The sequence below is a fragment of the Leptidea sinapis genome, chromosome 9, assembly GCF_905404315.1.
Source record: "Leptidea sinapis chromosome 9, ilLepSina1.1, whole genome shotgun sequence".
Taxonomy (NCBI): Eukaryota; Metazoa; Arthropoda; class Insecta; order Lepidoptera; family Pieridae; genus Leptidea; species Leptidea sinapis.
This window is the reverse complement of record NC_066273.1, coordinates 102,632-246,810: the sequence shown is the minus strand read 5'-3', so window position 1 is coordinate 246,810 and position 144,179 is coordinate 102,632. Positions and strand designations below refer to the sequence as shown.

The following is a 144,179-nucleotide window of genomic DNA, read 5'->3' as shown; positions in this document are numbered from 1 at the left end:
CTCGAAAAAGGGGCATGTTGCTACAATTCCTTTACAGGATCGCAGAACGGTTACCACTGAGTGGTATATCACGGTTTGTTTGCCAGTAATGATAGCCGAACTCCGAAAAAATAACCCGAAACGTCGCATCATCTTACATCACGAAAATGCGATCCCATACGGCTCGGAAACAAATGATTTTTTGAAGCAGGAATACGTTGAGCTGATGGGCCATCCTCCGTACAGTCTTGACCTGAGCCCAAACGATTTCTTTACTCGCTAGAATGAAAGATTTATTACGCGGCCAACGGTTTGAACACCCTGAAGCAGCTGTGGAAGTGTACAAATCGGCCATTTTGTCATCAACTTCAGACTGGAATTACTACGAATGGAAAAGTGCATTAAGTTGAACGGAGAATACTTAAAAAAATAATAAAATACAATTTAACTATACTGTGCATGTGGTTTTTCTTATTCCCGATCATTTCAGTGTGCCCCTCGTACAAATCAAATAGAAAAAAAAAACTTCACATACCATAACTATCCTACTTCTCAAGTTGGACTCCAAGTCTTGAAGTCCAAGTTCAAGACCGTTCATTAGTTTAGGAGTTTACTGGAAACAACACTGGATTTATATGTATATATAAAGATGTTGTAGGTACTAGTAGAGCCAATAAAATATTGTACTGTTTTTCATTTTTGTATACTTTATAATCTAAAAAACTCATAGAACTTATACTTAAATACTTATTAACATAAAAAATTACATTTATTGGCACTTGACAGCCAATGTTTACTATTTTTATCTGCTCAAGATAAAAGCCAGTTTGAGTCGCAAATTAAACACAGCTTCACTACTGCTCTTAAGATATTGTATACGTGTATCCCTCTTAATGTTTTCTCTAATACACAAGAAACAGCTTAAAACAAAATTAATAAACCTTTTTTTGGAAGAGGAGGACACACAACCAGTAATCTGATAGTATGTGGCACCGCAGACCTACTCGTAACACGAGAGGAACTAATTGTTTTACCAGTGGGAGGCTCCTTTGCACAGTATGCCGGCTAGCTTATGGGTACTACAACTGTGCCTACTTTTGCCGTGAAACAGTTTAATATGTTAACATTACTGTTTCGGTCTGAAGAGCGGTAACTAATGAAATTACTGGGTAAAGGAGACTTAACATCTTGTCTCAAGGTGACGAGCGCAATTGTGGTGACGCTCAGAATTTTTGGGGTCTTCAAGAATCCGGAGCGGCACTGCATTTTAATGTGCAGGACGTACCAATTATCATCAACTTAACGTACCACCCATATATTCATTAAACAAAATATTAAAACAGTATTACTGACCTTATAAAGCGTCGATTAAAAACATAAATTCTAAAACCGAAGCTCTGTAACGAGTATTCAGCCATTCGACTATAATGTACTTTAAAATACTTGCCAAAAGGATTCTAAAATAAATTTCATTCGTTGACACAGATTTGCAACTGACACCGATAAGGAGAAAAAGATCTAAGTACACCACATCTATATCTCTTAGAATCTCTTATTATTTAGATTTTAATTATGAATATTAAATCCTTAAAATTAAAAAAAATATTAAAACACTAGTTTTAAATTAGGTATGACTGACAGGCATCACGGATACATTAAATTCCATTCTTCAAACAAATAATCGTAAGTACGAGACGAGATGATAAGAGTTCTTGTAAATAAGCCAAACTGCATTGTATTTTATAGAACATCTACCTCAATGAAAGTTTTAATCATAAAATTAAAAATAATACTTAAAGTACACATACATCTATAATTTTAATGAAATTTAAAATAAATCAACATTTCATAACATCAAGAATTATTTCGTAAAATATGCTCCCTGTTGATTTAATGAAATTGTTTCACAGCAGAACTGTCAAACCGTACGTCAATAAATTCTGTAAAATATTATGTCCATACGAGGGGCACACTGCAATGATCGGGATTAGAATATTTCTGATTGAGTTACAATAAAACCGTTTTTAGAATTTGAATACTGGCCTCTTATAACCTTACTGACATTCATACAATAAAAAATAAAAAATAAAAGTGAATTTATCACAATTTTCGTCGCGGCTTATCTCAAGATAAATGTCTCAGTAAACTTGTTTCGATTTATGATGTTGAAGCACCAAGTCAAACGACAATATACCGCTGGTATGCCGAGTTCCAACGCGGTCGTGTGTCGCTCAGCACTGTTTCTTCTGTAGGTCGACCAAGAACAGCGGTCACGCCTGGAAACATCGCAGCTGTGCGAACTATTGTATTAGTTGACCATCATGTGACATACGAGCAGATTCAGGCTGTTATCAGTATCAGAATGAGTGTGATTCAGTCGATATCACATAATGAACTTTGTGTAAGAAAGCTAGTTTCTCGATGGGTACCCCACAATTCGTCCGAGCAAAAGGAAAAAACTCTGCAACGCTTCAACGGAGGGAAGTCAAGTGCCGTTTATAATATCGTCTCAAGTGACGAATCATGGATTTATTCATACGAATCTGAAAGAAAACATCAATCAGAACTTTGGGTCTTCGAAGACGAGGTCTAACCAACGAAAGTGGTTCGCTCCCGCAGCGTGTCAGAGAAAATGGTCGCTACGTTTGTCTCGAAAAAGGGGCATGTTGCTACAATTCCTTTACAGGATCGCAGAACGGTTACCACTGAGTGGTATATCACGGTTTGTTTGCCAGTAATGATAGCCGAACTCCGAAAAAATAACCCGAAACGTCGCATCATCTTACATCACGAAAATGCGATCCCATACGGCTCGGAAACAAATGATTTTTTGAAGCAGGAATACGTTGAGCTGATGGGCCATCCTCCGTACAGTCTTGACCTGAGCCCAAACGATTTCTTTGCTCGCTAGAATGAAAGATTTATTACGCGGCCAACGGTTTGAACACCCTGAAGCAGCTGTGGAAGTGTACAAATCGGCCATTTTGTCATCAACTTCAGACTGGAATTACTACGAATGGAAAAGTGCATTAAGTTGAACGGAGAATACTTAAAAAAATAATAAAATACAATTTAACTATACTGTGCATGTGGTTTTTCTTATTCCCGATCATTTCAGTGTGCCCCTCGTACAAAACAAATAGAAAAAAAAAACTTCACATAACATAACTATCCTACTTCTCAAGTTGGACTCCAAGTCTTGAAGTCCAAGTTCAAGACCGTTCATTAGTTTAGGAGTTTACTGGAAACAACACTGGATTTATATGTATATATAAAGATGTTGTAGGTACTAGTAGAGCCAATAAAATATTGTACTGTTTTTCATTTTTGTATACTTTATAATCTAAAAAACTCATAGAACTTATACTTAAATACTTATTAACACAAAAAATTACATTTATTGGCACTTGACAGCCAATGTTTACTATTTTTATCTGCTCAAGATAAAAGCCAGTTTGAGTCGCAAATTAAACACAGCTTCACTACTGCTCTTAAGATATTGTATACGTGTATCCCTCTTAATGTTTTCTCTAATACACAAGAAACAGCTTAAAACAAAATTAATAAACCTTTTTTTGGAAGAGGAGGACACACAACCAGTAATCTGATAGTATGCGGCACCGCAGACCTACTCGTAACACGAGAGGAACTAATTGTTTTACCAGTGGGAGGCTCCTTTGCACAGTATGCCGGCTAGCTTATGGGTACTACAACTGTGCCTACTTTTGCCGTGAAACAGTTTAATATGTTAACATTACTGTTTCGGTCTGAAGAGCGGTAACTAATGAAATTACTGGGTAAAGGAGACTTAACATCTTGTTTCAAGGTGACGAGCGCAATTGTGGTGACGCTCAGAATTTTTGGGGTCTTCAAGAATCCGGAGCGGCACTGCATTTTAATGTGCAGGACGTACCAATTATCATCAACTTAACGTACCACCCATATATTCATTAAACAAAATATTAAAACAGTATTACTGACCTTATAAAGCGTCGGTTAAAAACATAAATTCTAAAACCGAAGCTCTGTAACGAGTATTCAGCCATTCGACTATAATGTACTTTAAAATACTTGCCAAAAGGATTCTAAAATAAATTTCATTCGTTGACACAGATTTGCAACTGACACCGATAAGGAGAAAAAGATCTAAGTACACCACATCTATATCTCTTAGAATCTCTTATTATTTAGATTTTAATTATGAATATTAAATCCTTAAAATTAAAAAAAAATTTTAAAACACTAGTTTTAAATTAGGTATGACTGACAGGCATCACGGATACATTAAATTCCATTCTTCAAACAAATAATCGTAAGTACGAGACGAGATGATAAGAGTTCTTGTAAATAAGCCAAACTGCATTGTATTTTATAGAACATCTACCTCAATGAAAGTTTTAATCATAAAATTAAAAATAATACTTAAAGTACACATACATCTATAATTTTAATGAAATTTAAAATAAATCAACATTTCATAACATCAAGAATTATTTCGTAAAATATGCTCCCTGTTGTTTTAATGAAATTGTTTCACAGCAGAACTGTCAAACCGTACGTCAATAAATTCTGTAAAATATTATGTCCATACGAGGGGCACACTGCAATGATCGGGATTAGAATATTTCTGATTGAGTTACAATAAAACCGTTTTTAGAATTTGAATACTGGCCTCTTATAACCTTACTGACATTCATACAATAAAAAATAAAAAATAAAAGTGAATTTATCACAATTTTCGTCGCGGCTTATCTCAAGATAAATGTCTCAGTAAACTTGTTTCGATTTATGATGTTGAAGCACCAAGTCAAACGACAATATACCGCTGGTATGCCGAGTTCCAACGCGGTCGTGTGTCGCTCAGCACTGTTTCTTCTGTAGGTCGACCAAGAACAGCGGTCACGCCTGGAAACATCGCAGCTGTGCGAACTATTGTATTAGTTGACCATCATGTGACATACGAGCAGATTCAGGCTGTTATCAGTATCAGAATGAGTGTGATTCAGTCGATATCACATAATGAACTTTGTGTAAGAAAGCTAGTTTCTCGATGGGTACCCCACAATTCGTCCGAGCAAAAGGAAAAAACTCTGCAACGCTTCAACGGAGGGAAGTCAAGTGCCGTTTATAATATCGTCTCAAGTGACGAATCATGGATTTATTCATACGAATCTGAAAGAAAACATCAATCAGAACTTTGGGTCTTCGAAGACGAGGTCTAACCAACGAAAGTGGTTCGCTCCCGCAGCGTGTCAGAGAAAATGGTCGCTACGTTTGTCTCGAAAAAGGGGCATGTTGCTACAATTCCTTTACAGGATCGCAGAACGGTTACCACTGAGTGGTATATCACGGTTTGTTTGCCAGTAATGATAGCCGAACTCCGAAAAAATAACCCGAAACGTCGCATCATCTTACATCACGAAAATGCGATCCCATACGGCTCGGAAACAAATGATTTTTTGAAGCAGGAAAACGTTGAGCTGATGGGCATCCTCCGTACAGTCTTGACCTGAGCCCAAGCGATTTCTTTACATTCGCTAGAATGAAAGATTTATTACGCGGCCAACGGTTTGAAGACCCCGAAGCAGCTGTGGAAGTGTACAAATCGGCCATTTTGTCAACATCAACTTCAGACTGGAATTACTACGAATGGAAAAGTACATTAAGTTGAACGGAGAATACTTAAAAAAAAAAAAAATACAATTTAACTATACTGTGCATGTGGTTTTTCTTATTCCCGATCATTTCAGTGTGCCCCTCGTACAAATCAAATAGAAAAAAAAAAATTCACATACCATTACTATCCTACTTCTCAAGTTGGACTCCAAGTCTTGAAGTCCAAGTTCAAGACCGTTCATTAGTTTAGGAGTTTACTGGAAACAACACTGGATTTATATGTATATATAAAGATGTTGTAGGTACTAGTAGAGCCAATAAAATATTGTACTGTTTTTCATATTTGTATACTTTATAATCTAAAAAACTCATAGAACTTATACTTAAATACTTATTAACACAAAAAATTACATTTATTGGCACTTGATAGCCTATTTACTGAACTGGTACCAAAAGAGTGTAACGATAACCCAAACATGCAAATCTGTTCAATGTTATGGTGGAAATAAGACACCCCTTTAACCATAACAAACACTCTCCTTTTTTGCGTCATATATAAATCATAAGGAAAATGCCAACATTTCCTATTGATTTTTTTAATCTAAAAATTATTTACCTTAACCATTTCAAGAAATGTATTTTTATAGTAAAGGATGCTACTATAAAAATACTTCATAAGTAATGGGTTCATGTCTCATTAAATTTCACGCGCTATTTGTTTCAATACCGAGAATTTGGTAAATATCTTATTTACCTTTTTTAGGAATATAAGATGTTTTGCCAACAGCTCTTTATTTTTTGTCACGAAATTGATATCACAAACTTTGTGTTGTTTGGTTTCAGTTTCTTGACTAAGAAATATACGTCGAGTGCAATAAAATATTAATTATTTAAGAATTGAAAAAAACAATGAAAACAACTGTTAATTTAGAAAAACTGGTAATGTGCTTATTTGATTAAGTTAGAATAAATAATTATACATCATGTTTACGTGGGTGGGACACTGAAAGTTTTTAAAACTGGGCAGTTAGAAATATTGCTAATGAAAACTGTTTTTGAATTTCAATTTTAGAACTCTTTTGAAACCTAATGTATAATGCATTCATTTGTCATTTGTTTTGTGAATTGGCGGCAAATCTAAAACTCTTGTTATACGTGAAAGTGAACCTAACCCGAGAAAATTATCGGTCAATGATTTATTATGACTTTCGTTGTGGGCTTACTCAGCAACAAAGCTATGATAGGCTGCGAAAATCATCTCTTAATGAAGCTCCATCTCGTACCACTATTTACAATTGGTTTAACGAGTTTAAGCGTCGACGTAGCAATCTCAATGATGATCCGCGTGAGGGACGTCCTTTAACAGCGACTACTGAAGATAACATCAGTGCTTTGCGAGGCATGATAGAGGAAGATAAGAAAGTGACCTATCAGCAGATACGGGCAAGCCTAGGCATTGGTATGAGTCATGTTCAATAAATATTATACGAACATTTAGGCGTCAGGAAGCTTGGTACCAGATGGATTCCCCATACTTTAGCTGACGACCAGAAACACCTTCGCATAGACTGGTGTCGCCAAATGTTAGATAAGTTCAACGGCGGTGACTCAAATGCTGTATTTGACATCATCATAGGTGATGAAAGATGGACATATTGCTACGTTCCCGAAACCAAAAGACAATCAGCTCAGTGGGTGTTTCCTTTCGAGGATCAATCAACTAAGGTAAAGAAAGGAAGAAGTCAAGGAAAAAAGATGATTGCCTCATTCTTTGGTCGGAAAGGTCATTTCGCGACAGTTGTGCTAGAAGATGGAAGGACAGTTACTGCAGACTGGTATGTGAATCGCTGTTTTCCGGTTGTCTTGGAAAATATTCGACAGCAGTGCCCTCGAAGCAGGATCCTTCTTCACCACGTCAATGCTTCAACGCACTCCGCAAAACGGACTGATCAATATCGTATCCCCGTACCGTAGTATCGAATCGAATTCCAAATAAGCTAATAACCCTCGAACTTTTATCCAACTTTTTTTTGCCTAATTGAAAGCTCATAGACCAAAGTCATTCCCATTTGGCCTTGTCCCACCTATTCCGGGACACCCAGTATATTAAACAGAAAAGTAAATATTAGAAAAAATGTGTAAAGCAATTAATATTAAATTACTGGGAACAGTAATCTTTAACGTTCTACTTTATCATAAAGTTCGCGTGTGTCGTTGTTGTCAATATCTGTGTTCACAATACTAGTGTCCGATTATAATCTATTGATTTAATATTTAACATGTAAACGTGTTTCATTTGGACTCAGTTTACTTTTTGTATTTATATGCTAGTAACAAATTAAATGAATATAGAGAATATTTTTGAGTTTATGCTTCTACATGATTAGTATTTTGCTATTTTTTGATAAGTTCATTTTTGATTTCATAAATAATTATTAATACCTTAACTTTTTGACATACTGCCATCAGCAAGAATACCAACAGGCCAGACTCGAAGGGAATAATCCCTCATCCCTCTACATATCCCAGTATTACAGCTGTCTTTAATATTTTTTTACACCAAATGCTCCGCTAGAATTGGAGAAAATCTGAGCGTTCTTCGGCTCGGCCACCCGACATAATATGTTTTTTATGAAAATAAGGGATGTGACGAGTAGAACGTTCAGCTGATGGTAATTAACACGCCCTGCCCATTACAATGCTGTGCCGCTCTTCTTCTTCTCCTCTTGAAAAATGCAATAAATCTGAGCGGCAATACAATAGCGCTGGTCACCTCGAGACATAAGATCTTTAGTCTCATTTGTCCAGTAATTTCACTAGCTACGGCGCCCTTCAAACCGAAGTTCTAAATCTAAGTCGCTACTTGCACCTTTCAAGCCGGATCAAGAGAACCGCTATATTTCGGTGAAAACAGTTATAATGGCAGAGTACCACATCAATCGAACACTGTACAATTTGTTACTAGCTAATAAAAATAAGGATTATACCTTTAATATAACAGGCCAATAGTCTTGATCAAGAACTGCTGCTAAAATATAGGTAATAAAGATTTTTGGTTAATTTTTTATTTAAATATTGTAAGTAAATAAACTTGCTAGATAGCTTTAATGATAAGCTGTAAGAGTATCATTTAATAATGTTCGTGTAAAGTCTGCAAGATAAAATGTTTACTATTTTTATCTGCTCAAGATAAAAGCCAGTTTGAGTCGCAAATTAAACACAGCTTCACTACTGCTCTTAAGATATTGTATACGTGTATCCCTCTTAATGTTTTCTCTAATACACAAGAAACAGCTTAAAACAAAATTAATAAACCTTTTTTTGGAAGAGGAGGACACACAACCAGTAATCTGATAGTATGTGGCACCGCAGACCTACTCGTAACACGAGAGGAACTAATTGTTTTACCAGTGGGAGGCTCCTTTGCACAGTATGCCGGCTAGCTTATGGGTACTACAACTGTGCCTACTTTTGCCGTGAAACAGTTTAATATGTTAACATTACTGTTTCGGTCTGAAGAAATTACTGGGAAAAGGAGACTTAACATCTTGTCTCAAGGTGACGAGCGCAATTGTGGTGACGCTCAGAATTTTTGGGGTCTTCAAGAATCCGGAGCGGCACTGCATTGTAATGTGCAGGACGTACCAATTATCATCAACTTAACGTACCACCCATATATTCATTAAACAAAATATTAAAACAGTATTACTGACCTTATAAAGCGTCGATTAAAAACATAAATTCTAAAACCGAAGCTCTGTAACGAGTATTCAGCCATTCGACTATAATGTACTTTAAAATACTTGCCAAAAGGATTCTAAAATAAATTTCATTCGTTGACACAGATTTGCAACTGACACCGATAAGGAGAAAAAGATCTAAGTACACCACATCTATATCTCTTAGAATCTCTTATTATTTAGATTTTAATTATGAATATTAAATCCTTAAAATAAAAAAAAATATTAAAACGCTAGGTTTAAATTAGGTATGACTGACAGGCATCACGGATACATTAAATTCCATTCTTCAAACAAATAATCGTAAGTACGAGACCTAAGGTGACATAGCAATAAAATGATAAGAGTTCTTGTAAATAAGCCAAACTGCATTGTGTTTTATAGAACATCTACCTCAATGAAAGTTTTAATCATAAAGTTAAAAATAATACTTAAAGTACACATACATCTATAATTTTAATGAAATTTAAAATAAATCAACATTCAACTCACTTCCAAAACGTGGGAACGCTTACGCTACGAAAGATGTCTACGAGTTGCTACGTCAGCTCTACTTGAAATTGGAAACACTAAGGAGTTTTTTTTTTTTTATGTAATAGGAGGACAAACGAGAGTACGGGTCACCTGTTGTTAAGTGATCACCACCGCCCACACTCTCTTGCAACACCAGAGGAATCACAGGAGCGTTGTCGGCCTTTAAGGAAGGTGTACGCGCTTTTTTTGAAGGTACCCATGTCGTATCGTCCCGGAAACACCGCACAAGGAAGTTCATTCTACAGATTTGTAGTACGTGGAAGAAAGCTCCTTGAAAACCGCACTGTGGAGGACCACCACACATCCAGATGGTGAGGATGATATCCTAACTTGTGGCGTGTCGTGCGAGGTGGAATTCGGCGGCAGGAATCAGGTTAAACAGCTCTTCGGAACACTCCCCGTGATAAATGCGGTAGAAGACACACAATGAAGCGACGTCTCTACGCAACGCCAAGTGATCCAGCCGTTCACAGAGTACTGGGTCCCCGACTATTCGAGCTGCTCTGCGTTGCACGCGGTCAAATGGATCGAGCTGATACTAGGGTGCGCCAGACCAGAGATGACAGCAATACTCCATGTGTGCCGGCCACACATGGAGTATCGCTTTGTACAGCGCTAGAATGTGGGCTGGCTTGAAGTATTACCGTGCTCTATTAATGACGCCCAGTTTCTTTGAAGCCAATTTGGCTTTGCCTTCCAGATGACCACGAAATTGGCACTCGCTCGAGATTTCGAGACCCAGTATTTCGATACTAGGGGAGCCTTTGAGGGAAGTGTTGTCGAAGAGCGGTGATACGACAAATGGGGTTTTTTTAGTGATAAACGCGCAAACTTGAGTCTTCTGGGGGTTAAATTGGACAAGGTTCAATTTACCCCATTCCGCGACCTTCTCAAGAGAGGACTCGATAGAAGACACAAGTATCTCCCGGCACTGGTCGACGATTTCCCGAGAGAGACCTGCATGGCCCGTGTATACGGCATCTCCAGTGCTGTCGTCTGCATAGCAATGCATGTTGGCGGTGTCCAACATATCATTGATATGCTGAAGAAACAGCGTGGGAGATAGCACACAGCCTTGGGGCACTCCAGCGTTCACGGGCTTCGGGTTCGAGCAAAAACCTTCGACAACGATCTGTATGCTGCGCCCAGTGAAGAAGCTGGAGGTCCACTTGCACAAGCTCTCGGGAAGCCCAAATGATGGAAGTTTAGAGAGGAGCGCCTTGTGCCATACACGATCAAAGGCCTTCGCTATATCCAGGCTAACTGCCAGGTCTTCCCCCTTGCTTTCAAAAGCCGCAGCCCATCTATGTGTTAGGTATAACAGAAGATCACCTGCCGACCGACCATGGCGAAACCCGTATTGTCGGTCGTTGATCAACTGGTGACCCTCTAGGTATACCAAGAGCTGACGGCTAATTATGCTCTCCATGATTTTGGAGAGCAGGGAGGTAATAGCAATAGGCCTGTAGTTTGCCGGATCCGAACTGTCTCCATTTTTTTGGATCGGATGGACAAGGGCTGACTTCCATGAGTCAGGGACTACGCCTTTGGAATAAGAGTACAGGAATAAACGCGTTAGCACCGGCGTCAACTCAGGGGCACACGTTCTAAGCACGATTGGAGAAATGCCATCCGGCCCGCTCCTTTTCCTGACGTCCAACGAAAACAGAGCTCGCCTAACAGTTTTCTGTCTGAACTGTTCTTCAGGCATAGAGCTCTGACACCGCGGGATGGTCGGCGGTGTTTTTCCGTTGTCGTCAAGAGTCGAGTTGGAGGCGAAAAGAGCGCACAGGAGATCGGCTTTCTCTTTTGCCGTATGGGCCAGGGTGTCATTCTTCATGTGCAACGGCGGCATGGACGGCTGGCTGAAGTTACACTTGAACTGGAAAGCTGCTCGCCGATTTTGACGACGTGTTTTGACGTTGCACGGGCGATTTGCCGCTTAAAAAATCTGGAAGCACGGTTGTATTTCCTCTTAAGAACTATGCAGTTCGGATCCTTTGTGCCTTTTTTTGCAGTCAGATGCTGCTTTAACTGACGCATCGAACCAGGGCTGTGATCTGCCACCGATCGGTACTACAGAGCTTGGTATAAAAATATCCATGCCCTGTAGTATCACATCGGCTACTGCAACGGCGCAGGCACTAGGATCATCCGAAGGGAAACAAACCCTGCTCCAAGGGTAGGATGCAAAAAAGGAACGCATCCTATCCCAATCTGCTGACTTGTAGTGCCAAACGTGGCGGGTCGCTGGTGGTCTGCGACGTGGGCGTCGGATAGGCACTACACTCCTGACCAGGCAATGGTCTGACGTTCCGAGAGGGGCGTCGACCATGACCTGGTAACCATCGGGATGTGTAGTCATGTCTGATCTGACTGACATTAGTATCAGTTTGAATATTATAATGAAATAAAAGTAAAACTAATTTTTATATGACGACCGTTAAATTTTTAAATAACGTCATATCTGTAACTGTTAACCGTAAACGTCCAATTTTCGCCGATTAAAGCTATTGTTAATGTTAAATATCTAAACAGTAACCTGTCAAAAGTTTCAAATAAATATTCGATATTAACTTGATATTTAACATTAACTTTATCTATGCTGCCCTCATCCAACGGTCCATCTTGTGGGGGCCTACCAACACTGCGTCTTTTGGTACGGTCAAAAAAAAGAGCGTAAACCTTCCTTAAAGGCCGGCAACGTCTTGTAATTCTTCTGGCGTTGCAAGAGAATGTGGACGGTGGTGATCACTTAACACCAAGTGAAACCGTACGCACGTTTGTCCTTATTTTAGAAAGAAAAAATCCTAGATATTGTCATAGAAAGTGCGTATGTATACTATATGGAATTGATTTCTGGGAACGCGCTGCGAACTATGAACGAGCGATCTGTTCGCATACTAGCTGGTATACCGTTGGACAAATGCATAAGAACTTTTTTCGTGCCATCAAAGATATTGAAAATACAACCTACTTAAGAGGTTACTTTCAACCTGTCCACCAAGTACTAGCTGTGGCACGTGAATCGCCCAATCGCATTCCCGCATGACTTGAAAATACACGCTATAAGCCCTCGGGCTTATAATAACCTCCCGGATGATGTTACAAATAAAACAATTCATGCGAAACTACTATATGTATTTATGATCAAGGATTAAATTGGTCACCAACTAAAAATAGTAATCCAATAGCTCAACGATACAACTATTCACAAGTTACTTAGTTCTCACTTCTATCGGCAAACCCCAAAGATTGCCCCGCAAGTATTTTACATGGGTTTTGATAATGTATATAAAGTGTTTCGAGGCTTGTGTAGTTTCAGAACTAACATAAAGTAAATTGAGCAACTTTAGATGAAGTAGACATAAAATGTCTTGAAATTCTGATAGCTAATATAAACCTGCCCCACGGTTTCAAAGATGCGAAATAAGTATCATATTAATCCCACTTCTGAAATGTATCAATTATTATCTGAACTTAGTTAAATTGCAATGTACTATATGTCTTATGTCATATAAGCGGCTGCTAATTATGTGATAGCAATCTATCCGTTGAATTGGATTGAAGTGTTTGTTGATTGTGGAAACATTCTTATTTATTTAAGACAGTAACTCCCTATATTACTTTTAACATCTACCAGTGAAAATAGGGTTAACCGTTTTGGAGATAAGCCGAACTAAGCATGATATAAGACTTATATTTTTTTTAAATAATTTGTATGCTGGTATAGTCCCATAGCAATGGAGAGGGCTATGCTCGGAGTTTCCCTACGAGATCCCTTCGAATCAGAAATGAGGAGATCCGTAGGACAACAAAAGTCACCGACATAGCCCAAATGATTGCGAAACTGAAGTGGCAGTGGGCAGGGCGCATAGCTCGACGGCCAGTTGGGGCAGTAATATAAGTGTCGATCTACTAAAATATTGGAAGTAAAAAACATTTAATTGTCGATTTTTCTATTCTTAGGTTAGTAGATTCACAATGTGTAAATATTTTTGAGTGTTTTAATTGTATACAATAAATATTTCTATTTTTAAATAAATCAAGTTGTGCGTTATTTACTCCAGTATCATCTAACATATTACAAATCGACAATTGTCAGAGTTTGATTGGATATTTGTAGATCATAACAAAATTACAATTTGAAGTTGAGCTGGCGGCAGGTGAAGACCCGAAGAATAACATATTGATTACAAAATCAGTAACAAAAGAGGATGGAATAACATATCTCATACCAACATGTTGGCAAGCAGCGAAACATCAACCTCAAATGATAAAGTTACCAGAATTTTTGAAAATAAAAAAAACGTTACAGAGAAGAGGTCATAATAGAAAGGTGTGGATGTCCATGCCAAGTGATGTTTTAGCACTATACATGGATGATACTGAAAATATGGTATTTAATGATTATTTATTACAAGAAATGACTCAAGTCACGAGCCAATCTATTGCAGATGGAAATTTATTGGAAATTTTCGAGAAATTAGGTGATAAATCCAATGTCAAGAAGAAAATCAAAACAAGTTAAGCAAATTAAATGAAAAATTTGTTTTAAAGAAGTTTGATAACAAAATCACTAATGCCAAACAATGGTTGCAAAATTTTGAAAGTCATTGTACAAGATTTGATTTAAATGATGATACAGAGAAAATTAGTGCTTTGAGATTATTTTTGAATAACTCAGAAAGTGACTGGTATGAGTCTATGTTAATTAAACACAGATTAAACTCAATGTGGCAAATATGGCAATCAAGTTTCCTAAACACACTTGCAGATAAAAGTTGGTCCTCTGTAATATATGCATTGAATTTCAAACATTTAAATGGCTCTCTTCTGGAATATGCATTGAAACAGCAGAGATTGTTACTCGAATATAATAGTAATAAAGATACCAGAACTCTCACTGATTTATTTGTCACAGGATTGCCAACTTATATTTCAAGTAAACCAGATAGACAAGAGGTGACTGACCCAACTCTTCTGTTTAGTGCCCTACAGATGCATGAAAATCAGAATAAATATGTACAAAAACATTTTACTGAAAAGAAAAGCACTACTAAAACAGAAGCTGAATATTAAAAAAAAAACACCTTGTCAAACATGTTACAAGATGGGAAAGAAAAACAGATTTCACTCTGAAGATTTGTGCTGATTCAAAGAAGACAAGAAGAGTAGCGACAGTTTAAAACATTTCAAAAATTTGATGTTGGAGATTGATGTATTTCAGGATACAAGAAACTAAATATTCCCTCACTAATAGACGTTGAGGTTACATTGGATGACACATTGAAATGCACAGGTATTTATGACCTTGGCTCAAATATAACCTTAATATATTCCAAATCAATAAAAGTAACAAATTCAAAGAAAAATTACATTGAAAGTAAATTCAACACAATTGGTGGTGGGGGAAAAACGACAGTTTTAATATGATTAAAGGGAAAAATACTGAACATTGAAAAGGAAATAAATGCATTTGTTTGCAAGGATAAAAACTTCACTCATGACTTACTTTTGGGACTGGATACAATAAAGCGGTTTGGATTGACCCATGATGGGAATTTAAACATCCAACAAATGATTAAAAACCAAATTTTACAATTTATAATTAATTGTGTGTGTGTGTGTGAGTGAGTGAGTGTGTGGATGTGGGTTTGAATTGGTCCTTTGATTGGGTCCATCTATACAATGCGTGTGTTTATCATTAAGTTTTTGTTGAACAGAAAAAAGACAGGCTTTATTACACAAGAAGGTCATTATCAGTAGACTTGCCTTCCCTTTGGACTGAAAACATCTCCAGCAATTTGACACCTATATTAAACAGATGTTTGTTAAAGGGGCCGTGACCCGTTATTACATGAGTTATCTTACGTAATCTTGATCGTGTGAGTTTCACCAGTTTACGAGAGAGCCTCTGATCTATGCATGGTAGAGCCTCTTTTGCTTGTCTGCATCCACTCATCTCCGTCCAGTATTTATTATGTAGCTCCTTGGTGTGCTGCCTTATGACTGATGTGGGCCAACCAGAGGGGAGAGGGACTATTGGTTCCGGTCCAATGGCTATCATCTCTGAGCCCTTCCTTGCTAATTCGTCAGCGGCATCTTTACCTCTGGAGCCACTGCAGAGTTACGCGATTGTTGTTATCACATACTTCCGTCAGGGAACAGTAACAGTTGTATATAAGCTTTGAGGTGATATTGCTTTGTAGGGCTTGTAGTACTGATTTGCTGTCCGTAAGGATCCGGATGGAGTAATCCTTTACCTTACGTGTCAGAGTCGCCGTAGCCGCTTCGATGATGCCCATGCATTCCGCTTGGAAGACAGAATTATGAGCACCAAGTGTTGCAGCTATGGTATGGTATAGGGCTCCTGTTTCCGCAATTAAACCACTGGCATGGGTCCATTTTGCGTGCAGTAATGGCCGGTTACTCCAACCAGCCCAGCTCCTTCCAGAAGTTCAGAACATTCCTGGGGTGTTCACAGACTTCTTGGAGCGACCTTGTATTGGTTAAGGTTTTTGCCCGTTGGGTGGCCACCCCCGCACATTCCAGGATTACGTGAGCGACCGTTTCGTCTTCGGTCAGACAACCTCTGCACTTAGGGCTGTCCGTTACGCCGATTGTGAAAAGGTGTTTGTTTAGTGATGTGTGACCCGTTAGGGTGCCCACCATTATACGGATGTCATGTCTGTTAAAGTCGATGAAAGTCGAAGAGTCGCCGTAGCCGCTTCGATGATGCCCATGCATTCCGCTTGGAAGACAGAATTATGAGCACCAAGTGTTGCAGCTATGTTTATGTTTAGATCTTCAGAAAACACTCCGTAACCCGTTCCAGACCTTGTTTTTGAGCCATCAGTGAAGATCCAGAGCTCCTTTCCATTACGACACTCTTTCGGTTCTTCATGCAGCTGTATTTTATATTTCTTGTCAAAAATAAATTGCTTTGGAGACCTCTCACTTACTGCCAGCAGCAGTAGTTCCTTTATAATCACCTCATTTAGGACCTCTGAAGAAGCAGATTTATTGGTCTTCCAAAGATTTTGTGTTTTTAACCTTGCCGCAGCAGAGGCTGCCTCTTGTTTTATGAATAGGTGTAGCGCTGGAAGATTCAGCATGGCTTCTAAAGCTGCAGTAGGTGTAGTTCGCATACATCCTGTAATGGCCATACAGGCTAGTCTTTGGAAACGTTGTAGTTTGTTACATATGGTTTTACGTTAAGTGCGTGGCCACCAGACTACTGCGCCGTAACATAACATGGGACGTATTACCGTTGTGTAAAGCCATAGTACGATATATGGGGCGAGACCCCATGACTTTGCTACCATTCTACGGCATTGCCAGAAAGATAAAGTAGCCGTTTTTATTTTCGCCTCTATATGGGCACTCCAATTCAGCTTACTGTCCAGTAATACTCCTAGATACTTTACCTCGTTTGTTAGTTGGAGTTCAGTATCAAACAGTTTTGGTAGTTTGTAGTTTCCCAGAACTCGTTTGTTAGTAACATTATCAGTTCCGTTTTTGTTGGATTAACTGATAAGTCGTTGTTTTTACACCATTTTTCCACGATGTTCAATGCTGCATTTGTTACTTCGCATACTGTATTAGCAAACTTTCCGCATATTAAAATGGTTAGATCATTTGCGTAACCTACAGTATAGTATAGGTTTTGGTTGAAGGTGGTAATCAGATCGTTTACAACGAGGTTCCACAAAAGAGGCGAGATTACACCTCCTTGGGGGCAACCTTTAGCAACAATCGCTTTTTGTGACTCACCTTCAGCAAGTAATATGACTCTACTTTTCAGCATGTTATCAATCCATGTGTTAAGTGTTGTACATACTCCATGGCGTTGTAGGGCATCCTTTATTTTGGTGAATTTTGTCTTGTCGAAGGCACCTTTTAGGCACCAATGTTTTCTGAAAGTGCATCTTCTATTACATTTACTACAGCTTGCAGTGCAGATTCAGTGCTTTTCCCTTGACTATACGCATGTTGATTAGGGTGTAAGGGTATTTTTCGAAGGTAGTTTTCCCTCAGTTCTCTCTCGCATAGCCTTTCCAGAGTTTTCAAGATGAAGGAGGTAAAGCTAATGGGTCTGAATGATCTAACATTAGAGTAGTCACTTTTACCTGGTTTTGGTATGAAAATCACTTTCACCTCCCTCCATATTCGGGGTATGTATCCATGCGCTAGACACGCCCTGAATATGTCAATCAGCAGGTTTAGAAGGGTCTCTCCCCCCATTGTAGCTCTTTTCAATAAAAATATACAATATTGTACAGTCGTTTCTATCGCTATAAAATAATCACAATCTAGTCCCAAGCTGTCCGATCATTTAGATATTCAGCAGTGGAGTAATAGGATTTACGACAGAACCATTTTTTTATAAAGCATTTAAATTTATTTATAGATAATGCCTGAACAGTGGCTGGGACCTTATTATAGAAGTATATACATTTACCCTTAAAGCTATTATGTATCTTATAAAGCCTACTAGAATTAGTTACAAGCAATCCTTTATTTCTAGTCTCATAATAATGAAAATCACTATTAAGAGCAAAAAGGTGACGATTTTTGTGAACATATAATATTAAATTTTCATAAATGTACTGACAATGAACAGTCATAATATTTATTTTGTTTAAATTTTTCTTTGAGAGACTGTCTATAACCAAGCTGATATATCGCTCGAACAGCTCTCTTTTGCAGAGCAAACACTATATCAATGTCAACAGCATGGCCCCATATATTTTTACTCCAGTAACGGTTTACTGGAGTAAAAATCTTGTCAAATTCCTCGCAGAAGGAATTGAAGACTAAGTTATAGTAAAAATTTGCAGTTTCACCACAGTGTAAAATGGTATCGTATTTACCAAATTATTTCTAAACCTCTCAAGACGGCTACCCGTAACTGGTATAATGGTCACCTTTTTTGGTCTGACATTGTCCAATCTTGTATTTACTTTTATAAGTTGCCCACTGTGGTCGGACTGAAGATTATTAATTATGAGTTTACTAGTAATAGTAACATCTGTAAAAATATTATCTAAACAGGTTGCTGTTGTAGAAGTGATTCTAGTAGGTTCCCAAAATACATTGAACAAATTAAAACTTTGAAATAAATTTTTAAGGCTAGTACAATTGGCCGAAGGTTCAAGCAAGTTTATATTAAAATCTCCACACACTATAATTGACTTGCTGGTTTTTCTAAATTTAGATAGTACCTCCTCCATTATATGTGGGAATTGTTCATATGATGCAGTGGGGGGGCGGTATACACTTACAATAATAAATTGCTCCAGTTCTATACAAGCTATCTCAATTAGTTGTTTTATAGAGATAATTAGGGAACCTCCATGTATTGCCCTACTTCTACACAACGAACTGACTACTTTATGTTCTCTAAAACTAAACTAGAGCTAATGACTCTTACACCAATGTTCTGTAATACATAACATATCTATATACTTGAGATACCTTGTATATTCTGGTGAACAATATTTATGAGCTTTATATTATGATTATCCCTAGCAGCGACATTTATATTTGGTGAATGTTGCCTATTTTGTATGATATTGCAAGAGTTGTCCTCCCTTGTCAAATAACTTAATTTATATTAATTGAAGAAAAATCTTTATTGTTATATATTTGTACATTGTACATGGTAGTACTAACCCCAATAGAGGCTTGTATGTCGATTTTCGACAATTTTGCCCAATAGAGGCATGTTTATTAAATAACACTACAGAGGAAGTAGTTTGTTGACAAAGACTATAAGCTACTATAGTAGCCGGCTGTCGCTTAATTCTAAATTGTGGGTATAGGTTACCATTGGTTATTTTTAGTTTATAGTTAATGAATTTATTTGTGCTAAATAAAATTAAATTTTCACTATTGTGGAATGTCGCAGTATACAAAGTTGTATTTAATTTAAATATTTTTCTATTTTGCTCCTGTCTCAAATCCGAGGAGTATGGGAATGTACACATCAACACTTTAGATTTGGTGTTATTGCAAATTAATTAATTTTTCTATATTTTTAATTAGGTCCTTATTTCTAATATTATGAGTGTTATTACCAAACATTATACCTATGATTGTTTTAGCTGTTAGATTTATTTTTGGTATGGAATTTATGAGGTTATTGAAAGTTATAATGGGTAATGAACATATGAACCATTTATCGAAACTGCTAGATGCAATTGCTAAAGAAGGATTCCGTCTGAAATTAACAAAATGTAAATTTGCAGCACAGTCTGTAAAATTCTTGGGACACATAGTAAAAAGTAATACAATCCCACCTTGGAAAGATAATCTCAAATCTATAGCAGAGTTTGTAGCACCACAAAACAAGAAACAGATAAGACAATTTCTCGGTAAAGTAAATTTTAATAATAAATACATTCCGAATGCTACAATAACTCTTGACCCAATACACAATCTACTTAGAAAAAACATAAATTTCGATTGGTGAGCTGATTGTAAAAAAGCTTTCCAAACAATAAAAAATAATTTATGCTCTGCCCCAATTCTAGCTATTTTCGACCGAGAAGCAACAACTTTTATATACACTGTATAAAAGGAATAGGCGCAATACTAAAACAAACACAGAAATGTGGAGAAATCAAACCAGTGGCATACTTTTCATAGAAGTTGAATGAATCACAAAAGAAGAAGAAAGCCATATTCTTAGACTGCTTAGCCATTAAAGAAAATTTAAAGTTTTGGCAACACTGGCTAATAGGAGAATAATTCACAATTTATACGGACTACAAGCCACTAGAAAATTTAAACATTAAAAACAGACCAGATGATGAACTCGGAGACATAACTCATTACTAATGGGTCTATAGTGTGTTATATTATAAGGGTCTCCTTTCTTGTATAACAGTACTATTTCTGAAATAGTCCACTGCAAGGGTATGGTTTCTGTGGTTAATATTTAGTTGAAAAGTCGAGTGAGATTAGTTATTATGGCGGGTATATATTCTTATAGCTGCGGTCATTATTCCATCCGGACCAGGACTCTTATTCAATTTCATTTTATGTGTTTTATAACTTCCGTCTCTTATAAGTAATATAATATGTTGTAGTAATGTTTTAAATTCAAAGTTTTTCCCATTACTTGTGTTTAGTTTAATGTTCGTATTAAATTTGTATATTTATAGCGTATAAGTGTTGAGACAGTGACGAAGTCACAATGGCTCAAGCTGAAGATCGGCGCTGAGCATACATAATATGTGTGCCAGCATATGCCGAGCTTGAGCTTATTTGCGGCTAGCGTTCCAGTTGTTGAGAGATGAGATTGTTTTATTGTTTAATTTCAAATTGAATTAAATTTAAGAATTGTTTTATTTTGTGTGTTTTTTTTTTGCTGCAAATAAAATATTTTATTATTATTATTTTATTATTATTACCTATCACAATACAACTTTGAAATAAAATACAACCCAGGTAGAAATAATTCGGAAGCGGACTGCTTAAGCAGAAATCGTGTGCTTGAAAGCCATGAAAACCAAGAAGATTACTTGAAAACGGTAAATATTGTAAGGATTGAGGAAATATTGGAGGACCAGAACAAAAATCTAAAGAGCAAACATAGTTTTATTAGAAAAAATGGTATATATTACAAAAGGAACAACAAGAAGAAAAAAATCGTTTTATCCGAAGACTACAGTAAGATATTAATAAAAAAGGTACATGAGCATTTATGTCTTGTAGGAATAAATCAGATTGAGTCAAAAATAAGGCCTTTCTACACAGCACCAAATCTACTGAATAATATAAAATCGATTTGCAGTCAAAGCGAAGTTTGTATAAAAAAAAATCACGATTGAATAGAAATTATGGACTCATGTCATAATTAGGACCGGCAGAAAAACCTTTCCAAATCATGTCCATAGATGCAATAGGAGGATTTGGTGGTAACAGATCTTCAAAAAAGTATCTACATTTGTTGATGGATCATTTCACACGTTATGCTTACATTTCATGGTCGAAGACACAACTGACTAAGGACTTTATAAAACTGGTAGTCCAAGTAATCAAGGACAATGAAGTTGAAATATTGCTCTCTAATCAATATCCAGCACTGAATTCAAAAGAATTTAAAAAATATTTAAAGGACCACTCTGTTAATTTAATTTTTACAGCAGTAGGTGCTCCTTTTTCAAATGGTCATAATGTAAGGTTAAACCAAACGCTGGTAAATAGGATTAGATGTGTCCTGAATAGGAAAGAGAAAAGAACAGCTTGGACAACCGTGGCAATGGATTGTGTGAAAGCATACAACTCAACAAACCACACAGTGACAGGTTATTCGCCACTATATCTGTTAAGTGGGGAACCAACAACCAAACGGAACCAATACAGCATTTCTCAGATCAAAAAAATCACATGAATTAAACAAGGCTATATTTGACAAAAACAGAATAAATTACAAGTTTCAAAAAGGTGATATGGATAACATAATGGACTATAATAAGCTAAACAGATCTAAAATGGATGAACTAAGAATTTTTGAAGAAGAAAAAACCTTTTGAGATAGAAGAAATGATATCAGATTCATTATGTAGAATCATCACTAGAAAGAATAAAAAGTCTTTGGGATTGTACCATGTGACAAAGCTCATTCCTCAGTTGGATTATTCAAACTAACCCTAACTAGTTTGCACTTCTGAGGGGGGGAGATGTAAGCTTTGTACACTGTATGTTGTGTACATAGCCTAATGTACGAGTATGTGTACGCCGCCTAACAAGTATGACGAATGGCATTGACAGGAGCACACCGGAGGGAGAGAATTTAAGCCTGCATGTGGAGGGATATATTTCTAATTGTATAAAAGTAATGAAAATAAATAATTTTCACAAAATAACTAGTTTAACTTAAGTAAAGTAATTCGGTGTCGATCTTCTAAAATATTGGAAGTAAAAAACATTTAAGTGTCGATTTTCTATTCTTAGGTTAGTAGATTCACAGTGTGTAAATATTTTTGAGTATTTTAATTATATACAAAAAATATTTCTATTTTTAGATAAATCAAGTTGTGCGTTATTTACTCCAGTCTCATCTAACATATTACATATGTATATATAATTTTGATTTTCAGAAATACAATAATAACAAGATGCAAGGTCCGGACTGTATCGTGGATGCGTCATCAGTTCTTCAAAAACTCATTTTTTACCCAAGTCATGGGTGGAATATGAGGACGACTTGCTGCAAGGGCATTTTTCACAATTTGCTTTACCTATCAGGTTCAAATCAATATGCCCAGGTTTCGTCATCGGTGTGGTGTCAATATTATAAACGGCAATGATAGTCCTGTCAAATTATTTGGCATTTTTCGGTTCCATTCTTTACGCAGTCGTTTGTGGTCATCTGGTATCCATCAAGTGCAAATATTTCGTTCAGGTATGGATGCAATATTTTTTGCACTTGGTTCATACCAATAATACACCAATATAACACAGTATGAATTTGATGACATGTATTTTTTTATCAATTTCTATCAGTTGTCGCATGTCAATTATAGTATATTACGCACCTAGGGAGAAACCCCGCGATTGCCATTTTACCACAACAAATTCGTTGAACGCATCACCAGACTCCACTCTTTCACTATTGAAAGATAACATTTTTCAATGTGATAAAATCTTTAAATTTTATCATGTTTCTGGCTCTGATGTTATAAAAGCTTTTAAATCTATTAAACATAAGGCGACAAATGATCTTTGGGGCATATCAGTTAAACTTGTCCAGTCTTTGATTGATATTATTGCGCCAGATTTAGCTATAATATTTAACAATTAATATCATATAATATTTAACAAAGTCACTGCTTGTGGCGGCGACGTGGGACGGGTCGTTCCCTTCCCTAAAATATGGTCGAGGGAGGCGATGGCTGGCCCATGCGTCATGCTCGTGAACGGGCGCTGCTTGTGGTGGCGGGATGATCCTGTTGCCGGGGACTCGGTTTTTGAGATTCTTTAAAGTTATTGTGTATATATATATGTATGGATGTATACATGTTTGTTTATTTATAATCGCTTATAAAATGCTCACAGAATACCTTTATTGATTTATGGTGTATGTGCATGATGCAGCTACTGTACTCAATAACTTATGTATTAATTTACATTTATTTTTTTTGACTTACTCGTGTAAGACATTGACTATTTGACGTTTGAGTGTGTTTGTTGCATCATTTTACATTTTACATATTATATTGTAATTGAAATGATCTGTAAATCTTGATATAAAAGAGTGGCAATGAGTTTCTTGCTACTTCTTCTCATTAGCTCAACCCTTTACGATGTAGCGGTAGATTCAATTAGAAAAATATTTTATTTTTTTGACATTCATAAGTGTCATTTCCGTGACCTACGTGAATAAACTGATTTTGATTTGATTTGATTTTATTGACACCCTTGCCTTTGGCTCGGGTACGTCGGAATTGACTGAACCTGGAATACACAAAGCTACGAGATGGAACTTCATCACCAAATACCTGACCACTTTCTTATTGACAGTGAAAATCATAAATTATCGTAGTAAAATATCATGGTGCGAATATTTTCTCTTGTTGAGTTTGTACCATTGGCCACACAATTTTCAAACTGATGCTGCCTTTAGATAGACTGTGACAGCTTTGAACACGTCGAGTAAACAGTTAACCTCTCTTATCAGCAACACACGCACGCTAAAACAATCTGATCAACAAATCGCGAGTGTAAGACGTAGCTGTCATGCACACTAAAGTAATTAACCTGGCCTAGTGTCATGCGTTACCTTACAGCAAGACACTCTATCTAGACGTATAAATTACGTAAGGGTGCCACAATGGAAAAACAATTACTTATTAGAACGCATAAACGAATATTTATTGTAAAGCAGTCATGGAAAATAAAAATAGCATTGAATCACTTACCAATATATTACAGATTTTACAATTACAACTTTTAACTTTCAAATATATTATAATAGGTACTCTCGTAATTATTTAACAACACTTTAACACTACAGGTTGATAAATTTAATCCTGAGCAAGACATATTTTATATACCCTTAGGATTAATTAGAGGAAAGCCTCTCCTCACCCCCTCTCCTCTCCTGGTCTTCCACTACTCGCCTCACACTTCACACTGCTGCACTAGCGCCACCTCTCCGACACCCGCTCCGCACTTCACTTTACTCGTTACATTATTTATTTCCAAAGTAGAAGCAGTACTTTGACAACAAAAAGCATTGGAAAGCATCAATGTAAAGTATAATGTCTTTAACATATTTTAATTAATTCTCTAGATGGTAGGCGGATACGACACTGGGCAAATTTATTTAATTTTCATAATATCTGCTACTTCTAGACAAAATTGCTAGAATAACGGTTAAGATATACAATTAGTAGTGTATAATATTGTCAAAGTAGTGTTGGTAGGTAGGTTTACGAGTGGTAGTGCCATGTTGGGTCCTCACGGACACAACCGAATTGGGCCGGCAAGCCCGGAAAAATACATCTCCCCCACTCGAAACCGGCGTGAAATAGCGGCTATGCCACTGTGTTTCGTCCGGTGAGTGGGGTATCCGGAGGCTTACACCCCCCCTCCCAAATACAAATGGCAGCACAGATTAAAAATAGACTACTCCAGGACGGTACCAGGCTATGCAGCCCTGGAGAATCCGTCCCTGTGCGTCCACAATGTCCAAATTGCCCAGGCTGCCCCGCGTATTCTGGAGGGGGCAAATCTTCGCTGACTCGGGGCAAACAGAGCAGGAGGCTCAAACCACCCTCCTCCATACTCGCTGTGGACTTTTGCAATATCAGGGGGCTTCGCTCAAATTTTAATGCCGTCCACTTTCACCTGGAGACGGCGAAGCCGGCCCTGCTCTTTTTAACCGAGACCCAGATATCCTCCCTGGCTGATTCATCTTACCTTTCATACCCGGGGTATAATTTGTAACATTCCTTTGTACCACAGGCTGACGTATTCGTTTACGTCAGGGAGGATATCTGTTCTCGACGCCTGAGTTTTCTTGAAGGACAGGACCTATCCATCATCTGGCTGCGTGTAGACTGCGATGACCATCCGCAAATCTATGCATGCCTGTATAGGTCCCATAGCGGTAACGCAGAGTCTGATCGGCTCCTCGAACACATCCAAATGGCTACAGATTCCGTGTTGGAGCAGATCCCCACTGCAGAGATCGTGTTTCTAGCGTTATTGCTGACGCAAAGTCGAAGCACATTGGCAGAATTGGCGAGAGACTTCTTGGCACGCCTTCCCTCGGGAACTCGTGCGTTCAGGTCGCTCGCCAAGGCTGTCCAAGGAAACTTCTGCAAGCCTGGCTGGCTTCCGCCACTGCACAGGGATGATGACCTGCTGGCCCATGACGCGAAAGAGAAAGCTGATCTCCTGGGCTCCCTCTTCGCGTCCAACTCGACTCTGGATAACCAAGGTGCACCACCACCGCATATTCCGCGGTGCGATTTATACATGCCGGAGGTAAAAATCCGGCATGGCGCCGTGCTTAAGGCGCTTCTCACCTTGGACATTCACAAATCAAGTTGGCCCGATGGCATTCCCCCGATAGTGCTGCGGACATGTGCTACGGAACTGGCGTCGGTCCTTACCCGTCTTTTCCGGCTCTCCTACTCATCAGGCGTAGTCCCGAAAGTGAATGAAGTCCAGAATAGTGCACCCGGTCCCTAAGAAAGGTTTACGCTCAGATCCATCCAACTACCGCCCCATTGCCATTACCTCCATTTTCTCCAAAGTAATGGAGTCGATCATCAACCGCCAGCTCTTGGGATACCTAGAGGGGCACCAGTTGATCAGCGACTGCCAGTACGGATTCCGTCAGGGTCGCTCAGCTGGTGATCTTCTTGCATACTTCACCCATAAATGGGCGCAAGCGGTTGAGTCGAAGGGAGAGGCGTTGGTGGTGAGATTGGATATAGCGAAGGCCTTCGATCGGGTGTGGCATAAAGCGCTTATAAAAACTGCCATCCTATGGGCTTCCCGAGAAGTTGTGCAAATGGGTCACTAGCTTTTTGGCTGATCGGAGCATCAAGGTTGTTATCAACGGTGCATGCTCCGAGTTAAAACCCATAAACTCTGGTGTCCCGTAAGGCTGTGTGCTATCCCCTACGCTGTTTCTTCTGCATATCAATGATATGCTGCAAATCAGCAATATTCATTGCTATGCAGACGACAGCACAGGGTATGCTTCCTACACCGGCCGTGCCAATATGTCCCGGGATAGCGTTGACGAGAGCCGGAACAAACTTGTGTCTGAAATCGAGGCTATGCTTTGCAAAGTCTCGGAATGGGGCCGACAAAATTTAGTCCAATTCAACCCCAAGAAGACACAAGTTTGTGCGTTCACCACTAAAAAGTCTCCCTTTGTCGTATCCCCTCGATTCGAGATCACTCCTCTTACTGCCACAGCCTGTATTGGCATACTTGGTGTCGATATATCGAGCGACGTTCAGTTCCGTGGTAACTTGGAAGAGAAGGCCAAACTGGCCTCTTAAAAGCTTGGTGTACTCAGCAAGGCGCGACAGTACTTCACTAAAAGCCACCGCCTGCAACTTTATAAGGCGCAAATTCGGCCTCACATGGAGTACTGTACTTACCTCTGGGCGGGTGCTCCCCAGTACCAGCTTCTTCAATTTGACCGCATACAACGAAGAGCGGCTCGAATCATCGACGATCAAGTCATCTCCGATCGGCTTGATTCTTTAGTATTGCGTAGAGATGTGGTTTCTCTCTGCATCTTCTACCGCATTTATCACGGGGAGTGCTCAGAGGAGCTGTTCGGGATGATTCCAGTGGCCGAATTCCACCACCGGACATTACGTGCAAAGTACCGCATCACGTAGACGTCTGGCATTCCATGACCGCTCGTTTTGTTCGAAATTTCTTGCCTCGCACAGCCACTTTGTGGAATCAACTACCGGCAGCGGTCTTCCCGAACAGATACGACTTAGGGACCTTCAAGAAAAAGCATACTCCCACCTTAAAGGCCGGCAACGCATTTCTTGACACACCTGTTGTTGCGGATGTCCATGGGCGGTTGCCTCTCCTCTCCCCATCCCGTGAGCCTCTTGCCCGTTTGCCCCCTCTCATATAAGAAAAAACAAGATGGACCGACGTTCTTGTCAATCAATATCGCCGGAATCGGTTGGATGAGGGCAACGCAGGACCGATCGTCATGGCGATATTTGGGGGAGGGCATTGTCAGCAGTGCACCTCATCCAGCTGAAATGATGATTAAAAGGAAGGGAGAATGGAAGGGTCCTGTTTTGGGACGTGACTTGCGTGACACTCTGGCTCCTCCTCATTTCCCAAGGTTTTGGTCCACGGATCAGCCTAGCTATCCAATGCTGAAATAATAATTTAATTGAATATCATAAAATCATAGAATTGTAAATATAGCTTTAAGAATTGTTTTTAGTACAGTTATTTGGTTGTTATGATTACAATACATGTAATGAATTATATCTATTCAACATTCGTTTGTGTGACGTCAGAGAACTGCAACAAGACTAACTCATATGTTACTATCGTCCCAGCAATCTGAAAATGAAAATATCTTATAGTACTTGAAATTTGCAGACATATTTCTCTGTATATACATAGGTCTCTGGTTGAGATACTTTGATAGTATTTCGTACATCTGTGGGCAATGAAGAACATGTGTCCAGTTGCAAACATAAAAAGATGTTTAAACGGCTTCAAAAAGAAGGTTGTCAATTCGATTGTTATTTTTTTATGTATGTACACCGATTACTTTGGTATGTTTTAAAGTGATTACCCTCACTTCTAGGATTACAACACAAATAAAATTAAAAAACAAAATTTTATGAACGATGCGGGACTCGCACCCACGACCTCTGGCGTTCCGTGCCAGAGCTTCCGTGCAGTGATGGTTAGACCAACTGAGGAAACCGTTCGAGTGACGTATCATCATAAGATCTTGTATGCCTTGTTCAACTCTCAGCTTGTGGCTTCATCTACAGGATCTACTTTACAGTTGATAACCTGCTCAACCCCAATAAATATTGGCATATTAGGAAATTGACTTGAGATCTCGCTCTCGTAAATCTAAACAATTTGTTATATTTTTAAAGTGAAAACCATCACTTCTAGGATTAATACTCAAATAAAATTTGAAAAACAAAATTATATGAACGATGCGGGTCTCGAACCCATGACTCTAACCAACTGATCACTTCGCGGATTCGACAGATTGCGGTATATAATACTATGGTATTGCTAGGAATAACTATTTTGTCAACTCGATTCAAATCGATTCACAAAATAATATTAATATTTTTAAACTTAGTTGAAATATTTTTTGAGTAATTATTCCTTTATAAAGCTTTATTAGCATGTTTATTTGATTATTTTATGTTCTGAAATTACCGAATCAAAGTTAATTATTCTTTTGCTATTATAAAGCTTATTCATTAAGGAGTGAGTGAGAAGAATTTCAAGGTTTAAGCCGGAAATTATTGTATCTGTAAAGCAAACCAGATGTTACCTAGTGGCGTTACCGAGATAAGGCGTAGTAGAGGTGTTGGTTGACGTCGACTCCCAACCAATCCGCCGCAGTAGAGTTGGGCGAATGTGGCTCACATTAGACTACATCACCTACCACCAGCTTGAGAGAACTCTGAGCGATAGATAAAGATGTACGGCGATATGTTCTCGGGCTGGGAGGCGCACTTTGTATGAGATACAATTACCCTCACCGATTGTGAGGACATTTGATCTGTTGCCACCTGAGAACAGTTCGTCTCAACGGACGCTTCTCGCTGTGCCGCGGATATTTGCAAAAGTGTTTCGTGATTCAGCCAGTATGAATCAAAAGGATTTTAAATTAAACTTACGGTGAGAACCAATCCTCTTTTGATCTGAAAGAACTGTAGACCACTCAACGCGACAGTGGTTCCATGTATCTGGTCCATAAGCCTTCGCATCTAGAACAGTGAATGAAAATACGTCTAATTTTTACCTCAAGCGCTGAAATTTAAGATTTTTTATGAAATCAAAAGGCTCTGGCTCCTTCTCATGTCCAAGTTACTTCAGTTGGTGCTGGGGCTGCTGCTTCGACTGCCGAAGACAGCAAGCGTCGTAAATATGTTGGTCTCAGTGAGTCATCTTTGTGCCGTTTGGTGTCGAGATACTTGGCCCTTGGGGCATAGAGGCGTGGAGAATGTACAAAGGACTATCTTCGCACCTCATTAAGGCTACTGGTAACCCAAGTGCTGGCAGTCAACGGATCAGGCTAGCTATCCAACGCGGAAATGCTGCATTACAATGCAGTGCCGCTTCTTGAAAAACCCAAAAATTCTGAGCGGTACTACAATTGTGCTCGTCACGGAAATCAGGACTCTTAAATTAAAAAGCGGGAATTAAGCTATCTGTGTATTGTATATTGTTGAATTTACATCAAAAGTTTTTCCCATTGATTTCAACAAAATGCCAAAACAAACAATGTAATTTCCTTTTATTTATATTTTAGAACATTTATACGTCTAGATAGACTTTATCTAGAGACTCTATCTAGACGTATTCATTTTCTAAGATATTTATTTATAAAAGAAATAATTATAGTCACCTCAATATTAAAGTGCGACGATGGAATATCATACAATATCTGAGCAGGCGCCAAGCTCGCAGTGTGTACTTGTGCCGCTATCAGCGAAACACTCAGTGATCGAACGACGAGGAATATAAACGAATACATGAAATACACTGCTTGCTCGTATCCTTGTAATGGCCTGCAAATAGAACATTTCATGTAATGTATATTATAAAGATCGTAAATAGCAGCAAATTAGTTTATGATTCAATTTTAATTTCAACTTCTTATTAAAACTTGCAACGAAATTTCGTCAAAATCAACTTCATATCTGGTGATAATAATATATTAACACCAGGTTTTCATTACTTGATGCCTTCGCTAAATTCGCAATATTCACTGTCTTGACAAAATTTCCAATGATCATCTTTAGGAACGCTGTAATTAACTCGCGATTCATCAGTCTCAAATCAGGCTGGATAGGCCACAATCCTCGAATGAATTTCAACTAAGGCAAGCTTTACTGTAATCCCCAAGTACCCTTTATTTACTACAATCTGTCTCCTTTCTGGGACATTCAGCAGTATGTTGGTTGGTGCTATCGCTGGCGCGCTCGGTATGTGACCTGTATCACATCCTCAATGTTAAAATAGTAGCTGTGTTTACTGTGTTTGAGGTGATCGTATTAAATCTTGGGGTATTTTGCGTTTTAGGCGTCGCGCTTTGTTGTGATTTTCCATAAGTGACCGAGCCAGAGTATTTGGGTGTATTTCGATGCGCTCTTTGTAAATTCTGGTATAGCGTACAATTTCCTCTCTTACGGTTAGCAGGCGTAGGTCGCGGTGTAATAATTCGTTGGGTACAAACCAGGGGGCATTGGTTATCATGCGGAGTACTTTATTTTGAAACCTTTGTAGAATTTCAATATTTGAATGGGAAGCAGTACCCCACAGTTGGATTCCGTACGTCCAGACGGGCTTCAGTATTGCCTTGTATATGAGTATTTTGTTTTGCAGAGACAATTGAGACTTTCATCCAATGAGCCAGTAAAGTTTTCTCGTTTGGATACCAAGTTGCTTTCGCTTAGTGAAAATATGTTTTTGCCAGGTAAGTCTTTTATCTAAGTGCAATCCAAGGTATCTCACATGATCTGCCTGTGGGACTACAATGTTGTTAACTCTAACTGGAGGACAAGAGTCTCTTCTTAAAGTGAACGTTACATTAACAGATTTTGTTTCATTTGCTTTTATCCGCCACTTTTTGAGCCATAGGGATATGTCATTTAACCCTTGTTAACTTTTGTAAGGCTGTTTTTGGGTCGCTATGTGTAGCTAGTATAGCGGTATCGTCAGCAAAGTTTCCCGTTATTAAGGATTCAGATGTCGGCACATCCGCAGGGAAGGGTAAGTAGAGTATGGGACCCAGTACGCTGCCCTGTGGAACTCCTGCTTTTATAGGGCAGAGATTAGACAGTGCTTCCCCTTGTTGTACTATGAAATGACGCATTTTTCAATTTAAATAACAATCCTGCATGCCACACTCGGTCAAACGCTTGAGATATGTCCAGGAAAGCACTGGTGCAGTAAAATTTACCTTCCAGTGCTTCCATGATATATTTTGTTAGTCTGTGTACTTGGTCGATAGTGGCATGCTTGCTGCGAAATCCAAACTGGTGATCAGTAATAAGCTTCTTTTCTTTGAGTACAGGCAAGATTCGTTGTAGCAATAGAGATTCGTATATTTTAGATGGAATAGGTAACAGACTGATGGGTCTATACGATTTCGTTTCTTCAGGTTGTTTCTCTGGCTTAAACAGCATTACAATTTATGCGACCTTCCACTCCAGAGGAAAGAACTGCAGTTAGGTCATCGCATTAAAGAGTGACGTAAGGAAAGTTATACCAGATTCAGGTAGTTCGTGTAATATACGGTTTGTAATAAGGTCGTATCCTGGAGCCTTTTTTGGGTCCGATTTTTTTTATAATTCGGGCAACTTCTGTTTTTGTAAATTTAAGAGGCGTCTCCTGCGTATCTCTAGGACTGTATAAGTGGTTAGTAATTTCTGCTGCATCTTCTGGTGAGCCGTCGTATGGGTGAGGAGTAAAGACGTTTGAGAGGTGCTCTGAGAAGATTCTGGCTTTCTCTTGGTCTGTCCGTGCCCAGGTACCACCAGATTTTCTTATAGGAGGAGAGACGTTGACGGGCCGTTTTAGTCTTCTAGTGGCTTTCCATAAAGAATAATCTGAGGAAGCAGTAGCATCCAGGCTGGTGAGATAATTATGAAATCCGTCATTACGATCTTTCTCTAGAGTACGCTTTAGCTGTCTGTTGGCGTGGTTAAGTTGTTTTTTCGCAACACTCAAACCTCTGGTTGTTTGCCAGCGTTTCCGTATTCTCCTCTTTTTGATTATTAAATCAAATATGTGTTTCGACGTTGTGGGGTCGACGACCAAGCTGCATCTTGCACACTCTTGTTGAAATATAGTACCGCTTCTGTTATTTCATCTTTTGATTTGAGACTAACTGATTCTTGGAATGCTTTTTCTGTAAGCTCACGAAATAGGGACCAGTTAGTTCTTTTGTTATGCAGAGCGCATTTTCTGATGCATTCTTGAGGGGTAGTGTGTAGTTCTACTATGATTGTAGAGTGGTCTGAGGATAGGTCCCAGCAACTCTGACACGATATGATATTCTTTGCGATTCCTTTGCTGACACAAAAATCTATAATATCTGGGATTTTTCTTTTGTCTGTTGGCCAGTAAGTCGGTTGACCAGATGATACCACGTTCATATTTCTTTTTTGTATGCATTTAAGAAGTTCTCGTCCTCTAGGTAGGATAAGCCTGGAACCCCAAAACGAATGCTTGGAATTAAAATCACCTCCTGCAATAAACCTATGTCCAAGTAGCTGAAAGAAATTACTGAACTCCGTTTCTTTTATAGTAAATTTAGGTGGACAATAGAGGGCCGATATAGTGATGTCACTAATCCAGTCCGTTATCACAATGTTTGTAGCCTGAATGTAGTTTTTGCAGTAGTGTTCTATTAAATGGTGCTTGATGTTTGACCGGATAAGAACGGCCGATCCTCCATGTGCTTTGTTGTTTGGGTGATCAGTATGGTACATGTTGTATCCTGGTAGACTAAAGTGGCTTTTGTATGTGAAGTGGGTTTCCGAGATTAGTAAAACATCTATGTGGTTTATTTTGACGAATATTTTTAACTCTTCCGAGTTGGTTTGACAAGCCATTGGCATTCCATACACACATTTTTAATGCTGTGAATGTGATGGCATTTTTGAGATTAGATCGGTTAGGGTCTGGGTCAGAACTTGGTTCATCAGGGCAACAAGTGATTCCGTAATTGTTTTGAGTTCATTCGTTTTTAGATTTTCATCTTTTGTGTTCATTGTTTGTGTCTTAGGTTGTTCAGGGACTTCTTTTGTAGCTTGAGCATAGGATTTTCCATTACTTGTTAATTTGTTTGCAGGTTCTTGTTCCTTTCTAGGGTATCCATGGCTTTTTCTTGCTTTGGTGATTGGAGCGGGATATCGGACTTTCAACAGCTCTTTGTAGGCTGTGCAACCTTTGTAGTTAGCTGGGTGGTTTCCCTCGCAAAGGATATATTTAACTTCTTTTAAGTAAGTAACAAGCTGAAGTGTGATGAGAACACGCACATTTGACGCATCTGGGCTTTCTGTTGCTAAATCTTTGTGTGTGGTTGTAATCTTGGCAATAAGTGCATTGAGGAATTACTCGCCTTGGTCTGGGTGCTCCAAATGATATGCGACATTGTAGTAGATATTTAACGCTATAAATGTCTTTATTATTTTCAAGAGGTCCTAATTCGATGTTCCACATTGAAAGCGCCTGTTTTGTTCTAGAGTTTTGAATGTTCCAGATATTTATAACTTTATGGTGAAGCGCCTCAATAGCTATTTTTATATCCTCTTTGTCTGTAGATGGGTGTAGATTGTTTAGGACAACTCTAAAACTGCGGTCTTGTTTTGGCTGGTATCTATAGAATTCCGTATCTTTAACCTTCAGTTCTTTGTAAATAGTGGAGTATGATTCGGCTGTTTTCGATTATATCTTAACTCTGTCGCCTCGTAATACCTTTATTTCATATTTTCCTTTTGCTACGGCTTCTAATAATTTCATTTAGGGTTGTATGTTCTTCACTCCATCAATAAATAGTGGAGGAGGTCTTGTGGGCTTCTGTGTTTGTATTTCTGGTTTATCGGGTTGCTCTATATCGTCGAGCCCTTTGAAGCTGTTGGATGTTGGTACTACTGGTGTAGCAAGCCAGTAATTCAATTTTGTCTGGTTTTGATTGCGCTTTACTGCGTCTGGACTGGATCTTAGCCTTTTGCCATAAAGCACTTTTGTGAACAGCTGTTCTTCTGATTCTCCAGCTGTTTTATCTATCAGTTCAATATTCCCTTGATTAGTTGTTCCACTAAAAGAGCTTGATCTTGGGCGGTTTATGAACATTCCTTTGTGTAAAAGTTGTTGGGTCATAGTTTTTGGGTCATTCTTATCTAAATTTTGTTTATTATTGCTCATTTTGATTTTGTTCCCACGAGTAGGGTCGATTTAATACGTCACAAGAGGGGTGACGCCCATTCCCTCAAGAGGGCAAAATACAACGGCGTTTGCCGGGTCCGCCGAGGTTGGCGCTTAGAACTTGCCTCCTGCAAGCCATGCATCCCATCGGCACGGGATTAGGGTAACTTTTTAAAGAGGTATTCTACCTCGCGGCCCGGGCGACTTAGCCAAGGCCCTCGATTCTGTCGATGAACAGAGTTGCGAGTTGTGGGGGTCATTTCCTACCTCCAGCAGGTTCTGGCTTGTTAGGCCAGAGTTTCTTCGGGTTAATTAACGTCGCCCGATGCTCGACGTTGATCTTTTGCGGCTGGTTAGATCTTCACTCAGCCAACCCTCCTATTTTTTCATACGGTCTTGGGACCGTCAAAGGCAGAGTTAATAGACCATCAGAAGTGGGTCAAAAGTTATCGGAAAGACTGGAGTGAAATCCACAATGTCCCAGCTAGGGGCTATAGGAACTCAAGTCAAGTAAGTCAACATATTCACACTTTGCCAACATAATTAACATCCAAGTTAAACTCTGTGATTATAGTTATAACGTATCGCTTTGTTTTAAGTCATTACTCAAAATATAGGGACCATTTGAGTAATTAACAATCGCAGTAATATTAATCTTAAATACCTTCTTCAAGCATTAAGAACTTTCACAGGTTGTCATATTGCGGTGTAATTTAATCTGCGCTTAAAGTAGTCTTGACCAGAAGATGTCTCTTCTGTGTAGAGTAATATCGACGAGTACAATTTTCTTTTAATACACCCTTGTGGTTTCTTGTCGTGTAGTATCAGCTCGAATCATTTGACCGTGTACAACGTAAAGCTACCCAAATTATCAGTACTCTATGAAATATTGCGTAGAGACGGTTCACTGTTTGTCCTCTATCGCACTTATCGGGGAGTGTTCCGTAGAGCTGTTTGGTCTGATTCTTGCGACCAAATTCCACCTTCGCAAGATACTCCGAAACCAATAGTGGGGTTTTCAAGGAACTTTCGTAATGGGTACCGTCAAAAAATGCGCGTACACTTATATAAAAGACTTGCTACCCTCGTATGATACATGATAACATCAGGTAACACGTAAGCTCACTTGTCCTCCTCTCCCATCATTTTTTTTAGGAAATATTAAGTTTAAATGAATATGATGACTTTGCCTTATTGCTGATTACTTCAGTTCCAATTTATATGACAGAACGAAACAGGTATTTAAACGTGCCTTTTATCTTGACTCTCAATACTGCATGGTGGCGTAGCCTTAATTCCCTTTCTGTAAAAATGATTACAATGATAGTTTAATGCATTTTTTCTTAATTTCAAACAAATTTAGGACCAAATAAATAAGTTATACATCAACGCACTATTTCAGTAGGTAAGCGCAAGCGTCGTCTGTTATCTTTTCAACTAAAACTACTTCATTACAGTTGCCTGGTAGAATAGATAAGGCCGACCATTGCTTTTTGTAGTCTCGATTTTTGTTATTTTTAATTATTTTGTCGTGTGCAATAAAGATATATTTCATTTTATTTCATTTAAATCATAGTTAATCTATTGATGATTACATCCTAGTGATGATTGTTTTGCACACCGTAACAACTGTACATGCGAGCAGAGGCCGGCAAAAGTGGTAAAAATCCAATCCAGGTAACGAGCACAATAATTGTAGTGCCTCGCAGAATGTTTGGGTTTTTCAAGAATCTTGAGCGGCACTGCATTGTAATCGGCAGGGCGTATCAATTACCATCAGCTAAACATCCTGCTCGTCTCATCCCGTATTGTCATAAAAAAAATAACTCCCAACGTTTAAGCTTATCAAAGGTTTTATATAAATTTTGATCTGACCTGCAAATAGGAAGCTGTTTATTCCCATTCATATTCATAACATACATTCATTTTTAACCGACTTCAAAAAGGAAGAGGTCATCAATTCGATCGGTATATCTTTTTTATGTATGTACACCAATTACTCTAATATTTATGATCCAATTTACGTAATTTTTCTTTAGTTCGAAGCAGGATATATGCCATTTTACATAGTTTGGCCCAGTAGTTTTCATTTTAGAACAATACTGGGCAAATATTTATGAAAATTTTTGTTTACCTCGATGATATAATTGTTTTTTGTGTACGGCTTTTTTAGGAGTTTATTACAATTATTAACTCACACTAAAAAGTAAAAAATAAAAAAAAATACGTTTAAAAAAACTGACTTCAAAAACTGAAAACTAATAAATAACTAAAAATTTAATTTAATACACATTTACCTTTAATATTAACTAGCTGACCCGACAGACGTTGTTCTGTTCATAATAAAATAAAACTCTTGCGGATGGAATTTTGGAAAATCTTAGATGACTTCTACTCGTTGAAAAGAATATTCCTACCAAATTTCAAGTCTTTAGCTCTAGTGGTTCCAGAGATATCGTGATGAGTGACTATATACCTGGAAATCTCTTATATGTATATAGATTGAACATGGGAAATGGATTGTCTTGATTCAGACCACAAACTTTCAAGGATTGGCCTTAAGATTTGAATGGTCAGGGCGAATGCAAGAAATATCGGAAATTAAAGATTTGCAGGCTAACTCGACATGCAAAATGTTCATTAAGTAGTTGCTGCAGATCTGAAGAATTGTTATTATCATTGAAGCGTGATGTATAATTGTAAAAATTTAAGCTGTGCATCTTCGAGAGGTTGCAGTGATCCAATATGATGGTGAATCTGTCCATATATCTACAATATCAAAAGCAAAACCCGTATTACTGATTTATAAACACTTTTTTTAGAATTAGCATACATAATACATAGGAATATTTATGGAATAGCAGAACAAACGAGTGTGCGGGTCACCTGGTGTTAAGTGATCACCGCCGCCCACATTCTCTTGCAACACCAGAGGAATCACAAGAGCGTTGCCGGCCTTTCGTTCTAAGATGTCTGCCCCAAATGAGGTCATTTGGAAACAAACATTGTATTTTTGAGTGTTTTCTAGAAAACACAATTCTTGCGTTTCTCCGCAGAATACTCGCAAACAACGACCATCGGCCCAATGCGAAAGCTAGTATGCAAGCAGTACTACAGTACAGTATAAGTACTGCAATCGTATCGAAACGCTGCTTGATTGAAATCAGTACTTCATAAATTTCTTCTTGTGCGTCGAAAATTATCTATAAGTTGTTGATCTCTTAGGTTTTACTGGATGATTTCGTATTGCCAGCCGATCCGTTTTACGGGCTGCTACGCTTTGCTCTTGTGATTCATAGCACCACGTCGATCCACACTAATGCGGTTCTTATCTTCAGTCCTTTCATTCGCAATGTTTCGAATCCTAGTTGCATTACGTCTTTGTCAGGAATAATTTGATCGTCTTAGTCATGACATTGTTAATGATAATATCGGCACAATAAACTAATATTCACTCGCACACTCGAAACAAACACACCAACCAGTCAACTTGAATAACATGACGTGCACTGTCAGTTGTATTTTATTACTCATGTAGCGTGAAACTAACAAAAATTTCATTGAATTCTTTCTATTCTCAAGATGTCATCAAAATGTCAATCCATACAATATGTATCAGAAAATAATTCTTTTTTATAATAATATTTTTTCGTGATTTTTTCGATATTTTATTATTTATTATCCTATTCCGGACTAAGAGAAATCCAAAAAATCAAACAACAGAAAAATTGATCTAGCCGTAGTTATGTATCGGGCGTCGGGAATTGAGTTTTTAAAAAGCACTTTATTTAACAATATTTAATGTTACTCAGAGGTAAATTGGAACAAGACTGATTAAACAATATTATAATTAAACTAAAGAAATGTAAAAGACAATGGGTGCTCGATCAGCACTACGTCGGGGTACGGAGTGGCAACGTATGCAGGTTTAGCCGTGTTGGGCCTGCGTTACTCCTCCCTCTTTAAGCTGGAAGCTGACCCGGCAGCTTCCTACAATGTCCTCACTGTGTTGTTCAGCGGTGTCCTTGGCTGCATGCGACTTCCTCCAGCTAATGATCCTTGTGACTCCAACAGCAATCAGCAAGCCATATAGGATAAGGGTAGTCCAACTTGGTGTTGCCATCATGGTGGTCCAGTGTGGTTCCTCCGTGACATATATGTCTTGGGCAGGTGCTGCAGGTTGTCCAGTTCTATATTTTCCCATTTAATATGATACTGTACTGGTACACTCTTTTCAATATTTCTAGACAGTGGAACAACTTCATTAAATGTAATCTCTTTGCGGTTTGAGTTAAATGTTTTATTGAGTATCTCAACTTGGTATTCCTCTGTAAGGGTAAGTAAGAATGTACCTGAAGCCTTTTTATATGTAGATTTTGCTAAACACTTGATGTGGATGACTGCTTCTTCTCTCAGCACAATTACCCAAGTATTGTCCTTGATCCTCTGCACTATACTTTTATTAATCTGCATTTTCGCGCGTGTACAGTTTGACGTGCGGTGTTGAATTCGCGATATAATACAATCTTCCGATGACATCGTTGATGCTGTGTTGGACATCTCGCAGAGCTGCGTGTTTCCGTTGATTGTTCTGCATTTGCCTTCCAGGTATTCGTACTCATCGCTACCAAGTGCTAGGTATTTGGGTTTTAGAATGTTAGTTAGGTTTGACAAGTTAGGGATGGAGTACATGTGGATGAGGTCATATATATTAGAATCAATGGAAGGGATTTCTAAGATAAAAGTCAAAGAATGTTCCGTACTATATGATTTTACTTTTATAGATTTTTACAACTCATGAATCTTATTTAAACTTATATCTGCTACTGGCAAAAACTTATGTTTTTTATGAATTATTGAAATTTCATTTAAAAGGTTACATGGACTTTATACTAGGGTGCATTACTCCTAATTGCGCAAAAGTCATTGCGTCTTCTAAAATTTTTAATCTATCTTATAAAATTTGTAAGCTAAAATCTATTTCTACGTACATTTCTAAGAAATGTAAATGGTTGGCAATTTTATCGCTAATCCGTGATTGATTTTTGGATTTGGATGGTTAGAAGCAATTTATTTTGATTTAAATTATTTTTTTCAATTTGATGGCTTAATTCTTTAATGGTATTTTCGGCAAGTATTAGGGATTTGCCCTGGGTGCTCGCGATATTATTTACTTTATTATGAATATTAGAAATTTCTGCTTCGAATTTAAGTGCATCATCGTTATCCAAATTTCCTGTGATTGATTTTACTACAGAGCCTAAACCATTTACAAGGCCTCTCTTCCTTCTATTAATGTGCGGAATAATAAAACAATTTTTTTTACTTATAAGAGATATACTATGTGCTATTTGATCTTTGTACGATCTATGCATGTCTCCAATCGATGTATCTTTTTCGGCAGCTTTAACACTCTCGAATAAAGGTAAAAGTTTAATTGATGTTAAATCGTAATACGTGACATTATACACACATGCAAGATTAAAATAATCGACTTGTCGTAGTACTTTACCCTGTTTAAGCAAAAGGATTCCGTTCTCATCATTTATAGGGACAAGCGTTACGTCGTCGGCGGTTGTTGTGAGCACGATTGCTCCTGAGATGTGGATCCTGAAACAAGATGAGGTATTCGTAGAAGCTTGAAGTGTACTGTGATTGATTTTGAGTTAGGGTGGTTACCTATAATCTCCGCTACGTTATTAAGGTGAAGATGAATAATTTTATACGGACCTTTAAATACGGGCTTAGTTTTATCATTTCTTGCTGTCTTAGCTACTTGTTTGTATACTATTACCACCTACCTTGAGCGCAATTTCTTCGGCGTTTTGGTTGCGCTTGGCGATGACAGCCCCCTTTTTTTTTGACATATGAGCTGCTATGCATTCTTGTACGGCTTCAGTGTTCATCTTGTGTTTTATTACATAATCCTGGTAAAACACCTTGGGATAGTAAATTTCTAAAGGGTTATACAGTGTTGTGAAGTGTATATGAATATTGTGTAATGCACAAATATCTTTGATTACATCATTATCAAACTTTGTGTCTGAGTCTGTTGTGATTTGGTATGGAAGTCCCAATGTGGATATGACTTGTAATAGTGCGTCTGCTACGTGAACACTGCTACATGCACTGATGGGAATAGCTTGAGCAAATTTAGAAAAATTATCGATTATAGTTAGAAATGTAACTCCTCCTGTCGAGTACAGATCCATGTAAAGGTGTTCCATTGGTTTTCTGGGTGTATCAGTTAATGCTAAAGCTGGTTTAAATGGATTTCGCTTTAAGACATATGTCACATTGGTATTTACTAAATATATTTAAACGAACTGAATTTACTAAATATATTTGAACGAACTGAATATTGGGATGAAAATGAATATACATAGGTACTTCATATAATAATAATAATAATAATAATAATAATAATAATAATAATAATAATAATAATAATAAATAATAAATTGTTTATTTCTTTAACAAAAAGTACTTAAAAACTAGGGGCAGGTGTCTCCCGTTAAGCTTATCGCCTGTGTTGGGAGTCACCGCTCTTTAACCTTTATTTATAACAAACAAAATTACATTATACTTAAGAGTTATTCATACATGTAAAAGTTAACTAATAAAAATATAATTTTGACCTTTTTTTTACAATGCAAATTACACAAATGAAATAATATGTACTTTAAAACTATTTGTGAAAGTTCTACCATTATACGTTACGTTACTACTATATATAAAATAGACATGATCAGAGAAAGGGGAAAGAAGGGAAATGAGTGTTTAGTGTGCAAGTGTGTGTATGTGTGTGTGTGTGTGTGTGTGTGTGTGTGTGTGTGTGTCTGTGTGTGTATGTGTGTGTGCGCGTGAGTGTGTATTTATATAAATATACTTGTAGCATACACAACTAGCTACTCAGCAACTGTTCTACCCAGTCATAGGATTTGGGTTCTAACCAGTTAGATGTAAGCTTTTTACATTCATATACGTTTTTTGAATATATCTGTAATTCTTTATTTATTAAATTATATAATTTTGCAGAGCGCTTATTGAACTGTCTATCAGCAAAAGTTGAGTTTGACTTAGGAACTACTACCACAATGTCTTTTCTTCTTTTTTGCAGGATTTTAGGGTCATAAGCGAGGGATTTATGCTTTCTTGTAATAGTGTTTCTAATATATAGTTTTCTAATTGTGGTATTTTAGTTTCTTTATATAAGCTATCCGTGGGAAATCTGCGTTTTTTAAAGTACATTGTTTTAATAAGATTACGTTGTGTTCGTTCAAGTTCAAGGAATTTTGTTCTAGTGGCCCCACCCCAGATCGTTATACAATACGTTAGTACAGTTTGTACCAACGATGTATAGATCTCTTTCAGGAGATCTTTGTCTTCCAATTTGGGGCCAGCCGGCACCCTCGGTACTACGTATCTTAATGATTTAAAATCCAGGTTAGTTTTCTCAACCTCTGCATTATGTAGTCTATTTGTGGATGCCAAGAAAGTCTCTGATCCAATATGATACCGAGATATTTAGTTTGAAAAACTTTCAGAATATATGGGCAGTTACAATGTGCGATATTAACGCAGTCGTGAATTTGTATTTTGAATTCTCTAGCAGCTTGGGCATCGTTATATAAACTGTAGCACATGTAGTTGGTCTTATCTGCATTTAGAGTAAGTAGATTCATATTTAACCAAGTGTAAATTTCACGCAAACCCACTTCAGTATATTTCCTTACACTGTCCCATGAGTCACCAGTGAATACTATCGCAGTGTCATCGGCATACGAGAAGATGTTTGCGTTCTTGAGCTTCATATCACATAAGTCATTTATATATATTAAAAATAGGGTTGGGCCAAGAACGCTGCCCTGTGGTACGCCGTATGATACTGACTCGTATTCGCTGGTGCAGTCACCTAGTTTTACTTTTTGCTTACGTTCAGAAAGATAGTGACTGAATAGGTGTAGCTGTGTTCCTCTAATACCAATAGCTTCTAGTTTATGTATAAGAATGGGGAGAGAGACAAAAGCTTTCTTGAGATCTAGAAAAACTGAAATACATTTTTTATGTTTGTCAACTTTCTCAACTACTAGGTATAATATATATCTTTGAATCGTAAGTAACATGTTAGGCCAATGGTAATTTCGATGTAACTGCTTATGCGTCTCTTGAATACCTCGATGGGCTGTTTTTCCTTCGTGGTATTTCTTAATTAATTCTTGTTGTTCATTTTTATTTTCAACTAAAGTGACGCGAGCTGTGCATCTAATTAATTTAGGGCCTCTATCGTTAAAGATTGTAGTATATACTCTGGAAAAGGCCAAGTATAGCTCTTCATTATAGTAATAGCAACGGAATATTCTACCTGCTATAGTGTGTTCTTTTAAGAAACGTATAATTTCCTGTTCCGTATTATTAATTGGAATAAACACATCTTTGATGACTGTTTTAGAGCGATTATCGACTCTATATTCTAAACCAGGGGTTGATCGTATGTGAAATTGCTTCAATTTTCTGTCTATAGCGTCTGTCAGTATTAGTATGCGGTGCAGTATAGTATCAGGTTGGGTGTAATTTGTACTTATTAACTGGTTCTCACTAATTGTGAGTGCACTCATGCTGTCTGATTCAGCCTGAGAGAGTACAAGTACTGGTAAGTTAATGTTACTTGTGGATGATTCAGGTTCTTCCACATTATTTTGGGCTGATTGCTCCATCTCGTTTTCTCTACGTGTATTTTCAAAAATTCTATCTATTATATTACCGTCGTAATTATCTTCAAAATTTACAGCTAGGGAATCTATGCTATTATGAAAAATTTTAACCCTACATAATGCATGTGCATTAGTGTTTTGACGTCCTTTTTTATATATTACGTTAAAATCATACTCAGCAAGCTTTAGACGCCAACGAGTTAACTTAGAATTAGGGTTCTTTAATGACATAAGCCAAGTGAGTGGTCTATGGTCTATGTAAATTGTAAATTTGTTACCATATAGATAAGGTCTAAAATATTTTGTTGCCCATATAATGGCTAACAATTCATTTTCAATAGTTGAATAACGCGATTCTGTGTCGGAAAGCGTACGTGATGCGTAGGTTACCGGCTTATCCGATCCCACTTTTCTTTGGGATAAAACCGCGCCAAAAGCTACGTCTGATGCATCTGTTGTTACTATAAACGGTTTATCAAAGTTTGGATATTGTAAGATTGGGGCATTTGTTAAGATTTGTTTACATTTATTAAAAGAATCAATAAATTCAGCGTTGTGTGTAACTTTACTTTATTTCTTTAGACAAAGTGTCATTGGTTTTGGTAAGTTTAGCAAAATCGTTATGAACTTCCTGTAGTATCCTACAAGTCCAAGAAAAGCTTTTATTTCTTTTTGATTTTGGGGCAGTGGGAAGTTTAATACGGCTTTGATTTTGTCTTTATTTGGTTTAAGACCTTCGTCCGTTAGTTCGTACCCTAAAAAGTTCACGTTTTTGTAAAAATTCAGATTTTTCAAGCTGTATTTTTAAATTATGAGTTTTAAATCTATCAAATACCTGTCTAAGTTTGTCAATGTGTTCCTGAAGGGATGTAGAAGCTATTATTACGTCATCAAGGTACGAATAAACGTTGCTAAGGCCTCTAAGTATATGGTCCATTAGCCTCTGAAACGTACTTGGTGCGTTTTTTAAGCCAAAGGGCATTCTTAAAAATTTGTAATGCCCTCTCTCTGTAGAGAATGCTGTCTTTTCTATATCATTAGGGTGCTTTTCCACTTGATGGTACCCACTAGCTAAATCTAATGTTGTAAAGTATTGGGCTCTTCCTAACCTATCAAGTATGTTAGGCAAGGGATACTTATCTTCTACTATTCTATCATTAAGACGTCTATAATCTATAACAAGACGCCATTTAACTTTACCGGACGCATCTGGTTTCTTCGGTACTATATGTGTTGGACACGACCAAGGTGATATGCTCTCTCTTATGATACCTTGTCGTAATAAGTTATCCATTTGTTTCTTTATTTCGTCCCGTTGTTTAGGGGCTTGTCTGTAGTTACGAACAAAGATAGGGTTGTTATTTGTCAATCTTAGTTCGTGTTTCACAGCATGAGTGAAAGTTAAGGATATATGTTTTAAATAAAAAATTTCTCGATATTGATAACATATTTTTGTTACTTCCCTTTTTTCTTCTTCATTAATGTAATTTGTACGTATTTGATTTAAATTTTCTTTTAATATTTTGTCCACATCTGGATTTACTTTTAACGAATTTATTTTACTTGTTTTTAGATTATCAGATATTTTTCTAACTTAATATTGGTTACAACTGGGATAAATTTATTTTCGTTATTATAATTTATAACAGTGGTTCTGAAGAAACGGATCACCTCATGGGCTGCGTTCAAGCGGCATTTGATGACGTGCTTGCTCAGATCCCCTCCGCTGAAATCGTAGTCTTGGGTGATTTCAACGGGCACAATGCCGAATGGCTTGGATCACGTACCACAGACTACGCAGGGCGATCTGTGCATAATTTTGCATTGGCGTATGGTCTGTCCCAATTGGTTGAGTCGCCGACGCGGCTCCCGGATGTGGATAGCCACATGCCGTCCTTATTAGATCTTCTGCTGACTACACATCCCGATGGTTACCAGGTCTCTGTCGACGCCCCTCTCGGAACATCCGACCATTGCCTGGTCAGGAGTGTAGTGCCTATCCGACGCCAACGTCGCAGACCACCAGCGACCCGCCGCGTTTGGCACTACAAGTCAGCAGATTGGGATAGGATGCGTTCCTTTTTTGCATCCTACCCTTGGGGCAGGGTTTGTTTCCTTTCAGATGATCCTAGTGCCTGCGCCGTTGCAGTAGCCGATGTGATACTGCAGGGCATGGATATTTTTATACCAAGCTCTGTAGTACCGATCGGTGGCAGATCACAGCCCTGGTTCGATGCGTCAGTTAAAGCAGCATCTGACTGCAAAAAACAGGCGTATCGAACTTGGGTTGCGGCGCTGGGCTCAAAGGATCCGAACTGCAAAGTTCTGAAGAGGAAATATAACCGTGCCTCCAGATTTTTTAAGCGGCAAATCGCCCGTGCGAAATCGAAGCACGTCGTCAAAATTGGCGAGCAGCTTTCCAGTTACCCGACCGGAACACGCAAGTTCTGGTCGTTGTCGAAAGCTGCTCTTGGTAACTTCAACCAGCCGTCCATGCCGCCGTTGCACATGAGGAATGACACCCTGGCCCATACGGCAAAAGAGAAAGCCGATATCCTGTGCACTCTTTTTTCCTCCAACTCGACTCTTGACGACAACGGAAAAACACCGCCTACCATCCCGCGGTGTCAGAGCTCCATGCCTGAAGTACAGTTCCGACAGAAAACTATTAGGCGAGCTCTGTTTTCGTTGGACGTCAGGAAGTCGAGCGGGCCGGATGGCATTTCTCCAATCGTGCTTAGAACGTGTGCCCCTGAGTTGACGCCGGTGCTAACGCGTTTATTCCGGCACTCTTATTCAAAAGGCGTAGTCCCTGATTCATGGAAGTCAGCCCTTGTCCATCCGATCCCAAAAAAAGGAGACAGTTCGGATCCGGCAAACTACAGGCCTATTGCTATTACCTCCCTACTCTCCAAAATTATGGAGAGCATAATTAACCGCCAGCTCTTGGTATACCTTGAGGGTCACCAGTTGATCAACGACCGGCAGTACGGCTTTCGCCATGGTCGGTCGACTGGTGATCTTCTGGTATACCTAACACACAGATGGGCGGCGGCTATTGAAAGCAAGGGGGAAGGCCTGGCAGTTAATCTGGATATAGCGAAGGCCTTTGATCGTGTATGGCACAAGGCGCTCCTCGCAAAACTTCCATCATTTGGGCTTCCCGAGAGCTTATGCAAGTGGACCTCCAGCTTCCTCACTGGGCGCAGCATACAGGTCGTTATCGACGGTTATTGCTCGAATCCCAAGCCCGTGAACGCTGGAGTGCCCCAAGGCTGTGTGCTATCTCCCACGCTGTTTCTTCTGCATATCAATGATATGTTGGACACCGCCAACATGCATTGCTATGCAGACGACAGCACTGGTGATGCCGTATACACGGGCCATGCAGGTCTCTCTCGGGAAAACGTCGACCAGTGCCGGGTGAAACTTGTGTCTTCTATCGAGTCCTCTCTCGAGAAGGTCGCGGAATGGGGTAAGTTGAACCTTGTCCAATTTAACCCCCAGAAGACTCAAGTTTGCGCGTTTACCACTAAAAAAACCCCATTTGCCGTATCACCGCTCTTCGAGAACACTTCCCTTAAAGCCTCGCCTAGTATCGGAATCTCGAGCAATTGCCAATTCCGTGGCCATCTGGAGGGCAAAGCCAAACTGGCTTCAAAGAAACTGGGCGTCATAAATAGAGCACGGCAATACTTCAAGCCGGCCCACATTCTAGCGCTCTACAAAGCGCAGGTCCGGCCTCACATGGAGTATTGCTGTCATCTCTGGTCTGGTGCACCCCAGTATCAGCTCGACCCATTTGACCGCGTGCAACGCAGAGCAGCTCGAATTGTCGGGGACCCAGTACTCTGTGAACGGCTGGATCACTTGACGTTGCGTAGAGACGTCGCTTCATTGTGTGTCTTCTACCGCATTTATCACGGGGAGTGTTCCGAAGAGCTGTTCAACCTGATTCCTGCCGCCGAATTTCACCTTCGTACGACACGCCACAAGTTACGATATCATCCCCACCATCTGGATGTGTGGCGGTCCTCCACAGTGCGGTTTTCAAGGAGCTTTCTTCCTCGTACCACGAAGCTGTGGCATGAGCTTCCTTGTGCGGTGTTTCCGGGACGATACGACATGGGTATCTTCAAGAAAAGCGCGTACACCTTCCTTAAAGGCCGGCAACGCTCTTGTGATTCCTCTGGTGTTGCAGGAGAGTGTGGGCGGCGGTGATCACTTAACACCAGGTGACCCGTACGCTCGTTTGTCCTCCTATTCCATAAAAAAAAAAAAAGGAACCATTTTTTAACGTCACAAAGGCTGCGGGTGACTCTAAGTCTTCCGACCAATGAAGTTTTTCTTGTAAATATTGGCCATCGATATGATGTGTTTTAACTTGAACCAATTTTTCACATTTAGGACCTATTTTAATCTTCCTAATTGGTTTATTTAGGTACATCGGAATATCTACCGCCGATGTGCGCAATATATTTTTATTTAAATCTATTGTACTTTTTAGTTACCTCAATAAGTCACAACCTATAAGACCTCTATATTTAGGATCGAAATCAAATATAAGAAATTTATGACTAAGATTAATATTAAAAATTGGTGGTAAGGGTAGGTTTATTACATAATTATGACGAGAAACGCTCTGAGCCTTTGATATTTCAAAAGGTTCATATTTCAGATTAAGTTCATAATAAGTATTAAAAATAGCATCTGAAGCAATTACACTTCGGCTTGCTCCAGTGTCAATAAGAAACTTACCTTCTTATTCGGGTATTTCTATGTAAGGGAGGTGATCCCTGACCAACGAGTTTATTTTCACTAGGCCTGGTCTGGCATCTCCTGGGTTTGAGGAAAATCCTGCTGGTACTCCTCTTCAGGTGTACTACATGATATGGGTACTCACCTTCGTTGTAGTTGCTGTGGCATTCATTCCCATATACTGGTTGACCTTGAGTATAGAAAACGTTCTGAGCAGCATACTGTTTACTCACGGACCACATAGTAACATCGGAACTTATTTTAGGTGTTACCTGTTTATGAGGTACATTAAATTGCCTAAAGTTCGCATTGTTTCTCTTCCTAAAATTACCTGAGTTTCTCTTAAAATTAGGTGTAGGGGGTATAGACATATTTTGACTATTTACGAAATTTGAAGGCTGGTGGTGCTGAGGTTGCGTCCCTATAAAATTCCTTGACGGAATATTCCGCTGTTGCGAAACTCTAGGGGCATCCTTTTGCTTAAAATGGGAAGTAGGTGACCCGTTATAAAAAGGTTCCTGCCTTGCTCCCATAATTGCTGACTCTAATGTTAACGGTTTACTTATTCTAACTCCTAACGAAACATTGATGTCTAATTGATTGTTATATTGCTCTATAACCATTTCCTCATAGTACGAACGGTCACCGTGTTTACCGACCGAGTACAGAGTATCTAACAACTCACGGAGTCAGTTGCCAAATGTCTCCGCATCTTCGTATTTATTCCTACGGGTCCGCGTGAGCTCCTGCATCACCTGGATTTCGTTGCGCGGTTCTCCTAAACGTCTAATTAGAGCGTTTTTAATGGAGTCCCACGTTATTAACGACTCATCGTAGGCTATCGCATCAATAGCGACGCCTCCTAACTTACTTTTTGATAAACATATAAATGCCGGGTGAACCCGGGAGGGTTCACTTAATAGTTGTATAATATTCTCTACTTCTCTAATATAAAAATTTAATAACTTTGGGTTCCCATCATACAGTGGCTCGGCAAGGAATTTAAAATCTTTATCACATTCACTGAAAGACATTGCGTTTCAGATTACACTATTGTTCTAATACTCGGTACTTATCACCTAGATACACCTTTCTTGTTACTAAGTAAGTATAACCCGTTATTTAGCGATATTAGCTGTACGCAACGTTCTTTAACTTTTATAATAAAATATATATAATACTAGGACAGTAGATATACCAGGATACTTGAATAGCGAGAGTACTCACCAAATCAGCATCTGCATCTGCTGTCGAGTCTTGCCCAGCGCGTGAATTCCCAATGTTCCGGGTTTCCGTGCGCGTTGATGATGATGTCCCAACGACCGACGAGGTTCTTTAATTCTTGCGGTTTAGCGGCTCGAAAACCACGGCTACTTTACACTCGGAAGATTTTATACCGACGAAAAGAAGCTACCGCAAGACTATTCGACTGCGCCAGTTATGTATCGGGCGTCAGGAATTGAGTTTTTAAAAAGCTCTTTATTTAACAATATTTAATGTTACTCACAGGTAAATTGGAACAAGACTGATTAAACAATATTATAATTAAACTAAAGAAATGTAAAAGAATGGGTGCTCGATCAGCACTACGTCGGGGTACGGGGTGGCAACGTATGCAGGTTTAGCCGTGTTGGGCCTGCGTAACTCCGTTCTTGAGTTATAAATGGTGTAACTAACACGACTTTGTTTTATATATATAGATATAATAGTATTATTACATACAAATAATAGTATTTATTAATATTAAAGTTAAAGGTGTATTAAATTAAATTTTTAGTTATTTGTTACCTTTCAGTTTTTGAAGTTGGTTTTTTTAAACGTAGTTTTTTTTATAAGTATTGAAAACTACACAGAGGTTTGGATTGTAAGAATATCGTACACAACAGAAAGCAAGTAATATAATGTAAGTACTCACGCAAGAGTGTTTCTCAATTGCATACAAATAAAGAATAGATTGTTAGCATATGATATAAATATGATTCCACCAATAACATCATTAAAACGCCGCACGAGTTTCGTGTCTCTATTATACTCTTCTCGAATACTTCTCCAAAATGGAATTTCAATTTGCTGAAACAGATGAAACTGTAATTTAATCTTTACAAGTATCATGTCATCAAGTTCTTGTTTTATATTCGTAAATAAAGAACTATAACAATATGATATATTATAATCAAAAAAAATACTCTGGTGAATTTTATAAAATAAAATTTAATACTCAGCTCTCCTAGAGTCATTTCAAATATTGAAATACTAGATTGGCTTGTATAAAAAGCAATAAAATTGTTTAAAACGCTTATAAAATTAAATTAAAATCTAAATCTTACCAATCTTAAAATCAATTAAGTGACAAGGTAATAAGTAACCCTGTTACAGTATTTTATATAAAAAAAATAGTAGCAAAAATAATGGTTAATTATCTATATAGTAAATTTATAATATATCTGAGAATAAAAAAAATAAGCTACCATAAAACTACATATTAGTACCAGACTAAATTTCAAAAGAACATCACAAATGCGTTATTCAGTTTAAACAATTTATTTTATGACAATAAGGGACGAGACGACTGCCCATTATAATGCAGTGCCGCAAGATGTTTCATTGTCTCATTTGCCCAGTAATTTCACTAGCTACGGCGCCTTTCAGACCGAAACACGGTAATGTATACACATTACTGCGTTTCAGCGTATCAATTACCATCAGCTGAACGTCCTGCTCGTATCATCCCTTAATTTCATAAAAAAAAGCTACGGCACCCTTCAGACCAAAACACAATAATACTTACACATTATTGCTTCACGACGACTCCACAGTGCGGTTTACAAGGAGCTTTCTTCCACGTACTACAAAGCTGTGGAATGAACTTCCTTGTGCGGTGTTTCCGGGACGATACGACATGGGTACCTTCAAAAAAAGCGCGTACACCTTCCTTAAAGGCCGGCAACGCTCCTGTGATTCCTCTGGTGTTGCAAGAGATTGTGGGCGGCGGTAATCACTTAACAACAGGTGACCCATACGCTCGTTTGTCCTCGTATTCCATAAAAAAAAGCAACACTCATTTTGATATCTATTATATTTATTCACAAAAACCAATCCTATTCTAGAATTTTATTCAACAGTTGTATAATGTATAGTGAGGGTAAAAAAACACGAATGAATGACGCCACGAATGATTTATTGACCCAGGTATACTATAACTTAAATGAATTTCTTAATGATTACACAGATTGGGAATGGAGCAACCGCTCTCAGGCTGTTAAAAAATAACTTTAATTGTACAATATTACTTTATAAACATATTTTGTATAAAAAAAAGAAGCCTGCTGAGTTTGTTGCGCCCATTCTTTTCAGTTCTGAGGCATTCTTTTTGGTATGGGTAGTTTTTGACGTTCAATAAGTGATGTCACATCCTATTTTGAATAAAAATATTTGAATTAAATTTGAATTAAATTAAAGCTATTTTAATTACCTTTTCTTTAGCTGCTACAATTTTTCTGTATACTTGGTTTAGCCGAGATATTAAATAGAAACTCACACAAATTACAAATAAATCCGCAAAGTTCCAGTTAAAAGTGCATTGGATGTTTAAAAACTGAAAATCAGAAGTTGTTTTACTTTCATACATTCAGAATTGGTTATTTTGCTCAATATAAGTCCTCGAGTCTCAGTGCATATACAGGCTACTCAGAAATTATTGTGAAATAAAGTATTTATGTATGAAAAGCCCTGGCTGGTTTTGACTATTTAAATTATGATATAATATATTATAAGTGTGATTATATTTTACGAATAAGTTCGAATTTCAAATTAACCTCCATATTGTTTGAGAGCTACATTTAATTATCGTGTATCATTGAAAAATGCGTCGGGAACATTTTCGTTCGATGGTTTTTTATGATTTCAAAAAGCCCTTAAACCAGACGAGACTAGTAAATCAACCGTCAACCATTGGCATAACGAATTTCAGCAAAGTCGTCTATCGTTGAGGGAACGAAAAAAAATGGTCATTCTTCGAGAGCTGTCACCGAGGATTATGTGCTAGCAATGAAAAGTACTTAATAATCTATTATTGTATGTGTGTCTTATATTTATTTAAACATAATTGCATAAAGTGCAGTTTGGACCGGGAAGCGTTCATTAGATTCTACACGAGCATCTGAGCACAACCTCACCGGAGTTCAGAAGGTATGAAGGTATGGAATGGGGCAGTGACATGATCAATAAATTTGAAGAGAAAAAAAGAAGGCGCGTTTACATCATTGTAAGAGGTGACAAAACCTATAATTATAAAATCTCGCAATATAGCGAAACTCTCTAAGATAAAAGCGATTCACTCGATTGTATGAAACATGCTGTGATAGACAGATGATGGCTTTTTTTGTAAAAAACAGAGATAGTCGAAATCCACTACTTCTTAAGTAAGCTTTCAAACTTAACCAGATTATACTTCGTCGCCATACTGTAATTACAACTACTTCAAACTTATATCAAAACACATCACGTTTCATAGTTGCAGTCCCGCCCCTTAGTACGTGGAACATCATTTTTGGAATCCCGTACAAAAAGTGTCTGCGGCTGACTGGAAATGGTGTTTCGAAATCTGTTTTAGACGCATGAGACTTTGTATAGAGGTTGGTATAGAGTACTTTCAAAAGATTTATATATTTTTAAATTTATTTTATCCATTTAAGGTGATTTTTTAATTTCTCAAGACTTTCTGAGTACCCCACGTAATAATCATTATTACTTTGATGCGAGCAAAACTTATGATCATGTTAATTTATATTACGTAATTTACAACATAACAGTATTCTTTTGTAAAATCTTAAATCGGTAATAATTTCAAATAATAATTTGTTTTGTCCTGTTTTAATAATAAAAGCCTTCTGTTATAAGATACAATTCATAAGTAAATCCTATAGAAGAACGTAGCCTATTAAATACCTGGACTAACACTCCAACTAAAGTTTCATAATTCAAAATATTAAAAACCCATGGAAAGCTATGCAATATGAACGCCTCATATTTGTCGTCATCTGCGTAACAGTTGAATACATACACGATTTTTGAGAGATTGGCGAAGACGTGCTCAACTGTAATAAAAACACCAATTAGTAAATCTGTAGAATATTTTTTATGCCAATACGGGACGAGACGAACAGGCCGTTCAACTGATTGTAATTGATACACCCTGCCCATTACAATGCAGTGCCGCTCAGGATTCTTGAAAAACTCAAAATCTCTGAGCGGCACTACAATTACGCTCGTCACCTTGAGACATAAGATGTTAAGTCTCATTTGTCAAGTAATTTAGTGAAATTACTAGTAGGGCGAAGACCGAAACACAATAATGTTTACACATTACTGCTTCACGGCAGAAATAGGCGCCGTTGTGGTACCCGAAATCTAGCCGGCATCCAGTGCAAAGGAGCCTCCCACTGTGAGGTAAATGTTTTAGCAGTTGTTTATACTATTTTCTCCCGGTATACTTTGATTGGCAATTAATTTAAGAATTAAGTTTGCTTTACTAGAGTACTATCGCGGCATACTGTTAGATGAATTTTCCTAATAAATGTGTTAAAGTGAACACACGAAGTTTTATTTTATAACACGATTTGATGGCAAAAAGATTCATTAAATCCCCAAATAAATCACGTGAGAAATAATTATAATCCCCGTGTCCCAATGTTTGTTACCAAACTCCTCCAAAACAGCTGAACAATTTTGAAATTTTGAAAAATTTACCGAGTATGAGATTTGTGTGCATGTCGGGTAGGTCTGAGAATCGGCCAACATCTATTTTTCATACGCCTTAATGGTGACCCACCCCGAAATTTTTTTTTTTTATTATTATTATTATGAATTAGCATAAAACACACACAAATTCAATTTTTCGCCCTTCTACGATCAACCTCTATTTCTTAATCACCATTTTTATATCATTCAGTTCCACCACAGATACGCTATAATGTAACTCTATTGAGTTGCAAGATGGCAATCAAATATAATTATTATTGTAGTACGATAAAATTTATGTACCATATATTTGGTAGGTCTGAGAATCGGTTGTTTCAATTTTTAACCGACTTCAAAAGTTAGGAGTGTTAGTTAGGAGTGGTAGTACCATGTTGGGTCCTCACGGACACAACCGAATTGGGCCGGCACGCCCGGAGAAATACCACTCCCCCACTCGAAACCGGCGTGAAATAGCGGCTATGCCGCTGTGTTTCGTCCGGTGAGTGGGGTATCCGGAGGCTTACAACCCCCCTCCCAAATACAAATGACAGCACAGACTAAAACGAGACTACTCCAGGACGGTACCAGGCTATGCAGCCCTGGAGAATCCGTCCGTGGGCGTCCACAATTAGGGCCTGTACCTAACAGTGGTTGCCCAGGCTGCCCCGCATATTCTGGAGGGGGCAAATCTGCACTGACTCGGGGCAAACAGAGCAGGAGGCTCAAACCACCCTCCTCCACACTCGCTGTGGACTTTTGCAACATCAGGGGGCTTCGCTCAAATTTAAATGCCGTCCACTTTCACTTGGAGACGGCGAAGCCGGCCCTGCTCTTTTTAACCGAGACACAGATATCCTCCCTGGCTGATTCATCTTACCTTTCCTACCCGGGGTAGGACTGCGATGACAATCCGCGAATCTACGCATGCCTGTATAGGTCCCATAGCGGTAACGCAGAGACTGACCGGCTCCTCGAACACATCCAAATGGCTACAGATTCCGTGTTGGAGCAGATCCCCACTGCAGAGATCGTGTTTCTTGGCGATTTTAACGCCCACCACGCCGAATGGCTAGGCTCACGTACCACCGATCATGCAGGGAGATCTGTTCACGACTTCGCCTTAGCATATGGTCTGACGCAACTGGTTATTGCGCCAACGCGAATCCCAGATGTGCAAGATCATACACCTTCACTGTTGGACCTTCTGTTGACCTCACATCCGGACGGCTACCTAGTTTCCGTTGACCCTCCTCTGGGATCGTCGGACCACTGCCTGATCCGGAGCACCGTGCCGATCACGCGCCCAACACGGCCCCGCTTCTTAGGCTGTCGCCGCGTGTGGCACTATAGGTCAGCAGAGTGGGACGAGATGCGGTGCTTTTTTGCATCCTACCCGTGGAGGCAGATCTGTTTTTCGCTGGGAGATCCAAATGCCGCTGCTGATGCTGTTGTTGATGTGGTACTGCAAGGTATGGAACTCTTCATTCCATCCTCCTCTGTGCCTATCAGTGGCAGGTCCCAACCATGGTTTGACCGCTCCTGCAAAATGGCCTCTCGCCGAAAGCAGGAGTGCTATCAGGCTTGGGTCAATGCGGTGGTATCTAAGGATGTGAATTCCAGCGAACTTAAAAAACACTTCAATCATGCCTCCAGGTCCTTCAAAAGAGTTATTGCTGACGCGAAGTCGAAACACATTGGCAGAATTGGCGAGAGACTTGCACGCCTTCCCTCGGGAACTCGTGCGTTCTGGTCGCTCGCCAAGGCTGTCCAAGGAAACTTCTGCCAGCCAGCCATTCTGCCACTGCACAGGGATGATGACTCGCTGCCCCATGACGCGAAAGAGAAAGCTGATCTCCTGGGCTCCCTCTTCGCGTCCAACTCGACTCTGGATGGCCAAGGTACACCACCACCGCATATTCCGCGGTGCGATTCATATATGCCGGAGGTAAAAATCCGGCATGGTGCCGTGCTTAAGGCGCTTCTCACCTTGGACATTCACAAATCGAGCGGGCCCGATGGCATTCCCCCGATAATGCTGCGGACATGTGCTCCGGAACTGGCGCCGGTCCTTACCCGTCGAAATTATGGAAGGCGGCTTTAGTGCACCCGATCCCTAAGAAAGGTGTACGCTCAGATTCGTCCAACTACCGCCCCATTGCCATTACCTCCATTTTCTCCAAAGTAATGGAGTCGATCATCAACCGCCAGCTCTTGGGATACCTAGAGGGGCACCAGCTGATCAGCGACTGCCAGTACGGTTTCCGTCAGGGTCGCTCAGCTGGTGATCTTCTTGCGTACCTCACCCATAAATGGGCGCAAGCGGTTGAGTCGAAGGGAGCGGCGTTGGCGGTGAGTTTGGACATAGCGAAGGCCTTTGATTGGGTTTGGCATAAAGCGCTTATAGCGAAACTGCCATCCTATGGGCTTCCCGAGAAGTTGTGCAAATGGGTCACTAGCTTTTTGGCTGATCGGAGCATCAAGGTTGTAATCAACGGTGCATGCTCCGAGTTAAAACCCATAAACTCTGGTGTCCCGCAAGGCTGTGTGCTATCCCCTACGCTGTTTCTTCTGCATATCAATGATATGCTGCAAATCAGCAATATTCATTGCTATGCAGACGACAGCACGGGGTATGCTTCCTACACCGGCCGTGCCAACATGTCCCGGGATAGCGTTAACGAGAACCGTATCAAACTTGTGTCTGAAATCGAGACTATGCTTTGCAAAGTCTCGGAATGGAGCCGACAAAATTTAGTCCAATTCAACCCCAAGCAGACACAAGTTTGTGCGTTCACCACTAAAAAGTCTCCCTTTGTCGTATCCCCTCGATTCGAGATCACTCCTCTAACTACCACAGCCTGTATTGGCATACTTGGCGTCGATATATCGAGCGACGTTCAGTTCCGTGGTCACTTGGAAGAGAAGGCCAAACTGGCCTCTAAAAAGCTTGGTGTACTCAGTAAGGCGAGACAGTACTTCACTAAAAGCCACCGCCTGCAACTTTATAAGGCGCAAATTCGGCCTCACATGGCCTGTTCTCACCTCTGGGCGGGTGCTCCCCAGTACCAGCTTCTTCCATTTGACCGCATACAACGAAGAGCGGCTCGAATCATCGACGATCAAGTCATCTCCGATCGGCTTGATTCTCTAGCATTGCGTAGAGATGTGGGTTCTTTCTGCATCTTCTACCGCATTTATCACGGGGAGTGCTCAGAGGAGCTGTTCGGGTTGATTCCAGCGGCCGAATTCCACCATCGGACATTACTTGCAAAGTACCATCCGCATCACGTAGACGTCTGGCATTCCACAGCCGTGCGTTTTCTTCGAAATTTCTTGCCTCGCACAGCCACTTTGTGGTATCAACTACCGGCAGCGGTCTTCCCGAACAGATACGACTTAGGGACCTTCAAGAAAAAAGCATACTCCCACCTTAAAGGCCGGCAACGCATTTCTTGACACACCTGTTGTTGCGGATGTCCATGGGCGGTTGCCTCACCTCTCCCCATCCCGTGAGCCTCTTGCCCGTTTGCCCCCTCTCATATAAAAAAAAATAAAAGGAAGAGGTTCTCAATGCATTGGTATGTTCTTTTTTTTTGTTTGTTACCTCAAAACTTTCGACTGGGTGAATCGATTTTGATAATTCCTTTTTTATTCGATTTATTGCTTCCCGTGTTGTCCCGTCTTAATTTAGATCTGACAATGGCATCCATGAGAAAACCATAAAAGTCTAAAATTTGCTATACATACGTATAGCAAAGTGGATGATAAATTTACGAATAACTCAATATCGCGCCAACCGATTTCGATGATTCTTTTTTTATTGAAAAGGATATACTTCAAGGATAGTTTAGTGAGAGTTTGGTTAGGTTCTGATCAGGGAATTCATGACAAAGTAACGGAACTCTTCAATCCTTAGGAGCAAATTAACGATACTCGGCCGACTCTTTTTTATGCTTTCTGGATATTCAAGTCATCTACCATAACATAGTTATGGTCAAGTAATTGTAGTCGAACATAATGATCAATGGGACTCCTTAACGACTTACAGTAAGGGTGCGATCTGTGGCAGAATTTCTAACTGTCTGTAATTAAATTGCAAAGCACTTATGTTCATTGCTGCATTAAAAATTTTTGTAAATCTACACATATTTAGACAAATTCTTAATGTACTTCAAATTCACTAAAAATCATAAAATAAAAATTTTTTTAACAAAAAAAGTTAGTCGGTTTCATCCAAGATAGGTTTGTTACTACATACATAGTTATAGGTGAGATGTACTTGAGTCGTAAGGAGGCGAGAGGCGAGAGCGGGTCGCGGCGGAAGGACACCGATTCTAAAAATAACAATAATCGTAACTAGAATAAGATTAATTAATTAGATTGTATAAAAATACGCAATTATTTTTATACTTTTAAGTGCATATTATATGTATTGATTTGGAATAGTGATTACGAAGTCGGTTGTTTTTTTGTTAAAAACATTTTTACACGCCATAAATTGTTATAATGGTAATTTAAATATTTTATAATAATATATTATATTAATTTATTTTATTTTATTTTATTTTATTTTATTTTATTTTATTTTATTTTATTTTATTTTATTTTATTTTATTTTATTTTATTTTATTTTATTTTATTTTATTTTATTTTATTTTATTTTATTTTATTTTATTTTATTTTATTTTATTTTATTTTATTTTATTTTATTTTATTTTATTTTATTTTATTTTATTTTATTTTATTTTATTTTATTTTATTTTATTTTATTTTATTTTATTTTATTTTATTTTATTTTATTTTATTTTATTTTATTTTATTTTATTTTATTTTATTTTATTTTATTTTATTTTATTTTATTTTATTTTATTTTATTTTATTTTATTTTATTTTATTTTATTTTATTTTATTTTATTAGGAAAACAAACAGACACATGACATAAATAGGTTAAAAAAGTATACATCTATTAACCATTTACAGTTTTCGCATATAAGAGACTATAAGCGTCTTACAAATAATGAACAAAAATACAAAAAAAGATCAAGAAGTAATACAATAAAAGTATATAGATATAAATACACGAAGACAAACTGAATAGATATTATAGTATTCAGGCATTCAGCAATCAAGAGAACACACACTCATCCAACACCTCGTCAATGTACCTCTTAACTCGTTTGGTGACGTATTGAATATATCGAAATCAGGCAAGTCTACTGATATCTGATTTATTGCTTGTGACACCTTATAAAATATAAATGTTGCCTGTAATTAGTACTGCAATGAGGAACGTATATAGTAAATTTTGTCCTGGTGTAGTTATTGGGCGCTTTGATACCAATTTGTGATGTTAATCTAGAAGAATCTATCTTAGAGTGAAGTAACTTAGAGTAAAAAACAGTATCAGCTATTTGACGTCTTATTCATATTGACATGTAACTTCTTTTATTGCAGTGATCTCAATAAATGCCTCGAATACATCGTTTTGTATTTATTTACCTATAACCACTTTATTCTCATTTTGTAATCATAAGACTCAACAGATTTCTTTTAAGTAAGTGTACTAATAACCCAATGAAGTGTATTGCAGTGCAAATTGTACAAAGTGTCAATATCACAAGGACCAAAGTATCTTCCTCTTAACAGAGACTAAAAGAGCAGTGCTAATGGACACATTCTTAGTTTTACTCAACTAATTAAATAAGGAAGGGTGCTGGTGGGAGCGCGACTTGCGTCGACACTCTGACTCCTTCTCGTGTCCAAGTTCCGTCAGTTGGTGCTGGGGCTGCTGCTTCGACTGCCGAACACAGCAAACGTCGCAAATATGTTGGTCTCAGTGAGTCATTAATCTTTGTACCGTTTGGTGATGAGACACTTGGCCTGTGGAGCCAAAAGTCGCGGAGAATGTACGAAGTACAATCTTCGCGCCTTAATAAGGCTACTGGAAACCCCAGCGCTGGCAGCTATTTCGGTAAACGGTTCAGCTTAGCTATCCAACGCGAAAATGCACGTTCAGTATTCTTGGTGCGCTTCCACGTAATGGTAGTTTTTATTTTATGTAGTCATAGTATTGTAAATATAGTTATAAGATTTGTTTTGTTTAGTATACTAATTAAATGAAGTTAAAATAAAATTGCTTATTTCTAAGGGCTAGATTGTGATTAAAATGATAAAAATGTACCCTTGAATAAGGATTGGCCTCCGCTGCGATCCTACTAGATACCGCACTACATAAGAGAAATAGCTTCTTTATTACGGCAACTATTAGATACTTGTGTGCCATCTTGACACTAAATGGCATCTTTCAAATTTTGTAACAAACGCTTTGTGTATTTTTTAATTGAAATTAATACAATACAAAATACTTACTGATGATATGTGATCCCAGTGTCATTCTTATAGTTTTACTACGCAACCCGGCATTTTAGTTTCGATTATTAGCAAAGTTTAACAGAACATGTGGCACGTCAACGTCACACATTGCTCGAGACTGGCTCCAGTTCGCTCACTCGAGCGTAGTGTTAGTTGCCGCACTTTGCGACTACGGTATCTAATTGGAGTGCAGCGAAGACCAATCCTTAATCTAAGAATGTACCTAAGTTTGTCAAAACATCTGACATACCATTGATGGTATTACTAAATTGCAGTGCATTATATGACTTATAGTCTCATATTTCTCCCTTAAACATTAAAATTAATAACAATAAATCAACTAATCAAGAACACTTACCAAGGGCTAAAGTCAATATTACTAAACATGATAGATTACATTTAGTAGCGAAGGAAACATCTGTATTAGGGTCTATTGCTTCAATCTTAGATATATATGTGCATAATTTCGCCCATTTCACAGCAGCCCGGTAAAATAATATAGTAGTTAAACAGTTTGAACTACAAAACACTATTGGAACTGAAAATGTAATATTTAAATAAATTATTTTTGATTTTTTTGTGTTAGGTATCTAATATTGCTTAAATCGCTCCATAGGCGAAGTTAATATAATATTATTATAATCTAGTTACAATTATTGTTATTTTTGGGGTCGGTGCCAGCCAAGGTACTACTACATACTACATAGTAATAGTGAGGAGTGCTTGTATCGCACGCGCAACGTGTCGAGGCGAGAGCAGGGCCGCGGCGGGACGACACCGAATTATTAAAATGAGAAAATAGCAATAATTGTAACTAGAATTAGATTAATTAATTAGACTGTATAAAAATACGCATTTTTTTTATTTTTAGTGCATGTTAGTTTTTTCGTTAATATTTCCAATGTTGACTTTATTTATATAAAACACACAATCTAAAAAAATACAATTGTTGATTGACTTTTTAATATAGGACCTACATGAAACGATTCCTCTTTTTATTATCGTTATCGTATACTAATAAAAATTTAAATATATATTATTCATAAATATATTATTATCTAAAATGTAACAAATTTTGTAGAAATATTATTACTTATTGAAGATAACGAAGCTCTGGTTTCCTTAAATACATTTAGCACACACAATATGAACACTAATCCTTGAGCGCAGATAGATAGAGCACTATAAATACTGCGGCGTGACCAAACGTAGAACCTGAAAAAAGAGTTCTTGTGAATTTGGAACGTTTGTTGTTAGATCAGTATACAAAAACATATCAGAATGAAACGCAAACAATTTGATAATATTACGTTGCATATTGAACTATATAACTATGTAGTCAAATGATCTTACAATAGAAAGTTCATGAATATAACAAAATACCACGTATTTGCACAGTACAAAGTATGCCGAGGTAACGATATCATGTATATAAAATTTGTTATTTTTAAGTGATTTGTACCAAAACTCATGGTGCCACAATACTAGAGTTGAGTACCAAAATTTCTGTCGATGCGTCATTCGGACGGTTGGCACAGTTGGTAAGAGCGCTCGGACGAAACCCGAGAGGCGCGGGTACGAGTCCCACATCGTACATTAATTTTGATACAAATTAAATACGTATAGATCATGTTTTACAAAAGAATAAGTTGAACTCACCTCAAGTTACAGCTATCAGAGTCACTTACACCAGACACAGGGTTCAAACCAAAGTACTGTCCAATAAGAACTGTGTATTTAATGGCTGATTGAAATGAAGCTTGCTTTTTGTCTCCATACATATTGAAAGGCATTATTTTTCCTTTCGGGACTAAAATTATTAAAGAATATAATAATAAAATAGATTCAATATTAAAATAAAACTGTTGGCTCGAGTTATGTATCGGGCGTTGGGAATTAAGTTTTTAAAAAGCACTTTTATTTAACAATATTTAATGTTACTCACAGGTAAATTGGAACAAGACTGATTAAACAATATTACAGTTAAACTAAAGAAATCTAAAAGACAATGGGTGCTCGATCAGCACTACGTCGAGGTACGGGGTGGCAACGTATGCAGATTTAGCCGTGTTGGGCCTGCGTAACTCCTCCCTCCTTAAGCTGGAAGCTGACCCGGCAGCTTCCCACAGTGTCCTCACTGTGTTGTATATGTAGATTTTGGTAAACACTTGATGTGGATGACTGTTTCTTCTCGCAGGACAATCATCCAAGTATTGTCCTTGATCCTCTGCACTATACTTTTATTAATTTCCATTTTCGCGTATGTACAGTTTGACGTGCAGTGTTGAATTCGAGATATTATACAATCTTCCGATGCCCTCGTGGATGCTGTGTTGGACATCTCGCAGAGCTGCATGTTTCCGTCGATAGTTCTGCATTTGCCTTCCAAGTATTCGTACTCATCGCTACCAAGAGCTAGGTATTTGGATTTTGGAATAATAGTTAGGTTTGACGAGTTAGGGATGGAGTACATGTGGATGAGGTCATATATATTAGAATCAATGGAAGGGATTTCTAAGATAAAAGAGAAAGAATGTTCCGTACTATATTATTTTACTTTTATAGATTTTTCCAACACATGAATCTTATTTAAACTTATATCTACTACTGGCAAAATCTTATGTTTCCTATGAATTATTCAAATTTCATTTAAAAGGTTATATGGACTTATAATACTATTATAAGGGTGCTATAATATAAGGGTCAATTACTTCTAATTGCGCAAACGGCGTTTTCTAAAATTTCTAATCTATCTAAAATAATTTGTAAGCTAAAATGTATTTCTACGTAAGGGAGGTCATCCGTGACCAACAAGTTTATTTTCACTAGGTCTGATCCGGCATCTTCTGGGTTTGAGGAAAATCCTGCTGGTACTCCTCTTCAGGTTCCTGTACTACATGATATGGGACCTTCGTTGTATTTGCTACGGCATTCATTGCCATATAATACTGGTTGACCTTGAGTATAGAAAACGTTCTGAGTAGCATACTGGGGCGTATCCGGTTTACTCACGGACCGCATAGTAACATCTGAACTTATTTAAGGTATTACCTGTCTTTGAGGTACATTAAATTGCCTAAAGTTCGCGCTGTTACTATTCCTAAAATTACATGAGTTTCTCTTAAAATTATGGGTAGGGGGTATAGACATATTTTGACTATTTTCGGTATTAGAAGGCTGGTGGTGCTGAGGTTGCGTCCCTATAAAATTCCTTGATGGAACATTCCGCTGTTACGAAACTCTAGGGGCATCCTTTTGCTTAAAATGGGACGTAGGTGACCCGTTATAAAAAGGTTTACTGTGAGCGAGCTTAGCCTCTTCCTGCCTTGCTACCATAATTGCTGACTCTAATGTTAACGGTTTACTTATTCTAACTCCTAACGAAACATTGATGTCTAATTGATTGTTATATTGCTCTATAACCATTTCCTCATAGTACGAACGGTTACCGTGTTTACCGACCGAGTACAGAGCATCTAACAACTCACGGAGTCAGTTGCCAAATGTCTCCGCATCTTCGTATTTATCGGCAAGGAATTTAAAATCTTTATCACATTCACTGAAAGATATTGCGTTTCGGATTACACTATTGTTCTAATACTCGGTAATTATCACCTAGATACACCTTTCTTGTTACTAAGTAAGTATAACCCGTTATTTAGCGATATTAGCTGTACGCAACGTTCTTTAACTTTATAATAAAATATATATAATACTAGGACAGTAGATATAGCAGGATACTTGAATAGCGAGAGTACTCACCAAATCAGCATCTGCATCTGCTGTCGAGTCTTGCCCAGCGCGTGAATTCCCAATGTTCCGGGTCTCCGTGCGCGTTGATGATGATGTACCAACGACCGACGAGGTTCTTTAATTCTTACGGTTTAGCGGCTCGAAAACCACAGCTACTTTACACTCGGAAGATTTTATACCGACGTTAAAAAGAAGCTACCGCGAGACTACTCGACTGCGCCAGTTATGTATCTGGCGTCGGGAATTAAGTTTTTAAAAAGCACTTTTATTTAACAACATTTAATGTTCCTCACAGGTAAATTGGAACACCACTGATTAAACAATATTACAAGTAAACTAAAGAAATCTAAAAGACAATGGGTGCTCGATCAGCACTACGTCGAGGTACGGGGTGGCAACGTATGCAGGTTTAGCCGTGTTGGGCCTGCGTAACTCTCGTTGTTGTATTTTTTTGTTATGGCAAACTATAGTGCAGATAGTTCCTGTACATAATAGAGAGATTGCTATGGACAACAGACGCATTAGCATAGTTCGGTTAATCTAATTCCAATTGACTCTCGCGCCGGTTTATAATCAATTGTCATCGAGCACCGGCACAGTCCCAAGCATATTAATTCATCAGTGGTCAACGGTATATTCGCATCGCATCAAAGTACTCGATGTAACGCATTCATTCACCAAACGCCGAGCAAAAACACACTTTAATATCAGGAGTTGCTAGAAGATTAGCGGGGGCCCCCAGCTGCAGATCTCTTCCTCGGAAGCTCAGGTATGTTTGTTTATTGTTTCGCCATAACTAATTTTAATTTTTGATACCATATGTTTACCTTCGCACGCGCACGCCCTTATACTTAAAACTCTTATTTTATTCATGTTACCTCCTTGGTTGCTATGTTTTGAAGTAGAAGATCGTTCCATTTTAAATTATACGACGGGTATTAAAAATATTTTAATTGGATGTTAAACCATGACAAATATTCGTTTTCTGATTTTCATACAATTTTAGCTGGCCGCTGCTCGCATGTTTTTAATTTAGTCAGTAGGTACAGCAATTTTGGGAGGGAAGAAATTTATCTAGAAGAAAGTTATCAAAATCATACACAATTTTTCAAGCATGTTTGAGAATATTTTTAATTTTGTTCACTAACCATAATATTTAATATCAAGCATCATGAATTAATGAGTGTCGAAAACAAATATTAATATATTGCTGTGCAATGTAGTATCAAAAGCAATTATCATACGAAATTTAGTATCGAAACCAATTATCTGAAGTAATTTCGTATTCAACAAAGAGTACAGGCGTTGATTTATTGGACTTTAAACACGGAACATTAAATTTTGGTTTATTTATATTGCTTAATGCGTTTTTATTTGCTTTTTATCTTGAAATTTTATTTATATAGCTAATGTTGGTTCTAGGCTTAGGGTACATTAATAAAAAAACCGAATATTTAAGAGGTAAAATTAGCACAGAACTTCCTAAATAATAGGGGTTAAAATATGAAATAGCTGTTTTATTGTTAAAGGTACTTCGAATCGACATAGAACTTTCATGAGTTGAGATTTTTCAGTGAAACATTTTTCACGTGGTACTTATGTAGATCTTCTTTTCAAAATTGTGCAACATTCGATTATCGACTTTCAGTTGTTGTTTTTATTCAGCTTAGACAAGAAGGATGGATGCTTCGAAAATTCGAGTGATTTTTTAACACAATTTCCCACGCGGAACTAACGCGGCAGAAACAGCTCGCAATATTCGCCAGTCCTTGTTCCAATGGACTACCATTTTTTTCGTGATTTGGATAATTTTCTACGTCTTATATTTTCTTCTCTGGAGGCAGTACAAAATGCTTTCACACAGTTTGTCGAATCTGATCACAAATTGGCAATTTCATACTTTAACCCCTAATATTTCTGTCCCCTAACGCAGGAGAGACACATTCAAACATGCGATAAGAACAATTACTGCAGCTCCAATTAAAAATCCTGAGTAAAAAAATGAAATATCAGGATTTAATTCTCAACATTTTTATCCTCCAAATGTAAACCAATTTCAAAAATTTGGAAACTTAATTGCAAGAACTATTCTGTATCGGCTTGATATGATTTCGCTAATTACTGACGGACTTCTATATTAGGCTCTGTTTGTGGCTTATATTAGCAGTTTAGGTCACTGTTTGACGTACTCTAGCACTTAAAAAAATAATAAGAAAAACAGAAAGACACAGATAATGATGATGGTGATCTTAATTGAACAAAATATAGACCCAGGGTTAAAAGAACGATTGGATGAAGAAAAGGCTGCTACTGATTCATTTTAATCCAAAAATGAGGCATTTCATAGAATGCTTATTTGTTCATAGGAAGCCAACCGCTGGAAAGTCCGCCGCTAGAAAGAAAGCGGTTCTAAGTCGCATTAAAAGAAAACGTCCAAAATGCTTATAAATATAAATCAAATTTAAACTTTATATTGTGATAATATAAGCTTTATATAATATGATTTTCTTTTGCCTCAGTTGGATTGTTTAACAACTGCGGCTAAAGTTTCGCACGATTTTTTTTATTAGTCCGGCTCCGATTATATGGCAGATATAATTTAATTCAAGTTAATTGTCTTATGAAGTTTATTAATATTATATATATTATTAATATTAGATTAAAGAGAATAACAAATTCCTACACAAAATTCCATCCTCTATTCAACCCCTCCATTAATTTTTTCTCAATGATAGGTTGCCTATGTCCTTTACCAAAATCTAGTCTATCTCTATATTAAATTTTATCAAAATTGATTCGGTGGTTTAGGCTTGAAAGCGTAATAAAAAAACTCACATTCACATTTGTAACATTACTAGCTGACCCGGCTAACGTTCTTTTGCCATATACATTATTTAGATAAATTTAAAGAGAAAAAATATATTATTTAATTAAATTTTAAACAATACATGACACTAATTCTACTACAATTATTATATTCGATTGTCATCTTGCACAACTCTATTGCGTATCTGTGGATGGAACAGAATATCAATCGCGATTAAAAAACACGGGTTGATCGTAGAAGGGTGAAAATTTTAAGTTGTTTGAATTTTTTAATATTAAAGTATTTCACCTTCCTTATTTATGGGTATAAAAAATAGATGTTGTCCGATTCTCAGACCTACCCGATATGCACATAAAATTTCATACAAATCGATTCAGCCGTTTCGGAAGAGCATAGTAACAAACACCGCGGCAGGAGAATTTTATATATTAGATAATAATTTATATACGGAAACTGCACTTCACATACTACATTCTTGCTAAGCAAATTTAATCGGTGTGGTTATGTCAGCGTGTCTGATGAATTTGTAAAGTTTGTAGAACTGATTCAAGGTCACATAAACCGATCGTGAAGCAACTTTGACAGCTCAATGATAGAACGTTAACGTTCAATTCGTTTTATTATTCCAAGTTGCATTTTCAAAATAGACAAGCAAGGGCTGCAAGCACATAATTTCCATGTTTTGACAGTCAAGATGTCAAGCGGACTAAGGGTACGTCCACACTGCGTTTTACCAGTGGCAGGCATCTTTGTACAGGATGCCGGCTAGATCATGGAGACCGCACCGGCCGCGGCGCCGGTTGCTGCCGTGAATTGAGTATTGAGTAAGCATTACTGTGTTTCGGTCTGAAGGGCGCAGTAGCTGATGAAATTACTGGGCAAATGAGACTTAATATCTTATGTCTCGAGGTGACCAGCGCTATTTTATTGCCACTCAGATTTATTGCATTTTTCAAGAATCCTGAGCATTGTTATCTCGTCCCTTAATTTCAGGAAAATAAAATAAACAACACAATGCACAGAATAGAAAAACCGTGGCACAATGCAACGGCGATGGACGAAGAAAAGGAAATAGAAAACCGTGTTACTAAGCCCGTTAGATACAAAAGAAGCAATAATTCAATAAAATAACATATTTTCAACTATCCTCCGAACTAGTTTAATAAAATTGTATTGCGGCAGAGTTAACTTGCCATTTTACTGTCATCGTTTAACAATGTAGTATATGTAACAACTTAAGATTAATCATTAAAATCTTTTTTCTTTTTGCAGTAATATTTGTGTATACATAAGTATGTTGAATATAACCATTGTGCTGCAGCAAACTGCAGCGCTGGTTTTCAGTGGGAGCCTTACTTGGGTGTCATCACGGATACAGCCTGGTTAAATTATCAATCAATTACTAACTAATTAAAATTAAATGATGAGAAACAAAAAAAACTAAATAAAATAAATGAATAAAAATAAACAGGAAAATAGTAAGACAAAAGCAGTATTACAAAACACAACCGCTGCCTGTAGGCAAAACAAGGACGCACGGTCTAAGTGCTGGAATGATTAATTGATTTTTTGTGTACTTAAAAATACATCAAAAACTTAAGATAAGTAATAAAAATTAAAAAAATAAATCAAAAACTTAAAATAAGTTTTTGATTTATTTTTAAATGATGATTTACCTAAGTGATCTTACAGGTGGCAAGTAATTCCAGCACTTGCGGAAAACTTAAAACTTCCCTTAAATGCGACTGTTCTATTCCTCGGCGTAGCCAATACAGTCAGGTAAAAATCTCGCTTAATGGCTGCTGACCAACACCTAACAACCAACCACATAAGTTTGTCACGCCAGTATTTTGGGATACCGTTCTTAAAGTACCCCAAGGAGTAGAGCGGCGAGATGAAGGGTCTCGAAGCGCAGTGCGGTGTCAAAAACAAATCCCAAATTACGAGCCTCCTTGACTTGTATTGAACAAGTAACAAATAATATTATTAATTTTTATTATGGGATTAAGCATGTTTATTTTATTAACAACAGTTTTGGAGCCCAATACCATACACTGAGACTTAACGGGATTTAGCACTAAGCATTTCCTTTTCGTCCATAAACGTATTTCCTCTAAGTCAGATTTTAGTTTGAGCTGAGTAGCTGCCACTGTGTCTACAGGAACGAAGGAAATATAAAAGTCCGTATCATCAGCATAAAGATCATCTTATTATTTTTTTCAAGGAATGTGTATATTTTTTATGTATTATGGGTTCTGATTTATAGATTTTACTATATGATGGAGGACCTAGGTAGTGAGAAAAGTGATGAGCAAAAGAAGTCTACAAAAAGCCATTGTTTATCTCGTAAACTCGTTTTAATTCACTGTAGGATTTTCTAATATTCATTTAATTTTGATATTAATTAATATAAATATGTCCTACCAGTTAGTGCTGGAAAATCTATTTATAGTTGGTTGGTAGAGTATCTCCGATCTTTAAAATTGCCAACTTTTATGATAGTATTTTCTTTGAATAACATACGAGTGTTATTCTTTTAAAAGTGTTTTATTTAACTTTTATGATCTTAGCGCACGTTCTAACTTAATTTAAGGTTCACATCAATCCTATGATGTGAAACATTAAAAATTTGTAACTACAATAACACGAATTTTTTATTATTTTTTATAAGATTTTTTTTTAAATATGAAGTTAAGTGTTGCCTTGTGCTTTCCCGGGGCGTAAAAAGAATACGGTAATCCCAGGCCCAAGGGTGTCGTAAGAGGCGACTACGGGCTTATTGAAAGTGGGAGAGTCCCGCTACCGTCTTTTGACGTCAGCACAATCGGGCCAGATTCGTCCGGGTTACTTACCACACTCGCACAGAATGCCGGCGTGAAGTAGCAGCTTAATGCCGCTATGTTTCGCATAGGTTAGTGTCAAGGACCGGAGGCCATTCCCCCCCCCCCTTCCCCCAACAAAATATGAGAGCGGTATTAAAGCAGAAATTACCCCAGGAGAGTACCGGCTCTAGTACAGCCGGAGAATCCCTCCCCGAGCATACGCGCTCGGGCTGCCCCTCGTATTCTGGGGAGGCAGCAACACCACGGCATCCCGCTCCACGCTTAATGTGGACTTTTGTAACATCCGGGGAATTCACTCCAACTTAAACGCCGTCCAATACCACCTTGAGACTGCGCAGCCGGCCTTTTGTTTCCTTACGGAGACGCAGATATGTCGACCTAGCGATACGTCATATTTAACGTACCCATGTGTGTACGTTAGGGAGGATATCTGTTGTCGCCGTCTCGGCAATTTTGAGGGTAGGGACCTGTCTACTCTCTGGCTCCGCGTAGATTTAGAGGAGCGCGTCCGCGTGTGTTTACAGGTCCCATAGTGGTAACGCAGAAACCGATCATCTCATGGGCTGCGTTCAAGCGGCAATTGACGACGTGCTTGCACAGATCCCCTCCGCTGAAATCGTAGTCTTGGATGATTTCAACGGGCACAATGCCGAATGGCTTGGATCACGTACCACAGACTACGCAGGGCGATCTGTGAACAATTTTGCATTGGCGTATGGTCTGTCCCAATTGGTTGAGTCGCCTAGGCGGCTCCCGGATGTGAATAGCCACATGCCGTCATTATTAGATCTATCTTCTGCTGACTACATATCCCGATAGTTACCAGGTCTCTGTCGACGCCCCTCTCGGAACGTCTGACCATTGCCTGGTCAGTAGTGTAGTGCCCATCCGACGCCAACGTCGCAGACCACCAGCGACCCGCCGCGTTTGGCACTACAAGTCAGCAGATTGGGATAGGATGCGTTCCTTTTTTGCATCCTACCCTTGGGGCAGGGTTTGTTTCCCTTCGGATGATCCTAGTGCCTGCACCGTTGCAGTAACCGATGTGATACTGAAGGGCATGGATATCTTTATACCAAGCTCTGTAGTACTGATCGGTGGCAGATCACAGCCCTGGTTCGATGCGTCAGTTAAAGCAGCATCTGATTGCAAAAAACAGGCGTATCGAACTTGGGTTGGCACAAAGGATCCGAACTGCAATGTTCTTTAGAGGAAATACAACCGTGCCTCCAGATTTTTTAAGCGGCAAATCGCCCGTGTGAAGTCAAAGCACGTCGTCAAAATCGGCGAGCAGATTTCCAGTTACTCGACTGGAACACGCAAGTTCTGGTCGTTGTCGAAAGCTGCTCTTGGTAACTTCAACCAGCCGTCCATGCCGCCGTTTCACATGAGGAATGACACCCTGGCCCATACGGCAAAAGAGAAAGCCGATCTACTGTGCGCTGTTTTCGCCTCCAACTCGAAAATGACGACAACGGAAAAACACCGCCGACCATCCCGCGGTGTCAGAGCTCTATGCCTGAAGTACAGTTCAGACAGAAAATTGTTAAGCGAGCTCTGTTTTCGTTGGACGTCAGGAAGTCGAGCGGGCTGGATGGCATTTCTCCAATCGTACTTAGAACGTGTGCCCCTGAGTTGACGCCGGTGCGTTTATTCCGGCACTCTTATTCCAAAGGCGTAGTCCCTGACTCATGGAAGTCAGCCCTTGTCCATCCGATCCAAAAAAAAGGAGACAGTTCGGATCTTACCTCCCTGCTCTCCAAAATCATGGAGAGCATAATTAGCTGCCAGCTTTTAGTATACCTAGAGGGTCACCAGTTGATCAACGATCGACAACACGGATTTCGCCATGGTCGGTCGGCAGGTGATCTTCTGGTATACCTATCACATAGATGGGCGGCGGCTATTGAAAGCAAGGGGGAAGGCCTGGCAGTTAGCCTGGATAAAGCGAAGGCCTTTGATCGTGTATGGCACAAGGCGCTCTCCTCAAAACTTCCATCATTTGGGCTTCCCGAGAGCTTATGCAAGTGGACCTCCAGCTTCCTCACTGGGCGTAGCATACAAGTCTTTGTCGACGGTTTTTGCTCGAATCTGGCGCACCCCAGTATCAGCTCGATCCATTTGACCGCGTGTAACGCAGAGCAGCTCGAATTGTCGGGGACCCAGTGCTCTGTGAACGGCTAGATCACTTAGCGTTGCGTAGAGACGTCTGAAGAGCTGTTCAACCTGATTCCCGCCGCCGAATTCCACCTTCGTATGACACGCCACAAGTTAGGATATCATCCCCACCATCTGGATGTGTGGCGGTCCTCCACAGTGCGGTTTTCTAGGAGCTTTCTTCCACGTACTACAAAGCTGTGGAATGAGCTTCCTTGTGCGGTGTTTCCGGGACGATACGACATGGGTACCTTCAAAAAAAGCGCGTACACCTTCCTTAAAGGCCGGCAACGCTCTTGTGATTTCTCTGGTGTTGCGAGAGAATGTGGGCGGCGGTGATCACTTAACAACAGGTGACCCGTTCGCTTGTTTGTCCTCCTATCCCATAAAAAAAAAGTTAATCAAAGAAGTAACCAAAATAATAAAATGTTATAATTTTTTTTCCATAAAGTACAACTTCTACTACAATTGTTTTTTTTTCCTGAAATTTGTTATGAACTTCCTCATATCCTTCCTCCTATGAAGTCATATTCCAGTATCTATTACAATGCATTCGTTGTTTATTTTAATCCTGATAGATACTCAAATAGTTACAATGTTAGCATCGTAACGGCACAGTGTGGAATTAGCTTTATTTTGTATTCACTGCATAAAATATACAGCGTACCTCAATAGTGGATGATTCACACATATTCATGTATACCTGAAGAACTATAATTCAATAAATAATGAGTATTATTTAACTATATTTTACTTTTATTGTTAAGGAATTCAGAGGAAAGATGTACGTACAACCTTAACACTTTCCTAATGGAATAACCCTGGTGGCTTGGGCACGGGGAAGGGCGCTGGTGTGGAGCGCGACTTGCGTCGACACTCTGGCTCCTTCTAATGTTCAAGCTACGTCAGTTGGTGCTGGGACTACTGCTTCGACTGCCGAAGACAGCAAACGTCGCAAAATATCAGACTCAGTGAGTCTTACATCTTTGTGCCGTTTGGTGTTGAGACACTTGGCCCGTGGGGCCAAGAGGTGCGAAGAATTCACAAAGTACTATCTTCGCTCCTCAATAGGGCTACTGGCAACCCAAGCGCTGGCAGCTATTTTGGCTATTTTTGGGGCGATATAATGTTGAACCGTTCACTCTCACCACGAGCCCCCGGTTCGATCCTCGCCCGTCACGAACCAATATGTTTTCGGTTTTATAATTCACAAGTACCGGATAAACCAACGCTTAATAAGGTCAGCAAATCTCTTATGTTCCCTCTGGTACAAGAGTACTGGCTGTCGTGGCCATACACCAACAGGTCACCCATACAAAAATAATATTTACAAATAATTCTCATTTAGTCTTGGGACCAGAACCAGTGGGAGGCTCCTTTGCACCGGATGCCGGCTAGATTGGTACCACAACGTCGCCTATTTCTGCCGTGAATACAAACAGTAATGTGTAAACATTACTGTGTTTCGATCTGAAGGTCGCCGTAGCTAGTGATATTACTGAGCAAATGAGATTTGACATCTTATGGCTCAAGGTGACGAGCGCAGTTGTAGTGCCGCTTAGAATTTTTGGGTTTTTAATAATCTTGAGCGGCACCGCATTGTAATGGGCAGGGCGTATCAATTACCATCAGCTAAACATCCTGCTCATCTCGTCCCTTATTTTCATTAAAAAAAGTTATAATATTATAAGTTTTGTTACAGAAATTTGTTCTTCATTTATGATCGAGTGTTGATTTGTAAGTTCTAAATTATGTTTCATTTGATCTTATCATTCCCTGGTAAATGTAGATTTTATCATATTTGTAATTTACTTATATCTGTCAAATATATCTTTTAGAGTAAAATATTATTACTGGTTGTGAATTCAGTTTTACATTATTCTTCTATTGTAGCTGTTAGTAACTAGTAATTTTTATTTTATGGTTTTACCAGATCTTGAATGTATCACCTTCATTGAAATACTTTTAAAGAACATAATTTATGCCTTTAACTGTGGTAATTCCATAATTTGTGTGTAGAAACAATTATTATTAGGGATTCTAGGAATATATTACGATTGAACTCATTAAAACTCCGTATAGTTGCATAGTTATCATGAAAATACATGTCCAACCGAACGGAAAAACTAATAAAAATTGTGAAATGCATGCCTGTTTACGAAGAACTCTGCAAATTGCCAAACTTGCTGGAGCATTTTCTGTGGAGGGACTTGATAGCCCTGATATTGCGGACCTTAAGTATGTATTGTACCATATAATATTATAAAAGATAATAGTTGGGTATATATAAAATAATAAACTTCTATTCTATTAAATCTAAAATAAAAGCATATATCAAAAAGATGTAGTATGTAGTCATAGTATTGTAAATATAGTTATAAGATTTGTTTTGTTTCAATACAAATTTTATCTAAAAGATTCGCACATTTGATCACACATACACACAATGACTCACAAACACGCCTCAACCCTCATTTTCTAATGGAAGAGGAGGACACACGAGCGTTCAGCCAGGTATAGGATCAACCAAGGAGGTAACTTATCAATGATTTTGTTTAATTTTCGAACTGGCTTGAAAATAGTAATCTATTTATTGAAAAAAATCAACAACACTTTATCGAAAACTTGTTGTTGTTCGATGTTCGTCATTGATTTGGAAAAGTATTAGACAGAAAAGACAATGAGTGTAATAACTTACTTCTACGCCACCTGAAATTCAAAAGGCTGCAAGAGCCGTTTAGTTTAAATATCCGGGCATATTTGATAATTTTAAGTACTATTTGGACCTACGTATGTGGGTAAACACATTCGTAATTTAATAATTTAAGGTTCGTCTATCAATGCCTCTCTTGCTGGCCGCTGCAGTAATGTACTATTTATTATAGTCTACTGACTATCTTGTAACACGTAAAATACTTACCATTAAAAACAGCTGGAGGCTATTTTTCTTCCTTACCAGTTCAATATCCCTAAATGATAGTATCCGTACACAAAAGCAATTTTATGTTAAACAACTAAAAATGCTTTAAAAAATGCCTATAAAAGGAATTTCCTCTCTCAAAGATTCCATCATGATAATAAATCTATTTAAACCTTACAAATACACTTCTAAGCGAAATATTTTCGACTTTTACTAAAACACGTTACCTGCACTATCGCCCAAACTGACAAATCGACTTATGAGCCTAATCAGACATGATATCCGAATATTGGTGGGTACCCTAACGGGTCATAAATCAATAAATAAGCACCTTTTCACAATCGGCGTAACGGATAGTCTTAAGATGTCTAGCCTAGGATGAAACGGTAGCTCATGTAATCGTAGAATGTGTGGGCGTAGCAAAGTCTTAGTGAATACGAGATCACTCCTGGAAGTCTGCGAATACCACAGGAATGTTCTGAACTTCTGGAAGGAGCCGGGTTGGTTGACTAGCCAATACTGCACGCAAAATGCAACATGGACCCAGCTAAGTAGTTTAATTGCGGAAATAGGAGCCTTATACCATTTCCATACCAAGACGCGTTTGCACAGGATGCCGGCTAGATTATGGGTCTATACGGCGCCTATCCCTGCCGTGAAGTAGTTATGTGTAAACATTATTGTGTTTCGGTCTGAAGGGCGCCGAAGATAGTAAAATTACTGGGCAAATAAGACTTAATATATTACGTCTCAAGGTGACGAGCGCAATTGTAGAGCCGCTCAGAATTTTTGGGTTTTTCAAAAATCCTGAGTTGCACTGCAATGTAATGGGCGGGGCGTATGAATTACCATCAGCTGAACAACCAGCTCGTCTCGTCCCTAACCAGATAATTTGTATTTTTTTTTACAATCGTCTATATATTTAACAACTATAATTCAATGCTTTCCTACCAATCTTTTTAATGAATAAGACGGATTGTATTTGGTAACAATCTCCCTTTTCACTCTGTTTATGAAATTTCAGATGCAGTAAAATAAAATCAATTTATTTTCTAATAAATTTGATATTTATCATCCTACAGGCACTCATAATGTGCTTAAGCTTAGTCCATTTATCAAATAATTTGGGTTTTAATAATTTTGGTAAGTTTCCTCTTCAAATACCAATAACAATATGCACTCATACAGAAAACGCATGGGCACCAGTATCAGGATTTCTAAGATATAATTGGAAAAGAGCATTCTCAGATTTATCTTATTTATTAAACCCCGCCTTTTCGAACTGGGATAGTCACCTGGGATAGAACCATGTCATACCAATGTCTGTGATGTCAACAAGCAGTGGTCAATAATATGAATTCGGTACCTACTTTTGATTGGCAATTACTGTTGTGTCTTTGGTCTAACCTTTCTGTGACGTTATTATCATGGCGCTCTGTCCCATGCGCGGCGATTATGCCAAGGAAAATTACTATACTTGCTTTCTTACAATGTTTACTTTTCTTATTATCTGAATAAATTCATATAGTTATTATAAACAGAAAAAGAAATCACTTATGCATCGTCTTTGGAGGACAGAGAAACGATATTAAAAACATTTGAATTAATTGTTTCAGCAATGTTAATTTTTTATGTAATAGCAACACTGATGTCAATTTTCTTATTGATTCTCGCAAGAAATTGGCCAAGGTTTATGCATAAAACGGCAAAAATTGAACAACTGTTTGCACCTTTAAGAATAGAAAAACAAAAGCCATTTAAGCTGACATGCTTTTCCTACACGTTTATGACAATAGCTACAGGTAAGAACTAAAAATATTATAATTTTTTTCCATGAGACTATTCTCAAGTTTACTAGTTGGCTATGTCGATGATGTTGAGGTTCTAGAGAATATGTTGGCTGGGGTGACTAATAAATAATGTATCAATCAACAAAGAATCATTAAGACAAATGGTTAAAGAAATAAACATTATGACTATTGCTTCTCAATATACTCTTGATAATGCTCTATATGTTCATAAGCACATTAAGGAATTTGCTAGAAACTGTGACAATCATAATGTTAACTCGAGGAACAAACATAAACTTGTTATGCCTGCTACTTGGTTCAGTCGAGTTAGTAAGTCTTTTATTGGGCGAAGTATACGTTTTTATAATATGATCCCAGAAAATGTACAAAAAAAATGCGTTACGAAATTTAAATGAATTGTTAAAAAACGTTTGTGTGGAAAAGTTTATTATAACATAAACGATTTTCTTAATGATACCACAGACTGGGAATGAAGCGGACACCCTTAGGCTTTTTAATTATAAATGTTTATTGTACTATATTACACTTTTATCCATATTTTTATATTAAAAAAAGCCCGCTGAGTTTCTTGCGCTCGTTCTTCTCAGGTTTGGTAGTCTATAATGAATGGTTTTTGACGTTCAATAAGTGATTTAGAATCCTATTTTAAATAAAAATATTGGAATTTGAATTTGAATGAGATTGATACTGAGGTATAAGAAATAGATCCTTTTTTTAAATAAATTCTTATTTGGCTATTATGACTTATTTTAAAAGAAGCTAAAAAACTTAATACCTCAAAAATGGTTCACTTTGGTAAGGCATATGGATATAATATAAATCATCACAAATAGTCACCCCTATTACCTCCTAACATCGAATTACGAATAACTCTGTATACAAAGGCACATTATTGAATTTTTAGCTTTCTTCGTCGTACTACGAAGCTGTGGAATGAGCTTCCTTGTGCGGTGTTTCCGGGACGATACGACATGGGTACCTTCAAGAAAAGCGCGTACACCTTCCTTAAAGGCTTGCAACGCTCATGTTATTCCTCTGGTGCTGCAGGAGAATGTGGGCGGCGGTGATCACTTAACACCAGGAGACCCGTACGCTCGTTTATCCTCCTATTCCATAAAAAAAAAATAGTAGAAACTGTTTTATATGATATAATGTTAACAACAGAATCAAACATTAATTTTTACTCCCGTTATTACCAGGTATGAGATGCATCTTTATGAGTGGTAGATTTTGAGGTAAATTTGCTTAAATCTTTTTGAGTATGAAAATTTGAAATTGAATAAATAAGAATTCAATGAATAGAATAGAATAAATTTAACTGAAGTAAGCAGTTTACACTTTACCTTATGAACGCTAGGCTTTATCGGAATTAATTATTGACATTTTACATTCCTACCCCTGGAGTATTATCTTAAATAACATACTACAAGCATAATTTAAAACATAAATACCAAACGTATATTTTTTTAAAACAAGGAAGTTCAAATTATTGAAGTTTATGCTGAGTTTAAAAAATAATGTCATTCGATACTGCTCACGTGAAACAAATTACCATACATGAGTACGAGTCAGCTGATGTTGAAGTGATCACCACCGCCACCACATTCTTCTGCAATACCAGAGGAAACACAGGATCGTTGCCAACCTATTACGATATGTAAGTATAAGTATTCAATCTTTATCATCAGATTTCAATTTATAATATAATTAATAGGCAAATAATGCTGCTATTAAAAATACCTTAAAACTTATTGGATTCTAATATCAGCTGCAGTATTCCCGAACTTGGAGCATGGGTTCTTACTTCCCTTCATGTGAGAATCATACATACTAATTAAGACCACATTTTACAAAAGCTATGATAAAACGTATCAATTGGTTGGAAGGTAAGTTTAAGTAATGTTTGAAAAACTAAAACCAGTTGTATTATAAACCGTTACTGATGTTTATGAGGAGATTCGTAGGAGAACGAAAGTCACCGACATTACAAAACCGAAGTGGCAGTGGGAAGAAAAGTCCTCGAATGGTGACTACGTATCGGAAGACGCATTGTTGGTAGGTCCCCCACCAAGATAGAGACGATCTGGTCGAGATCGCCGGAATACGTTTTATCAGGGCAGCGCAGGACCGATCGTCCGCGTCGTGGAGATCTTTCGGGGAGGCTTATGATGATTATTGAAGTTAACGTAATATATATCTCGGAAATAAATTACCTTTTGCAACGTTTTATAATTAATACTTTACTAAGTTAATTTGAAAAACACATTCAGACCCTCAGTATATTGACAGTTGTATAAAAAGCTTAAAAATGTTTTTTCAAAAATGTTCTTTTTAGTTGAGCACTTACTGTCCATACTCTTCAATTTATCATCTATTATGTCTAACATGGGAGAGCAAGACTTAACACTAGAAGTTATCAAACAATACGCATTCGTGTATATGGCTCATGTATTCAACTTGATATCATTTTCAAATTGGAAGGAGATTATCTACGAGGTAATATTTATTTCAATCCGTTTAATTAATCATTATGGCATTATTGGATCGATCGCTTTTTGATGTGTAGGGATCGCTTCATATTGTGACTTCTACTGCATTTATCACGGGGTATTCCATAGAGATGCTTAACCTGATCTCTGAAGACAAATCCATTCTCAACATGGATGTGTGCTCTACAGCACGGTTTTCCTTCCCTCCTGCACAACCAAACTGTAGAATGAGCTACATTGCGACATTTTTCCAGGTTTATACAACATTGCACAAAGAACAATTGTTTATAATTTAATTGTTGGAGAACCATTATTCCCGTTGGCATTATCGTTAGAAGACATTATATGACTGTAGGTGACGTTAGTGTAAAATGCGAGCACGAAACACAATGATTAAGGTTTTACACTATTTTAATTTTGATTGAACATTATTAAAAAGGCATAAAAAAAGGTACTCTCAACAATGATCCAACTCCATCCATTGTCATCCATCCGCTGTCAATCTCCACAAGAAATATGTCCGAACTCGCAAAAGAACTATACTCGTACCCTGACAAATAAATATGTGTAAAAGTGTATTCAAAAAACAACAGGCAAATGTGTGTTCTGTACCTGAAACTTGACAGTAAGTGATCAGTGCTGCCTAAGCTGTCAACAGTCCAGCGCACAATATTGAGTATGCATATCAAACAGGCTGGCAACGCTCTTAAAATTTAACTCTTTTATCAATGAATGATTCACACAGGACACCGGACCATAAATTACGCTGACGAGATAATAGTTATGATGACAGAATTTGGATTCTTCTTCTATAAGGCCGAAAACCTTTACTTTGAGAGTAATTAATCTGTCCCCAATTGAAGTTATTTTTATTTATCTTAGAATTAGAAACGTCAAGTCGATTACTCAGTTGTGACGTCATTAAGTCTGTTGGGTTTTTAGTTAATATCACCTGCTTATGTAATATATTATAATTTTTTAACTATCTTTATATCAAAACCACCATTTTTAAGATCTTTCTTCCTTTCATCTTTTGACTATTTACTTAAGTGCTTTCATCATTCCCATTCAAATGAGTTATATCCATATAACATAATGTGGTTCTGGGGAGATTATTGTGGTTCTGGGGAGATTATGTGGTTCTAGGAGATTATCATTCCAGCGGCAGAGCTCATTGCCACCACACGCGTCGCAGGTTGCGGTTAGCGAACGGCCTTCAGATATGGAGGTTAGCTGCGAATAACCAATAAGCAGTCGCGGACAACGGAGCAGTCTATCGTAGAGGCGTCGGGGAGCCAGTGGCTGGGTGTGCCCCAACAGATGGCGCGCAATCTCGTAAGCGGTTGATGACAGTGGCGAGTTGGAGCCGCCCCTTTAATATAAGCACCACTGCTCGGGGAGATGGGCCTCGTCAGCCATGGTAGGCTGCTCGTCTAGGAGAAGGAAAACTCTGATTTAAAACCACAACGGGCCTGATCGGCCAACCAGTCAAAAGAGGTGACAGCGGCCTAGAAGCTTAAATAACTCCTGAAATGCTTGATGCAGAAGGCAACGGGAAACCACTGCATTATTTTCCCATGAATGTCGTCATGTCAGTACAAGCAAAGAATAATAAGTGGCCATGCGACCCGCTTAGCAACCGGCGCCGTGCTGCGTCCGGGGCAGTCGGTGGGAAATGGGTTACTGGACATGTGGATGTAGGAAACCAGGCATCACATGGAAAATGGACTACTGGAAACTCAGTAAAGATGTGCCACACCCAAACGATAGGTACTTGGAACGTGCGCGGATTACTCCAACCTGGAAAGCTTCACATTCTTGAAAGAGAAATTACTCGCTGCAAACTCAGGATCTGTGGTCTGAGTAAAACCCACTGGAAATGAAATGGCCATTTCACAACGGACACCCATGTCGTTTATTTCTCCGGTAACGACTCGTACAGCAGGAATGAAGTCGCTGTTGTCCTGCCAAAAGACCAAAAAGACTGCGTAGTGGGATATTTATTTATTTAAGGAAAACCAACGGCTTATACAATTTCTGTAGAAACTTAAATAATAACAGATAGCCAATTACAGGTTTTCACTAATAGAAGTAATATAAAATATGTACGTGAACACTATTTTTCGGCTCAAATTCATGACAATAAAGATACTTTTAAACAGATAATAAAAAACAATACTTAATTAAAAAAGTTGAGGGTTATGCACTGCTTTGCCTTGGAAATGCTTGTAGCAGATATGTCAATATCTAATAATCTACTAACATCATTCACTGTTCTACATGCTCGCACCATATATGAGTTTTGCCTATAGTTGCTACTAACAGCAGGAACACAAAGTGGAGGGCTATATATAAGAGTTTTTTGAGGTACATTAAAATTAACTTTATACAGCAGATCTGGGCAATCGACATGATTTCTTATAATTTTTAACACAAATAAAAAGTCTGTTATATTTCGCCGTTCTTTCAGTGGTAAGAAGTGAAACTTTTTACACAAATCAACATAGCTGTTAGAATCGTAAGGTACCTTAAATTTAAAACAAAGATATCTTAAAAATCGCCTCTGAACACATTCTAGACGGTCAACATACGTACTATATTTAGGATTCCAAATTTGTGAAGCATATTCCAGATTACTTCTAACAAAAGTACAATATAGTATCTTAATAGTCTTAATATTATTAAAATTCATTGAAATTCGCTTAATAAAACCTAATGCCTTATAAGCCTTGTATTCATAGCAACCTTCATTGAATAGCAACTTAGAGTGATGGTAGACGCCGAGATCCCTCGTACCATTGCATCTAGAGAGCACCTGACCTCTTAATGTGTAATTTGTTTGTAAGATGTTAATCTTACAGGTATATGTGACTACTGAACATTTTGATGTATAAAGTTCTAGTTTATAAGTAAGACAATACTCCTCTAGGCGGTTGAGATACTCCTGAAGGGCAATCATGTCGAGGATTGATGTTGTTGAAGAGAATATTTTCATATCATCGGCGAAGGAAAGTAAATTGAAAGACTTAAAACAGGAATCTATATCACCTACATAGATAATGAAAAGAAGTAGACCAAGTTGTGATCCTTGGGGAACACCACTAGGAACTGGAACCCAGTTAGAAATGTAGTTATTTAGTACAACAGCTTGTGAACAATTATCTATGTATGACGAAAACCACCGTAACAAGGCACCTCGTATTCCCGACTGAGATAGCTTACATATTAATGTATTGTGGCCGATTTTATCAAACGCCTTACTATAGTCGGTGTAGATTACATCGACTTGCATACCATTATCCATAGCGTTAGTAATAATATTGTTGAGAAGTAAAAGATTAGAAACAGTAGATCTACCTTTCAGAAATCCATCTTGGAAGAGACTAAAGGTGTTTTTTAAGTAAGCATACAATTGCTTATATATGACCCTCTCAAAGACTTTAGCAATGATGCAAAGTTTTGAAATTGGTCTATAATTCGTAATTTCAGATCGAGACCCTTTCTTATGTACTGGTGTAATAAATGCCGATTTCCATAACTTGGTACAGAGCCAGTAGAAAGTGATTTACTGAAAAGCATGGAGATAGGAAGAACAAAAGTGGAAGAGCATTTTCTAAGAAAAAATGACGATATGTTATCAGGGCCTGTGGATTTAGTTATATCTAGCCTATCAAGTAATAATTTTATTTCATGTACATTAATATCAATATTTTGAATATCCGAATTAATATTTGAATCAGAACTAAGAGTTAAGTCACCGTTATCTGAAGAATAAGAGGATATGCTTCTATTGTTATGTGTCGTGGGGTTAAGAAATGTTGTTTGAAAGTATGTTGAGATCGCATTACAGATAGTATCTCCACTTGCTAAGCTATTATTATTGTATGTCATTAAACTAGGCATACAATGAGATTGTGACCTACTTTTCACAAACCAACAAAAATGTTTTGGATTTTTTATAATTGAATCCTCAGTTAATTTCATATACTATTCATAGCAAATAGATTCTAATTGGTTAACTTTATCACGTAATAAATTACATGTAAAATAATCCGATTTGTTACCGTAGTTCTTAAATTTTTTATGGTATTTACTTTTCTCCTTAATCGCTTTTATCAGAGCTGAGTTATACCAAACTGGATACGAATAGTTACGTGCACGTTTTATTGGTATATACTGATTTTGAAGGGCATATACCGTTTCATTTAAGAAGCTAACACAGTCGTCAATAGGGCGAGATAAAAACTCGCCTTCCCAGTCAATACCTCTGATTCTATTGTTAATATTTTGAAATTCAAATTCAAATTCAAATATTTTTATTCAAAATAGGATTTATAATCACTTATTGAACGTCAAAATCTACCACCCATTCAAAAGAGACTGCCTCAGACCTGAGAAGAATGGGCGCAAGAAACTCAGCGGGCTTTTTTTTATAAAAAATATGGATTACAATGTAATATCGTACAATAAACATTTATAATTAAAGAGCCTGAGGGTGCTTGCTTTAATCCCAGTCCGTGGTGTCATTGAGAAAATCGTTTATGCTATAATAACCTTTCCCACACAAACGTTTTTTAACAATTCTTTTAAATTTCGTAACACATTTGTTTTGTACATTTTCTGGGATCATATTGTAGAAGCATATACATCGCCCAACAAAAGACTTACTAACTCGACCCAACCGAGTAGTAGGCATAACAAGTTTATGTTTGTTCCTCGTGTTAACATTATGAATGTCACAGTTGCTAGAAAATTCCTCAATGTGCTTATGAACATACAAAACATTATCAAAAATGTATTGAGAATCAACAGTCAAAATGTTTATTTTTTTAAATTTTTCTCTTAATGATTCTTTAGGACCTAGGTTATAAATCGCGCGAATACCCCTCTTCTGCAGCACAAAGATAGTATTAATATCGGCCGCACTGCCCCATAACAATATACCATAGGACATAACACTATGATAACTAAAGTATACTAATCTCGCCGTATCTATGTCAGTTAACCGTCTGATTTTCTTAACCGCATATGCTGCAGAACTAAGCCTATTCGCCAATCCTTCAATATGGGGGCCCCACTGCAATTTGAAAAAATCACCTTTATCATAAATATAGCGGAGCCGCGCCGCGTGATCTAATTACGTGGTTTCAAATGATTTTGCATCTATCAACAAAACAGGGTGATAAGTATCAATGTGTGTAAGAGGATCGGTGCACTCAGATACATAGATTAATTGGTTTGAAAAAACTAGATGTAATAGTCTGTTCTGTTTGTTAAGTATGCCATTAAACTGATGCAGGTATAATGCGCTCATTTCGTCCGTTAGCGAATACTCATCCGAAGAACTCATGCAAGTACTATAAAAACTACTAGTATCTGTAGGTTGCCAAACAATACCGCTTAAATTAAAATCACCAATAACCAAAAAAGCGTCGGAAGGGTTGACTAATGACGCATAATTTAATTTTGTGAGGAAGTTTGCCAATTGATTACTAAATGACAAGCCGTTATTCTGCTCGCACAAATAAATAACACAGAGATACAAATCAATCCACTTACGTGTATTTGCTTATTTGATGCGTACACTTATCCAAAGGTCTTCTGCTGTTGAATTAAATTGCGGCAGCAACTTAACTTGCAAATGTTTACATGTAGCTATTAAAACACCACCGCCCTTTGTTTGACCCGTTAAACTATAATCGCGGTCACGTCGCCAAACTAGGTACTGATAATCCAGGAACTCGGAGTCAGATATGCTGTTTTCTAACCACGTCTCAGTAAATATAATAACGTCATAAGAATTCATACAGACTTTACGATAAACTTCATTAGTTTTTGTTCTTAGACCACGGACGTTCTGATAATAAATACTTAAATTATAGATATTATAAGACATTATCAATACTATTACTTATAAACATAATACGAATCATTTTAATAATAATTTTAAAGGTATGCGGTGTTATTTTAGTCATGCATTTATTAGATAAATACGTAATTTTAAGAAATTGCGGGTAGATTCTAAAAACTGTGTCTAAGTAAGAACAGTGAGGCATGCGATGAAGATGGCAATAATAGGCAAAACTTAAGAGGGTAAGCGAGACAAACATATTGTACGTTTTAGTTATCGAAATGAACAAAGTAACAAAGTTGTAATAGTGACCGGTTATAAGCAAGTCAGGGGTGCAAAACAATTTATAACTTATCAATACTGAAATATTATTCACAAACAATTCCAATAAATTATTAATGGTAAAGGTTACACTTAGGTAATGGGGATGTCCACATTTTAAACAATCTTGTTTAAATCATTTTCTTGGTGTATAACAAACACTCTCGATGTCTCATCACGGCGCACATGAATTTTACTATGTTTAACCCACACAAATTTATAATTCTTCTCATGAGCAGCGTTTTTGGCAGATGTTAGAAGCTTCTTTAGATCCATACTGAGGTGGTCATTAATATATATTTTCTTTGTTGATCCTGTGAAGCCAATATCCGTGGTCGTCACCTTTTCCGCCCTAGCCGCTGCGATGAAGTCTTCTTTTACATAACAGATATGTAGAGTAGATAAGAAGAACCCTAGATATATAGTTGATTTGAGCCCTTGGCACAACATGATTGATCTTCGTGCTGACTTTGTCTAGGATTGTGAATAAATTTTCATCTTTTTTGATAGGGATACCCTTGATTTCCACATTATTAAGACGCGATCTTTGTTCCATCGCAGATAGTACTAGCTTCGTCTTAGACATCTCACTCTGAAGGCAGACTGTATCCTGTAATTTTTCAACACTAATGACTCTGGATTCAACGCTCGTTATTCTACCACTCAGGTCGTCTACTTTTTGGCTCGTGTACTCACACGTTAAGATCGGACAGTTCCTTTTTGATCGTTTGTATATCTTCTCTCAACGCAAGCACGCTGGACAGCTGGCGCTTCATATCACGGAGCTCCTTCATGATAGTTTCAAGAGAAGCAGGTTCGGTGGGCACCTGCGTGGTGGATGATAGCCTGCGACACGTTGCACATTTCCATTGCGATCTATTTTATGATCCATAGCACCTCCATGTGGTTTCCGATATGTTAGCACACCCAAAGCATAGAAGGTTATGGCAAAGAGAACACTGGGGTACATCATTAAACTTTTCATTGCAAATTGCACACTCAGACATATTGCAGCAGAAAAATTTTGAACCAAAGGTTGAAAATATATGTTATTCCGCCGGTATGTTGGAAGGACGGTAACAGGCAGCATGTGTAAGCTTAGCGAGTGTTCACGCGAGACTGAATATGAACCCATTTGTGACAGAATCCTAACCATAAAGATAAAAGCTTCACCTGTGAACTTAAACATAATACAGGCATATGCTCCTACTAGCACTGCGAGTGAAGAAGATCTGGAGAACTTTTATACAAAGCTGGAATCGGCTACCTCTAAGATACCCAAAAGAGAACTTCTGCTTATACTGGGAGACTTTAACTCAAAGATAGGTATGAATGCCCATCAACTAAGCGTTTGTGCCGGAAAGTATGGACTGGGTCAGAGCGATGAGAGAGGAGAACACCTGATGCAATTCGCGGCAAAAAACGACCTGATTATAGCGAACAGTTTCTTTAAAAACCACCCTAGGAGACTGTATACTTGGACTTCACCAGACGGGAATTATCGCAATCAAATAGATTATGTCTTAATCAGGTCACGATGGAAAACCTCAATCAGGAACGCCCACACGCTTAATGGAGCTGACTGTGGATCTGACCACCAACTTTTGATCTCCAAAATAAAGCTAAAACTAAGAGCAGCTCGAAAAACATCCAATCAAAGGCGATTAAGAGTAGACAATGTCTCAAAATTTTTAGCTGTATTAGAGCAAAACTGGAGTCAATGGACGGAGTTGAATCCCCAAACAGAGAGCTCAGACATGCTTTGGGATCAGGCGAAAGCTCTCATATCCAAAGCTGTCAAGGAATCAAAAACACCTGCGGGGATACGTAAACGACAGCACTGGATGAGTGACAGTACTTCAGCCCTTGTTTAGGAAAAAAGGTTGATGAAGGCTTCAGGAGCTAACGTGAGGGACCTTAACGCAAAGTCAGGATGTATTCAGGAGGCATGCAGGAGAGATCAGAACACTCATCTTCAAAAAATATGTACCGAAGTAGAAGCTCATGCTGATAATCACGAATCCAGAGACCTCCACCACAACATCAGGTCCATCACGAAAACCCTCTCGTCCAAAACGTGGGCTATAGAGAACGCTCGGGGAGAAACGGTAACAGAACTGGACGTTGTTTCCGAGACCTGGAGGGCCTACTGTCAGTCTCTGTTTAGTGATCCGCAGTCGCATTATTTTCCTTCAACTGAGCCTAATACCGATGAACTGGAGCCTGACATACTGGAAGATGAAGTAAGAGCAGCCATTAAACATCTCAAAAATGGCAAGGCAATAGGAAGAGATTCTATCCCTAAAGAGACAGTCAAGCCGTCAGGAGAGTATGGTGTACAAATCTTCCACGCGCTGTGCAACAACATATGGACGACCTGCGCTTAGCCTTGAGCTTGGGCGCAAACCGTGTTAATCCCACTACACAAGAAAGGCTCCACCAAATCCTGCAGCAACTACCGCTTGATTGCTCTTACCCCATGCTAGCAAAATCCTTCTTCACATCGTGAATGAGCGTCTAAAATCCTATTTATCTAGAGAAATATCGCCAGAGAAGGCTGGGTTCGTAAAAGGAAAGGGTACACGGGAGCAGATACTGTTCGTCCGCCAGATAATCGAATAATCCCGAGAATTCAATAAACCTACATATATCTGTTTTGTTGATTTCTCCAAGGCGTTTGACTCTGTCAAGTGGCCGAAACTCTGGAATACTCTCCTAGAAATGGGTACCCCAAAACATCTGGTATCACTTCTTAGGCACCTTTACGAAGATAGTACGGCCTCAGTAAGAACCGATGAGGTTCTATCCAACAGTTTCCACCCCAGTGCAGGAGTCCGACAAGGATGTATAATTTCTCCATTACTGTTTAACATCTACATAGAACTGATAATGAGAATTGCTTTGGATGGTTGGACAGACGGTAACACTATTGGAGGACAAAAAATATCGAACTTACGCTACGCGGATGATACCACCCTATTCGCAAGTAGCATCCCTCATATGGAAGAGCTACTACACAGGCTGGAAAACGTTAGACTTGATTTTGGCCTCAAAATTAATCGCAGCAAGACCAAAGTGATGATTGTCGACCGTGGTAAGAACAACTCGCTAGAGGTTAAGAAAGTAGCAAATTGCGAGGTAGTGCCTACTTACATATACCTGGGGGCACTGATATCAAATAATGGCGGCTGCATAGACGAAATCAAACGACGCATGGCAATCTCCAGATCAGCTATGGATAAATTGAGGAAGATATGGAAGGATCGCAATATCACTAAAACCACAAAAATACGACTTGTAAGGGCTCTCATATTCCCCATATTCCTCTACGCTGCTGAGACATGGACCATACGAGAAAGTGACAAGAAAAAGATCAATGCTCTTGAGATTTTTTTTTTTTTGAGAGGAGGAAATACTGTTACGTATTTACGCCCCGGAACGGGGCGTAATATGTCGGACTCGAGTGTCCGCGTAAGCGGACGCCCCATACCGACTAAAACCTCCTCTGTGCTGTTAGCAGCCCTGGCTTTCACAGCGAAGTAGGACGTGGGCCGTGGAGACCGCAAAGACTACGCAACAACAGTCGCGGGGCGTCTCCTAAGGAGACTCGAACCTCAGACCGGCTGTGTGCTTGTGGGAGGGAGAGAAAATGAAAATGAAAATGAAATGAAGATGAAAAGATGAGAAGAACACACTCGCCGGCGAGTGTGGTGTGTAAGTGTGTGTGTATGTGTTTATGATTGTATGTATGTATGTTTGTATGTGTGTAAGTAGTGTAAATGTTAGTGTGCATGTATGTTTGTGTTTGTGTCTGTTTGTGTAGTGTGTTTGTGGTTGTGTAAGTGGTGTATGTCAGTCCGTCAGTCAGTCCGTGTGTTAGTGAGTGTAGTGAAACTATTACAGGACGAGGACTAACGTCTCGTCGGGTATCAATACAATGTGTGGTGTATCTAGGGTGCGGGCCGCTGGCCATCGTCAGAGTGACGAGTGCCAGTGGTTTGCGGTGGTTGACCGCGCCTACGCCTGCGAAGACGGTGTGTGCGTGTCTGTGTCGGTGTTTGTGTGGGTGACGCGTTCGCGATGGTGATGTCGTCAAAGAAGTCTTGTCAAAGAAGCGTCGCGAGATCTCTTTAAAGTGTTGAGCTATCGTCGGAAGCTCTAGGTCGCGGCGAAGGTCAACGTTTCGGATGAACCACGGGGCCCAGGTTGCCATGCGCGTGAATTTATTTTGAACTACTTGCAAACGACGTAAGTAGCTCGGTCGGGTGTGCGCGAAAACGACACTTGCGTATGACAGTATGGGCCGTACGATGGTTTTGTACAGCGTCACTTTGTGTTTGAGCGGAAGTTTGCTTCGCCCACACACAAGTGGATAAAGGCGACTGAGGACAAATCGGGCTCTATTGCATACCGTATCAATATGTTTCTTGAAGTTCATATTGCTGTTAAACGTGACTCCTAAGTATTTGTAATCCTTCACCCACGGTATGGGTGTTTCATACAATTTTATGACGTCGGTCGGTCGTTTTTAGAGCGGATGCTATTCGCGTTACCGAAGAGTACCGCTGCACTCTTGGTGGGGTTTACTTCAATCCGCCATTTTCTGAACCAGTTGCCTAGTTCATCGACGGCGGCTTGAAGCACTTTAATGTTCCTGCTCAAGGTTGAGCGGTTCAATAGAGCGGAGCCAAAGTAGAGTGCCGTAACGTCAGCGTACTGAGCGAGCTGGACATTCGGAAACTTGGGAATGTCGCTCGTGAAGAGCGAGAAAAGAGTGGGAGAGAGGACTGAACCCTGTGGCACGCCAGACCTGATGGGTCTGGGTGAGGATAGGGTGCCCTCTACTCGATATCGGAAGGAGCGATCAGTAAGGTAGGCTCGTATGATGCGCACGAGCCTGTCTGGCACTCCCAGTTGATACAGCTTGAATACTAAGCCGTTGTGCCATACCTTGTCGAATGCCTTCGCGACATCGAAAAACACGGCTGCCGTGGTAGCGTGAAGTTGACGCCGTACGAGAATGTACTCGGTGAGTCGGTGAGCCTGCTGGGGACACGAGTGAGCGGTTCTGAATCCGAACTGTATGTCGGGTATCAGGTTGAGCTTCGCGATGTAATGATTAAGACGCGCGAGAAATAATCTTTCGTAAAGTTTCCCGATCGAGTTAATTAAGCTAATAGGCCTATAGCTACTCGGATTAGCTTTAGGTTTATTGGGTTTTGGGATACTGATAACAATGGAATCTTTCCATTGTTCGGGGAACGCGCTATTAGACAAAAGAATATTAAAAATGGTAACTAATAAAGTAATAAGAGTCGAGGGTAGGATTTTAAGAACCCTATTGTTTATAGTGTCGGGCCCCGGGGCCTTCTTGGAGTGAAGCTCCTTAATGATTAGCTTCACCTCTTCGTAAGAGGTGGGTTTTATTACATCGCCTGAAGGGCTCAGAGCGGAGCGACGTTCAACTTCACGATCAACTTCGTCAACGTGTGTCGGGTCGGCTGCTGCATTTGGAGAGCACTGACTCTCGAGACTATCGGCGAGGCATTCAGCCTTCTCATCGTCATCGAGCGCCGGCTGCAGTCCCGGTCTGTCCAAAGGAGGCATGACAGTGGGCGGCTCCTGTTTGAACGCGCGAGGCAGCTTCCAGAAAGCCACATGTGATGGCTTAAGGTTGCCGAGCAAGCGGTCCCAACGTTCGCCGCGGAGTTCCGCGATACGTTCCCGTACCACCCGCTGTAGGTAGCTGAGATGGCGCCTATTCTCGACCGACGGATACCTGTCGTAAAGTCTAGTGGCTCTGTGCTTCTGTGTGAGTAAGTTCCTGACCTCTGGAGGCAGGTTTAGGCGATGCGGTTGCATCGTCGGAACCTGCCTGGAGCAGGCCTTGATCCTATTCTGTATGTGTGACATCACATGACAGATAGCACTGTGAGCCGTGTCGACCGAGTCGATGACGTCCGGTATAAGGTCAAGGTCGTCGGACTTGATAGACTCGAGATCCTTTTCCAGCCGTTGCCAGTCGATCACTGTTTTCGTCGATGGTTGAAAGTTGACCGGTGGGCCTAGATTTAGGACGACGGGCCGGTGGTCTGACTCTAATTCGTGAAAAACCTCGATTGAATTTACATTGAGCGTTACGTTCTTAAGTAACGCAACGTCTAGAATGTCGGGTCGGTGCGCGACGTTATCCGGATAATGTGTTGGTTCGTCGGGTGCTATTACTGAAAAGTTCAGCGTGTCTGTCAGCGAATCTAATAAGATTCCGTTTCTATTTGTGGCTCTACTGTTCCAGCTGGAGTGTTTGGCGTTAAGATCGCCACCCACTATGACTGCAGCCCCGTGGCCGAGTAATGCTTCTATATCTGTGTATAATACTTTTGTAATATTTTTGTTGGGCGGAAGATAAGCTGAAATAACAGTGATCGGCTGGTGATTCGCCATACTGAATCGGATGGCAGAGGCCTCGATGTTAGTGAGTACCGGAGGATCTATAGGTATACAGTGTAGAGACCTTTTAAAATAAATGAGGGTGCCGCCCATACGGGTGGTGCGATTATTCCTGACTAAGTTATAATTAGCGATACGCGGATCGCGTATACGTGGTTTTAGAAATGTCTCTAGCACTAAGAATAGGTCTAATTGATGTTCGTGAGCGAACTCCTTCACCAAGTCTAGTTGAGGCTTAAGGCCTTGGGCGTTAAAATACGCTATACGGAGCGTATGTGGTTTAACCCGTCCGCTTACGTAATTAGGCATCGCGAATGTTTTTATACTTTCGCCCTATATCGGTGAGGGCACGGAATATTTTGCCGTTGTCTGCCATAACTTGCAGGAGCGACGGCGGGTCGTCCCGGACAGCATCGAGCCTGCTGGCCAGGGCTGTGATTTCGTCAATGTCGAACAGCTCTGACAGTTCGAACATGAAGGCAAAGGTGCTGCCGCCTTTGTTACCTGTTGCCGCGGACGCGGGCGCCGGTGGCCTCGGTCGCGGGACCGACGCCGCCGGGCGGGACGCTAGCGGTGGCCGGAGGGGCGCGGGGGCCGCGAGAGTGGCCTCTGTGGCAGCGTTGGCAGCCGGAGGAGACCTCGCCCAGGCGTTTACCTTCGGAGGCGGCGCAGGTTGGAAGGTCGGAGTGAACTCCACCTTCTCTGCTCTGCCTTGCGGCTGGCGGTGCCCTGGGTGACGCTTGTGTTTGGGTGCCTTGGGACACCCGCGATAGCTCGCGGGGTGCCCCTTCTCCCCGCACAAGACGCAGGCCGGGGGCTCCGCGCATTGCGCTGGTCGAGGGCACTCCGGCGTGCCATGTTTGCCGAGGCACTTCACACACCTCGGGGTGTGTTCACAGTTGCGTGCCGAGTGCCCGTATAACTGGCATCTGTGACATTGACCGGGCCCCCCGCGGTTGCGAGGAGCTTCGGCCTTGATGCCCTGAAGGGAGCAAATTGATTTAATATTGAAAATTTCCTTTCCCTTTTGCGTGAGGTCGAGGACGACGAGAACCATGTTAAATGGTTGTTTGTTGGTGGTTCCGCGCATACGGTGCACCTCGTGTGCAGGGTAACCCTGCTCTTTGAGGTCCAACAGAATGTCGGCCTCGTCTAATACTCTGGGGACGTTCCTAATAACGACCCTCAGACGCTTCTCCTTAGGCAGGGCGTACGTGTGGAAACCCACACTCAGCTCTCTAAGAAGAGATGTCAAGGCGCGGTGGTCCGCTACCTCTTTGGTCTCTAATTTGATGAGAGATTGGTACGTCCTCACCTGGAAGGAGAGCGTCTTCGGGATCCTATTTTTGATAGCTAACCAGCGGCCTCGGTCTCCTATAAATATAGGAGGCGGGCGCTTGGTCGGAGGCGGTACGCGGGCTTTAGCGGGCGCGGGCGCGGACGCGGGAGTGGAGCCAGTCGTGGCCGCGGCTTTCTTGGCGGGTGTGCCATCAAGAGAAGGCGATTCGTGACCGCGCTTCTTCTTGCGACTGACGGTGATGAAACTGTCAGCATCCGACGCGACACTCTCCGCTCTCGACGGTAGAGCGGTTTCCGGCTGGGCCGGTGCAGCACTGGAAGCCTGAGGGGCTTCCGTGCGGTCAGGACTGACCGCGGGGACCTTAGGGGTCACCTGCGCGTCAAAGTACGCCTGAAGGACAGGCGGACGGGCTGGTCGGGTGATCACTTTTCTCGGTTTGACCGAGGCCACGGAACTTGCGTCGGATGCATTACCTATCTCCATTTCGGATTCCCCGTCGGAACTCGAAACGTCAGATGACGATTTCTATTTTTTGGATTTGGCTGTCTGGATATCTATCGTTTCCTTAATTAACGGAGCGATCTTCTCCGTAAATAACTTATCTAGCAGGGCGCTTAGAAGGCCCTCGTCGGCAACCATTGGTGAAGCCATGGTTGTTATTAATTAGGTTAAGCGGGTGACAACCCCCGCTGCCCGAGTCAGGCAGAGGGGGAATATAATAATAAAGTGGACAACTATAGTTTAGTTGTGCACTTGCACATTAATAAAATACTATTAATAATAATAAAGTATGCAAAATTAAAAGTATAATAATTAAGCCTAAGACTTAGCTTTGCTGGATGTAGACTGGCTGGGCCGGAACCCCGATGCACGCTGTGCAGGCACCCACGGAGAAGACACACACGGCACGATCTGCAACACTCACAACACACACGATTAGCGTGCAGAATCGCGAAACACAGCACAGGTGCTAACTAACACGATCGTAAAACCGGGTAATTAACACAGATAATAACTAAGCTACGTTCCGCGAAGGAACGTAACAGGTGCGAGACTCAAAGAGTCCCGAACAATAGCGCGCGATAACAATAGCTAGCCCAGGTGGCCTGAGCAGATAGTGCGATAACGCAGGTAATAAAAATATTCGAAGGAGGACAGATAACGCGGCACGTGTGCTCGCGTTGCCTGCCTGAATCGAACTCTGCTCTTGAGATGTGGTGCTGGAGAAGAATGCTTGGTATATCGTGGACCGAATTCCGAACCAATGAGTCCATTCTTCGGGAGCTCGGCATCAAACAGAGACTGTCCACTACCGTACAAGCTCGCATTCTCACTTTCTTCGGGCATGTATCGCGACGTGAAAGCGACTCCATAGAACGCTTAATAGTGCAGGGTAAAGTCGAGGGCACTAGACCAAGAGGCAGGTTCCCGATGAGGTGGACGGACCAAGTGAGGCAAGCTGTCGACGGTACTCTGCATGAATGCACGAGATGAGCGGCTGTTCGCGACGAGTGGCGTCGCATTGTGAAACAGGCCACTAACCTCGATGTGACGACGACCATGACCACTCTAACAAGAGTGTAACGTCGAAGAAGAAGAAGAACACAATCCTTATGTCTGGAGTTATTCGTTGTGTCGCGTCACCTCGCCTAGTTTAAAGTAAATGTATATGTGCTCTCGTGTGTTATATATACTGAATTTTTCGAAAACAAATTCAAGGTCACCAATACAATGTTCTATTATATAACAGTCGTTATACCAATTATCAATTTCGTTTCACATTTTATATGAATCTCTAATTGCTGTTGACTGTTTTTCCTTGTTCATAGTTTTTAAAATCTGCTTAGCCTTAGTGCCGAATTACCAGCACTGTATTATCTTTGTCTCTGTTTTGTTCTATCGAATTTTTGTTGGGAGATTAACAATGCTTAGTAATTTAATACGTTTGATGTTTTCTTTATAGTTGGTGAACCTGCAAGCCACATTTATATGGAACTTTACGGATGTCATATTAATTTGTTTCAGTGTGCATATTAATTCATATTTCGTGGATTTAAACCAAACGATTACTTCTCAAGTTGCTGAGGTATTTTTTAATGAATTCAAATATCCTACTTAGATTTAGTTAGTAACAAATAATCCTAGATAACTACTACTTAATTCTATGGCTTACACAACAGTAATGAAATGAACAATTTGTTAGTTGCTTTTTAGGTAGATTTGTTATTTGAACCTTAAGTAAATACGGGGTAAGGTTTAATGTTCATTAATAAATGTTTATACAGTAATAATTATAAATACACATAATATAATATAAATCGAGGACAATCATAATGTTTATTTGGCTTACACAACTGCAGTGTTGAGTTGAGTTGAAAATAGAAGAAATAATTAACAACCAATGTGGAATAGAATCGGTACAAAGCATGCGCCTGTCTTATTAATAAACTTAATGAAAAGTTACTACAATTTTAAAATTACTTCTCCCTGTCATGTTATTCTGTAGTGGCAATGTTGAAATAAAAGCAAAAAAATATAAACTTCGAATAAATTTACTTCGCGTTTATTAATAACACAGGCGAAATCTATTAAGAGTGGAACATCACTGGGGTGTTTTTATCATTTTTTTTTGAGTGTTTGGTGGTTTGTCTAAGATTAATACTAATATTTTTATTTCAGGGATCAATCAACTGGCCGCAAATTCGTGTATATTATACGCATTTAGTTAAACTTGTCGATGAAGTCAATTTTCAATTGGGCCCTCTTATTTTTCTGTCCTTCTTTTCGAACTTATTTTTTTTATGTCAACAAATGTTTCATGCAACTAAGTACGTTTTTTTTTGTCAATATAGTTTCTGATATTCATCACCATCATCACCAGCCGGCCTCTGCCATCCGAGTCAGTATGGCGAATCACCAGCCGATCACTGTTATTTCAGCTTATCTTCCGCCCAACAAAAAAGTATTATACACAGATATAGAAGCATTACTCGGCCACGGGGCTGCAGTCATGGGCGGCTATCTTAACGCCAAACACTCCAGCTGGAATAGTAGAGCCACAAATAGAAACGGAATCTTATTAGATTCGCTGACAGACACGCTGAACTTTTCAGTAATAGCACCCGACGAACCAACACATTATCCGGATAACGTCGCGCACCGACCCGACATTCTAGACGTTGCGTTAATTAAGAACGTAACGCTCAATGTAAATTCAATCGAGGTTTTTCACGAATTAGAGTCAGACCACCGGCCCGTCGTCCTAAATCTAGGCCCACCGGCTAACTTTCAACCACCGACGAAAACAGTGATCGACTGGCAACGGCTGGAAAAGGATCTCGAGTCTATCAAGTCCGACGACCTTGACTTTATACCGGACGTCATCGACTCGGTCGACACGGCTGACAGTGGTATCTCTCATGTGACGTCACATATACAGAATAGGATCAAGGCCTGCTCCAGGCAGGTTCCGACGATGCAACCGCATCGCCTAAACCCGCCTCTAGAGGTCAGGAACTTACTCACACAGAAGCACAGAGCCACTAGACTCTACGACAGGTATCCGTCAGTCGAGAATAGGCGCCACCTCCGCTACCTACAGCGGGTGGTACGGGAACGTATCGCGGAACTCCGCGGCGAACGTTGGGACCTCTTGCTCGGCAACCTTAAGCCATCACATGTGGCTTTCTGGAAGCTGCCTCGCGCGTTCAAACAGGAGCCGCCCACTGTCATGCCTCCTTTGGACAGACCGGGACTGCAGCCGGCGCTCGATAACGATGAGAAGGCTGAATGCTTCGCCGATAGTCTCGAGAGTCAGTGCTCTCCAAATGCAGCAGCCGACCCGACACACGTTGACGAAGTTGATCGTGAAGTTGAACGTCGCTCCGCTCTGAGCCCTTCAGGCGATGTAATAAAACCCACCTCTTACGAAGAGGTGCAGCTAATCATTAAGGAGCTTCACTCCAAGAAGGCCCCGGGGCCCGACACTATAAACAATAGGGTTCTTAAAATCCTACCCTCGACTCTTATTACTTTATTGGTTACCATATTTAATATTCTATTGTCTAATAGCTCCCCGAACAATGGAAGGATTCCATTGTTATCGGTATCCCAAAACCCAATAAACCTTAAGCTAATCCGAGTAGCTATAGGCCTATTAGCTTAATTAACTCGATCGGGAAACTTTGCGAAAGATTAATCCGCGCGCGTCTTAATCATTACATCGCGGAGCTCAACCTGATACCCGACATACAGTTCGGATTCAGAAACGCTCACTCGTGTCCCCAGCAGGCTCACCGACTCACCGAGTACATTCTCGTACGGCGTCAACTTCACGCTACCACGGCAGCCGTGTTTTTCGATGTCGCGAAGGCATTCGACAAGGTATGGCACAACGGCTTAGTATTCAAGCTGTATCAACTGGGAGTGCCAGACAGGCTCGTGCGCATCATACGAGCCTACCTTACTGATCGCTCCTTCCGATATCGAGTAGAGGGCACCCTATCCTCACCCAGACCCATCAGGTCTGGCGTGCCACAGGGTTCAGTCCTCTCTCCCACTCTTTTCTCGCTCTTCACGAGCGACATTCCCAAGTTTCCGAGTGTCCAGCTCGCTCAGTACACTGACGATACGGCACTCTACTTTGGCTCCGCTCTATTGAACCGCTCAACCTTGAGCAGGAACATTAAGGTACTTCAAGCCGCCGTCGATGAACTAGGCAACTGGTTCAGAAAATGGTAATCTTCAGTAACGCGAATAGCATCCGCGCTAAAAAACGACCGACCGACGTCATTAAATTGTATGAAACACCCATACCGTGGGTGAAGGATTACAAATACTTAGGAGTCACGTTCAACAGCAATATGAACTTCAACAAACATATTGATACGGTATGCAATAGAGCCCGATTTGTCCTCAGTCGCCTTTATCCACTTGTGTGTGGGCGAAGCAAACTTCCGCTCAAACACAAAGTGACGCTGTACAAAACCATCGTACGGCCCATACTGTCATACGCCAGCGTCGTTTTCGCGCACACCCGACCGAGCTACTTACGTCGTTTGCAAGTAGTTCAAAATAAATTCACGCGCATGGCAACCGGAGCCCCGTGGTTCATCCGAAACGTTGACCTTCACCGCGACCTAGAGCTTCCGACGATAGCTCAACACTTTAAAGAGATCTCGCGACGCTTCTTTGACAAGGCGCCTAACCATCCCAACATCTTGGTTAGGAAGGCATGCCCCCCCTTCACCATAGTCTCAACCCAATAAGACGTCCCAGACACGTAACGGTAGACCCGGATGACGACATCATCATCGCGAACGTGACACCCAAACAAACACCGACACAGACACGCATACACCGCCTTCGCAGGCGTAGGCGCGGTCAACCACCGCAAACCACTGGCATTCGTCACTCTGACGATGGCCAGCGGCCCGCACCCTTGATACACCACACATTGTTTTGATACCCGACGAGACGTTAGTCCTCGTCCTGTAATCGTTTCACTACACTCACTCACACACGGACTGACTGACGGACTCACATACACCACTTACACAACCACAAACACACTCCACAAACAGACACAAACACAAACATACATGCACACTAACATTTACACTACTTACACACATACAAACATACATACATACAATCATAAACACATACACACACACTTACATACATTACACTAAACATCACCACACTCGCCGGCGAGTGTGTTCTTCTCATCTTTTCATCTTCATTTTCATTTTCATTCTCTCTCCTTCCCACAAGCACACGGCCGGTCTGAGGTTCGAGTCTCCTTAGGAGACGCCCCGCGACTGTTGTTGCGTAGTCTTTGCGGCCTCCTCGGCCCACGTCCTACTTCGCTGTGAAAGCCAGGGCTGCTAACAGCACAGAGGAGGTTTTAGTCGGTATGGGGCGTCCGCTTACGCGGACACTCGAGTCCGACATATTACGCCCCGTTCCGGGGCGTAACTACGTAACAGTATTTCCTCCTCTCAAAAAAAAAAAAAAGCCCCAGCCGGGAGACGTCCACTGCTGGACAAAGGCTTCCCCTAAAGATCTCTACGAAGATCGGTTCTGCGCTGCTCTCATCCAACGGATTCCGGCGATCTTGACCAGGTCGTCGGTCCATCTTTTGGGGGGCGGGGGAGGGGGGGGGTATTAACACTGCGTCTTCCGGTACGTGGTCGCCATTCGAGGACTTTCTGCCCCAACGACCATCTGTTCAACAACTATGTGCCCTGCCCATTCTCACTTCAGGATTCATTTGAGCTATGACGGTGACTTTGGTTCTCCTACGAACCTCATATTCATAGCTATTAAATATTTTGATACGGCCACTTAAACCGGGTAGGTACTGGTACTCGTATTTTGAGGATTTAATAAGTTTCTGATTTGATACTTTTTTATCAGAAAAAGAGACGAGAGAGCGCTCTCTTTGGTAAGTGATACAGCCTACTCAGTACAATGCATTGCGAATTTTTGAAACTGCAAAATCGCAATTTGTTCGTTGTATGTTGATGACTTTTAAAATTGAACATTATGTTAAGGCGGTTAGCTTTAGTTATTATTAATAAATATTTACATAATAATTATTAATAGTATATTATAATATTGAGGACAGTTTTAGGCGTAACTTTTGTATAAAGTTGTGTATCTTGGGTTTGTATCACTATTCATGTTATATCGTAACCAAAATAGGAAGATCCAAATCAATATCAATCAATCAATATATTATAATATCAATTTTTTATAATACAATATTAATCTTTTCAATTTCTCTTAACGAAAATTTTCAGTCGATTTTCTTTTGAAGGAGGCCATGATAACGTTTTGAGGTAAGTTAATATAGAATATACTATATAAATATTATTGTTATTATCTAATTTAGGAATATTAGACAGCTCACAAGTGTTGCAGCGGCCCGATTGGTATACTTTAGCTATTTTCATAGTATCATGTCTTATCGTATTCTGCTTTGGGGAAATGCGGCAGAAAAACGGGCGGTACGATCAATTTATCAGCTACATTCAAGATTTTCCCTAAGGGAGTTTTTTAAGGACATCGATATTTTAACGGTTGCCTCGCAATATATTTATGCGAATGTATGCATTAAATCCGTCAGATTCTAAATTTGTTTGAAAAGAGAATTCACACCTTCAACACAAGACACATACATAATTGTGTACAAATTATTATCGTATGCAAAAACTACATTCTTCTATTGTGGGAATGGAACATATTGATACGGTATGCAATAAAGCCCGATTTGTCCTCAGTCGCCTTTATCCACTTGTGTGTGGGCGAAGCAAACTTCCGCTCAAACACAAAGTGACGCTGTACAAAACCATCGTACGGCCCATACTGTCATACGCAAGCGTCGTTTTCGCGCACACCCGACCGAGCTACTTACGTCGTTTGCAAGAAGTTCAAAATAAATTCACGCGCATGGCTAGCGGAGCCCCGTAGTTCATCCGAAACGTTGACCTTCACCGCGACCTAGAGCTTCCGACGATAGCTCAACACTTTAAAGAGATCTCGCGACGCTTCTTTGACAAGGCGCCTAACCATCCCAACATCTTGGTTAGGAAGGCATGCGGCTACACCCCCCTTCACCATAGTCTCAACCCAATAAGACGTCCCAGACACGTAACGGAAGACCCGGATGACGACATCACCATCGCGAACGCGACACCCACACAAACATCGAAACAGACACGCACACACCGCCTTCGCAGGCGTAGGCGCGGTCAACCACCGCAAACCACTGGCACTCGTCACTCTGACGATGGCCAGCGGCCCGCACCCTAGATACACCACACATTGTTTTGATACCCGACGAGACGTTAGTCCTCGTCCTGTAATCGTTTCACTACACTCACTCACACACGGACTGACTGACGGACTGACATACACCACTTACACAATCACAAACACACTCCACAAACAGACACAAACACAAACATACATGCACACTAACATTTACACTACTTACACACATACAAACATACATACATACAATCATAAACACATACACACACACTTACATACATTACACTAAACATCACCACACTCGCCGGCGAGTGTGTTCTTCTCATCTTTTCATCTTCATTTCATCTTCATTTTCATTCTCTCTCCTTCCCACAAGCACACAGCCGGTCTGAGGTTCGAGTCTCCTTAGGAGACGCCCCGCGACTGTTGTTGCGTAGTCTTTGCGGCCTCCACGGCCCACGTCCTACTTCGCTGTGAAAGCCGGGGCTGCTAACAGCACAGAGGAGGTTTTAGTCGGTATGGGGCGTCCGCTTACGCGGACACTCGAGTCCGACATATTACGCCCCGTTCCGGGGCGTAAATACGTAACAGTATTTCCTCCTCTCAAAAAAAAATGTGGGAATGGAGGTCCGCCTTTATAATAAAATACCAATTATTCCATCCATCTAATCCAATAATTATATATATCATCATCATCAGCCCGAAGACGTCCACTGCTGCACAAAGGCCTCCCCCAAAGATCTCCACGACGATCGGTACTGCGCTGCCCTTATCAAACGCATTCCGGCGACGGTCTTCTTGATTAACGTTATATAAAAGGTTATTATTGTCATAAATTATGATACTCTTTTTATAATTTCAGTAACAAATATGACAAAATACATTCTGTGTACTACGTGTTCTCTTTCTGTTTTCTATTACTGAGATGCTTATTGACATCGTTATTGGCTGTCAGAGTGAATACAGAGGCGAAGAAACCACATCAAGCTTTACTTAACGTGAGCGCAGACGAATATAATTTGGATGTAAGTTACTCAATGTTTTAAAAAGTTTCGTTTACATACTCAGTAGAATCCTGTAATACCTATATATTCACAATGCAAACAATTAACTCAACCAAAAGAGGTGAATGGGCGCGGGGTACTGAATGCTTATTGGTCACGTAATCACGAAATATTGTGCAAAATTTCTATTGGCTACTGCTGACTTATATATGATCTGTTTTTCTAATATAGTATATTTTTTTAGGATAATAAGGTATGAGACGAGCAGAACGTTCAGCTGATGGTAATTGATACGCGCTGCCCATTACATTGCAGTCCCGCTCAGGGTTCTTGATAAACTCAAAAATTCTGAGCCACACTACAATAACGCTCGTCACCTTGATATATAAGATGTTAAATCTCATTTGCCCAGTAATTTCACTAGCTATGGCGCCCTTCAGACTGAAGTTCAATAATGTTTATACATTTCTGCTTCCCGGCAGAAATAGGCGCCGTTGTGGTACCCACAATCTAGCCGGCATCCTGTGCAAAAGAGCCTCCCACTGGTAAATACCCTTAGTCGCCTCTTACGACACCCTTGGGCCTGGTGTTTCCCAATTCTTTTTATTCTCCGGGGAAGTGCACGTTGCCAAATAATTCAAATTTAAATTGCAGGTACAAAGATTTCAGCGTCAGATTCAATACTTACCAGTTGCAATCAGTGGTGTATTTTTTAAAGTCACAAAAGCTATGATACTACAGGTGAGATTTGAACTTTTCTTTCATTTGGATTTTGTTGAATTCTTTATTCAGTGTACTGAATATTCGTGCAACTGGATCGATAGCTGGTTCATACGTATACCTTAAAGTTATGCCTCTGATCTTATGATATGAAAATTTATTCCATGCCACACAAATGAAGTAACAATCTAAATCTATATAATATATGAGATTTCCACCTATATCAATATATATTACTCATCACGATATATTTGGAACTATGAGGCGTAGAGACTTGAAATTTGTTAGAAATTGGTCAACTAGACCATTTGTTCGGATACCATATGCCTCTTGTAACTAATATGTCTACTGAACCACATACCCAATGGACGAGTTTTAAATAAATTTCAATATTATGTATAAATTTTAACATTAAAAAAAAAACATTTATTCTAATTTCTTTTTATATAGGTACCTACTTTATTGCAATATTTTTATATTTAAATAAAATTACTAAGTATTTTGATTTTGTTACGCCAAAAATATTTAAACTTTATATACAAGTACACGTTTGTTGTAAACATTTAATGTAAATATTTAGCATTAGGTATGTAATTTAACATTATAATTTATATAAGCACCATAAGTCTCCCTTATAGTAATATATTATATTAAAATAACTTATGCGTCGTTAACTTTTGCGATGTTTTCATGACGAAATTTCTACTTTTTCGTTGTTTTTATAATTTTTGAGACTATTAATAGACGTAATTAGAATGCTATTTAACAATGAAATGGATTGCATTTTTGTTCTAAAATTTTTATTAATAATAATCTCCATTAAGATGGTTGCGAATCTGAAGTCGCAGTGGGCAGGGCACATAGCTCGACGGACAGACAGGCCGTTGGGGAGTCAAATCCTTGAATGGCGACCACATACCGGAAGACGTAGTTTTGGTAGACTCCCTACAAGATGGACCGACGATCTGGTCAAGGTCGCCAGAATGGGCTGGATGAGGGCAGCGCAGGACCGATCGTCATGGCGATCTTTGGAGGAGGCCTTTGTCCAGCAGTGGACGTCTTCCAGTTGATGATAATGATGATGAATATTCAGAGTCATGGTCCAATCGCAACATCCGACTTCTAGTATGTAGTAACATACCCTGTATACTATAATATAATACTTTTTTAATACTTCAGGTTATCGCAACGATTAGACATAGACATAGACATAGACATAGACATATTTTATTTCACATCATCATCACACAATTTAATTTACAAAGTTTTATTATACACCTTAAAGTAAAACATAACAATATCGCTTAAAGTTAAATAATATTTGTGAACATAATTATATATTTTACAATAGAATCGATAATGATGCGAAAATGGACACCGCTCAGCGTATGCTGTAGCAAATGCTACAGCGCTGGTTTTCAGCGTAGCCCATTACGAGACAAACTCGCGCTGTGGTTTAGAAACGTTTTAAAATTTTTAATTACTTACAGCATGACACATACTTACTTAAAACTGAAAACCTACCCAAATACCTTATACGTAGAAAAACCAACATTAAAGAATAAAGAAAGACAAAAATTACCAATATAAAAGATACAAAATATGCAAAACTTGATAAAAAATATAGTACACAACAAAAAATACAAACGCTGCGATTACAATATAAAATTAAAATAAAATAAAATAAAGCCAGTTCAGAAAATATATATATTATATATATATTCAGTTTACCTAAGATAAGTGGGGACTATTTTGCCACCTATTTGTAAATCTTTTTGATAGTTTACTAAATAGTTTTTGTATTTTAATTTAAAACTATATATGGAGCAACTATTCCTAACTGGTGGTGGTATATTGTTCCAACACTTAGTGGCAGCGTAACGGAAACTACCACGAAAGGCAGAAGTGCGGTGAGGAGGAATAGTAATTGGAATACTTCCTGTTCTGATAGGATACCTTGTTTCTGAGGCATGGCGCCATTTCAGTTTTTCGTACAGATATTCCGGGCGACCTTTGCGTATTATACCGAATAAAAGAGTGGCCAAATGAAGCTCCCTACGTAACGTCATCTTAAGTATACCGGCGTTGTTTAGGTGTGGAGTGATATGAGTTCGAGGCGGTAAGATAAAGCAGAATCGAGCACAGGCGTTTTGGACCCTTTGAACGATTCGTTCAGTACGCGCAAGCAACCGCGAACCATATACTGTATCACCGTAATTAAACAAAGATAGGATTATCGAGTCACATAGTGTAATGCGATGATCTATACTTAAGAAGTCTCGAATACGATATAATATTTTGAGCCGGTAAAAAGCTCTCCGACTCAATTCGAGCACATGTTTCTCAAAATTTAAGCCATCGTCCATTAACACTCCTAGATTACGTGCTTCGGTTACCCGTTCTAATTGTATACCTATAACATTTACATTAGGCTGCGATGATACAATTTTATCTATTTGAAGTTTAGACCCCAAAATCATGTATTTTAAAAAATAAATCAATCAACTGTCGTACCAAATGTTAATCTTAGACCATACCGCCCACAGTAGAAAATTTATTTCGTCTACTTCTTTTCATCATTCACGACAAAAATCTTAATTTTCAAGACCATTTTACAGTATTTAGATATGAAGCCCATTTTTAAAATTAACTCAGATTTTTCAAATTTCTCATAACAAAATTCCTTATTATAATAGACTTCAATTAATGATACACCTGAAAATAAATAATTCGCTAAGGTTAAGGCTATTTCGGATTTCAGACTAAGGGATTTTCTTTACGTGGGTAGATTTTAAGGGGAAAATTATCAGTGTGAGTTAGTAGTTCATATTATATTATATGTAAACGAAGGAGATTTAAAGTTTAGGCGTATTGTGGATTGGTTTGAGATAACATTACGATAGAAGCATTATTATATATGTAAATACATAAAATAATTAACCCAATTCAATAGATAATAAAAAGGTTCAATCAGAAATATGGTTGTATTTTATTGATTACTCCTTTCATTTTATTTTGGTTTTTATTACTGCTTTGGACAATTAAGAAAAAAAAACAGAACCCTTTTTATTATGGACCGAACAATCTCTGTCGAGTCAGGTTGTATTTTTTTACGGAAAAGTTCTCCTCTTTTGGAATGGAATGCCATTCCATTCCAATTATAGCTACATTCTTGGTGACGACAGCTGTGTACCGTAATATATTACGTTGTTAACCATACTTTTTCGACATGTATAAAATTTAGGTTCCGTAAGATTTTTGCCGCAAATTTGAAGGAGTAGTAGATGGATAGATTTGAAATATTTCATATGAAGAGGCGGGTTAGGTTCAAATCATCTTCATGAAAACCTAATCTGGTCTCTATATTATATTAAATATTTCAAATAAATCCATGAAAAAATTTCTGAAATTTGCGAGCTCAAAAATACCTATATAATAAAATATATTTTTTATTTTGTATTTAAATGTTTTTCTGTTGATCATTGACTCTGTCTACCTCAGACTGCAAGATCCTGCCCAGCGAGATTGAATCAGAAATTAGGAGATCCACAGAAGAACCAAAGACACCGACATAGCCCAAATGATTGCGAAACTGAAGTGGGAGTGGGCAGGGCACGGCAAATGGCCGGTGGGACAGAAAAGTCCATGAATGGCGGCCACATACCGGAAGACGCAGTGTTGGTAGGCCCCTCACAAGATGGACCGACGCTCTGGTCAAGTACTCTGGATTACGTTGGACGAGGGCAGTGCCGGACCGATCGTCGTGGAGATCTTTGGGGAAGGCTTTTGTCCAACAGTGGACGTCTTCTGGCTGATGGAGATGATTACTCAGGTTGCGACAGAACGTTCATGTTAGACAGATTTCAGACAGCCTTTTTTGTGTGACGGTAAATTTCGCCAACGTAACTCATCGAGGTAATTTATTGAATCTCGGATGTCACTTTGGGGAGAGGTCTCGGGACCCCAGGTGTTTGGCCCCCGTATGTGGTCTTCCCCTGCATTCCAGAAGAATATGTGTCCATCTCTTCTGCCTTCATTCAAGCTCTGACACGGTCTATATCAAAAAGATGTCTTTAAAAAGGGCCGTGAAGTCACAGGATATATTTTATGTAGCCTTGGGCGCGTAAGGTTTGGCATCGGAGAAAACCTGTGCGAGATACATGGGACCTACATCCAGACGTGTAGCAACTAGATACCGCACTAACTAAGAAAAATAACTTTTTTATTACAGCAACTTTTAGTTGCTTGTGTGCGTGGCATCTTGACACTCAATGGCATCTTTCAAAAGTTGTAACATACGCTTTGTGTAATTTTTTATTGAAATTGTAGCTGTACCTACAACCAATAATATCAATTAATACAAATGTCTAATACGTAACTTGTAACGTAGCATTATAGATCGTAGAAATAGTAATCGTGCATAATAACTGTAATAAGCGTATGCCGAAAGATTCGTTCTGACAAGAACATTTTATTTTATATAACGTAATATTAGCTCTGATAAGAACATTTTATTTTATATAACGTAATATTAGCTCTGATAAGAACCATTTCATAATGCTGTACATCAACTCATAGAATCATACAGATCACCAGTTTAGTCATCTCAGTGAAGTTTCAAGCATCGTACTTTCTCTCGACGATCGCAGATATACTCACGTGGTCATGTGCTCATAGTCATATGCTCCGCGTTATACAACCGCACAGCAAGGCCGAGCGGACTCGACTGACGAGTGAAGCGTCGGGGGTCGATCGATATTCATGCAATTTTAATCAATGAGCAATAGCGTAGGTGCGGAATGCTCATTGACATCGTATGATCGAGCTTCGACGCGAGTTTACACAAACTGCGATAGCATTAGTTTTAGAGCGAGATAGAACACATAATATTATTCTCATTTCTTAGTGAATGAAATGTTTTACTAATGGTTAAAATGTAAGCTCTAGTATTGGTGTGTATTTTCTGAACTTGTAAATATTTTTTAAGTAACGATTGTAATTGGGTAACTAGTTTTAAGGATTTTGTATATATATCGTGTAACTTTTAAATAAATCATATCTTCCATATATCTTTCACATATTCCTCACAGTCAAGCAGTTGTTTTATTTAATCGCCAAACGCCCAGTCTCTAAAAAATTAATACAATACAAAATACTTACTGATGATATGTGTTCCCAGTGTGTTTCTTATTTCTTGTAGTATTATTTTTAAAAAGTTTTATTACGCATCCCGGCATTTTAGTTACAATGATTAGCAAAGCTTAACATTTGGCACGTCATCGTCACACATTGTGCGTTAGTTGCCGCACTTTGCGACTACGCCTGCAGTATCTAGTTGGAACGGAGAACAATCCTTAAAGGTATATGTCGGCGTTACGCCAGGGTTTCCTTGATCAGGGTCCATCATGAAGAAATACAACACTAAGAATTTCTCAGTTTATTGAAGCACAACTGCTAGTATAGATATGAACCATCTTTACATAAAACAACGCTTTTATACCTTCCGTACAATAGATGAAACAGTAGATACAACTTCTTTTAAAACACAAATTAAATTAGGTACTTATTGTAAAATAATTCCTAAATACATCTCAATAAATGTTTAAGGGAATTTATGTACTTCAAATGATTTATATAATAGTTTTTTCATTTAATTTGAACAAACATTACGAAGTAAGAAAATGGCGCTGCAAGCAAGATTCGAAATACAATTAAGAAAGACTTATTGCATAAAATAATAAAGTTTGATACAGAATAACGATATTAATTCTAATACAAATTAATTTTAACATTTACACATTCATTTAAATATTTTAACAATAAATGAAACATCAAGAATCTTGAAACAATTCAAACAGTCAAAACAGTGTCTTTTAAATTAGTTAGATCTTAATAAATAATAGTTTTATATTAACAAATAGCTGTTTGTATTTAAATCTTATATATTTTAGAAATATCTATAATAATAATATATTCATTTTAACGATAAAATAAAACATAAATATCAAAAGTTGCAAACAATTGACGGTAGGTGGCGATTTGCGCCCATACGTCCATACTGACTCCAGCGCGTCCCTTGCGCTGTTTTTATGACAATACCAGACGAGGCTTCACCCATATTGGGATCTTAGCCAACACAGAAGGCATCACCCATCGGATCTAGCCATAACAGAAGGCATCACGAATCCTGGGATTTCGCCAAAACAAAAGGCATCACCCATACAGGATACGCATGGTGGCCAGCCAGAGTTTTAGGAAGCTTCTTTGGATAGGAAAAATAAATTTCACGCAGACACATTAATAATTACAAAAACTTATCACAAATCACAAATTTTCAACACATATTCAATCATATGGAATCTACATAATCCGCAAAGGAAGTGGAAGCACCCTCTGTCTCCACTGATTTCTCTGCCCATTCGCCTAAGCGTAATCGAAGTCAGCATCCAATAATATGAATCTCTAAGATGAAACCTTCCTCCACTTGGGGGTGAAAGTGCTTTTAAATAAAACAGCACACATCTCGCCCATGGCAATGCTCCATCCTTTTCCGTATCTGTTGTAACACCAGGAGTCAGTGTCACGCAGTTGGATCCATTGAACATGAAAAAAACAAAAAAAAAACATTAAAGTTATTTCGTAAAATGCAACGACATTCTTAACGCAATGCGATTCAACATAATTTATAAAAATTGTTTGAGTCTTGATTATCCCATTAATTCACTATCTTTTAACAAATTTTACGGGTTTATCAATAACAGACTAAACTGATCGCTCTTCCGGTCAATCCTGACCGAAATAAGGAACCCCACTGGACAGTGATCACGTCTGAATAAAATTTTCAATAGGTCGATATGAAAGATATCAACTACATCACTATAACCGCTCAGGGGCAGTCTACCATCGCGTAAGTCTCATCGTGTGTCTTGAGAATGATACTTCACGGGACATCACACGGCAGCGTCCTAGGCTAATAAAATTATTTAAAAGTATTAATAATTAGAACTGTAACATCAACTTAGAGCTTCCCACATGCTCAGTAGGCATTACGTTTGAGATAGGAATAAATCTCACTAGTTATATCATTCCTTAACGTAACAATAGCCTTGTCGTAATACTTTTAATATCATCAAGCCAAAATCATAAAATAAAAATAACAAAAGATATTAGGCTGTTAAGATCTTAATTCGTAATATTGTTTCGTTAATAATTCGTAAAAACTGAAATATTTACAACAACTTAATTCTCATGTGTTGTACTGTGATAATGTAGGTGTTGCTATAAGTCATGGTTCAACACTTATCGTCTTGCAGCAAAGTAAACCATACAGATTTAACTTACAAAGGCTAACTCTTTTTAATATTGACGGTACTGTTAAATTATTTTCACACGAAAATTTTAATTCGAACCACGAACAATGACGGAAACTTTAATTTGTACGCAATTGAGGGTGGCGAGAAATAATGCAACTCACTGTTGAAACATAAAAACTAATATTTTAAAATTCCTCAAACTACTACTAGATACGTAAACACGATATTTATGAGCGTTACACGTCTTATGAGCAGTATATTTTTACCAAACCTTTAAGCATGGTAACACTACGTGAAGTTTAACACAAAAATTGATAAACGTTAACTATCATTACGGTATTGTTAGCGGATTACGCAAAAAAGCAACTCACCTACTCACAGAAAACCAATGAAAAAGAACAAATTCCACACAAATCTATTCTGGGATTTACATTGAAAATTATTTTTGAATTATTTAGCTGATCGTTCGTCATCATCAAAAGCTGTACACAGCGTACCATCATTTTATATCACGAAACTGACCTTCAAAATCGTTCAACGATATCACACGGCTTGATTAACAGTAGCAATAAAACTATTTAATTAAAAAAAATATAATTTTAAAAATATTAATAAATAACAAAAATTAAATCTTCATTTAAATTCGTTGTAGTTTGAATTTCAACGGTAATTATAAGTCAATCAAACTATGTGGGCTCGAATCCTAGTCTACACAACTATAATATTGAGCTTTGCGTAATCTATCAATTTGGTCTGTTATAAGGTGTAAAGGATAAGCTATCGGAAATCAACGCAAAGTCCGTCGTGCCATTATCTTTCTTAACTAGTAATATAGTAATATATCAATTTCAACTATAGCTGTAATGCCTCGTTTTGAAATCTGGGGGCAATTTGAACCAGTTGCTTAAGAATTATAACTAGTCAAATTTTCTTAATTTTGTCACTGACTGACTGACCGATAGTTAAAACTTGAACCAGTAGCTAACTAGTAAAAGTTTCTTAATTTTGTCACTTTAAACTCTTAGGCACTTCTAGCAGCAAATTTAGAATAAGTTATCTATTTTTAATTGATATGGTCGCTATAACATGATGGTAGGATAGCTAATTACGTAATAACTAAAGACAGTTTGGACCGAATAAATAGACCGCCTTGGTACTACATGGATCTCACAAGCTTTTACGTTAGAATAACTGAGTTGCGAGACTTGGTTTCGCCACAGTTCGATTCAGGCAGGCAACGCGAGCACACGTGCCGCGTTATCTGTCCTCCTTCGAATATTTTTATTACCTGCGTTATCGCACTATCTGCTCAGGCCACCTGGGCTAGCTATTGTTATCGCGCGCTATTGTTCGGGACTCTTTGAGTCTCGCACCTGTTACGTTCCTTCGCGGAACGTAGCTTAGTTATTATCTGTGTTAATTACCCGGTTTTACGATCGTGTTAGTTAGCACCTGTGCTGTGTTTCGCGATTCTGCACGCTAATCGTGTGTGTTGTGAGTGTTGCAGATCGTGCCGTGTGTGTCTTCTCCGTGGGTGCCTGCACAGCGTGCATCGGGGTTCCGGCCCAGCCAGTCTACATCCAGCAAAGCTAAGTCTTAGGCTTAATTATTATACTTTTAATTTTGCATACTTTATTATTATTAATAGTATTTTATTAATGTGCAAGTGCACAACTAAACTATAGTTGTCCACTTTATTATTATATTCCCCCTCTGCCTGACTCGGGCAGCGGGGGTTGTCACCCGCTTAACCTAATTAATAACAACCATGGCTTCACCAATGGTTGCCGACGAGGGCCTTCTAAGCGCCCTGCTAGATAAGTTATTTACGGAGAAGATCGCTCCGTTAATTAAGGAAACAATAGATATCCAGACAGCGAAAGCCAAAAAATATAAATCGTCATCTGACGTTTCGAGTTCCGACGGGGAATCCGAAATGGAGATAGGTAATGCGTCCGACGCAAGTTCCGTGTCCTCGGTCAAACCGAGAAAGGTGATCACCCGATCAGCCCGTCCGCCTGTCCTTCAGGCGTACTTTGACGCGCAGGCGACCCCTAAGGTCCCCGCGGTCAGTCCTGACTACACGGAAGCCCCTCAGGCTTCCGGTGCTTCACCGGCCCAGCCGGAAACCGCTCTACCGTCGAGAGCGGAGAGTGTCGCGTCGGATGCTGACGGTTTCATCACCGTCAGTCGCAAGAAGAAGCGCGGTCGCGAATCGCCTTCTCTTGATGGCACACCCGCGAAGAAAGCCGCGGCCACGACTGGCTCCGCTCCCGCGTCCGCGCCCGCGCCCGCGCCCGCTAAAGCCCGCGTACCGCCTCCGACCAAGCGCCCGCCTCCTATTTTTATAGGAGACCGAGGCCGCTGGTTAGTTATTAAAAATAGAATCCCGAAGACGCTCTCCTTCCAGGCGAGGGCGTACCAATCTCTCATCAAATTAGAGACCAGAGAGGTAGCGGACCACCGCGCCTTGACATCTCTTCTTAGAGAGCTGAGTGTTTCCACACGTACGCTCTGCCTGAGGAGAAGCGTCTGAAGGTCGTTATTAGGAACGTCCCCAGAGAATTAGACGAGGCCGACATTCTGTCGGACCTCAAAGAGCAGGGTTACCCTGCACACGAGGTGCACCGTATGCGCGGAACTACCAACAAACAACCATTTAACATGGTTCTCGTCGTCCTCGACCTCACGCAAGACGGAAAGGAAATTTTTAATATAAATTGGTTTGCTCCCTTCAGGGTATCCGTACCGAAGCTCCTCGCAACCGCGGGGGGCCCGGTCAGTGTCACAGATGCCAATTATACGGGCACTCGGCACGCAACTGCGAACACACCCCGAGGTGTGTGAAGTGCCTCGGAAAACACGGCACGCCGGAGTGCCCTCGACCAGCGCAATGCGCGGAGCCCCCGGCCTGCGTCTTGTGCGGGGAGAAGGGGCACCCCGCGAGCTATCGCGGGTGTCCCAAGGCACCTAAACACAAGCGTCACCCAGGGCGCCGCCAGCCGCAAGGCAGAGCAGAGAAGGTGGAGTTCACTCCGACCTTCAAACCTGCGCCGCCTCCAAAGGTAAACGCCTGGGCGAGGTCTCCTCCGGCTGCCAACGTTGCCACAGAGGCCACTCTCGCGGCCCCCGCGCCCCTCCGGCCACCGCTAGCGTCCCGCCCGGCGCCGTCAGTCCCGCAACCGAGGCCACCGGCGACCGCGTCCGCGGCAACAGGTAACAAAGGCGGCAGCACCTTTGCCTTCATGTTCGAACTGTCAGAGCTGTTCGTTATTGATGAAATCACAGCCCTGGCCAGCAGGCTCGATGCTGTCCGGGAAGACCCGCCGTCGCTCCTGCAAGTTATGGCAGACAACGGCAAAATATTCCGTGCCCTCACCGATATAGGGCTAAAGTATAAAAACATTCGCGATGCCTAATTACGTAAGCGGACGGGTTAAACCACATACGCTCCGTATAGTGTATTTTAACGCCCAAGGCCTTAAGCCTCAACTAGACTTGGTGAAGGAGTTCGCTCACGAACATCAATTAGACCTATTCTTAGTGCAAGAGACGTATCGCTAATTATAACTTAGTCAGGAATGATCGCACCACCCGTATGGGCGGCACGCTCATTTATTTTAAAAGGTCTCTACACTGTATACCTATAGATCCTTCGGTCCTCACTAACATCGAGGCCTCTGCCATCCGGGTCAGTATGGCGAATCACCAGCCAATCACTGTTATTTCAGCTTATCTTCCGCCCAACAAAAAAGTATTATACTCAGATATAGAAGCATTACTCGGCCACGGGGCTGCAGTTATAGTGGGTGGCGATCTTAATGCCAAACACTCCAGCTGGAACAGTAGAGCCACAAATAGAAACGGAATCTTATTAGATTCGCTGACAGACACGCTGAACTTTTCAGTAATAGCACCCGACGAACCAACACATTATCCGGATAACGTCGCGCACCGACCCGACATTCTAGACGTTGCGTTACTTAAGAACGTAACGCTCAATGTAAATTCAATCGAGGTTTTTCACGATTTAGAGTCAGACCACCGGCCCGTCGTCCTAAATCTAGGCCCACCGGTTAACTTTCAACCACCGACGAAAACAGTGATCGACTGGCAACGGCTGGAAAAGGATCTCGAGTCTATCAAGTCCGACGACCTTGACCTTATACCGGACGTCATCGACTCGGTCGACACGGCTCACAGTGCTATCTGTCATGTCACACATACAGAATAGGATCAAGGCCTGCTCCAGGCAGGTTCCGACGATGCAACCGCATCGCCTAAACCTGCCCCCAGAGGTCAGGAACTTACTCACACAGAAGCACAGAGCCACTAGACTTTACGACAGGTATCCGTCGGTCGAGAATAGGCGCCACCTCCGCTACCTACAGCGGGTGGTACGGGAACGTATCGCGGAACTCCGCGGCGAACGTTGGGACCGCTTGCTCGGCAACCTTAAGCCATCACATGTGGCTTTCTGGAAGCTGCCTCGCGAGTTCAATCAGGAGCCGTCATGCCTCCTTTGGACAGACCGGGACTGCAGCCGGCGCTCGATGACGATGAGAAGACTGAATGCCTCGCTGATAGTCTCGAGAGTCAGTGCTCTCCAAATGCAGCAGCCGTCCCGACACACGTTGACGAAGTTGATCGTGAAGTTGAACGTCGCTCCGCTCTGAGCCCTTCAGGCGATGTAATAAAACCCACCTCTTACGAAGAGGATTAGCTTCATCATTAAGGAGCTTCACTCCAAGAAGGCCCCGGGGCCCGACACTATAAACAATAGGGTTCTTAAAATCCTACCCTCGACTCTTATTACTTTATTGGTTACCATTTTTAATATTCTATTGTCTAATAGCGCGTTCCTCGAACAATGGAAAGATTCCGTTGTTATCGGTATTTCAAAACCCAATAAACCTAAAGCTAATCCGAGTAGCTATAGGCCTATTAGCTTAATTAACTCGATCGGGAAACTTTACGAAAGATTTATTCTCGCGCGTCTTAATCATTACATCGCGGAGCTCAACCTGATACCCGACATACAGTTCGGATTCAGAACCGCTCACTCGTGTCCCCAGCAGGCTCACCGACTCACCGAGTACATTCTCGTACGGCGTCAACTTCACGCTACCACGGCAGCCGTGTTTTTCGATGTCGCGAAGGCATTCGACAAGGTATGGCACAACGGCTAAGTATTCAAGCTGTATCAATTGGGAGTGCCAGACAGGCTCGTGCGCATCATACGAGCCTACCTTACTGATCGCTCCTTCCGATATCGAGTAGAGGGCACCCTATCCTCACCCAGACCCATCAGGTCTGGCGTGCCACAGGGTTCAGTCCTCTCTCCCACTCTTTTCTCGCTCTTCACGAGCGACATTCCCAAGTTTCCGAATGTCCAGCTCGCTCAGTACGCTGACGATACGGCACTCTACTTTGGCTCCGCTCTATTGAACCGCTCAACCTTGAGCAGGAACATTAAAGTGCTTCAAGCCGCCGTCGATGAACTAGGCAACTGGTTCAGAAAATGGCGGATTGAAGTGAACCCCACGAAGAGTGCAGCGGTACTCTTCGGTAACGCGAATAGCATCCGCTCTAAAAAACGACCGACCGACGTCATAGAGCCCGATTTGTCCTCAGTCGCCTTTATCCATTTGTGTGTGGGCGAAGCAAACTTCCGCTCAAACACAAAGTGACGCTGTACAAAACCATCGTACGGCCCATACTGTCATACGCAAGCCTCGTTTTCGCGCACACCCGACCGAGCTACTTACGTCGTTTGCAAGTAGTTCAAAATAAATTCACGCGCATGGCAACCGGAGCCCCGTGGTTCATCCGAAACGTTGACCTTCACCGCGACCTAGAGCTTCCGACGATAGCTCAACACTTTAAAGAGATCTCGCGACGCTTCTTTGACAAGGCGCCTAACCATCCCAACATCTTGGTTAGGAAGGCATGTGGGTACACCCCCCTTCACCATAGTCTCAACCCAATAAGACGTCCCAGACACGTAACGGTAGACCTGGATGACGACATCACCATCGCGAACGCGACACCCACACAAACACCGACACAGACACGCACACACCGCCTTCGCAGGCGTAGGAGCGGTCAACTACCGCAAACCACTGGCACTCGTCACTCTGACGATGGTCAGCGGCCCGCACCCTAGATACACCACACATTGTTTTGATACTCGACGAGACGTAAGTCCTCGTCCTGTAATCGTTTCACTACACTCACTAACACACGGACTGACTGACGGACTGACATACACCACTTACACAACCACAAACACACTCCACAAACAGACACAAAACACAAACATACATGCACACTAACATTTACACTACTTACACACATACAAACATACATACATACAATCATAAACACATACACACACACTCACATACATTACACTAAACATCACCACACTCGCCGGCGAGTGTGTTCTACTCATCTGTTCATCTTCATTTTCATTTTCATTCTCTCTCCTTCCCACAAGCACACAGCCGGTCTGAGGTTCGAGTCTCCTTAGGAGACGCCCCGCGACTGTTGTTGCGTAGTCTTTGCGGCCTCCACGGCCCACGTCCCACTTCGCTGTGAAAGCCAGGGCTGCTAACAGCACAGAGGAGGTTTTAGTCGGTATGGGGCGTCCGCTTACGCGGACACTCGGGTCCGACATATTACGCCCCGGTCCGGGGCGTAAATACGTAACAGTATTTCCTCCTCACAAAAAAAAAAAACTTGGTTTCGTTTTTTATAAGTTATGTTTTCGGGCAACGAAGCTAGTTATTTTCACTCGAACAGTCAGTATTAAAAAGACTGTTATAATTCACCAATAATTACATTAAAAAGTGCCCCGTTTCATAGATGAACAATAGGTAATTTGTTTGGGGCGTTACGTTAGTAAATTTGACGGCGGTAACGATTTTTATCTTAGTGGCCCTTCCGATGTCAGTATTCACACTCAATAAACTTAACTAAAACTGTCACGGGAATTGGAATTATTATTTGATTTGTTACAATCAAATAAACATAAATTATCAAACAGACATTTTTAAAGGGAATTTTGCAAATTTTATTGCAATTAAAACATATGACTTGATTCTACGTGAAGTGAAGTACGGGTATTTCTTAACAACTCTGAACAAATAAAAACAGAATAAATACCTGTTACCAGTGCATCCAGGACCTCGGCATTGGCAGATTCTAGTCGAACCCTCCTAAAGGGCGCCCAAGCCTCTGACCGGAATTCGTTGCCAAACGTGTCAGCTCTTTCTTCAATCGTTCCCACGTGACCAGGTGTCGGCCCACGTTTTTGCTCGTCCTTTCAATTGCCTCTCAACGTCGTCACAAGATCCCTTCATTCGAACTTCATGGAGCTAAATATAATTAGCACACCAGTCCCTGATACAAGAGATTTTTCATCGGGTTGACTTTTCATTATGGAGATTAGGAGACCCATCACTTGATCCATGGCATAGACCATCCCATCTGGAGGCTCTAAGTCATGGGGCTGTGATCCCACCGCTGCTGTCGGCGTTACGCCAGGGTTTCCTTGATCAGGGTCCATCATGAAGAAATACAACACTAAGAATTTCTCAGTTTATTGAAGCACAACTGCTAGTATAGATATGAACGTCTTTACATAAAACAACGCTTTTATAGCTTCCGTACAATTGATGAAACATTAGATACAACTTCTTTTAAAACACAAATTAAATTAGGTATTGTAAAATAATTCCTAAATACAGCTCAATAATTGTTTAAGTGAATTTATATAACTTCAAATGATTTATATAATAGTTTGTTCATTTAATTTGAACACTTGGCCTCGGGGCTGTGGGGTACAGCAAGGCACCTGTTGGCTATCTCTATGAAGAACCGCTCATCTGCCTCAATGCTCTTGGTACTGATATCTGCCGTAAACGCGTCCGATCTAGGAGCTTTGCGAGCACTGAAGTCATGAACCGCCTCCCTGAGTTCCGCAATGGTGAAGCACGGATCATCCGCTGCACAGGATAACTCGCACAGCGGACGGTTCGCTCCCCTCCTTAGTGTACGGGAGTGTCATCCTCCAGCCTGTCGTCCAGGAAGAACGTAGCTGCAAGGAGTTCTGCACTTTGCTTGGGATCAAGAGTCACTCCGTCTATCACAAGAAGTTTGTCTTCTTGCTTTTTCGAGGTTTGACGGAGGACTCTGTAGATTCCGTCCCAAAGGCTTTCGCCTGTTTGCGCAATGTATTACTCCTTCCAGCTATGGGTCTGGCCCGCTTGCGCGGCAGACTCATATTTCTCCCTGGCTTCGAGGTACTGGCGGATGACGAATCGATGTTGGGGCCGCGCAGCGTATGCGTCTCTTTTGGGTGACCGCATCTCGCTGCAGGACCCGAAGTTCGGAGGTCATCCACGGGGGTTCATACTTCAGTATTCACTTCAGCTTTGGGAACGCAGCTTCACACGCCTGTCAAACTACCTCCTGATATTCGAGGACAACGTTTTCGATGTCTTCGGGGGCCGTTACGGCCGACACTATTTCCACTCGGATCTGGCGCTTTTGGAGCTCTAAGATTAGTTTCTTTCGGAACTTATCCGAGTCTGCCTTGCGTGTATTATATATCCGAGTGGTTGGTGCTGGGCTGGATGCTTTTGAACGACCAGCGCGGAGTCCTATCCTTAGAGCGTTGTGATCGGAGCTTACCATGTCGGGGTCCACCGTCCACCACTCCATCCTTGACAGGACACTTTGGCTGCACACCGTAATGTCGACTCTATTTGTGCAGAGCCGATCTCCTCGAACCACTTGAAAAGGGGGTTTCGGTACCTGTATCCAGGATGTGCAGCTGATGGTCATCAAAGTATCCTGCCAATTCGGCTCCCCGGTGGTCCTCGTCTGTGCTACCCCACCATGGGCTCCATGCATTGAAGTCACCTCCGATCACAACACTCAAGGTTCCCAATTTTGATCGGACGCTGGACAGATGTTGCAGGTATGGATCCAGGGGTTTGTCTCCTTCCAGGTAAATGAATACTAATCCAAGTGTCCAGTCGGAGAGAACTCAATGGTGATTGCCACTATGTTCTCCGACTGGCTCGGATCACACGTTACCTGGAGGTTTTTATCAAAGACCGGCTGTTAGCGGCTGTGCCAATTTGGAGATCGCAAAGTTGAGGCCCTCTATCACAGTTGTTTTGAAAGAGCCTTTCAGGTTTCCTGATTTTTCCAGCTCTTCTTTAGCCCGCTGGTAGACTCTGTTAGCGTCCTTTAATATTGTTGCCGTTGGACTTTCGGGCTCCCCGGCGCTTACTGATCGTCCTCCAGATGGTGGGCTGTGAAAATCCCCAACCGCCTCCCATTAGATCGATTGCGCCAAGGCACCACTGCCGGGTTTGCTTCCCGAGCCGGCACCGAATTCGCTACCGGTAAAGGAACCTTCCCCCGCGTCATCCTTTCGGCTCACAGCAGTTCGTATTCTTCCGGGGTCTGATGATGGCCGTTTCGTCGCCATCGTTGTGGCCACCAACCCCTTATCGCCGGTTCTAATCTGGCGTGAAGGTTTAGCCGATGATGTAGACATAATGCTGGAAAGGCGACAAGTAAAATTACTTAGTAAAATATACTAAAAACAATAAGACAACAAAAACTTAAATGTTAGAAAATACAATTTTTATATTTATTACGTTATTTAATTTAGTATTTTAAGATTTTAATTAATATTGTAAATTATTGTTTTTTGTGTAAGTGTTTTTTATTGCTAATAAAGTGTGTTTCTATTCAATAATATAATAATGTGACAATAACAGATTTTTAGAGAGATACGCCAATAGAGAGAGCTACTCCTAACGATGAAAATAAGCCCAAACACGGCTATCCTAAGTTAAAAAGTAAAGAAATTACAAATATGTTTTACAAAAATTAAAAAAAAAATCCCATTAACTAGTTAAAAACAAAGAATTTTAAAATTCTGTCGGAGCCAGTTAAAAGATCTTAAAAATACGGTTCAGGCAAGCCCAAACTCGGCGAGTTATGTCCAAGGGGGGTGAGGTATGGTTGGGGGGGGGGGGTTCAGTTAATTGGTAAGTGGGTGGAGATGACCAGGGGGTTAATGGTTAGTGAGGGCTAGGCTCCCGGCTAGTCAGGTGGCGAATCTCCATGATTTCTTGCTCAGCTAGGTGTGGAACCTCCACTACAGGAACTCTGTGCTCTACTTCAATGTCTCCTAGCTCCACAACTTCTATTCCCGTTTTTGCAGCGTACAAGGCTGCCGCCTCCTGCCGCCGGTGCCCACGCGCTCGCAGCGTAGAGTATTATAGGCTCTACGGTGGCGATGTATATTGTCCGGATTATCTCTGGGTTTAATCCCCAGGATATTTTTGCCGCCCCTGTTAGCTGTTTGTAGACGGCTACAGCCTTTTTAGTGATATTACTCACATGTGTATTAAATGTCAATTTGTCATCTACTGTTAGTCCTAGTATTTTAATTTCACTCACCACTCGAATATCTGTACCACCCATGCTTAGGTGGGGGATGTCATATTTGATTTTTCTTGTGATTTTCATGGCGTTAGTTTTGTGGGGTGCGAATTTCAATTTATTGGCTGCACCCCACGCTCGTACAAATTCGAGTGCTTTGCACCGAAAAAAGCCAAAATGATGTCGTCTGCAAATGCTTGCACGTAGTCGCCTCGTTTATCCAGACCTTTTAAGACTGGATGTGCACTTGTATAACTGTTAATGATTCTAGATACAATTAATAATTATAGTATGAAGAAAAAAAATTTTAAATATTTCTTAGTATTTATGTATATTATGTATATAAAATAGGATTATTATTTATAAAAATGTTTATATATTATACTAGCTTTTACCCGCGACTTCATTCGCCGTGAAAAGCTATTTTTTTATTTTTTTGAATTCTTTTCAAATAATACATATACAACTTACTACTACGATACAGCGGATTTCCACATGAAAGTCTCTTTAATAGTATTCCCTGTGAACTTTAATCTCCTATTTCATCCTCATGTAGGTCAAAGTTTCAAAAATGGTAGAACAATTGTTTATAAATTATTTCTTATCAATAGCCTTAATACAAAGTTTCATGGTGTAATCTTTGTTTGATAATAAATGAAATTTCAATACAAACTGCCATCTCCTATTTCAACCCCTCCATTTACCCTTGTTTCAATAAAAGGCCTATGTCATTTTTCAAGCCCCAGTCTATCTCTGTACCAAATTTTATCAAAAGGCGTGAAATCGTAACAAACAAAATTACATTCACATTTATAATATTAGTAGGGATGTATATAAAATCGGTGTCAAATTCTCAACAAGGGTGACCAACGCCGTCTCTACACTGAAGGCACTGAATTGCATCTTTTATCTGTACAACCCAGAAGTTTCGAAGACACTAATAGAGAAGTTGACACCAACGCTGCGATACAGATTGCTCCATACAGTTGCCTGACCAGTAGGTGTTCTGTCATCTGGCGCTGCTGGAGTACGCGGTGAGTATATCTATAAAAGGGTCCCACATAATATACAAAACACTCCATACAGATGCCCGACCAGTACGAGTTCTGCCAACTTGTGCTGCTGGAGTTTGCGATGAGAATATCTATAACAGGGTCCCACATAATATACAAAACACTCCATATAGATGCCCGACCAGTACGTCTTCTGTCATAAGGCGCTGCTGGAGTACGCGGTGAGTATATCTATAACAGGGTCCCACATAATATACAAAACACTCCATACAGATGCCCGACCAGTACGTGTTCTGTCATCTGGCGCTTCTGGAGTACGCACTGAGTATATCAATAACAGGGTCCCAAATATTGTACAAAACGTTCCATACAAATGTCAAATTCACTTATTGAACGTCAAAAATACCACCCATTCGAAATAGTGTGCTTTAGACCTGAGAAGAAACACAGCAGGCTTTTTTTATAAAAATGTGGATTACAATGTAATATCGTACAATATACATTTTGCTCTATTCCCAGTCTGTGGTATCAAGTCATATTAAGAAAATCATTTATGTTATAATAACTTTTACCACACACATTCTTTTAAATTTCGTAACACATTTGTTTTGTACATTTTCTGGGATCATGTTGTAAAAGCAAAACATACATCGCCCAATAATAGACATACTAACTCGACTTAACCGAGTAGAAGGCATAACAAGTTTATGTTTGTTCCTTGTGATTGTCGCAGTTTCTACCAAATTCCTTAATGTGCTTATAAACATACAAAACTTTATCAAAAATGTTTATTTCTTTAAAAAAATCCCTTAATGATTTTTAGGACCTAGGTTATAAATAGCACAATTTACCCTCTTCTGCAGCACAGAGATGGTATAAATGTCGTCTGCACTGCCCCATCTGAATCATCTCATGTTGTCCTGGAAACATCACCCAAGAACATTCGTACGCTGTTGTTTATTTCATATCAATAAAATACCTATTGAGTTTGCACAGTAAGATATACACAATATTTACGTGTTGTTACACGTCCGCCATTCTACTGATGATAAATGATGTATGATGATGAAATGACTACTTACTCGACGGTGGTCTCTAAGTCACCTGCCAGGTGATATGTTTAATGCGGCTTATTTATGTCATTTCTAGAATCTTCGTTATTAAGGTTATTATGATCAGAAACAAAAATTCAGGATCACCTGGAGCTATCAAGTTGAAAGTTATCAATGGATACTTACATCAAGGTTAGGTATTTTACAGCATTGTGCTAATTGCTGTTACAAGGAGACACTATCACCTAATTCATACGGGCCACTACAATAATCTTTAAGATTACCCATCGCGACCAATGAATGATTGCCATTCATGTTATTACAAATATTACAATATCAACTGTAGATTATAGAATTTTATGTACTTTTTAATCATGTAGGTATATTATTTGTTATAACACAGTACTGCGCATGCACTCAACTCATGCATTTGACCAGTGTGAGGCTCCTTTGCACAGGATGCCGGCTAGATTATGGGTACCACAACGGCGCTTATTTCTGCCGTGAAGCAGTAATGTATAATGTTTGGTCAGAAGGGCGTGACTAGTGAAATTACTAGGAAAATTTGACTTAACATCTTATGTCTCAAGGCGACGAGCGCAAATGTAGTGCCGCTTAGAATATTTGGGTCTACCAAGAATCCTGAGCGGCACTGCATTGCAATGGGCAGTGCGTATCAATAACCACGTCCTCCTCGTGTCTTCCCTTATTTTCCGCCTATAACCCGCATATTATACTAGAATTGCTCGTTTAAAAGATATAAGATTGAAAAATGCAATGCGTCACCGACACATCTTTTATAGGACCCTCAAATAATAAGGCTTTATTTATGGCGAAAGATACGAGAAGCCTTCGTCAGGCAGGCGACGCTGGCCAGAAAAGTTGATGAAACCCTTGGTCTTCTTATTCTTTTCTCCAACTTCTTCAATTTTTATTTCATATGTCTACAACTATTTTTGGGGATCACGTAAGTATATTAAACTAATTATAACATTATTTCTAATCATTTCGTAAAGTAATTTTGTACCATTGTATGAGTACCGCAAATTAAATTGTGTGCATTTAAATTTTATTGAAAAATTTATTTTTGAAGTGAAAACTGCTTTAGTGGCGTTGAGCACTTTTCTTGGGAAGGGTATAAAATGATAAACGCGCGTCATGACACATAACACCCTGATCTAAAATTCATAAGACAGTCGTTGAAGTTATGGAAAATCAACTTTTCATGAAAGGTTATAAGATTGTTAAGCGTTATCTTCAGTTGATATATTAATATCAACATCGTCTATAAACATGCAGAGATGGTGCTGTGTACCCTTACTCTGGCTATATTAACATATTTATTATAGGGGTTATAATGTAATCCATTTTTAATTGATATTTTTGAAGTAAAAACTTCTTTGGCGGAGTTGAGCACTTTTCTTGGGACGCGACGGGTATAAAATGTAAAACTCGCGTCAGGATGGCTTGATCGAAAATTCGAAAGACAGTCGTTGAAATTATGGATGAAAGTTTATATTTCTGAGAGATAAACTTTTTAAAGTAAAATTATTATAAAAGTTATGAAGTGTTAAATTTTTTATGTAAAAAGTCATTTTTGTGTACGAAAGCGCAATAAATGAATATTGTACGTTTATACTGATAAATAAAGCAATTCATGTGAAATTATTCCCTAATCATTGCAAAATATTCAAAATTCACAACGTTAATGTTAAAGTTTTCACTTCTGCAAGCACTCCCGGATTGAAACCCGTTATTTGTTATTCATTCAATTTATGCATGTGTAACGGGGCCAAAAAATTAAATAAATTTTATCGAAGTCGATTTGAATGAGGTTCACTGATAATATATTGTGGCAAAAATTGAGTAAATTGAAAAAAAAATCCTTATTCTATAAATAACATAGATATAGATATATTTTCATTTCACATCACATAAGAAATTACTAAGAAGCTCATTGTCACTGAGAGGGCAATGGAAAGGGCTATTTTAGGAGTTTCTCTGCGAGATTGAATCAGAAATGAGGCGATCCGAAGGAGAACCAAAGTCACCACATAGCCCAGTTGGTTGCGAAAGTGAAGTGGTAGTGGGCAGGGCACATAGCTCGACGGACAGATGGTCGTTGGGGCAGTAAAGTCTACGAATGGCGACCACGACGACGTAGTGTTAGTAGAACTCTATAAAATGGACGATCTGGTCAAGATCGCCGAATTAGGTTGGATGAGGACAGCGCAGGGTCGATCGTCATGACGATCTTTGAGGGAGGTCTTTGACTAGCAGTGGACGTCTTCCGGATGAAATGATGATGAAGAAGCAAGGACTAAACATTATGTTTATATTAAACAATATAACATTTATAAAAACATGATTTACTTTTAATATTTCCAAGTTGGTTCCGCTAAGTTGATGGGTTTTTAATAGATATATAAAATCAACTAATGATAAATATAAAGTAAAGTTAGATCGTTGCAAACTCAGTTATGATAATAAATCTGCGCACTTGATCGTTTATACGTCTAGATAGACTGTAACAGCTGTCAAAACGTCGATAAAAATTGAGGTTGACAGTTAACCTCTATTTTAAGAAATGCACGCACACTAATACAAAGCGGCATACAAATCGCGAGTGTGAGATTTAACTTGACACGCACACTAAAGTAACATACCTGGCCTATTTGCATAGGTTGCCTAACAGCAATAGACTCTATCTATATTCTAGACGTATAAATTATGTAACTGGTTTGTTTTCAGTCTCGGTGTAACAGGTGAACCCCTACAGCAGACATATTACCTGGTATCTCTTTGCTGGATCTGCATCAGATCTAGCTGCGTGGTGCTGGCTGCTTCAGATGTTAATCAGCATTCGAACAAAGCTCTCACATATTTGTGTGACTGTCTTCCATACCAATATAATATCGAGGTTCCGTATATATATTTTTTATACGACAATAAGGGACGAGACGAGCAGGACGTTCAGCTGATGGTGATTGATACACCCTGCCTATAACAATGTAGTGCCGCTCAGGATTCTTGAAAAATCCAATAATTCTGAGCGGCAATACAATTGCGCTCGTCTCCTTGAGACATAAGATGTTAAGGTTTGTTTGCCCAGAAATCTCTCCCGCTAGTGGGAGCCTTCTCTTTTACTCGATATATTTGATATTTAGTCATGGTATGAAAAGATAGGTGGGTGTGGCAGAAATATCTTCGCCACCACGTACCTGAAGACGCAGTGTTCGTTTGCCCGCTACAAGAAGGATCGAAAATCTGATCAAGATCGCCGGAATACTTTGGATGAGGGCAGCGCAGGACCGATCGTCATGGATATCTTTGGGGAAGACCTTTGTCCAGCAGTGGAGGCCTTGAGGCTGATGATGATGATGAAAAGAAAATCTTGATATGGTCATATAGAAAAGAAGGATGAAATTATTGTCTGCCCAAATTTGTAATGCGACTGTTAATCTAGTCATCAAAGGTTTTTTAGTCAACTTCAGTCAGCGATCTTTGAAAAATAGGAACCAATGTGTCATTCGATTTGAAATAGATGTTCGTAATAAACCGATTTTAATTAACAAGTCTTAAACAGTCAGCCACGCTTGGCATTAACTTCTTAGTATTTTGACATAAACAAAGTATAAACAAAGTATAAATATTTTTTTTTACTTTTATGGCGCTATCTTGCTAAGTATATATGTAAGAAAGGCTCTACAAAGCGAAAATTTTTTACGACCATTATTTAAACATTTTTTTTCACTTACAATTAAGAGAGTTCGAGAAAATTTTGTTAGTTGACAATTGTTTAACTTGTTGAAAAATTTACTTTAAGTAAAATTTCCAACGGGAATAAATTATTTATAGTGTTCAGAACACACCATAATTTTTTCAAATATAAAAATAAATATTCAATACCTTAAACAAATTAATTAATGTGCCGTACTCGCTTTTGACGCCACGCGTGCAACCTAAAAATGTCGCGCGCAGACCTATTTTCAGCGTTAAATTAAAATTATAAATAATGGAGATAAAGTTCCGGGAGTTCAAAATTTTATATTGGAAATTTTCTCCTCTTTCAGAAACTTTTTTTTGAAATTTCTAAAATATGAACAGTTTATGAAATATTGACAAAAAACAAAATGCCATTTTATTTTCGACTGCCGAAGACAGCAATCGTCGCTAATATGTCGATCTCAGTGAGTCATACATCTTTATGCCGTTTGGTGTCGAGAAGTTTTGCCCGTAGGGCCCAGAAGCGCGGAAAATAATATACAAAGTACTATCTACGCGCCTCAATAGGGCTACAGGAAACTCAAGCGCTGGCAGCTATTTCGGCCAATGGATAGCCTAGCTATCCAACACGGAGTTGCTGGCAGTATTATTCGTAATAATAAGTATTTTAAATATTTAATTCAAGTCAAAATAAAATCTTGTGAGTTGTTTTTTTTCCAGATTTCTCTACGGGGGAAGGATGCTATTTTTCCATACATACGTAATTCCTAGAAACAAATGCAAGCAGATAAAGTAGAAGTTAAAGAAACAGGAGGCCAGCACAACAACTCCCAAGGAGTCGTCTGTCACTCGAACCAGTTTGGCCTGCTACACGTACGCTTCACGAACTCTACGCCATAAATACAACTGTGTTATTTCTTCATCCTGCAATGTAACATTTTTTATGAATATACATCGAGGTTATTACAATCACTGATTTCCAATGACAAAAATATATTTTTTTAAGTTTCTCTACATATATTTTTATATGACAATCAGGGACGAGACGAGCAGGACGTTCTGCTGATCGTGATTGATTTGCCATTACAATGCAGTACCGCTCAGGATTCTTAAAAAACCCAAAAATACCGATCGACACTACAATTGCGCTCGTCACCTTTAGACATAAGATGTGAAGTCTTATTTGCCCAGTAATTTCACTTGCTACGGAACCCTTCAGACCGAAACACAATAATGTTTACACATTACTACTTCACGGCAGAAATAGGCGCCGTTGTGGTACCCATAATCTAGACGACATCCAGTGCACAGGAGCCTCCCACTTGTAAATTGAATAATATATGTGTACAACAATATTGGTGTGAATCTTTCGAAAGTATAAGCATTAACTTATACTTTGAACATACACACCTCAATATTAACTTAATTATTGTACTACATTACGATTACACGTCAAAGAAAGATAGAAAATGTAAATATCGCAAGCGAAAAAGAGATAAATCTAACTTACTAATTGCTTCGTTATTTGAATAGAAACAATACAAAATTATCAGATTTGAGTTTTTAGCGTTAACCGTGATTTATGCCTAAAATACGATTCATTCATGAGTTCCTAAAATATTAAGTTCAATTATTAACTTCACAATGTCTTCAATATTGACACATAATATATACGTGTGTGCGTGTTTCTGTGCGTGTGTTTATGTATATATATTTAACGTAATAGAAAACCGCTGCCTAGAATAAACTTTACTTTTTACTTTGTCTTAGAAGAAAATTCCTCACTCCTTTTCTGTAAGGCTGAATGTAATTTGTTTCTGATTTGATCATTCAAATTAAAACTTTGATAAAATCAATAGGTACGTACGTTCTAAAAGTAAAAATCCATGTGATTTCAATATATATGTTCTCATCACATCGGGAGGTGCACAGTGTAGTCCGATTGATGATAAAATATTCATTAGATGTTCAACTAAAACAATTTTATAAGGAATTAAATCTGTTAACAAATATTCTTCAAATCTATATGTAAATAGGGTAAATAAAAAGTAAGTTATATTCAATAATAATTAAGATAAACTTATTTTTGTAGAAAATGTGATAAAGAATAATGGTTTTGAAGTTAGGGCCATGTTAAACAAAAAAAAAAACCGATTAAATCATCATGCGTCTGAAGCTCGTATGCATAACAAACTTTTGTTTAAATTATATTTTTCGCATATATTGATTTTAGTTTAGGCAATGAGCTTCTTGCTACTTCTTCTCATTATGTCAACGTCAATGTCTCTTTACGAAGAAGCTGTAGATTCAATAAGATGTTTTTTTACATTAATTAGTGTCATTTCCGTGATCTGGATGAAGTGATATAAGTTTATTATATCACTTATATTATTATACTTATAGTAATCTAATTTAATAATAGATTAAAAGATATATATAAAAAGTAATTTGTAATTATTACTAGTTATAGTAATAAGTTAGGGTACTCGCGATATATATTTTATTAATTTTATACCGATATTATATAGTATTATGTATCGTGAGTCATAATAATTATCCCTTTTTAAAGGGAAAAGCTAAGATTAAAGGAAATAAATCAAATGAAAACCGAAACAAGCCTCCCTTTTTACACATAACAGGTTAAATACTATTTTATTAAATCATATCAATATGTACCGTTTGTGGAATATTAAAAATAATATTCAGTATTCATAGAAACAGTGGATTTTAGGAAATTCAAAATATTAAAACTAATTAAAATATAATCCCCCCTTATTTGAAGTTTAAAACAATCTTCAGTTATTGTAATAATTAGCTGTAACATAATGTTATATTTATGAGATAATTCTTAATAATAATAGTCCACTGTCTTCTAAAATTTGGAGCTGTGCTTAGTGAAGCTTAACAATTAAGAGAGGAAAACAAAGTTGAAGACTAACGTCAGCATGTTAAGGTCGCTATCCTAAGAAATCGCCAAAATAGCGCATAATTGAAAGCATTTCTTGACGGTTTACATAAAGCTTAGATTTTTACAAAAATATATAAATATCAACAGAATACGAGAAGAAAATTCATTTTTTTTACATTTCTATTTTCTATGGACAGTGCCCCAAGCTTTTACAATTAGACCATTCCAATCATTCAATCTAGATCAAAATTTTAAGAAAATTTGATAATTGTATACCAATACTATTTACATGCCATAGTTTTGTTAGTTATGTAAAGATTATTTATTATGTAAAGATGTATTATGTTTGTAATATATTAAAAATGCTTCATTTTGTGAATTAAAAATATGTCGATCTTGTGCGAGAGAGGTTACCTAGATCCACTCGATTCCTCAATGCCATTGGCTCGGACCCCAGCCTTAACGAAAGTTTCTATTAATTTTTAAATATTTGAAATGTTTTCAGATAAACGTTAAATAGCTATTTTCAGTACTACGCATGGCGAATATACTTACCAGCTCCTCCGAAACATATAAAGATCGTCACGGTTCTTAATTTTCATTTCAACGTTTCATCACGCGGCACTTGTTTGATGTTAAGTGCTGATTCCACTGACAACCAATAGATCGACAACCGTTGCCAGGAACACGATAACCTCCAAATAACTATATGTGATGTAATTGCAGCCGCATAAAACATTGCGCCTGCAAGTCGAGCTGTTATACTTCCTGTACAAACAATTTAATAAACATTTTTATAACTAAAAATTTGACAGTAAGGGACAAGATGAGCAGAAAGTTCAGCTGATGGTAATTGATACGCCATGACCATTACAATGCAGTGCCGCTCTTGGATTCTTGAAAAATTCTGAGTGGCACTACAATTTCGCTCGTCTCCTTGAGACATAAGATGTTAAGTCTCGTTCGCCTAGTTATTTCACTACCTACGGCGCCATTCAGACCGAAACACAATAATTTTTATGCATTACTGCTTCACGCTAGAAATGGTTGCCGTTGTGGTACCCGTCATCTAGGCCGCATCCTGTGCAATGAGCCTCCCACTGGTAAAATTTTAACTCCAAACTAAAGAAGACACAAAAGAGTAACTTACTTATATTTTTGAAATAAATAAAGTTATTCACGGTACAATTTTTATGTTACTTTAATCTATTAGATTCGACAGAGTGACATTTCAAGTAAATTTCCTAATATTGGGGTTGCGCAGGTTATCAAATGTATAGTAGATAATGTAGATGAAGCCACAACCTATGAGATATTTCCATTCTATTTCCAAGTTTGTTTGTAACGATTTCATGCCGTAGTAAAGAACGAATTTGGAATAATTTTCGAAAACCAAGATACCAAATTGTCATTGCAATAATATGAATATCGTTTCAAACTTTTTCGGGGTAGTACAGAACGAAATTCTCATCATTCATCCATCATCAAAATGGCCGCCACGCAGCCGAGAAGTTTTGAGACTCCCGCTCAATTACTGGCTATTTCAACCGGAATATCATTGACTTCCGTCAGAAAGGTCCTATCAGAAAGCAAATGTCACTGTCAAAAATATAAAAAAAATATTTATTTATGCTGACCATATACGTACACACAACAAAAGCCAGAAAGGCTAAATAATTTACCTGTATAGTTATTTTATATGAAATAATGAGAAGTTTTAATTGTTACTTTGATTTGCAGTGTCCACAGCCCAGCCTGCTAGAGCCTTAATAACTTTCCAAAGAGCACCACATTCAACTACTACCAAGATTATTATGATGCACATTCCAATTACTCGCCAAAATTTGCCACCAGGAACAGCAATACCGAACCATCGAGACACGAGATAAACATTTCCCATAAATTGAACGAATTGTGTCTGCAAATACATAGGAATTAAACAACCTTTAATTAATAATTGTGAATTATTAAAACTTGCTTGTTTTATCCGTCAAACGCTAGAAGTGATATAGTGCGCGTGAGCCATAGGCGAGAGTGATAAGGGGTACGAAAGTGTCATGATCATACTACACGTTTTATATGACGTTATGCAAAGTTAAAATAATATAATAATCTACAACGCGAAGAAAAATTGCAACCAATATTAAGATTTGTATAACAATTCATAAAAGTATATAAATATACTAGTAGACCCGACAGACGTTGTCCTGTACACACGTCTTAAATTTGAAATATCGGTCCAGCCGTTAGGAGGACTTCACTCACATACACATGAGCAGGAGAATTATATTATATGCACGGAATTGAGAATCTAAACCAATCTCAAATTCACTGGAACACACAAAAATTTCATCAAAATCGGTTCAGCCGTTTAGGAGGCAGTTCAATTGTGAATCTAAACCATCCTCGAATCCACCTGAAGCCACATAGAAAGTTTCATCAAAATCGGTCCAGCCGTGTAGGAGGAGTTCAGTGACATACACACGCACACAAGAAATATATATATATAAAGATCTCACACATTTTCTTAAGAACTTAAATTCAAAATATTTGAATATAATATTATTTAAGAATATAATAAGAAATATCATCAATCATAGGGTGTCTTCTACCGCATTTATAATGGGGAGTGTCCCGAAGAGCTTTTTCACCTGATTCCTGTCACCGAATTAATTGGTTTTTATATTTAGCCTTAGATGGAGTTTACCACCCACTTAGGGCTGCACTCTCAAGCAACCCGACTCTGAGGAGAGTCCCTCTCGCGGACTCGCTCCGTCGCTACGGGCCTGGCACCCTCTATGGGAAAACGGCCCCGTTCAAGACGAACTTGGACGGGAGCGGCGACCGCGAGAAAGCGGAACCTCCCTAACACCACATGTCCCGCGACCGTGACGACCGCGGGATTCGGCGCTGGGCTTATCCCTGTTCGCTCGCCGCTACTGAGGGAATCCTGGTTAGTTTCTTTTCCTCCGCTTACTAATATGCTTAAATTCGGCGGGTGATCCTCCCTGATCTGAGGCCAACGATAAAAAGTATGAGGCAGACACGATATCCGTCAGCGCAGCGACACCGTCGTGCGCGCGCCGCCAATAAGTCTCAACGACGTATCGTTGACCCGCGCACGTACCGCGATCGAAGCGCCCTTCGGACGTCGAGTCCGCCTACTCGTTTGCACGCTCACGTCGGGCCGAAATAACACGTGCAGCGCACGGGACGCGAACCGAAGGCGCAGCCACGCACGCCGTTCACATAGAGAGCTCTGCATAGATTAATTAAAATTAATCACGAGATATCCGCGTCTGACAGCGAACGAGCGCGCCCCGGTACCGCGCCCGTCTCCGTGACCCACGTCGGGCGTGAGGCGGAGACGGCGTTGCACGCGAACAGCACCACGCGTTGCGGCTTATTTTACATTTTCGAACGGATCGAGCGGGCCCCGGAAAACCGGCGGGGTTTACCCGAGCCCGGCCCGAAGACCGTCACTCGTTTTACACGTTTTTTAGGCGCGCAAACAGTGTTGTCAGTATACAGCGACGGCGTCGTCGTATTCTTTTATGCAGCCGGCCCTCAGACAGGAGTGGTCCTGGATATTTCTCCACGGACGCCCGAGAGAGCCCTTCAAGGTTATAGACTTGGTTTTCACCGACGAAAACCGGAGTCTATTCCTAGCTCCCCATTCCGAGATTCTCTCGAGCGCCACCGCGGCATTGGTCTCGATAACAGCCCTTGAGTTTCCTTCGATGAGTAGCGTTACGTCGTCCGCGTATGCTATCATCCTGACCCCTTGTGGTACGCTCAGCTCCAAAAGGTCATTCAACAGTATATTCCACAGTGTGGGACCTAATACGGATGCCTGTGGGCACCCCATTGTGGAAAGTTTCCATACGACCTCTCCTCCTGCGAACATACCCACCCGCCTATTCAGAAAGTAAGAGCATAGGCACCTGTAGATGTTGGGAGGGCAGCCGCCCTGCTTGTATTTAAGCAGGACCATAGGCCACCACGCGTTGTCAAACGCCCCTGATATGTCCAGAGTTATTGCTTGAACATATTTGTAAGAGCTGGTGGTCACTAAATCCATTATAGTGCTAAGCGCTGTTATTGTAGACCTCCCTTTCATGAATCCGTGTTGCCGGGCTGATATACGACTGTACAGACCCGGAGTACATTCGCATATCAATTGCTCTAATATTTTCCCTAGTACTGGCAAGAGGGTGATCGGTCTATACGCCTTTGGGTCAGTCGCCTTGCCATCACCCTTTGGCAGTACTATTAATCGGCCTTCTTTCCATACATCAGGGAACACGCCCTCATCTATACATTTCCCGTACATTAACGTCATCTCACATGCGGCCACCTTCCACGCTACTTTAACTATACGTGCGGTGACACCATCAATTCCTGGAGCTTTGTCCGGCAGGTTGCGAATTATCGTGCCTATTTGCTCTCTGGTAGGGGGACTTACCTTCTGCCCGCTGGGTAAACAGGCCGCCGCCAGGCGAACCTGCATATGGTACGCCGAGTCGGTCGCCCGGTCGTCGTCCGGACACATCACTGCCAGTATCCCACCCATGGCGCCGCGGATGTCATCAGCGAATCCCTGCGCAAGCTTCAAACCGTTTATGACGTTCTGAGGCGGGCGCACCCTGCCTGTAGCAGCACGGTATGCCATACCCCACGGATCGTCATTCCCACTATCAGCAAGACGCGAGAAGTGGTTGGTCTCCGCTTCCCGCATGGATCTCCTATAGAACGCACGTGCACGATGGAAGCGCATTCTGCAGATTTCTTCTGCCAGTCCGCCCGCGCGCCGAGACTGTTGCCATTCCCGACGCATCCGGTTGTGCTCCCTACGAAGGAAGTCAAGTTTCCTTGACCACCATTCATACCCCTGCACCCGGTCTTGCCTCTTGACGAAATCTAGGCACTCCCCAGCTGTACGACTCAGCATATCAGCGAACTGTTTGCACACGTATTGTGCCGGCTTTCGGCAGTCGAGTCTGCCTGCTCGCCACGAGAGTGTGGTACAGAACCGGTCCCAATCTACCCTTCGATCCCGATATCTCGTTGGTTCCCCTCCTGGTTCTTGCTCTCCCTGGTACCGTGCGGCTGATAGGCTATCCTTGACGATGGAGAACGTGATTAGTTGGTGGTCACTGCTGCTTACTTCCTCCCGAACTCTCCATTGGCGTACAGGGACTCCTCTGGTTGTTATAGTCACGTCGATGTTAGAGGAACCGTTGATCGTGTTAAATGTGAACGGTTCCCCCTCTTTATTGTGCACAAGGAGCCCCTTCGAATGTATAAAGCTCTCCATCGCCAACCTTCTTCTGTTTACCTCCGCACCTCTTCCCTCATATTGCTCGCGGCGGCTGTGCCAGAGCGGCGAGTGGGTGTTGGTGTCGGCCCCGATGACAATTTGTTTTCCCTGGAGTGCTTCCAGTACGCGGTCCAAGTGGTGTATATGGGTCTCTATGTTCTCGCAGTACTGGAAGTATGCCGACACCATATACAGATCGCCGCCATCCCCCCGGAAGTGTGCCACGAGGCAGTGCGACGTCGATAGTTGAGGCAGGATCATTCCGGAGATCTTGGTGCTATTTACGTATATTCCTGCCTTTGAATCTTCCGTGCACTGCAGCAGCCCCGGCAGCTGGGCCCTCGCATACTGTTCTTGGACAAGAACGATACCGAGACCCAGCCTTTGGGCGATTCCCGGGAGTTCCGCTGTTACCGTGAGCGCTCCTTGAAGGTTTATCTGCCCGACGTACATGTGTTCATTCTTATGAGCCATAGTCTGTGCGTTCGGCAGCCCTCTTCTGCGCCGCTATCCGCGCTGGACAAGTAGGTGCTGCCGTCTTGTGGTCTTCGGACTGCTTCCCGGCCTTCGCGCAGGTGGCGCACCGTGACTTGGTAGACTTACAGTCCTTGTGGCCATGCCCAGCTGTACCGCACTTGCTACAGCTCTCCTCCTCAGCCTTGCAGAGTGCCCGTACCATTGGCACTTCATGCAGCACGTCACTTCTCCCATTCAAGGTATACCCGCTCCCTGGACATAAGGCGGTCCCTCCATGTACCGCTGCATGTTAGCACCACAGTGGTACAACTTCCCCCCTTTGACTTCTTGTAGAAGGCCACTTTTGGGAATAAGGATTCCCTTCCCTTTTTCGGGACGTCCGCGAAGTTCTGCTTCCTCAGCGCCCCCAGGAACTCCTTCTCGTCCTTAATGTGGCCCTCGACGTTAATAATAGCCACCAATGGTGTTCTTTGACCTGCATCCTGGACTCTCAGGGTTGAGGGCATGGCCTTCTTAATTTTTTCCGCGTCCTCCTTAGTCCTTGTTTGCAGGACTACGCCTGCGTTCCCTACCTTCCTCAGGCGCGCGACCTGCAGTCCCATCGATGTTGGCTTTATAGCTTCCTTCAAGACGGCCTTGGTTTCCTCCGCCGTCTTAACTCCGCTGTTGTCCGCCGGGTACACCGCAAGTACGCTACCCATCCCCTGTGGCTTAGGCTGCGTTGTTGACCTTCCAGTTCTGAGCGTACTGGCATAGCTCCTGGTTTCGCTCCTGTCTGGTTCTCGGGATGTCGCAGTGTGTGCGCACTCCTTCGCTTTGGCCAGTCTACCGGCCAGAGTCGCGACAACGGCTGTGAGACGTTGCACTTGCGTGCCTATATGTCCAATGTCCGCTTTATTCAACTTGCTTGTGTTCCCAGTTGCCGCAGCCATGATCTCGCTACCAGCCAAGTTGGCGAACTCAATGAGCTCCTCGGTGTCGCACTCCTTCATGGCCCTGCTGCTGCCCTCATTGCTGCTGCTTGTAGAGGGCTCCAACTTCCTCCGAAGAGCCTCTTGCAGCTCCTCCGGTGACTGAAGCGGGCGCTTCTCCGCGCCCCTCAACTCCTCCACACTTCCGAAGCCCCCTGGGGGGTCCTCGCTAGTGACCTCCTTGGGGTAAATAGAGCTAACGACTCAAGCTCGTCTAGCTCCCTCCTCTTCTCCTCTACCGCCTCCCGAAGGAGGCGCTCCGAAGTGTCCATGTTCGTATAACAAGCTTATTAGTATATATTGTGAGAGTTAGTAGATAGGGACAGCGGGAATCTCGTTAATCCATTCATGCGCGTCACTAATTAGATGACGAGGCATTTGGCTATCTCTTAAGAGAGTCATAGTTACTCCCGCCGTTTACCCGCGCTTGCTTGAATTTCTTCACGTTGACATTCAGAGCACTGGGCAGAAATCACATTGCGTCAACACCCGCGAGGGCCATCGCAATGCTTTGTTTTAATTAGACAGTCGGATTCCCCTTGTCCGTGCCAGTTCTGAGCTGACCGTTGAACGGCGGTCGTACAGTACCGCGCCGATCGCGCACGAGACGAAACCGACCCGGACTTACGGTTAGGAAGATCCGCGAAAGGCCGGAACGCGGGTCCGGATTCAACACGACGCGCGAGACCACCTTGCGATGGAGACACGCGCGAGCATCGACCAGGCCCAGCACCGGCCGCATCCGCTTCCCGTCCAAACCCGACACGCCCCGGTCCTCAGAGCCAATCCTTATTCCGAAGTTACGGATCCAATTTGCCGACTTCCCTTACCTACATTATTCTATCGACTAGAGGCTCTTCACCTTGGAGACCTGCTGCGGATATGGGTACGAGCTGGCGCGACATCTCCACGTACATCCCTCACCTGAATTTTCAAGGTCCGCAGAGAGTATCCGGACACCGCCGCAAATGCGGTGCTCTTCGCGTTCCGAACCATATCTCCCTTCTATAGGATTCCATGGAACTCGAACGCTCAGGCAGAAAAGAAAACTCTTCCCGGACCACTCGGCGGCGTCTTCAGGCCACTTTGGGTTACCCCGTCGAACACTCGCTTGAGAAACGAGAGAACGATCATTGAAACGGTTCCGCTGCCGGGTTCCGGAATAGGAACCGGATTCCCTTTCGCTCAAAGGGCGTTATTTATCATATACACAAAATATATATAAACACGCCGCATCGACATAAGATCTCTCCTTGAGCTTAGGATCGACTGACTCGCGAGCAACTACTGTTCACGCAAAACCCTTCTCCACGTCAGTCCTCCAGGGCCTCGCTGGAGTATTTGCTACTACCACCAAGATCTGCACCGACGGAGGCTCCAGGCGGGCTCACGCCCAGACCCTTCTGCGCACTCCGCCGCGCACGTCCTACTCGTTACGGCATAATACGCGTGCGCTTTGACACGCACGCGCCGATTGCCGGTAACGGTAGTGTATAGGCAAAACGCTTCAGCGCCATCCATTTTCAGGGCTGGTCGCTTCGGCAGGTGAGTCGTTGCACACTCCTTGGCGGATTCCGACTTCCATGGCCCCCGTCCTGCTGTCATGAGCGACCAACGCCTTTCATGGTGTCCCATGAGCGTTTTTTAGGCGCCTTTACACTACGTTTGGTTCATCCCACAGCGCCAGTTCTGCTTAAATTGGCCCACTTGGCACCGTCATCAGATCTCCGGCTTCATCGTTCGAGTAAGCCGGAGTTCTCACCCATTTAAAGTTTGAGAATAGGTTGAGGTCGTTTCGGCCCCAATGCCTCTAATCATTCGGTTTACCGGATAAGACTGTTACGAGTCAACGCCAGCTATCCTGAGGGAAACTTCGGACGGAACCAGCTACTAGATGGTTCGATTAGTCTTTCGCCCCTATACCCAGTTCCGACGATCGATTTGCACGTCAGAATCACTACGGTCCTCCATCAGGGTTTCCCCTGACTTCGACCTGACCAGGCATAGTTCACCATCTTTCGGGTCCCAGCATCTGTGCTCAGAGCGCGCCCGCATTCGCTGATTGGAAACGAGACGCCTCGGGAGTGCGAGAGATCGATTTTTGACGACCGACGCTCCATCCTCCCTGAGCGCGCGACAAGCGCGCGCCTTCACTTTCGTTGCGCCTTTCAGTTTTGTCTGTTTGAATTCATAACTCAATGACTCGCACACATGCTAGACTCCTTGGTCCGTGTTTCAAGACGGGTCCTGCGAGTGCCCGAAACAGTAACATCGCCGACTGATACGCGCACAGTCCGAGACTACACGGCTGCGACGACAGCGGCGTCGCGTCAGCATCCGCACAAGGGCAGGATGTCGACGACGACTCTCGCTCGCGTCGGGCCGGACGCGTCCCTGGATGGAGACGCGTGCGCGTTTCATGACAAGTACCGTCCGCCGCCGGCCGGCGATCGTCACGGTCGGACGGCTGTGCGCGTGAACGCGCAGCCGCCCGGCTCCCGGACAACGCTTAGGCCGAACAGACGAACGGGTCGCGATGCATAATGTGTACTAAGAGAGAAGTGCACGCCGTCCGGGTGCGTCAACGGCGGCGACCGGTGAACGCGAGCACGAGTCTCGCGCACATCGCGGCACGCCGCCGTACGCCCCGGAGTGACGATGAATCTCTCCGTTCGTTCATTCGAGTTTCGCAGGTTTACCCCTGAACGGTTTCACGTACTCTTGAACTCTCTCTTCAAAGTTCTTTTCAACTTTCCCTCACGGTACTTGTTCGCTATCGGTCTCGCGGTTATATTTAGCCTTAGATGGAGTTTACCACCCACTTAGGGCTGCACTCTCAAGCAACCCGACTCTGAGGAGAGTCCCTCTCGCGGACTCGCTCCGTCGCTACGGGCCTGGCACCCTCTATGGGAAAACGGCCCCGTTCAAGACGAACTTGGACGGGAGCGGCGACCGCGAGAAAGCGGAACCTCCCTAACACCACATGTCCCGCGACCGTGACGACCGCGGGATTCGGCGCTGGGCTTATCCCTGTTCGCTCGCCGCTACTGAGGGAATCCTGGTTAGTTTCTTTTCCTCCGCTTACTAATATGCTTAAATTCGGCGGGTGATCCTCCCTGATCTGAGGCCAACGATAAAAAGAATGAGGCAGACACGATATCCGTCAGCGCAGCGACACCGTCGTGCGCTGACGGTTGGTCAAAAACTATAATGTTCTGGTGTACAAGGAACAAGAGAAAAGATGGAGACCGGCAGGGAGCGCCGCGCTCCTCGCGCTCGGCGCTACTCGTTATTGGAGAAAACAAGTAAGTGAGATATCCGTCCGGGGAGACCGGCAGGGAGCGCCGCGCTCCTCGCGCTAGGCGGTACTCGCTATTGAGGAATCGACCGTACCCGCTATTGGGGCCGACCGTACTCGCTTTTGGGGCCGATCGTACTCGCTTTTGGAATTTGCGCAGCGCGCCCAACACCACCGGAGCCGCCGCCGCCGCCGACGGCGATGTACACTTATCACAACACTCAACTCGACATAATAACCTGAAAATGATCGTACTCGTTATCATTAGAGTAGTCGCCGTGTACAACAACAACCACGTCTTTCAACTATAATAAATAATAATATATTGTAAAATTTTATAATCATGAGAAATCGCGTGACGCGTCCGTCACGACGAAATATCATGATAATATTATTTATATTATTATGTTATTATAATATTATATGTTGGCCTGTTGTTTGTTTGCACACACACACAACTCTGCTTCTCGGCGACGATGCGTCCTCGGACGAATCACCTGGCGTAGGGCTGAGTCTCAACAGATCGCAGCACGACGCTGCTCTACCGAGCACAACACCCCGCCAGGAACGTAAGTCGTCTACAGACTATTCCGAGCCCCGACATCGAACTGAGGTAAATTCGAAACTTCGACGCCGTGGTGCACGTGTTAATACCGCTCGCACCGTTCGTCGCGTTCCAAATGGGCTTCGACGTCGCGTCTTACGAATAAAACGCGACTAGTAAAGTCACATTGTTTAGAGCCTCCCGACACTCGGGGCTCCACAGTGAGTATATCCTTGCCGGATTCGGCTAGGCTGGCTTCGGCCTTAGAGGCGTTCAGGCATAATCCCGCGGATGGTAGCTTCGCACCACCGGCCGCTCGGCCGATTGCATGAACCGAACCAAATGTCCGAAACTGCGGTTCCTCTCGTACTGAGCAGTATTACTATCGCAACGACACGCCATCAGGAGGGTAAAACTAACCTGTCTCACGATGGTCTAAACCCAGCTCACGTTCCCTTTTGATGGGTGAACAATCCAACGCTTGGCGAATTTTGCTTCGCAATGATAGGAAGAGCCGACATCGAAAGATCAAAAAGCAACGTCGCTATGAACGCTTGGCCGCCACAAGCCAGTAATCCCTGTGGTAATTTTTCTGGCACCTCTTGCTAAAAACTCTTTATACTAAAGGATCGATAGGCCGTGCTTTCGCAGTCCCTATGCGTACTGAACATCTGGATCAAGCCAGCTTTTGCCCTTTTGCTCCACGCGAGGTTTCTGTCCTCGCTGAGCTGGCCTTAGGACACCTGCGTTATTCTTTGACAGATGTACCGCCCCAGTCAAACTCCCCGCCTGGCAGTGTCCTCGAACCGGATCACGCGGGAGTTGTACGGCGACGAGCGTTGCCGCCACGTCGCCACTCTGCACGCTTGGAACGAAACACCGTACGCCCGCCGATATTATCGACCGCGCACCGCTTCCGCCCAACCGAGTAAGTAATGAAACAATGAAAGTAGTGGTTTTTCAGCGACGACCGCGAACGATCTCCCACTTATGCTACACCTCTCATGTCTCCTTACAATGCGAGACTAGAGTCAAGCTCAACAGGGTCTTCTTTCCCCGCTGATTCTCCCAAGCCCGTTCCCTTGGCTGTGGTTTCGCTAGATAGTAGATAGGGACATAACCCACCTCCTTCCCATGGTCTTACCGACCTTTCGGTCATCAAGACCTAGGTTCCGACCGAAACAGCGGGAGATGTACCGGTCCGGATATTCAGGTCCAGTACATTTCTTGACTCCCTACAAGTTCTCATTTTTTTTTGCGTCCCTAGATGGCCCTCTCCCCCTTTCTGGGGGCGGCCGACCACAGCTATGGCTTCGTCGTCGGGCACTCCTTCTTCACCTTCTTCTCTTCTCTAAATCTTCCTTTCTGCGTCTTCGTTACCATCCTGGTTTACCCCTCCATCACTCTCCTGTCACGGTACCAACTTGTGGCAAATCTAACTAACCGCGAGAAGTTCTCCTCTGAGGACACTAGGTCTCCGTGATAAATTGGTCCCGGATTCTTCCTCTCCAGATGGTTCAATAGTTCGCCTCTAGCTTCATCGTACAAGCTGCATTCCCACAGCACGTGGTCGCGGTACTCATCCGTCACGCCACATGGACAAGTACCGTCCCCTTTAAGCCCCAAGTCCCTAAGCCGGCCGTTGAAACTCCCATGACCCGTCAACAGCTGCGACGTGTAGTGGTCGGGCTGCACCCACGCCGCTAGGAGTCTTTCCCCGACACATGGGAAGAAGCGTCTGAGATCTCCACCTCTTTCCTCACGATCCCAGCGCTGCTGCCACATGTTTACCACTTCGGAGTGGATGTCCTTTTTCAATACCGCGAGCTCCTTTTTTACCCTGTCACCCTTCGTCGCTTCTATCTTGCCCGCGCGATAAACTTCCAGATCGGCTGGAAGTACCCCAGCTAGTACTGGCAGTGCGGCCGTACTTGTTGAGCGGTACGCCTTGATGAGAAGCACCAACGACGTTCGTTGTGTTCTGAGCAACCGGCTGGACACCACATACAGGAGCGACCTGTGATACCAGATGCTCGCCGCGTAAGTAATGGTTGCAACGTACGTCCCCCTGTACAAGATCTTAAGTGCCTTGTATCGTATGCCCCAAGAAGTTGAAGATACCCTTGCCATCTTCCCGAAGCACCTCGCGGCTCGCTCTCCGATATCCAAGGCGTGATCGGCGAATGACCCCTTTCCATCAATCGTTATGCCTAAGATTTTAACTGATTCAACCGCACGAAGAGAATCTCCTCCCATTCTAATGACCGGGGGTCGCCCGAGAGAGCCCTTCAAGGTTATAGACTTGGTTTTCACCGACGAAAACCGGAGTCTATTCCTAGCACCCCATTCCGAGATTCTCTCGAGCGCCACCGCGGCATTGGTCTCGATAACAGCCCTTGAGTTTCCTTCGATGAGTAGCGTTACGTCGTCCGCGTATGCTATCATCCTGACCCCTTGTGGTACGCTCAGCTCCAAAAGGTCATTCAACAGTATATTCCACAGTGTGGGACCTAATACGGATCCCTGTGGGCACCCCATTGTGGAAAGTTTCCATACGACCTCTCCTCCTGCGAACATACCCACCCGCCTATTCAGAAAGTAAGAGCATAGGCACCTGTAGATGTTGGGAGGGCAGCCGCCCTGCTTGTATTTAAGCAGGACCATAGGCCACCACGCGTTGTCAAACGCCCCTGATATGTCCAGAGTTATTGCTTGAACATATTTGTAAGAGCTGGTGGTCACTAAATCCATTATAGTGCTAAGCGCTGTTATTGTAGACCTCCCTTTCATGAATCCGTGTTGACGGGCTGATATACGACTGTACAGACCCGGAGTACATTCGCATATCAATTGCTCTAATATTTTCCCTAGTACTGGCAAGAGGGTGATCGGTCTATACGCTTTTGGGTCAGTCGCCTTCCCATCACCCTTTGGCAGTACTATTAATCGGCCTTCTTTCCATACATCAGGGAACACGCCCTCATCTATACATTTCCCGTACATTAACGTCATCTCACATGCGGCCACCTTCCACGCTGCTTTAACTATACGTGCGGTGACACCATCAATTCCTGGAGCTTTGACCGGCAGGTTGCGAATTATCGTGCCTATTTGCTCTCTGGTAGGGGGACTTACCTTCTGCCCGCTGGGTAAACAGGCCGCCGCCAGGCGAACCTGCATATGGTACGCCGAGTCGGTCGCCCGGTCGTCGTCCGGACACATCACTGCCAGTATCCCACCCATGGCGCCGCGGATGTCGTCAGCGAATCTCTGCGCAAGCTTCAAACCGTTTATGACGTTCTGAGGCGGGCGCACCCTGCCTGTAGCAGCATAGTATGCCATACCCCATGGATCGTCATTCCCACTGTCAGCAAGACGCGAGAAATGGTTGGTCTCCGCTTCCCGCATGGATCTCCTATAGAACGCATGTGCACGATGGAAGCGCATTCTGCAGATTTCTTCTGCCAGTCCGCCCGCGCGCCGAGACTGTTGCCATTCCCGACGCATCCGGTTGTGCTCCCTACGAAGGAAGTCAAGTTTCCTTGACCACCATTCATACCCCTGCACCCGATCTTTCCCCTTGGCGAAACCTAGGCACTCCCCAGCTGTACGACTCAGCATATCAGCGAACTGTTTGCACACGTGTTGTGCCGGCTTTCGGCAGTCGAGTCTGCCTGCTCGCCACGAGAGTGTGGTACAGAACCGGTCCCAATCTACCCTTCGATCCCGGTATCATATTGGTGAAATCATAATTTTGTGCGGTGGCCATCTTGGATTTGAAAAATGATCACAAAATCGTTCTCAGCACCCTCGAGAACCTCGGATACGATACCCATAATGTAGTTATCATACTTTTGAGCAGCGGCCATCTTGGATTTAAAAAATGATCACAAAATCGTTCTCTGCACCCTCGAGAACCTAGGATACGATACCCATAATCTAGTTATCATACTTTTGAGCGGTGGCCATCTCAGATTTAAAAATGATCCTAAAATTGTTTTCTGCACCCTCGAGTACCTCGGACACGATATCCATATTGCTGAAAACATAATTTTGTGCGGCGGCCATCTTGCATTTGAAAAATGATCACAAAATGGCTCTCAGTACCCTCGAGAACCTCGGATACGATATCCATATTGCTGAAATAAGAATTTTGTGCGGCGGCCATCTTGGATTTGAAAAATGATCACAAAATCGTTCTCAGCACCCTCGAGAACCTCGGATACGATACCCATAATGTAGTTATCATAC

General features: G+C 40.5%; 1 protein-coding gene and 2 pseudogenes across 1 annotated transcript; all 3 read right to left on the bottom strand.

The window, feature by feature from the left end:
- Positions 1 to 28,376: 28,376 nt before the first annotated feature.
- On the bottom strand, positions 28,377 to 61,928 carry LOC126966066 (gustatory receptor for sugar taste 64e-like). Its single transcript, XM_050809940.1, has 9 exons — positions 61,922 to 61,928; positions 60,970 to 61,149; positions 53,447 to 53,595; positions 51,972 to 52,094; positions 50,415 to 50,569; positions 36,280 to 36,330; positions 30,499 to 30,661; positions 29,768 to 29,857; positions 28,377 to 28,451 (listed from the first exon to the last, which is right to left on the bottom strand). Exons 1-9 carry the CDS (start codon positions 61,926 to 61,928, stop codon positions 28,377 to 28,379), a joined length of 993 nt encoding a protein of 330 aa, XP_050665897.1.
- A 12,071-nt stretch (positions 61,929 to 73,999) lies between these two features.
- LOC126965896 (uncharacterized) lies at positions 74,000 to 131,143 on the bottom strand (annotated as a pseudogene).
- A 5,213-nt stretch (positions 131,144 to 136,356) lies between these two features.
- LOC126966291 (large subunit ribosomal RNA) lies at positions 136,357 to 139,216 on the bottom strand (annotated as a pseudogene).
- Between the last annotated feature and the right edge of the window lie 4,963 nt (positions 139,217 to 144,179).

Excerpts from the sequence above, each read along its gene's own strand:
- LOC126966066 (XM_050809940.1), bottom strand. Across the intron at positions 52,095-53,446 it reads TAGTTGGAGTGTTAGTCCAG|TTTTTAAACATCCAATGCAC; the intron begins GTATTTAATAGG and ends TCTGATTTTCAG. Across the intron at positions 50,570-51,971 it reads TTGTAGCAGCTAAAGAAAAG|CAAATTGAAATTCCATTTTG; the intron begins GTAATTAAAATA and ends CATCTGTTTCAG.